The sequence below is a fragment of the Callionymus lyra genome, chromosome 15 (genome assembly GCF_982586985.1).
Source record: "Callionymus lyra chromosome 15, fCalLyr1.hap1.1, whole genome shotgun sequence".
NCBI classification, from domain to species: Eukaryota; Metazoa; Chordata; class Actinopteri; order Syngnathiformes; family Callionymidae; genus Callionymus; species Callionymus lyra.
Genome location: NC_141832.1, coordinates 11,262,259 through 11,406,060, shown reverse-complemented (window position 1 = coordinate 11,406,060; position 143,802 = coordinate 11,262,259). Strand labels below are relative to the sequence as shown.

Here is a 143,802-nt window from a genome sequence, read left to right as displayed (position 1 = left end):
GTGGCGATAAGTGTTGGTCACTGGAGTCTGGTTGCCTCCGAGGTCAAGAAGGTCAGCGCCGATGCAAAAATGTCACGTAATGCGAACGTGTGTGTGGGAAAAAACTGTAGGAAGGAGAGGGGGAATATTTTCAGGTCTGTTTAGGATAATTGAAGTGCGTCCTTCAGCTGGAGAGCACGCCGGCCCGGGTCTCGGTCATATAGGGAGCAGAAGAGGGACGAGGTAGGAGGGGTTTCTAGTCCCTCCAGTAAGGTCTGGTTCCCATTAGACCAGAGGCCAGGACTGGTTTGTTTGTACGGCAGATGATCCCCAGAGGAGAGCAGTCGCTCCTCCCAAAAAAATGTTTTTAAAAAAAAAAGGAGCTGCCTCGACTTGAATCACTCGTCGTCGACCCCCTATTTTCCTGCGTCCACCTTCCACGCCGGGTCTTTTATAAACTGTTTACGGATGCTCTGTGTTTACGTGCTAAATATAAGAGCGGTGTCAAGTGTTCCTATCCCGGGACAAACCCGGACGCCTCCCCTCAGATGAAGCGCTAACCTTCCGAGGTCTGGCCCGTTTAGCAGCGGGCGTGCGGCGACAGGTCCATTATTCACACACAGGGCTGGGCCGGCGGCAACAGTCACACACTCATTACAGGAATAATCACCAGCCAATCAATAACCTGCTTTCCATCGGTCAACGGCGGTTGTGTAACAGTTTCCATGACAGAGCTTTAGAAAAAAAAGTTCACTTTCCCAGCTGAGTTTTTTTTTTTTGTTTAATTCAAGATGCTGCTTGTTAGAGAATTATAATACTGTAATCCAAGGTACGGAGGACGTAAACAACTTAAAAATATATATATATATATGAATACATGCGTACAAATTTTGAAAATAAATAAAAACTTCTGGGTTTTTTTTGTTTAAGAAACACTGCTATTTCTAAGTCAGTATTGATTTTCAATCATATTTATTTGTCCATTTAATTTACGCATTTCACTATTTCAACAACAGTATTCATGAATTAATGTGTATATAAATTACTCTTTGTATTCACCATTTGTTGTCTCAATTCGCATACTATCAGCGGAATGTCTAAATAAATATGAGCGAAAAAAGTAGAAAAATGGAAATGAGTAAAAAAAAAAATCAATATGTATATAATACATGAACAAATACATTATGAAAATACATGAATGATGAATAATTAAATGTACAAATAAAGAAAATTCTGAATAAATAAGAGCGAGAAAGTGGAAAAACAGAAAAAAGTGAAATACATGAATAAAGAAATGTTGAAATACATAATTTATAAATAACTAAATGTATAAATAAATGTGCATATACCGAGAAAGAGCAGGTTATTCGACAAAAATAGAATCTGAAGTAATTTATTTATACATTATGTATATATATATATATATACATATACACGTTTGTTTATTTATTTATAATTATGTCTTTTTTCGTCCTTCGCAGCCATCAAAGGGATAAATATACAAGTTTTTTCAATTTATTTTGAGGGATAAATAAATGCTCAAATGAAAAGACACAGTTTAGTTTATTTACTAGTAATAAGAAATTCAATCTGTCAGTAATAAGTCATGATCCGTTTTTACATTAGACCCCATGTCGTCCACGTTAATATCACGACAGCGTGACCACATGCGGAAACGCTAACAGGTCAATTCCAAATGAAGTCTCCAGTGGAAGTTCTCATCCGAGAGCCGGCCTGGAGATGCAGTAAAACAGACAGAGGACGGTGTAGGGGGGAGCTCACTGGGGGGGTCACCGAAGGGGAAGGGGATGGAGTTTCTCCCTCGGTGCTCTGCAGGGAGCGGCTGGGGAGCACAAGTGTGATTTATGGACGACAGAACTTGACTGGAACTTTTCCTGGAACTACCCCAGGCTGCTTGAAGGAGAGGCAGGAGTGGTCCAAGATCCAGGAGTGAGGAGCTATATTTCACTCAAATCACATGACGGAGCCAAGAGAGATTTTTGGTCCGTCATGATGAAAGTCTGTCGCAATCCATGAACTGAAAACACACTTCATGCCAATGTTGCCTCAGAGCAAAGGGGCGTCAAACTCACAGCAGTTTCAAACATAAGGCCAAGAGGGAGGTAGATCAAAATTCACATTTTTCAAAGTGATTTTTTTTCTTTCTAGCCAAAGATCTCAACCCAGAAAAGTAACCAAAACCAACATGCTTTTGTTTAATTTTAAGTTAAAAAAAAGATAAATATTTGAACATTTCTCTATGTGATCAGATTATCACCTAAATGAGACAATGAGGAAAATCATCAACCTTTTTTTCAAAAGTGAGTTAATCTATTACTCTAAATAATTTAAAATAATCAATTACACATTTATTGTATTTGCTTCCCCGTGTGACAAAAATGATGCAGTCAATATGTAAATGATATTATTGGGTTGAATACATGTTTTTTTTAATGCAAGGATAATGTATTTTCTATTACTTACATAATAAATTGCTATTGATAGCTTCAACTGGCATCTATAAATATCACCATCATTCATTGTTTACTCACATAACTCAAGATAAGTGGGGTTTTTTGACACCAACTATTTAAATTAAAAGCCTTAATATTTGTTTTATTAAAAACAATTTCTTTCACCATTAGATCTACATTATAAACTTGAAATTAACTACATTGCTAAAGATGCTAACTATTAGCTAACAAGCTTTTTGTCCCGCCAAAAACTTCACTGCAGCTAACGTCGTTTAGCGTAACTTTAGCTTAGCAAATTAAATAAGATTTAAAAACAAAGTAGCTTATAGCTAACAGAATATTTCTAAATACTTATAAATACGTAATTCATAATAAAGCAAAGTGAACACACATCCTTTTTTGTAGTTGCACCAAAACTTCACTGCTGCTAACACAGTTTAGCATTGTGGGAATTTACTAAAAGAGTTATCTATGGTTTATCTTAAATAAGTAAAAACTGTTTGAGAATACTATTTCGAAAAAGAACTTTAGCTTAGCTACTTAACCAAATCTTAAAAAACAAAGTAGCTTATAGTTAACTCTTGCATATTTCGATGTTTTGCTTTTTTAAACAAATACTTAACTAAAATGATAATGAAACAAAGTGTTCGGAACACAATTTTCATCTCTTTTTTTTTTGTAGTTCCACAAAAATCTAAAATAGGAAAACATTTTTCGAGAATATTAGCTTTAGCTTAGCTACTTAACCAACAGTTAAAAACAAAGTTGCTTATAGCTAGCTCTTGCATATTTTGGTGTTTTACTTTTTTAAACAAATACTTAACTAAAATGATAATGAAACAAAGTGTTTGGAACACAATTTACATCTTTTTTTGTAGTTTCACCAAAATCTAAAATAGGAAAACATTGTTGGAGAATATTTCCTTTAGCTTAGCTACTTAACCAACACTTAAAAACAAAGTAGGTTATAGCTAGCTCTTGCATATTTTGGTGTTTTACTTTTTTAAACAAATACTTAACTAAAATGATAATGAAACAAAGTGTTCGGAAAGCAATTGACATTTTTTTTTTGTAGTTACACCAAAATCTAAAATAGGAAAACATTGTTGGAGAATATAAGCTTGAGCTTAGCTACTTAACCAACACTTAAAAACCTTATTTGTTTTTGTTTTCAACAAATACTAATGAAAGTAAATGCAATACAAACGCACTTTCTTGGTTATTGCTTCCCACAAGTACTTTTAGAGTTGCTACAATGCTAATAATGTATCGTTTTAGCATGGATGTTTGTTTGGTATCGACTTACTAACCACTCAAACGCCTTCAGAAGTGCAGCGGTGCTGGGCGTTGGTGGGTCGCGCGACCAGAAAATCTCCGAAAAGCCGTGAAGATGGATCATTAGGCGAGACCTTTGAGTGGAGTGGCGTCGTGAGTGGGAGGCATTAGCCGTGTTGTTTTAACTCGGCGCACATCATTAGGTGACGCGGCTAAACTACAAAGTTAAAGATGAAAGTTTTTCATCTCTGAAAAAAGGGGGAGTTCGCGGGAGTTTTTTTTTCTAAACAATTATCAAAGTGAGTCGGAGGGGACCCCACGATTTCTTTTTTTCCACAGGGAGGAGTGTGAATTCCACATGTGGAAAGTGAGCTCACCATTAGAGAGCGACACGTCTTGGATACATTTAGTGACAGCGAATGAAACCATATGGTACAACGGCAGTTTAAATAAGTAACTGGGGAGTCTCTGTTTGGAGCTCGATTAGCATTTGAAAGTGTAGCGTCACAGAAGAATGGCTGCCTTGAATGTGGGGATTTAACATGAGCGGATCTGTTAAAGGTTAGCCAGATTACTGCCAGTCAAGGAGATATTAGCTGGAGCGGTTAATTAAACCCAGATCTGTTCTCGTAACGCAGCCGCCCTTCATCACTTTTATGGAGCCGGTCTCCGCTGCCAAACACAGCTTTTTTTTACTGGCAAAAAGTCACGGATTCGTTCGCATATTTGTCGGATTCTTCTGTTGTCTCTCCCTGTTTGGATATGAGCATTTCAAAACAAATCTATAATAAGAAATCTGGTTCTTTTGATTGATTTCATTCAAGTTTCAACTGGAAATGTTTTTGAAATAACAACCTGAAGACTTGAGTCATTCTTACCGTTTACTTTTCTCACTCTCTCCTATTTATGTGTGCAGACATTTGTCTTAGTTATCTTGGGGCTGCTGTGTTGTATTGGCCTTTTAAAGTTTTAAAATGTATATCTACTTTTAACTGAGTATTGTTTTGTTGTTTAAGTGCCTTGTGGCCCTGGTCACACTGGTAAACGCACTTTACAAATAAAAATGACTTACTTTTTTAACTTCTTTTGCCATCAAACTATACAACTAACTAACAAATATCTCAGTTTCTGTCTTATAAGGAGGTTGTTACTTTAATATTCATTAAAAAACTTTTTTTAAATAAAAAAAAAAGTATTTTTATAGCATGACCAAGATAGCTTAGCCATTAGCTTAGCTTTCCCATAAGAACAATTGGTCCAGACAGCACATGGAACTGAGGGAATGGCATTTGAATTTATAAAAAGCTGATTGGAAAATTTGTTTTTTTTTTCCTTTTCATTTTAAGTTGTAATTTAATTTTATAAGTTTGCAGACACATCAAATCTGTCCAAAAAAAAATGGCGATGATTGTAGTTTAAAATGTGTTTGTACATTGGATTTAAAAGCTTTTTACATCTTTTTCAGTGTTTGTAAAAAGGAATGAAAACAAACCAGTTTGCTAACTTAGTTTAGAGATTTAAAAAAGTGTTAACAAGAGTTTGTAAATTTGTTTAGCACTTCACAGTCATAGCGTGTGCTATAGCTAGCATAGCTATCAAGATTGTTAGCAAACATATACTTTTTTTTGTTGTTGCCATTTTTTGGATTATTTTTAAATTTTAACACTTATTTAATTGAATATATGCTGTTACTTTTATAGAAATCATGTAACACGAGCTCCTTGGCAGAGGTATTTGCCACCTAAGCATTTTCCCAAACTGTTAGCCTAGCACTAGCTCCACAAGCATGAACTTTTGTCTACTTATCGGGACTCGTCTCATGTGTTCTGTGGCGTCAACTTCCTGTTTACACCGACCGAACCGCTCATGTCGTAATGCAATATGTCGCTCCAGATGTGCGTGTTTTTAAAGCGAAAATTTCAAGGATAAACGGCTCATAACAAACAAACAAAAAAAACACGTGACACTTTGTTCCCATAGCGGTGGGTGGTGATGGTTTACACTCGGATCACAGCGGACGGCATCCCCGGCAAACATGTTTCATCCCCGAGATTAGATCATGATTCAGGCTCTTTTGTTGTCACTAAACTCTTAAATAGTGTGAGTCACAGATCCTGCAGCAGAACCAGCCCAGCTGGCAGCAGCACGAGCCAACAGTCATGATCATGTGAAACACAGATGTGTGTGTGAGTGTGTGTGTGACAGGTTGTGACGTGATGGCTCCTCAAATAATATCTGTGGAGAGACGGACTTGTAAAGGGAGGAGCCATGTTGTCAGGGAGGCTTCTTTGTGAACTAAATCAGGCTCTTAATAACGCTCGTGCTGGTATCTGGTAACTACGCTGTCATTACTCAAGACTCTCGCACCATAACTCACTTTGAGTCACTTTTAATATGTTGCGTGATGTCATCGGGCAATTACAGAGCAGCTGTAGCACCAATCTGACTTTTCCACCCTGTTGTTTTTTTTTTTTTTCGTGGACCACCAGTTAAACTATGAGGCCAGTGGGCAGCTACATTAAGTTGGCAGGAAGATACTGCAAAGAAATAGAAGTGATGACACAAGTGACACAATATATGAACTTCCTCTACAAATAATTAACACTATTTGTCGCAAGAAAAAAGTTTAAATAGTTTTTAAATATGTTTTAAAGTTAAATCGGTTATACAGATTTGTCATTTTATTCCAGAGTTAGAATTGTTTGTTTGATTGAAAATGTGTTTCAGTGGTTGTATATGTCAAGATATATGTGAATTTTATTTCACATGTTTTTCAATATTAAAAAAAAACGACTCTAGAGTTTGTAAATGTGTTTCAAGAGTTTTGTAAATTCATTTTGTGTGTATGGGTTTGTACAGTGAGTTTTACTTTTTTTCCTCCCTGAGTTTGTGAATAGTTATAGTGTAAATTTAGTAGTAAAATTTAGAAAAGAGGGTTTTGTAAATATTTTTATGAAGTTTATCAAATTTCTTCACAAAAGTTTGAAAATGTGTATCAGAAGTATATATACTTCACAAAAGTTTGTAAATTTGTATCAGAAGTTTATTTTCTTCACAAAAGTTTGTAAATGTGTATCAGAAGTTTATTTCCTTCACAAAAGTTTGTAAATGTGTATCAGAAGCTTATTTCCTTCACAAAAATTTGTATCAGAAGTTTATTTCCTTCACAAAAGTTTGTAAATTTGTATCAGAAGTTTATTTTCTTTACAAAAGTTTGTAAATGTGTATCAGAAGTTTATATCCTTCAGAAAAGTTTGTAAATTTGTATCAGAAGTTTATTTTCATCACAAACGTTTGTAAATTTATATCAGAAGTTTATATCCTTCACAAAAGTTTGTAAATGTGTATCAGAAGTTTTTTTCCTTCACAAAAGTTTGTAAATTTGTATCAGAAGTTTATTTTCTTTACAAAAGTTTGTAAATGTGTATCAGAAGTTTATTTTCTTCACAAAAGTTTGTAAATTGGTATCAGAAGTTTATTTTCTTCACAAAAGTTTGTAAATGTGTATCAGAAGTTTATATCCTTCACAAAAGTTTGTAAATGTGTATCAGAAGTTTTTTTCCTTCACAAAAGTTTGTAAATTTGTATCAGAAGTTTATTTTCTTTACAAAAGTTTGTAAATGTGTATCAGAAGTTTATTTTCTTCACAAAAGTTTGTAAATTGGTATCAGAAGTTTATTTTCTTCACAAAAGTTTGTAAATGTGTATCAGAAGTTTATATCCTTCACAAAAGTTTGTAAATTTGTATCGGAAGTTTATTTCCTTCACAAAAGTTTGTACATTGGTATCAGAAGTTTTTTTTCTTCACAAAAGTTTGTAAATTTGTATCAGAAGTTTTTTTCCTTCACAAAAGTTTGTAAATTTGTATCAGAAGTTTATTTTCTTCACAAATGTTTGTAAATGTGTATCAGAAGTTTATTTTCTTCACAAAAGTTTGTTAATTTGTATCAGAAGTTTTTTTCCTTCACAAAGGTTTGTAAATTTGTATCAGAAGTTTATTTTCTTTACAGAAGTTTGTAAATTTGTATCAGAAGTTTATTTTCTTTACAAAAGTTTGTAAATGTGTATCAGAAGTTTATTTTCTTCACAAAAGTTTGTAAATTTCTATCAGAAGTTTTTTTCCTTCACAAAAGTTTGTAAATTTGTATCAGAAGTTTATTTCCTTCACAAAAGTTTGTAAATTTGTATCAGAAGTTTATTTTCTTCACAAAAGTTTGTAAATTTTTATCAGAAGTTTATTTTCTTCACAAAAGTTTGTAAATGTGTATCAGAAGTTTATTTCCTTCACAAAAATTTGTATCAGAAGTTTATTTCCTTCACAAACGTTTGTAAATGTGTATCAGAAGCTTATTTCCTTCACAAAAATTTGTATCAGAAGTTTATTTCCTTCACAAAAGTTTGTAAATGTGTATCAGAAGTTTTTTTCCTTCACAAAAGTTTGTAAATGTGTATCAGAAGTTTTTTTCCTTCATAAAAGTTTGTAAATTTGTATCAGAAGTTTATTTTCTTTACAAAAGTTTGTAAATGTGTATCAGAAGTTTATATCCTTCACAAAAGTTTGTAAATTTGTATCAGAAGTTTATTTTCTTCACAAAAGTTTTTAAGAAGTGTGGTGTTAAGAGTTTTGAATTTATATAAAAATGTTGTAAATGTGTTCAAATATTTTGTAAAATTGTATTTATAAAGTTTGTGAGTTTTCAAAGTTTTCAGTATGTGTGTTTGTTTTTACAAAACTCACTTTTCATTGAAATATTTCCATAAAAAATTGCTTAAGCCCACTGAAAACACTTCTTGTTTACCATAACTACATCCACTCTGCAGTGATTGGTTAAGCCTCAAGGTTTGTCACTGTGTGTCATCAATGCCGGAAGTCTCCACCTTCAAAGGACTCGATGTATAAACTAAGGGGGGAGGGGTTTTGGGGGGGGGGGGTGATTACAGCTGGCTAGAGGAGTGAAGCTATTATTACTATCATAATAAACTCTGCTCTCGTAACCTCTCCTTCGCCCAGATTTCCAACGGGGGAGAACTTCATAAAGTGATAAGTTCAAAACGTGGTCATGATGAGGAACTTAGCGAGAAAGACTTCAACATTTGAAACATGAGTCAGGAAAGATTCACATCAGTTGACCTTTAAAAAGTTTTGCGCGGAAAATTGAGCTGATAAAACACCAAGTATGCAACAAAAACAAAAATAAAACAAAAGATTGTGATAGATAAGGAACTCCGAGATGTTCTACTGTCACACACAGAGCGTTGTGTTCGCTGTGAGAAGCTGATAAGAGAAACTGTCTGTACGAGTTCCGAAAAGGAGGCGATAAAAATGTGAGACCTCTCCAGCCATTTAAAGTGGGGCTCAGGTTCAGACCCCTTATCGCCGCAGCCCCTTAACACGCCGGGGGGGGTCAAGGGTCACAGGAAGAAGGAAAAAGAGTCCTGGCCGAAAAAACCACAGGAAGGAAAACAGCGATTTAAAAACACGTCTGATTAGAAGAGAAGGAGGATGGATGCGAGCGAGGGAGGGAAGAAGAAGAAGAAGAAAAGTCAAACAGCGGTGAGGCGTCTCAGCTCAGGGGGCTGGAGGTGATCCAGCTGCATCCAATAATAAACACCGTGCAGGGAATTGAGACGATGATGGGAAGAATGCGAGCTGCTTGATCAAAGCGTCTCCTTTTTAACGGGCGGCGTGTCGAGCCGGACCACAGGGGAGGCCCAGGAGTGTGCGGCCAATAAACCTGCCCGGTTCAAAGGTGACGCTCTCCTTCGCCCCGGCGTCTCTTTATTCAAGCTCGGAATCATTAACCCACAACCGCTACGACTTATTGATCCGGAACCGCAGATCGGGGGTCGATCCCCGTTTCCAACATCGTCCGGAATCAATCAAACGTGTCACGGAGCTGAACTTTTGTTTGACGCCGGGGTGACAAAGTGATTGTTTGGCCGACAACCAGGCCTCGGGGTCGCACTCTTTGTGTGTGTGTGTGTGTGTGTGTGTGTGTGTGTGTGTGTGTGTGTGTGTTTGTGTGCTCCAGGCTTCGTCGGGCCAGTGTGAGTTTTAGCATCTTCTGTCGCTCTTTGTCTGGTTTGTTTTTTATGAGACACCGTTGAGGGGAGCAGCAGCCAGTCTGACGGACGTTTGATGTCATATGACTCACATCAGGAGGTTCAAGGCTAGAGTGGAGCTGCAGGCGAAGTCATGAGGCCTTTTTTTTTTTTTTTTTTTTCCCCTCGGCCTGACAAACGCCAGCCGGGTCAAGATAGACGAGACCATTCAAGCTTTAAAGACGTCATAAAAAAGGGGAAAAAGTAGATGAATGAGATAAATATGTAGGATCTTAAGCTCAATAAGTACGTGGCTTGGTGTTAAAGGTGGCTTTTTCTTCAACAATTCATTAAATAAAGACAATTAAAACTGTCATTTCAATTGTAAAATCATAGATTCCTGATGTAAAGATGAGAATCAGATCAAAAAAAAAAACCCATTTGAAGTCTTTGAAATAAAAACCTTAAGATTCTTGTCACGCAACTCAGCTTTATTTATATAGCACTTTAACTCTTGCGTTATCTCAGGGTCAAGGTGACCCGAAGGCCAGAAAACAAACGTGTTTGAGGTATCCCTTGTGCTCACGACCTCCCTGGCTTCCATGAATACATATGCCGTGGTGGAGGTCATTCACCTTGATCCAGAGACAACACAAGGGATACCACAAACACATTTGTTTTCAGGTCACCTTGACCCAGAGAGAACACAAGGGTTAAAACAAAATTGAGGATTAAAAAAACGGTAAAGTACATGTCACTCTTTTTAAGTCAAGTTAATATGAAAATGAACCTTTAAACTAGTGAAAATGAGTGAAACAAACTCTACTAAAGTCGTATTTACTGTTTTTAATGGAAGGTCGGTCCTTCAATATAATGACTTCTCCATCACAACAAACTTATACGACTGAAAATAACGAAAACAAAAAAAGTTTAAGAAAAAATTGAACAAAAGATCAACCTAAACAACAAAAAAATCCATCATACTTCCAAAATATTTATTGTATATCACTTGATGTTGTGGATGTACTGAAAAAATAAAAATCACAAACAAGTAAATGTGATATAAAAAGTACTTAACATTTTTCTTTTGATTTATTTTAAGTAGGTCTGGTATCGAACTTCGGTTCTTTGGAAGAACCAAAAAATGCGTCGGTAGTATCAAGTATCGAAACACGCTTCGTCGATCGAGTGCCACGTCACGATACTCGGAAGTAAATTGTAAATAAGTAGAGTTTCTTTTTCTCTCTAAGCTTGCTCTCTAAGAATTTATCACAAAAAGTATCGAAAAAAGTACCAGTATCAAAGTGAAGCTATCCATATCAGTATCGAAACTTATTGATCGATACTCAGCCCTCATTACAAGTAATAGAAAAAATCACAAAAAGGAGGAAAAGAAGCAAAAAACTTTAAGAAATACTCACAAAAAGGACAAAAAGATACAAAAAGACTTCAAGAAATACTCACAAAAAGGACAAAAAGAAACTAAACAACTTTGATAAATACTTACAAAAAGGACGAAAAGAAACAAAAAAACTTTAAGAAATACTCACAAAAAGGACAACTTCAAGAACAACTTCAAGAAATACTAACAAAAAGGATGAAAAGAAACCAAACAACTTTAAGAAATACTCACAAAAAGGACAACTTCAAGAACAACTTCAAGAAATACTAACAAAAAGGATGAAAAGAAACCAAACTACTTTAAGAAATACTCACAAAAAGGACGAAAAGAAACAAAAAACATGGAACAGTTACGTATAAAATGGAACTAAAAACATCATAAGAATAGTAAAAGTTAATTTTATAGTTTTAGAATCGATGATATTATCAGTACACAGTCATACGTGTGTTATAATTATTTTAAACTTTAAGTTGAAACTGGATGTTTAATCCTGGCCTCTTTATTAGCATCTCTTAAACACCGACAGACGCTGATAGATCCGACTCGACCCTCTGCATCTGTGAGCGATCACCTATTACCCAGCACTTAACGGAGGAGTCCTGGTCTGGATTTAGAGAAAACGTCCTGACCCTGATGCGCTTTATCTGATGACCCCAACATTGACCCCCGGCAGTCAAGTGCCAGTTTCCCCCCTGGGAAGCTCTGCTCCAGGAGAGAAATCTTGCTGCACAAACAATCTCCAGTAAACACGGCGCAAACAAATCCTCTCCGGCCTCAGGAAACAAACCCACAGAGGTGCAAAAAAAACCTCCAGGTCACGGCGCTCACAGGCAGGATTCCAATGGGCGCACGCTTGACCTGCTCATGACGGATTTGACCGACTTCCCCCCTCCTGGACATCCTTCTTCTTATTTCCTCTCCGCACTCCCTCAACATGGCCGCCTCCTCAAGTGACCGCCGGATGGTTTCTTTCCTCAGCGGAGGAGCGACGGCCGAGGAAAACATCTGCGCACTAATTCCCTCTTACCTCCGCGGGCACGTAGCACTTTTATAGCTGCGTCAAGTCAGCGACGGCGAGGTCAAACAATGAGAGCAGATGTGGAATGGCTTTCACAGATGTGACCCCGAAACGGCAAACAGGTTTTGCGTTTGATGTCATGAAGCCGCGTGTGACGGTAACTCGAGTCATGTGACTCGCCGACGACCCTTAAATCCGCTGTAAAAAGCTAACAGGTGTGCACTTGATGCTGACAAATCTATAGTGACCTTTTCAGAAAATATATATTTTTAAATCGTTTTTTGGGCAATTTAGTAGCTGGAGCTCATCCATGCTACACACTGCAAAAGGTGGGGACACCCTGGAAAGGTCTCCAGTCCATCATAGGTCACTTAGAGATGGACAACCAAACTCTCAATGATTTTATTTCCAATTCAAATTATTTTTGATATTACATCTTTCATTTTTACTTTTCCAATCAACCATTTTTTTTCATTAATTTCAAGCAAAAATAACATGTTTATTGTAGTAGGAGCAAAATATTCCACACTGCAAAAAAAAAAAGGTGAAAATATTCTTAATCTTCATATTTAGTTTGATTTGACAAACAAATTTGTAGATTGGGTAATAATTGTTTGCTTGGCTTCAACTTTTTAAACCTTTTATTTGCTAAAGTTTTCATTAAATGAAGCTCAATGTTGGCCGTCGTTTCTAAAGTGTTTTTTCTTTGCAAAGATTATTTTTTCTTTTTAGGAGAAAAAATAAGAACTATTGATGAATTGAAAGTAAATTAACTTCATAAAAATCAGTGTTATTGCCAACTTTTCTCAATTTTATACACTTTATGAGTGCATTAAAAAGCCCCAAGAGGTTATGTGTGCTTTTTGAGGTTAGCATATTAGCTTAGCAACATGTGGTCAATTAGTGTGTTTTTGATACATCTGGAAATGTAACAACAAAAACTATAAAATATGTTATTTACTAGTTCTCCAGGTGTTTCCTTGTCAACACATGCCAAACTATTATTTTCACGAATACTTTTATGGATAAAGTTAGAAAAAAAATGCCAAGCCAAGTGTTTGATCGACGCCCTCCCCAGTGAACGCAACCAGCGCAACCATATGGTGAACACATCGGACATTACAACACAATGTGGGCAAAGTATCATTACTTTAAATGTGTGTTCCAGACATTCATTCATATTCCCCCTGATAGGTTCTGCTCAGTGTCGAGAGGAGCTGGAACTTATGAGACGCAACCTGGACCAGTTTCTAGTCCACCTCAGGCCATGTAAAGACAGAAAAAAAACACTCAAAATCTCAAGTTGTGTATACTTTTTTAGACAGTCCAACTGGCACTTTTTTAGCAGGAGACAAAAGTCCAAACAGTCTCCATTTTAATTATAGGAGGCTAATGTTAGCATATAGCATTTCTAAATACACCCAATTCGCATACTTCTGCACTTTCATTGAGTATTTTGAGTGCACAAGTGCGTCCCAATGAGCAGTGTGCGTATCTAGTGCGCAATGAGCACTCAAATGGCCAGAAAATTGAGTGTGGATCGATGGACACTTTCCACCATGAACGGCCGCCATCTTAGTGACGTAGATGACGCTAAACTGAAGCTACGTCGCTGACGGCGCGTCTTTGGAAAACACCAATTTTACCCCCACAAAACGACAACAGTAATTACATAATGAAAAACAACTTTTTAGAATTGGTGAAAAGTGTGGTCAATTGTCAACGATAGTGTTTCAACGACCGGTCAGCGTTACAAAGTAGTAGAAGTAGAAGCTATACAGTCATTTCCGGTAAGTGTGTAGCGACAGTGTTTGATTTGAGACAGTACTAACCTGTCGAAATTTGAGCACTGCGCAAGTAAGTGCACTGTCTTATAGTGTACTGTAAAGCAGTGCACTTAGAGAAGTGCACAATTTGAGACACAGCCCGTGTGTTGCTAAAATCCGCGGTCGCGGCCATCTTGGAAATGCAGTATTCCGGTGAAGCCTAACATAGTTGAGGCCACACCCTTTGTAAAAGAAATTCAGGAAAAAAAAGGAAGAATGAGTTAATATTGAAATTGATTTTAACAAGTTTATAAAATTGTCTCCTAATGCCTGAAAAGTCCGGGTTCGTACGTCACTTCCAGTCTTCTGGAGACGGTGGACACTCCAACTTTTTGTACTTCCACATAGCATTAAACCTTTGAGAAAAAAGATTTTGTCCCTTGAGTTTTAGACTTAATATAAAGGTGAAGTGAGAAGGAAAAAATTAATTAAATTAATAAAAAAATATCTTTAACAGTACAATGTATTTTACCATCATCATTATACATTATTAATACATGATGAATTATACAATTCACAAAGTAAACATGATGCAAAGAGTACTAATATTTGTTAATTTTGAGTAAAATAAATAAGCCCTATAATAAAAACCAATTACATATACATTGGGACTTAATAGTTGCTGTGAAACATAATCAGTTTTGTTTATATATATATATATATATATATATATATTTATACTTGATCTCTTTCCTCACGAAGGGCCTCTCGAATGACCACGAGAGATGGAGGGCCAATTGTTGTCGACGGCCTTCATTTGGTCAAACTTTTAGGGATAAAATAACGCCTGAAGCCTAAAACATTCATCTCCAGGAACTCAACCTGAAGCTAAGTTTGTTATCCTAACAAAACTGAAGAATAAGAGTCAAACAAACACAAGTTAAAACGAGTTTCTCTTGGTTAATTTGAACTCGGATTTATTTAATTCAAGACTATGACCGACATTCTGAAGCGACCATAGGTCTGTCTGAAAATGTCTAAAAAAAAAAATTAAAAAAAGATCCAAATAGTACAAGTTCTGCAATCTCTCCGAAGCTTAACCGACAAGTGGTTTGTGTGCTGAAGCAAGCGTGAGCGACTGACCACAGAGCTGTTGCATCACCGCTGGTGCGTCTGCACATACGGTTAAGCACGGTAATGGAAAAGGCTCTCGTAATGGTTGCGGGGATTGAGATGTGTTTTGCTAAGGGGCTCTGTGAATACACGGTAATCTGCAGGAAGCCGCAGAAGTCATGACTCCGGCTCAACTCTGTGTGTGTGGGGGGGCGCCCCCCCGGCCCCCTAGTTCTGAGACGCTGTTGCATCGTTTGTTCTTACTGGACCGAACATCAAACATCCGACGCTAATACTGCAGGTCAATCCACCGGAGGATGCCGTGTACGAGGAGGAAACGCGACACCCCTGTGAAAGAAGAATCAAGCTAATGAAGGCAGAAGTGTGTCGCGGTCGGTTAAGGATGCGAGCGGATGAACAGACGGAGGTTCGGGTCGACCACCGACACCGGCGACTTGTGATTTTCTAACAAGATAAACGAGTGTTTGGTACCAAACGGCGGGGGGGAGCTCAGTCGTTTTTCTGCGAAAACCAGAGACAGCGAGAGAGACATGTGGCACATCAGCACTTAAGCTCGATGTTTGAGGTGCAGACAGAGATAATCCGCGCTGACTCCGACCTCCACTTGTGTCGTGACAGGAAACAAAAAACCTACAAGCCGTGTCTTAAAATTGACGTTGATCGGCTTAGTCGTCAGTCCTGGTTCTCAGCAGGTACTGCGCGTAGAGCGACCTCAGAGAAAAAGCATTGCTACCTTGGTTTGTTTTCCCTTCTCAGTAAAATTAACTTTAGATAAAATGGACATGAAGAAACAAGGGATGAACAGGAAGTTTGATGGAATCTATCTTCAAATTTAAGGTCAGGACAGGTCCATTCGCTTTACTAAAGGGCCACGTTGTACATTGGCGAGGGGCCACTAAGCTGAACAATAATAAAGGTTGAAGAAAAAGTCTCTTAAAAGGAAAAAAACTGCTGTTACTTAAAATATCAACAAGTGTTATAATACCATGGAATTACTTGGTTTAAACATACATTTAAATATTGAAGATTAAAGTAGAAACATTGGATAAAAAAAAGGAAAAGAAGGGAAAAAGATCAATTAAGACATAAATATAAATATATTTAGTTGAAGTAAAGGTAGTAACAAATCAAATAAAACAGTTTGTTAGCTGTAATAACAATAATAATTACCCAATCGGTTTATAGAGAATTAGAATCAATAATGGATCCAGCCCCCTTCAAAAATACCAGTTTGGCACCAATATTGAATAAATCCTGGATGATACCCATTCTTAGAGATGATTTATGAAAGAAACTGGCAAAGTTTGTATGTTTTGCTCAACAGCCAACCTATCAAAATAAGAACTGAGCCAGAAGTTGCTTAGGAATAACGTTGATTACATTAAACTCTTCCAAAAGAAACGTTGTTTACTAGGCAATCCTTTCCGCAAATATTAAAAAAAATGTAGTTGTAAAAATGGTTTCCTTAAATCCATCAAGATCAAGCCACTAGAAATGACCAAAGAAATATCTAGTATTTTGAACGTTTGCTGCTCATTATAATGAGAGAGTAGCTTAAATATATGTGTGGATAGTTCCAGAAATCTTATGATTTACTGGGTAAGAGAAACTTCAATATACAAATAATTGTATTTTTTAAAACATGTGGTTTTGGAGACAGAAAATGAATCTGTGTGGATAAAAAGCTTATCGGATACCAGCGACTTCTTTCCAATGTGGTACGAGCCTTTAGGTCTTGAAACCAGAGCTTCTGTCTTTTGAGTACTTTTGAAGGTATTTGGAAAAGAACGACTTAAAAGTCATATTTTACAAGTTTTTCTTAAAAATGTTTCTAATTTTAATTTGTGTTCTATGGTGGTATATCACTTCAAGATGGTTATGATGCTGTACTTAAGGCTAACAAGTAGAAAACTTTAAATATATTACAATTATAATACATGATTTTCTCATGTAAGGATGGGAGGCCTCAAAGATATGGAGAATTTTATTAAAAAAATATATTTTTGTGACATTAAAAAAACAGAAATCAATTCGTTTTTATGATGAGCGACTAAAATAAAGTACACTCCTGTTGTCAACAACCTCATTTTAGTCTTGGTTGAAGGACAGGAATATTCATCTAACTCAATAAGAGAATCACAAGACAGCGTCAGATCAGGTCCTGGTCATAAAGAGGAAGGAGAAAGAGGGTTAAAAGATCAAAGACAGCAAATTACAAATGTCAACAACTCCTCCACAGGGCTTCCATTTATCAACTCAACACGTGACAGTCCCATGTCTGTCGGATCGTCCTCTTCTTTTCTCACAATAAAAACATTCTTTGCTCTAAATACACTGCAATAAAGAAGAAGGTTCCACGCAGCGATTCTTCGGTTTATAAAAGGAAATAAAGGAAGTCATTTCTCATGACATTTTTTTTGCGATGTCTTTCTCTATATTTGTAAATCACCGCTCTTTAATATGTAAGCGGATGCATCTTTTTTTTTTTACATCAACAACTCGTCTTTTAAACCACTGATGGAAAGTCCCACATCTCAAACAGAACGAAGCCCGAGAGAGACACATCACTAATAGTTTCTGACTCTGACAGAAACCTTCAAGTCTGGTTTTCAGGTCTTGACATCCTGATCAGAAAAAAAAAAAAAAAAACACGCTCATGAAATGAACAAATTGGGTCATGACACGTCTTATTAAAACCTTGCATAGGTTCAACTGTGGGGCAGGAAACCACAGACCGTCAGAACAGGAGAAGAAAAAAAAAGAGGATTCAGTCTGACATTCTGGTGACAACGGTGTGTTCAAAGAACGCTGAGCGTTCACGTTTGCACCCACGCCATTTTCACTTGAACAAGCTTGTCCGTCCCCTCTGAGAGTCGTAATCACACTTGGACGTCATGTAGGAACTTCCAAAACAATTATCCACAAAGCCAGGTATCATTATTACATTTTACACAATAATGTTTAGTTAAATTTAGGGCTTAGGTTAAATGTTGGGGTTGGCATTAGGGTTAGGATAAGAGTTAGGGTTAGCATCAGGGACAGGATTGTGTTTGGCATCACGGCAAGAATTGTGGTTGGCAATAGGGTAAGGTTTGGGGTTGGGATTAGGATTAGGATAAAAGGTAGGGGTAAGGATTGTAGTTGGGATTAGAGTTAGAATTGTGGTTGGTATTATGGTTAGGATTGTGGTTGACATTTGGGTTAGGATTGTGGTTGGCATTAGGATTAGGATTGTGATTGACATTGGGGTTATGATTGTGGTTGGCGCTAGGGTTAATATAAGAGTTAGGGTTAGGACAGTGATAGGCATTATGGTAAGGATTGTGTTTGGCATTAGAGTGAGGATAAAAGTTAGGGTTAGGATTGTAGTTGGCATTATGGTTAGGATTGTGGTTGGCATGACGGTTAGGATAACAGTTGAGTTTGGATTGTGGATGGCACGAGAGTTAGGATAACAGTTAGAGTTGGGATTGTGGGATAAGGGTTAAAATAAATGTTAGGATTAGGATTGTGGTTGGGATTAGGGTTAAAATTGTGGTTGGTATTAGGGTTAGGATTGTGGTTGGCGTTAGGATTAGGATTGCGGTTGACATTGGGGTTATTATTGTGGTTGGCACTAGGTTTAAAATAAGAGTTAGGGTAAAGCTAGTGGTAGGCATTGTCGTTAGGATTGAGGTTGGCATTAGGATTAGGATTGCGGTTGACATTGGGGTTATTATTGTGGTTGGCACTAGGTTTAAAATAAGAGTTAGGGTAAAGCTAGTGGTAGGCATTATCGTTAGGATTGAGGTTGGCATTAGGATTAGGATTGTGGTTGACATTGGGGTTATTATTCTGGTTGGCACTAGGTTTAAAATAAGAGTTAGGGTAAGGCTAGTGGTAGGCATTATCGTTAGGATTGAGGTTGGCATTAGGATTAGGATTGCGGTTGACATTGGGGTTATGATTGTGGTTGGTACTAGGGTTAAGATAAGAGTTAAGGTTATGGTAGTGATGGGCATTATCAGTTGGATGTGGTTGGAATTATGGTTAGGATTGTGGTTGGCATGAGGGTTAGGATAAGAGTTTGGGTTAGAATAAGAGTTAGGGTTAACAGTTAGAGTTAGGATTGTGGTTGGCATTGGGGTTAGGATAAGAGTTTGGATTGTGGTTGGCATTAGAGTTGGGATTGTGGATGGCATTAGTGCAAGAAAAGGGGTTAGGAAATAGTTAAGGTTTAGCTTCAGGGTAAGTATTGTGGTAAGCATTATGGTTAGGATTAGGGGTTAGGATTAGGGTAAAAGTTAGCCCCGAAGTCAGGGGTAAAGGTTTTATCCTCTGCTGCAAAAACTAAATATAAACTTCCTTGCTTCATCGACCTCACACCTAACCATGGTCTTCTTTCAAAGGTGACTCCAAGTGTTCCTGCTTTCTGTCATCAATCATCCAAAACTGCTCAGCTGACTCGCCTCTTTCCTCAAGGTTGACCATATTTAGCCCCCACCAGCCTTTGCTAACCCCTACATCAAAGCAAGTCAATGAAAGGGAAGCACAACATGTACTGTCCAGGAGGCCTGTCAAAATGAACAAGAATGTCTTTAATAAAACATATTTTCACATGGTAGGAAAAAGGTCTAAATGTAGCTCAATTAAGCCTGAAATAAAAGAGGCATAATAAACATAAAAGTTTATAGTTTGGATCCAAAATGTTTTATACACAAAAGCAGTTACTTCAAGTAAACCAATTGAACTTGTGTTCATTATCTAAGTGCTCTCTGGCTCCTGTGGTTCACGCCTCAGGCAAACATCTGAGTGATTCTGAATCTCATGTTTCCAATAAGCTTCAGTAAAAATCGATTAATTGAATCAAATTCACTCACACACTCAGCTCTGCTGCTTTAGTGCCGCACTGCAGTTCTCCGCTCAAATACATATTTCACGTCATGCTACACAGTGTCGCATGATTTGAGGCAATAAGTAAGGACACAGAGTACCATGGAGAAGTTCTTGTTATGTAAGTTGTTAGTTGAAGAGGAATGTGAAGGCCTTCTTTTAGGTACCGTGGGGAGCAATTCAGACACTTGCTTTCCTTATTGTTTTTGAGTGCGAGTTTCACACCGACTGGCTGTCGCCGACCACATTAAAGGACGACCTTGGATGGTCGTTTCTGAAGGACGTAGTGAGATGCTGCCAAGAAAACAACTTTCCCAAGTCTAAGAACCTTCGGATGTACTTAGAAACTCTGGACATTAAGTCACATACAGTTTATATCTGAATTCTAAGATACCGAACAGAAGGATGACACCCTGTGTTCTTATACAAGGACTTTTATATTTTGCCTACTAAGTACCACAACATTTTACCTTTTTTAATTGATGATGTGCCATTTTTCTTACCCTACTGAGGACATTTTAAATAATGGAAAAACTATGTCGACAAAAGACTTCCACAGCAGCAACCAAATGAAAAGCTGAAGCTTTCTTTCTTCATTTTCAATATGAAACCACTATTTATTTCAGAGGAACCAAATAAAAAGTTCATAATCAAAAAACGTATCTCAGATACATTTCAATATCCATCGATATATCGCAAGATAAAGCATTAGATACCAGGATAGATCACAATACGGATAAGATATCGTATTACAAATCGCAAGATTGATCGAAAGGTCGCAAGAGCAGATCAATAGATTGCAAGCTAGAACGATAGATCGCAATACAGATCGCAAGATAGATCAATATATCGTAATACGAATCGCAATATAGATTGATAGATGTTAAGATAGTTCGATAGTTGATAGATCGTGATACAGATCGCAAGATAGATAATGTATCGTAACACAAATCGCAAGATTGATCAAAAGTTCGCAAGATTGTTCAAAAGTTTGCAAGATTGATCAAAAGATCGCAAGATAGATCAATAAATTGATAGATTGATAGATTTCAAGATAGATTGATATATCGTAATACAAATCACAAGATAGTATGATAGTTCATGGATCGTAATCCAGATCGCAAGATGTATCGTAATACAAATCGGAAGATTGATCAATAGATTGATAGATTGCAAGATAAATCGATATATCGTAATAAAAATCGCAAGATAGATTGATAGTTGGCAAGTTAGTTCGATAGTTGATAGATCGTAATACAGATCGCAAAATAGATCAATAGATTGATAGATTTCCAGAAAGATTGATAGTTATACAGATCGCAAGAGATATCGATAGATCGCCATACAGATCCCAAGATGGAACACATATTATAATACAAATAACAAGATTGATCAAAAGATCGCAAGATAGATAAGTAGATTGAAAGATGGATAGCAAGTTAGATCAATAGTTCAATCCATAGATAGATTGATAGAATTTTTGATCGCGAGATAGATAGATCAATCGATATATCGATCAACATCTATCTTCTTTATCATACTAATATCGTCCTTTTAATTCCAGGTCTAAGGCGGGTTGTGGAGCTTTCATTTATTTAACTCTGCGACTTCGGACCCTTGAATTTGGAGCAGATGTTTTTGCCGTCTGTGTGTCCCTGGTGATGTGGGTGACGTCCATCATGACGTGACGCTTCACAGGGTGAGAATCTGGGTGCATTTAGGGGCAAATCATTGACCACGCTAATCTTCATCGTGGGGTGAAGGGGAGGTGGCTAATAACAGCTGCCAGATGTGCCCCGAAGACCCCCACCACCACCACCACCCAAACCCCATCCACATCCTCACAGACAATGGAATGCTTGTGAGGAGCCCCGACAGGAAGTGAGGTCAGGGCTCTTGACCCCTCCCCTAAACTTAGTAAGTGAGCGGGCAGAGCTCTGGAGGAGCCAAGTGTCCCACCGTTAACTGCTGACGGTGAGCAGTCGGTCCATAAACGTCTCTTTAACTGTGACATCATTAACACAGTGTTTATTACACGCCGTCCTCTTCTGGTCTGATAGCGGAGGAAACAAACTGTCTGTGCCGTAAAACCCTCACGCTGTCCGTGGAGACAGAATCTTCTTCTTTCTGTTTCGAGGGAGCAGCTGCAGCGTGGGCGTCCGGGACTAGCTTGGTAAAAGTTGGATTGCACAATCTAGATCCTCCACCGCAAGAGATGAGGCATCAGCGAGCACTCATGAGTCAAACTTGTTGAAACGCCTCACAGACCAGACACTCAAGACTCATTTGAAGACTTTTGTTTATACCGCGGGGTTTCTTGGATGAGCTGTTGAGTGTTTCCCTGAATAATTGTCTCATAGAAATGAGACCAAAACTCTGTGAAGAAACACTTAGACTCATACTTCCATGATACACCTGCAGTTAAAGTACAAAAGAAAAAAAATTAAATATATGTCTAAATATATATGTCTATAACCACAATATATGATTTGAAGATTCTAAATATGTCCATTTTTGTCATACAATGGATTTTTAAGTAAGTAATATTTATTTATATAGCGCTTTTCCAGACCAGGGTCACAAAGCGCTTTAACAATCAAAACAATACTCAAAAAAGTATATACTTTAAAGATCAAGATAAAACTGATAACACAACAGGAGTTCCAGAAAATCAAGGAAAAGCCTGAACAAATAAAAACGTCTTAAGATGTTTCTTAAAGGAGTCAGTAGATCCATCAAGCGCAAAGAGAGAGGAAGATCGTTCCAAAGCTTAAGAGCAACAGCCTGAAAAGATTTCTCTCCTCTGGTCCTGAGCCGTGTTCAGGAACCATCAGTAGATTCTGATCCACAGACCTCAGAGCCCGAGCTGGGGTGTAAGGCTGGATCAGATCAGTGATGTAAGGAGGAGTCTGACCATGAATAGATCTGAAAGTAAGAACCAGAATTTTAAAGTTGATCCTGAAAGAAACTGGAAGCCAGTGAAGAGTTTTAAGGATCGGAGAAATGTGAGTTCTTCTACTAGAGCGGGTCAGAATTCTCGCTGCAGAGTTCTGAATCAACTGCAGGCGAGACAGATCCTTATTGTTAAGACATGAAAACAAACTGTTACAATAGTCCAGACGAGAAGAAACAAACGCATGGATTATAAGCTCCAGATCATGTTCCGAATACATTTTCCTAAGTTTAGAGATTTTTCTCAGTTGAAGGAAACAGTTTCTGGTCAGTTTTCTACAGTGTCGAACAAGAGACATGTCTTTATCAAATACAACACCCAGGTTTCTTAGGCTCAGTTTGACAGACTGACCTAAGTCACCCAAGTACTGACTCAACCCTGGAACCTTATTATCAGGAGCAATCACCAGTGTTTCAGTTTTGTCCACATTTAGCTTAAGAACATTTTATTGGGTGAAAAGGAAAATAACTAACCCCCCATGTGTCATGAAAGTGCTTTCAGGAGATTAAAGTTAAAATATTCCAACAGTAACCCCTCCGTCATCTAGATTTGTATTTTTTATTTTACATTTTTAAGTTAAATCTTGAAAGGGACTCTTCATATTCATAATGTCTGCCTAGTATTTGTGCAAAGCCACACTTTACTATGATGGAGTCAATGAAACAAAGTCCATGATTCAAGAAAAGGGGATTTTTTGGGGTTGGAAAGAAAACAAAACTAAACCCCCATGTGTCATTATGGTGCTTTCAGAAGATGTTTGGGAAATTTGAAGTTAAAACAGCTACATCTACGTAATGTAGCTTTGCAATCTTTTTTGTTTTTATACAATTAAATTAAATCTTGAAAGGGATTTTTTTTTTTTATGTACATTTTTTTTTTTTTTTAAATCTACACTTGCTGATAATGTTAGATATATAATAAAAAAGTCATTGAGTCAGCTTCTACTTCTGTGGAGTAGCTCATATCACTTTATAAAACATGGCATACATTAGAGTCAATGAAACAACGTCCATGACTCAAGAAACGGGGTTCCCGGATTTCAGCTGCATCCAGGTGTTGGCATAGCAACCCAAAAAACAATGTTAAATGAAAGCGTGCGATGGCTTCAGAGTGTAATTATAATCCAGATGGAGCTCCAGAACATCAAAATATTCAATGATTTATACTCTATAAACCTCCTTGAACAACGTAAAGAACATTTTAAAGACATTTTGCTAACGAACGGACTGAGCCTTTTTCTCTATCTTATCGATAACCCCGACTTTAAAGGTAATATTATCCACTCGGGTGTTTTGCTTGACCAGTTATTTGTCTGATTAAACACAGAAGCCGCTTCACAAACTGATCGAAACCCATAGCGACGCAGACACATGACATCATAGTCAGCAGGGATTACTTCGGCTGTCCTCGTAATGACTGTGAAGACGTGACGGTCTCATCCGGGGGGTTTGAACGGAAGCGTCTTCTTGGGGGGGGGGTGCCCGACACCTGCGCCGACGGTGACTCACCACCCTTGACTTACCTTTGCCTCACCTTGTCGTGCCCCAGTCCAGACTTGAGGGATGAACACGCAGCGAAAACGACTGGCATGACTCACGGGAGACGTCAGAAGACGAACGTGGGACGAGCTCGCCCGTCGCTCCCTGGCATTAGTCTGAAAGAAAAAAGGAGAAAGGAAGTGATAGTTAGACCCACAAAGGAGTGAAAGTGGAAAAAGGACTTCCACACGAGATGCAAAGTACTTTTAAGATCAACGTGCAGTTGATCGGAAACTCTTGCATGCATCGCCTCCTACACACTTTAGTTTAGAACCAAGAACGTTTCAAGAAACATCTTAAAACATTTTTATTTGTGCAGGTTTTTCCTTGATTTTTCTGGAACTCCTGTGTTTTTCTCAGTATTATCTTGACCTTTAAAGTATATACTGTACTTTATTGAATATTGTTTTGATTGTTTAAGCGCTTTGTGACCCTGGTCTGGAAAAGCGCGATACAAATAGAAATTACTTACTTACTTACAATCCAACTGAATTATCTTCTTCACATAAAGGACGCAACTTTCTTTATTTTGTTAAATAATGTAACATCAATAATACATTTGAAATGTTATTCAATTTTTATCATGAAAGACTATCACCATGTTTTTGAATTAATAAAGTTTTAGCTTTATTCTTCTCATACTTTACAACAGTAGAAAGATATCAAAATGCTTTTGATTCTTCAAAAAAGAATAGTCATAACATCTTTATCATTTTTTTAGAGAGAAAAGATTTAAACACCACATGTTAAAGCTCAATAACCAAAATAATCAGTTGTACTAAAAGCACGACACATTTTATACTATTTTCTAGTCATGGTTTAATTTGTAGGAAAAATTCAACTCCAACCAATCAACTTTTGTTTTACAGATTTATTTTAAAAAGTATTTTAAACAAGTGAAAAAAAGATTTTCTCTGTTTAACACAGCGTGAGAACAGGGGCTTTCCACTGATAATGTCGTTTTTTTTCTCATTTCATCTTCATATATTTCGCGTCTACAGGAAAGCACACCTTATGACTTCACAACAGATGTACTTCAGTGATTGTGGTTTATACCTCACTGACAAACTTTCATCGTGACACGTGTCAGGCGTGACGACCAGACCAAGTTTCCTTCCATCCATCCATTTTTTTTTTTTTTTTTTTTAATGACAACACCGGTGACAGACGCGTCTAAACAGGCATAACAATAATGACGTAACCCTCATAAGATCTTGAGCTCCCTGATCTGGAACGCCTAGAACATCCGTTTTGTAACGACCCGCAGGATTGGTCGCAAATGTTTGCTTCATAATAATTCTGTTATTCTTTCGCCATCGTCTGCCGCTCGACCGAGCGAGTCCTCTATTGTGCACTTGAACGGCTGCGATAGTTCTCACTTCCTTTCTGTTGACTTCCTCGTGGTTACATTAGACGCACACTCAGATGATTGTTTTCATGCACAATGAGTGTGAAGTGAAACATGACAAGATGACTGACCAATATTGTCATCATGCACAGATGCTTTTACTAAAATACAAAAAAAAACAGTAATTTATCTTTTCTCCAATGCATTTAAGTGCTTAAGTTAGTAAGAAATATTGATTAAAAGTGGCTTATTGCAGGCAAAAGCGGCTTTTTTAATCCTTTGAAAGATGCTCAAGAGGATTAAGATGGGTCCAGAGTACTTTTCTTAAAATCCTAATATATTTTGTAATATTTGTTTGTCTACAAGTATGTAACTAGCTTCTCTTCTGACATGTTTATATATAATATAAGATAAACATTCATTAAACAGTACGAGCAGCGTAGATTCGATAATTATTTTATCTTGTTTATAATTATCATGCCAAAAAAAGGCACTTATTGCATAAAAAATAGCTAAAGGTGTCTCACAACCAGACAAGTTAAATCAAAACCAGATTACAATCTATCGAAATTTTAATGCTCAGCGTCAAAAGTTAATCTGGTTTTTATTTCCTCTCTTACCACTTGTCTCATCTATGGGTCAAGGTGACCCGGTGACCAGAAAACAAATGTGTTTGAGGCATTTAGATAATACAAGTGTAAATAGTGATGTTGTAATGTGTATAGTATCACCTCTTTTATACCTACTTACAACAAATCACTTAGACAGGACATACCTCTGCCAAGGAGCTCACGTCACATGATTAAAAACACACCATAACATAAAGTATGTTACAACAACTGTCAATGAAATATGATAACATATATTATGGGGTGTTGAATCCCACCCCAGAAGACTGCAGTTAACGGCTGGCTTCGCTAGCAAGTTTACCATTTGGTTTCAAATGTCACTTTCTCTGTCTATTTAAAACTTGTTCTATTCAATACATGTTACGGGGTGGTATGCTTAAGTTTTAATGAAGCATATGTAACTATGAAAAAGAGAATTAATCACATAAAATTGTCGTGGAACCTGCTTGAGACCTTGGTTGCCGTTATGACGGACGTCAAAGGAGACCTCCTGAGGGATCAATAAAGTTCTATCTATCTATCTATCTATCTATCTATCTATCTATCTATCTATCTATCTATCTATCTATCTATCTCCTTTCTGTTTCACTTAAAGAATCAGTGTCTTTGTAATAGCCAGTGTTGCGGGTGTTACACTGAGCATAAATCATGATTTTGTATGAGAAGTTGTACTTTTATTAAAATGAAATTCAAGAAATTTCAGTTTTAAAATTATTATTTTGAGGGTTTTTAATTACATAATTGCATGTATTATTTTAATGTTTTGATGCCTTCAGCGATAGTTTACAATCTAATGAAATAAAGAAAACACATTGAATGAAAGAGTGTGTCTAAAACTTTGTTCTTTTTGTCTATTGTCTCTTTTTAATTCTGATTCCATCTCATGTGTGCACAAAAAAAGGGAATTCCTTAAGAAGACCGAAAACAACAGGAGAAAAAATAATCTATTAATGTGTTTTTTTGATTAATATTTATATTTACGTACTGTATATATATACTGTATAATATTCACAATATTACCTAAAGATATCCGCAATATCCTTCTTGACAATTAGAAAAAGTGGGGGATTTAGACCAAAGAAGAGTTTGAAACATTCATTCATTCATTGTCTACCGCTTTATCCTGGGGTCGCGATCCCAGTTTCATTGGGCGAGAGGCAGGGGACACCCTGGGCAGGACGCCACACAAAGACAGACAACCATTCGCACACACACCTTCATACCTATGGACTATTTCCTCAAGTTTTCAATGAACTTCTGTATGTTTTTAGACTGTGGGAGGAAACCGGAGTAAACCCACGCGACACTGGGAGAACATACAAACTCCACAAAGTTTAAAAGAATGTTTAATGTAATTCAAAACATTTTTGCTAACAGTTTGAATCATTTTTAAATCACTTTTAACACGGTTTTTGAGAGCAGATGAGAGGTGGAAGTTCTGCAGGACTAGATAAGTAAGTAAGTAAGTAAGTAATATTTATTTATATAGCGCTTTTCTAGACCAGGGTTACAAAGCGCTTTAACAATCAAAACAATACTCAAAAAAGTATATACTTTTAAGATCAAGATAATACTGAGAACAACACAGGAGTTCCAGAAAAATCAAGGAAAAGCCTGAACAAATAAAAACGTCTTAAGATGTTTCTTAAAGGAGTCAGTAGATCCATCAAGCGCAAAGAGAGAGGAAGATTGTTCCAAAGCTTAGGAGCAACAGTCTGGAAGGATTTCTCTCCTCTGGTCCTGAACCAGAGCCCGAGCTGGGGTGTAAGGCTGGATCAGATCAGTGATGTAAGGAGGAGCCTGACCATGAATAGATCTGAAAGTAAGAACCAGAATTTTAAAGTTGATCCTGAAAGAAACTGGAAGCCAGTGAAGAGTTTTAAGGATCGGAGAAATGTGAGTTCTTCTACGAGAGCAGGTCAGAATTCTCTCTGCAGAGTTTTGTATCAACTGCAGGCGATACAGATCCTTCTTGTTAAGACATGAAAACAAACTGTTACAATAGTCCAGACGAGAAGAAACAAACGCATGGATTACAAGCAAAACCAAAAGTAGATTCCAAAATAAAAGTCTATAAGTATTCAAGTCCTGTCTAGAGATCATGCTGCCCCTTCTTTATTGTATTTCTTGCTTTCTATTTGCAGCTCGAGCCGAGGAAACCGAGGCCGTGGGGAGGAAGTGAGGAGGAGGCGAACATCTGGACTTCATTTGTCACAAAAGAACCAGTCCAGAAATAAAACCCCTGTAAAAAAAAAACCGTTTTGTTCCGCAATAATCGTGCACAAAAGACAGTGATATTTCCACGCTGTAGTTTTTATGGACGCGTGACGTGAGAGAGAGAGAGAGAGAGAGAGAGAGAGTGAGATAGTGTGTGTGTGTGTGTAAGTGTGTGTGTGTGCACGCCTCCCTGACGCTCCTCTGTTGTTCACACAGACGCGGCAGGACGATCAGATGGATCGTGGGCTTCACTGAACGAGAAGATCATCCCCACTTTTCCCCCACAGAAAAGAGAGGTTTTTTTTTTTACACTTTCCACCGTCTTCCCCCCTCACACGCACGCGTCTCTGTAACCGGTATGGATTTACGCGCGAGCGCGCAGACTTTCTAAAGAAAAGACAGAACAAGTCCAAGTGGATCCGAGGACGCAGACTTGTTTCTTTCTTTTTTCTTTCTTTTTGTTTGGGTTCCGTGGACACACTCGCGTGGAGACACTCGGAACATGTTGGTCTATCTCATGGGGTGAGTAACAAAATCCGCTTCTTTTTTTTTTTGGATCGGTGTTTAGAGATTGAATAAAAGTAAAAGTGTTCCAGTGGAACATGACAGTGATATTTTACATCCACCTCCAGCTTCTGCAGAGTATTTTCTTTTAAAAAACATTTTAAACCACTTTTTGATCATTTATAAAAACGCATGTCAATCGGGCTCCTCCAAGCCGTTGCACAGCCTGCTGTGGCCCCCCACCTCCTCCTGCGTGACCCCTCGTCGTTGTCGAGGCTTGTTCATCCGTCACTCTAAAGTGGGCATTGTTTTGAAACCATATATTAATAAGACAAAAGCCCCCCATTATCCCCTCCTCTTGTGTCGGGACTTAATATGTGAAAAGCAAGACTTAACACACTTTCTTGTCGTTTTCATTGTCCACATGTTGGGGGGCTTTAAAAGTGAACACACACACACACACAAAAAATGGGGTTGTAACACACTTTAAAGATGAACTCCCCGATTCAAGAGCCTGCAGTTCAAACCTGTTCAGTCGAAAATCCTCAACCACACAATGACTCACAAACCCAACAGTCACTCGTTTGGATGTCAAATAGAAACAGCCGAGCAAACATGGAAACACATTTTCTTAATTAAACTCCAGGATTAAACGCTCTCCATGTTCGAAATCAAATTCCTCTCGTCTTGCATCACCGCTTGTTTGTTTTTTTTCCTCAACACAAAGACCAGATGATGTAGTTATTGTTCAAGTACTTAATGCAGAGAAGGTAAACATCCTGACATTGATGTTGGTTTGCATGCGGATCTATAGCTGTCGCAACTGGAATGAGAAACTGTACGAACAGTATAATCTGGCGTTCATCCCCCCCAAAAAAATAAGGTCATTCTTTGTCGTGGGGTAACCGGAGTAGAACGCTGGGCATTATTCCGAAACCGCTGTTGTGCTATTCAGAGTTCTGACGACGTTCATTTAATGTTCAATGACAGACAAAAATATTAACAGATAACTTTACCAACATGGGCAGGAATATGAGGGTAAACTATTACCGTATTTTTCGGACTATAAGGCGCACCTCGCTGAGTAATACCAACACGCTTCTGCTTGATATCTTACCATGATTTTGACTGATCTTAAAGCAATGTGTACCTCAAGTCATAACTTCATAGATGGAAATGCTGACGTATTTTGCTTAAAGTGAAAAAAAACAACAAGATAAAACTATGGCCCCGGGGGGCCAAATTTGCCCCCTGCAAGGTCAATTTATGTGGCTATACTTACTAGCATAGGTTGATATCCTGAGTCATCCGTCAAACTGCTTTTCAGACAGTGAGTGAGATTACAAATGTTAAGAATTCATCTGGGAAATGCAGATTTATGCTAAAACTTGCCATTTTTGCCAACAATTTAGGCCCATTTTGTTTGAAACTTTCAGTCACGAATGCATGTACATTTTTGGCCCCCAAAACTGGACTCAGTTTATACTTTGATGCCCTTGCATGATTGGGTTTGACACCCATGTGTTCAGAGACACACAAGGAATGTATGAATGTAAGGATAGTATGCTAAGCTAAGCTTAGCATAATTCTGGTAACATTTAGTTAAGACTGTTTTTTTGTTTGTTTGTTTTTTAACCAATTTGGCCCCTTGTCTGATGGAGTTTGACACCCCTGTAGCAGAGGATACGCAGGTGTGAGAAGTCCTACTACTGAGGCATCCTGGAATCATAGATAAGATGATAAGAAGGAGGGACTGGTGTTTATTGCCCAGATAAAAGCCTCCATCCATCACGCTCTCTCTCCTCCTGTGGTTGGTTGGTCCTCTCTTTCCTTCTTGAGCTCATTATCCGGGGGGAAGGAAGTCATCTAAAGTCCAGGGTACGCGGGCGAGAAAACCTAAACCCTCTAATGCTGGTTGGAGGGCAAACAACACACCGTGATAGCATCATGAATGTAGAGGAAAACTCGCTCTGTGGCTTTTAGCAGAAGGTACTTAGATGGTGTCGAAAACCCTGTCAACGGAGTCACCCTCGACGCCGTTGCACAAGAACAGGTCGGTTTGTTTGTCCACGGCAACCAAAGGGCCCAGGTGTTCCCTCCATCATGCACACACACACACACACACACACACACACACATGCAAGCTGACCAGCAGGCATTAACCGCAGGCTGTCAGTGTCGCCACGGATCATTGCACGGGGACAACAGCGCCACCCGACCACGGCCCGGACAAGCTCGCCAAGATCCCGCAAACACGGGTTTTCCAGAGGCACCCCCTGGAGTGCAGAGAGTCAAGGGCCACACGCAGCCTGTCATTCATCTGCCGAGTCATAACTCTGGTTGTAAGAACTTTTCTACTACTGTTCGGTTTCACCGCAAGGGCAGAAAGAAATAGAGAGTTTGATCATCTGGTTCTTTGCCGATGACAGGATTTGACGACTCATTAAGCAAAAACCTCAGGTGATGACGCGTGTCATCGACGCCTTTTTAAAAGTGTTGTTTCTTGTCGTGGGGAGGGGGGTGGGGGGGTGATTGTGGTCGAAAGATGTGAGCCTTGACCAGATTAGTTGTGTTTTCACTGACAGGAAAAACCTGATTTTTTTTCTTCTTTTCAAGACTCCGAGAAGATGACCTGGTTTGGGATTAGTCACTGTTTAGTTTCAGAATTAGTCAAACTATCGATGACTTTTTTTTTGAAAAGGCATGTTTGGATGAAGAACGTTCTTGAAGGAACATGTCAGTTGACATTTACATGTTAATGAACAGGATTGCGACAGCATTCAATCCAGTAGTAGCGTGCGCATATTTTGATATTCATCCGATACCAAGTAAATACAGGGACATTATCAGTGATACCTTAATATGTATTTTTGTATTTTATTTCTAAATAAAGTGCAAACAAATACTTGTATAATACATAATACAAATAAATAACTGTACAATAGAAAAAAGGTAGGTTGGCCCTGCTTAGTCCAATGACGATGCATGCATCAATGCACGCCGAAGAAGTACAGCCAAGTATTACCTATAGTATTAATTATAGTATTAATTATATATATATATATGTATCGATTGGTTGCTGAATTAAAAATCAGGGAAAGTTGCAACCAATACCTTCAACTGATTTAGGAATTAATGCCAATAAAGTCCATTTCTTTGTTTCTTAATATGAACGTTGGTCTGGTTCACAAGTGATGGGTGGCCTTTCCGATTGACAATCATGGTTTTTAATGAAGTTGCTAAGCCCGCCCCCTTTTTGTCCTTCTCGGACCGTGGAAAGTAGATTCTCCGGGGTATAGCGTGCGGCGGAGACAAATAGATCAGTTGTATAAACAACTTGTTGCGCCTCGGACGCATAAATAAATTAATAGCAATAAAAGCTGTGGGAACTGGGATTTTTTTTTTCTTCTTCCTTGGGATGGGTCACTAGGGGGTTGCTGGCTTGGGACGGGGTGGAAAAGGGAGGGTGGTGTGGATCCCCAGAAGGATGCTCGGGTTTCAGCCGAGGCCTGGGAGCGGTCCAGAAACAAGAAGCTGTAAGACAACTTTTCCTTTGGGAGGATGACATCTCTATTGTCGTCTACACAAACCACTTTATTCAGATAGATTGGAGGGCTAACAACACGGGGAGATCAGAGAAGGGTGTGGGGTTGGGGGGGTCCGCCAGAGGCACCTGGGCTGGAGCCTGGTTAAACGAAACTGGAGGTCAATTCACTTGAGCGAGGAATCGAACCCGGAGACAGACAATAGCGGCGCTGTAGACTTCTTCCTCGTCGGGGATATTAATAGCGTCCAGCAGACAGCAGCGCGACGTTGGGGTTTATTTCTTGCTGGGTCTCGCTTTTACAGTGAAAAACACTTTCTCAGGGTGTGGCGACCGGAGAGGAGGAAAAAAAAATAAACGCCTTCTGTTCGCGAGCTGCAGGAGCACAAGTCACAACAGAAAAGCTGACAGCATGTTAGTTTCTGATTCACAGCCAGGAGCTGGGAGTGTCTCACATCTGAGGAAGAAATATGGCTCCTTCTGTTTTTTAACTGTTTTCCGACCGACTCCACCTGCCGCCGTCACCGCTGGTCGCCTGATAACGTAAACATTTACGCAAGCGTCTTTCGCAGGCCGTGTTGTTGTTCACAACGAAAGGATCCATTAGCTTAAAAGTCTCCCGTTACATTCCTTTTTCCACTTGAGGGACTTGAACAAACTATGAGGACCCACCTCCCCGCACATACGCCCCCCCACCCACCCCAACCACCACCACCGCCGCCTTCCCAGGACCAGGTCGTGATGCTTGTAGCAGCATGCCAGGGTTTCCCTGATGCTCCTCTGGAGCGGTTCCTCTTCTTCTATCCGACAAAAAGCAGCCAGTTTGGAAGCGGAGCAGAAAATGTGTTTTTGAGCTCGGCCCTGGCATCTGCGAAACCTGCAGGTCCAGGTCCAATCTGGTTTTACAATTTGGAGGCACTTTGCAGTTCCACTTGAGGTCATTCGGTGTGATTTATGAACCCGGGTCGGGAAAAGGTGATCAGGGCAAGTCATTAACTGTTAATTGAGAGTGGCTCCTCAGAAGCTGAAGATGCTCCTCTTCTGGTTTTGCTCCTTCCCCTCTCCTGGAGGTCTTTTGTTATCCCGTCAGCTTTGTTTGTGCAGCTGGACCACTCAGCAGGAACCGCTTCAATGCATCACCCTCACCCAAATCCAGAAGTTAGCTGGAGACCTTTTTCTTGGATTTAGAAATTGTCCGCCGCAGCCAGTGAAAAAAGCCCCGGAGCTCCGGGGAGTCTGGCTCAAAGGTTCTTCTTGTGTGGAAAGTCAAAAAAGGCCTTTTGTAACAGTTCATTCTGAGGACCTGGTGGAAGATTTTCCCGTGATTTACCGTCTCCTAATCTCTTTTCTATGAGTTTTCAGCCTTTTCTTCGACTCAAATCCTGGCAGCGACAATTAAAAGTGGGAAGGTTTATCCTAAGTGTACCTTTTATGAGGAACAAAAGCCAATTTATAAACCATTTATTAGGATAAATATAACAAATAAATTATAATAAGATTGAAACTCATGGTCCGGGGGTACAAATCCGACCCACTAAATATCCACATGGGGCCCACAAAAGTAAATAAGTATTGTTGGCTCAAAAATGTTACTTTAAATGTTGATCCCACTTCGTAAATATCGACAATTCATCTTGACATCTTGAAATATTGGTCAAAATGGAAGGGATTTAGATTTTAAAGTGGGAAAGCGTTTAAAGAAGTGGCAGATATAGATATTATTAAATGCAAATTTCAGTCCTCAACTAGGAAATACAGTATATCTGAGAAAAATCTTATCTGACAAAATAATCAGATAAGATTTTGGAGTATTTAAAAAAAAAAACACAAAACACAGAATAAAGTACAATAGCAATACAAAAGGAAAACAATAAAAGACACAAAATATAAATGATATTGGATGATTATCATCAAGCTAACTTAACCCCAAATACAATTTCCAACTAAAAAAAGACAGCTCAAGTAATCCAATGTAATACAACGATGTCTTTCTCAAACATACCGACAACAACTGTTGCGTTAGCTAACGTTTATTGCTAACTGTAGAGTGGTTGCCCTTAAGGTAGCATTTTACTAAACAAGCTGTCACACTCATAAAAAGATCTACGAGGTCAACAGTGGACTCTTAACGCAAAAAAAAAAAACAACTTCATTTGATGGCCTCAGAATATTATCGAGGAATTAGCTTTTAGCTTAGCTTGTTAAAAAGTAGAAATAAAGCAAGAAATTAAAGGTAGCAAAGGTTACTAGTTTCAAATGTCATCTTGCATCAAAAACACTGCCTCTTTTCAGCATGTTTTTTTTCTTCTAAAGCTCCGTGTGAGGCAAAACTGTTTGGCCTCTTTTCGCTAAATGCTACTTTTTTTTGCGGTTGTCTGAATGGCTCAACGTGAGTCTTCCTATGACGGCGTTGACCCCGGGGTCGCGGCGGAGGCCAGACTTCTCCGCTCAGACGGACGGACAGAGTGGAAGTGGCGGCTGTTGACTTTAAAAACTAATACGACAACCACTCAAAACACCAGCGAGCTCCGGGTTTCTGGCGGAGGTTCGCAGTCCAAGTTGCTGCTCATGGAAAAAAAAAAAAAAGCTTTCGCCGGAGCCAAAAAGTGACGTGAAAAATAAATCTCCTTGATTTTTCTGCCACGACGTGCTTTGGTGAGGTTGCCAGGGAATCAAACAAACATCATAGTTTTGTCACTGCGGTGCAAATTATTGCAGATAAAAAAAATGAAATAGTAGAAGGAGTAGAAACGTTTGAGGCTAAAAGAAGAAGTGTGTGGACACAACAGTTTGTTCTCCCCGGCAACGCTAGGATTTGTTTTTTAAAGTCGGTTTGTTTTTCCCCTGGACGCCGATTTCACCATCTTATCGGCCCTCGTGGCAATCAAGACCCGTTTGTGTCACGATGTGTGAACTCGAGCACGTTTTTTTACATCCCTGCGCGAGCATATATGTCGTCACGTCTCACCTTTCTTGTCATAACACGCCGCACATAATCAACGACCCTCTCTCACGGCAGCAGAACCCGAGAAGGGGGCGGAGTTCCAGGTAGAATAGAAGCGGCGAGAAGGTTCAAAGCCGTTCATTAGCAGATACCTCTTGGTGACGTCGATGGCGAGGGAAGGACGGGCGTGAAACCTGAATCGATCGCACAACACAACACAACACAACACAACACATACGGACTTAAGTCGTAACCGCAGACACGATTGTAATCACCTGGTAATTACTCCTCAAACACATGCAAAAAACTCACAAGCATCACATGTGTGGTTAACCGCTGATCCAGGGTCTGGACTTTTTTTTTTTTATATAGTTTTAACCATCAGAGGAACAACCTGGATTTAAACAAATTCATCTGCATTATCGCGGTAACAGAAGACAAGCAGGAATGTTGTAGAGGAAGGAAATCCCCCTCAATTATTATGGCAAGGTGTGAATTATCCACTTAAATATAAGTTATACAGGAGAAATATAATAAGCAGTTAATTTCATTTTATTTAATGAGCTGTTATTATGTTGTTTTAATCACTTACATACCAGGTGACATATAAATATAATCACTGTAAAAATTGAAAATACCCCCAAACTAATTTTTTATAACAATAGGATAAAAATAAATAATGCTTTCTTTTTTTGTGAGGAAATATATATATTAAAAAAATGCAATAAAATATAAAAAATGTTAAAATAAATATAATTCATAAACGATGATGATCTAATTATTATACAAATAAAATATAATTAAAAAAAATAGTTTTATAGGAAATGTAAAGGGAAAACTGACCTTAAAACTGCACCTTTTTTATATTAAAACATATGAAAAAAACGTATCATACCCAGAGGTTCAAAACATAAATTGCACATACACATTTAAAGAAAAAAATAATATTTAATATTTGTTTATATACATATTTTATTTGTATTGTATATATTGTATTTGCGATCTCAGGGTCATTAACTGTAAAATAAATTGACATTTGGGGAAACAGACAAAAAAATGGTGTCCTAAAGAAATACAAAATATATATATATTACAAAAGGTAGGATATTTGTATGCAATTAAAGCTATAAAATATATAAACATCTTACAAACATCAGTACCGTTTACCAATTAACTGTTCTATCCTTAAAGTTTCCGTATGTTGATCAGTGTTGGTGGTGTTCAGCAGATGTGAGATTCTGTGTTTGCTATAAAAACAACACAACTGGTCTCATCTTCAACGGTGTGTGTTTGCAGTCCAATCATCTTGTAACCGAAGCCGGCTGGCACCGCGATGTGTTGCCGTGTAAATATAAAGTACCTTATAAAAAAAAGAAAAAAAGAAGAAGTGCTGTAATGACATCTTTAATAGTCGACGGTAACAACATGTCTGGCCCAGATGTGTAACCCGTTCTTGATGTTCATTTAATCGCCTTTCTGCGGCCGTCGTGTTTGATGTGTGGTGGTTTGAGTTGAAAATATACCGTGGCGTGGGGTTGCAGGGTTGTGGGGTTGGGGGGGGGGGGGGGGGGTGTAGAGGAGGAAGATGATTCCAGGGAAGAAGCTTTAAATGTGAATCGTAGAATCACCGTGTAGGACTTTAAGTTGACAGAGACGGTCATGAGGTGAAGATATTACAGTAATTGCCTCTGAGGCGCCACGTTTATTTCCTCCCCCTTCACCCCCCGTCTCCCCCCCCAACCTCATCCCTCGACAGTGGAGCAGACATGGGGGTGGGGGGTGGGGGGGGTCTGTGCGGGATCCTGGGGCTCTACGATGCCCTTCTTTTTTTTTGCACCTCTTTGTCTGCTTTAAAAAAAAAATACAACCCTTTCGTCTGCCAAAAATAAACCAAAGTTACAACCGACCTACAGACAAACCACGAAAATTCTTACTAAAATGCACAATGAAGCGCTTTTTATTTTTGGGGTTTTTTTCGAGACAGAAGGACGGCCTCAAGAAAAAAAAGGAGGCCAACCTGTCAAAGCGAAAGGGTAATCCCTAATTAAAAGCCCCGTATTAAGGCCACGCGCCCCCCAATGTGTCGCGACCTCACATCCTCCGAAGCGAAGCGGGCGAAAGTCACGACTCGTGAACATGCACTTCCTCTTTAATGGAAGTTTTGCGATGACTTCATGCGTTTTGAAATCGTGTCCCTTCTCCCTTCCAAAATAACCGCCTGTTGCGACGGATTCCTTTTCGCCTTCAGCGATGGTTTCCCATAAGCGCGCGGGAAATAAAGCCGTAAATCAGACGTAAGAGTTGGACGGTAAACAGAGTTGATCTGGTGTGTGTCGCTTGATGGTGTGTTTAGAAGATCTGAGCCAAGATCCTCCTCTGAAGTGAAGGGGAACAGCTTTAAAAACAAGCGGAATGCGACATTAAGACCCGACCTTAACCGAGAAGCTACAAATAAACTCTTAAAGCAGTTAAACGTTAGATGGCGCTGTGATTAAAAAAGACACTAGAGCGACATCTGTGGACACTTTTTTTTGTAATTACTCGCAACTACCAAGGTGTTTGTTGTCGTTTATCTGCGAATCTGTCTCTTTAATGACTGAAACATGCTGTTAGGAAAATGATCAAATGAAATAACCATCTGGCTCCGCGAGTCATTTGAAGATACGTCCATCTCACTGGTATAAAACAAGCTTTTCTTGCAGTCTATTGTGCAAGTATAAACGCCACTGGCACCTTCTGTACCACTGATTTCATGGCGATCAACAATATTTCAAATGCTAAAAAAGGTATTTCATTTAATAAAGCCAAAAATATGGGAAAAACAAGTGAAAAAGTTCCATTTTAATTAGGAGATGACTTTAAACTAAACAATGTTTACTGAAAACTGCACATAAACCCCATGATTGAGTCAACAAATTATTACCGTCCTCAAGAACACGTTAAAATAAACAAATGAATCCATGATCAAAAGTGGCGAGACACAAATTTGGAAATACCAAAATCTTGAGTGCAAGAAGCAATTCTCAGTTCTGGTTTTGTTTTATCTGTGAAGGTGTTGAGGAAAGAAACCCACTTTTCACTTCCCTAACATTGTAATAAAAGCATAACGTCTCTTTAGTGAAGCCAGAAGTTGTTTTTCTGTCTCCTCGGTATAAAACCTGGACTCACAAACTCAAGGCTCAGGGGCCAAATCTGGCCCATCAAGTCATTCTAAGTGGTCCGCAATAGATTTAAATACATGTAGTTGGATTAAAAAGAGAATCAGAAAGCAGACCAGTACATACTGTGTAATGAAACAGTCCAGATGTTTTCTTTTAAACTGAAAAATCTTTTAAATTTGTAAAAATTCAGAAATAAATCGCGTACATTGAAGAAGTTGAGTGAAATTTTTTCTGGGTTTCTTTGGTCAAGTTACATAAAACCGCAGAAATGTTTTAAATAGATTTTAAAATTCAAACCGATTTCACTTCCTGTTGAAGAATGACCACATATAAACCAACTCAACAGTTACAATAACAAGTTGTTTTCAACGGTTTCCAGTTTAACTGCATCAAAATAAAAAAAAACTCTAAACGTCTCTGAATTAAAAGGACTTAAGAAGTACTTTTTTGCTCAGTTCCAAATAATCGACGCTGGAATGCAGGATAATGTTTTATCTCGGTCCGCCACAAGGATGACAAATCCTTTATTTATGGAATCAAACGTACCCTCCTGCTCCGCTGGTACAAAACTGTTTGTTTTTATTTAGTTGTTGTTTAGACATCAGCAGAGTTTTAATCTGGTTATCGGCGAGTCGCTCAGCAGTGAGGCATGTTCCCCAGATAAGAGCGGCAGCTCCAGATAAGAGCAGTTTTGACGAAGAGAACCGAGGATTATTTGGACCTTCATGCGTCCACCGGCCTGGATTCCTCTCGGGGATGGAAACATTAACGGCGCTTCCTGGAAATGGACCGCGGCGGATCAATAATGTAGTTAATGTGAAAAAGATTCCACGCCGCCCCCGAGGCTTCGTAATGGACTGTGAAGAGAGTGCACTGGATTGATATACAGACCATAATAAAATAAGGCTTGTCTGGACGAGTCAGGCTGTGCAGCGGCGTATGACTATCATCAGAGTTGCAGAAGTTAAGCAACCCTTTTTTTTTTTTTAAAGTATCTTTTCCCATCGTTTCTCAAGAAAGGTTGCGGTTTCTAACCCGGCGACGTGTCGACACTCGACCAAATCTTTTTGGATTTGGACATTTTTTTCCCCCTCAAAAAAACCACAACTATACCTTTAACACCGTTTCAAAAAAAAAAAAATGACGGCTCATAAATCCTCTCCCGTTGCAGCGTGAAACCACAATACTTCCCTCTCAGCACCGACAAAAGATCGACGTATCGCAACACGTTTAATAGACACGACTCAATACACACTCTTTTCTGTCTTGTGTTTTGACTGTTTTTCTAATGCAACTCACCTGATTGACGAGGTTGAAGCTCTGACTTATAATAACCTTAACCAATGACCCACATATCTGGATTTTTATCTACAATTACACGAAGCAAATATTCAGTGCATGTGTTCATTTTGGTGTTGCAATTAATCCTCCAGTCACTAGATGGCAGCGGTCATTACTTCCAACGGAGCTGAAGGAACAATTAAATTCTACGAGATTCCCGGTGATTAACTGAGAATGAGAGGATGCAGTCGACTCCAGCAGCTGATGTTTGGACATATTATATTTCAAAACAAATGAAAGCAGTTACGACTTTGTAGTATTGTCGAGTACTTGACTCGTTGCAGAATTCAAAGACTACGTGACTCTGAGCTATAGAAACAATGAAATTCAGTAAGATCCAGGCGATGACTGAGGACGAGAGGATACAACCGAGGGGGCCATATTTTGTCTTTCAGTTCCAGAGCATGGAAGAATCACAGGATGCATCATGAGAGTCGTATTCACAGTTGACGCTCAAATAATAACTAGTATCCATTGACTTTACTAAACTCAAGAAGGTGTAACTGTCGTTCATCCTATTTAAAATCCGACAAACGAAATAAATTACGTTTTTCTTTATCTTCAATATGTGCAGCAGGTTTTTAGGAAACCAAACAATAGGCTTTTTCCGTTAAAATACAGCCATAAAGTTGGTACTTTGTGTTGTTTTTCTACGTGCTACCAAATCTATATAAACCTGAACAATTAGGTACCGAAGACGTTCTGAAATAGAGTGTCAGGGGAATTGCGCAAAATTCATTGTTTACGGTAACGAAAAAAAAAAAAAGAATCACACGCATGCGGCCACTCTAGCCGCACGTCCGCCGACTGAGGAACCGCAGAGTCACGGACCAAACATTGAAAAGTCATTATCGAAGAGGAAGTGATGGACCACAAACGGTCGCACCCGGAGCGACAAATAAAGAGTGGAGTGTGTCGAGAGTTTAAGTCTAAAGTTTGTGTTGGTTGCCGACAGGAGGAGGAGGGGGGAGCAGTGAAGTTGACGCCGGTTTAGCTCTGCACGCCGGGACTAATTGGGGCTTATCAGGTGTATCGGGGGGGAAAACACCTGCGGCCTTTTGTGCCGGCGGTGATGAAACGACAAGAATCAGCTTTCAGCAGCTTCCTCTGTCCGAGATCTTTTGATCAGGAGTCCGATTGTGTGGCTGTGCGAGCGGCACAACATTCTTTCGACAAACAAAGCGCGTCTGACAACGACACCTTGGCGTGTTTGTCGTTAAAAATGCCAACATCGTTGTCGGGGGAAACGTTGGAATTAAAGCTAGGATCACCTGCGCATATTAGCATTCCACTCCTGACACCATTTGTTGCAAAGTTTTAAACCAGTTTTGTTATAGTCAACACGTTAATTTCTATGTTTTAATCTCTAACTTAACTGTTTCTGGTTGTAGGCTTTTTGCAAAATGATCTTGTGTGTGTCGGTCTTCTCGCACTTCATGTGGACCTAATGTTTTATTTCTATTTTTTAATGAGATATTCACCCCTGCTGGTGGAAACTAAAGGTTGCAGGCAATGACTAGAAAAGCAAGTTTTCAAGTCTGTTGAAAACAATAAATTAACCTTTTAAAAGATTCCTTTTTTCTTATATAATCAATTATTTCAAACAAAATTATGATTTTAAATGATAAAATAAGAGCTTTTCTCATTCATTTGTAGGTGACATTAATCAAATAAATTAATAACAGACCATCAGTAATTCATTGTATATTATTTAAGAAAGCAAAGCAATTGTTATGTAACGATACACAACGAAAGTCAGTTGGCGTGATGACTTTGCTTCCGTGGTGAGACGAGTGAGTTCTGAAAGTACCAAGTTTCCACCTCGTGTCAAAAGAATAATGCGAGAAAAAAAAAGCTAATACTGAGAAGCTCTGGTAGGACATCCTGAAGAGGGGACAAGTCATGTTTGCGACGTCTCGTCGTGTCTGGTTTTTTTCTTTCTCTTTTCACACCTGTTTGACATTCTGTCAACACAGGATGTGTAACTTTTGCAAAGACCTGTTTGAGTAAAAACTACACAAGTTCCCTCATTTTCATGAACACAATATAAATCTACACTCATTTTCTTTGTATTTCTGGACATAATAACATTGTCCTGCCTCGAGTAATCATTAAATAAGTTTCAAGGTAGCTCATAAAAGGGAGGGCAGATCATTTTTGTTGCGTAAAATCCACTTTATTTGTATTTTTTTTCTATTTGTGTTGTGAACTAAAGCCGTTTATCTTTAAAGGGAATCAGCCGACTGTTTATTATGACGTCAAAGTTCATATTTTCTTTCTATTATTTGTATTTTTTGTCCTTTACATACATAAATATATCTGAAAACATGTACTACATTTATAATAGTTGCAGCCAAGGTCATAATACAACCCCAACACTTGGGTCCTCCATAACTGTGTATTTATTTATTTATATATAGATAAAGATATAGATATCATTACTCAACACATGGATCATAAAACCCGCATCCATAAATGGGTCAGGATTGGCGTCACAAACACAAAGCTCTGTATAAATGGGTCACCATATGTACCTCCAAACATGTTTGGTAAACACAAAAGTCACACCTAGAAACATGGGTCGACAAATGTGCGTCATTGTTGAAGATATCTTGATTTGGGTCAGGTTTTTAAACCCCTCAAACCACCATAGAGATTGAAAAAAAAAATTGGATCTAGATGCGAGTTGTGATATGTAACTCAATAGTTCACGATACGTACTACCGCACATTATTTATACCTTTATATATCCTCTCTCTTTGCGCTTGATGGATCTACTGACTCCTTTAAGAAACATCTTAAGACGTTTCTATTTGTTCAGGCTTTTCCTTGATTTTCTGGAACTCCTGTTTTGTTATCAGTTTTATCTTGACCTTTAAAATATATACTTTATTGAGTATTGTTTTGATTGTTTAAGCGCTTTGTGACCCTGGTCTAGAAAAGCGCTATATAAATAAATATTACTTACTTACTTACTTACTCACCTTTACGTACTTTTGTAGGAAGATCTTGATATGTTCCTTTATTATTTTGTGTACTTCCGTCTCTTATTAATAAATAACCAAATTCCCATTTGCTTTGGATTTCCGTGCTATCAAAACACTGTAATACAGACTGTAATACCTGGACGTTTAACAGATTTTTAAAATATTACGAAATAGAACGTGGAAAATAAATGCCAAGATTTGATTAGTGTCATACTTGAGAAAATTGCTGCCATAGTAGACATTTAAGGGTTTGAAAAAAATCAATTTACTGTGGTCCAGCGTCACAAATTTTACGTGGGTTACAAGGTTACCGTCTTAAACAACACGTTCAAAGTAACATTATCTCATTTCCCAAAGGAATTTTCTCAAGGGATCAATAAAGTTTCATCAATTTCGGATCAAGTTCCACTTTTACCGTCGGTTTCTTCTAATGTAATCAGATCATGGATCCCTTTAAAAAAAAAAAAAATGGAGAAAGTTATTTTTTGTGGATGAAAAGTGAAACTGGACGGGAAAAAAAGCAAGTCTAAAAGATTGTGTACGCCTGTAAATACTGCTTACGCACTTAACAAAGACCAGAAACAAGATCCAGTTATATCTAACTAGGTTATAGAAATGTAATTTAATAATCCGGGACAGAATGAAACTCCGCGTGGCGTGATGTTTTCTGTCAAGAGTTGAACTAGAAAACAAGACATTGTCTATTGTCAAAAAAAAACAGCGACTACCGGGTCAAACGTGGGACTCGTAGACAGATGGTGAAAAAAAAAAAAAAAACCCCAAAAGAACGCCTCCGCTTACTGTCGAACCAATCGCCGCGGCAACGCATGCTAGTAGCAGGTAGAGCGAAGGGGTGTGGGGCTGCGACGGGGAAAAGTTGCTGAAGTCAAACCAGCCCGTCTGGTTTTCAACACACGCTACCAAATCCGGTGATGACAGACGCGTCAGTCGGGATCCGACGCTCCACCGGGACGCTTTATGAGCCTCGTCGGATGAGCGTCCAAGTCGCCCGCAAATGGATCTTTTCAAAAATGTGTGGGGGGGGGGAGCGGGGGTCGAGGGAGACACTGATGCTCTGTCGCGTCTGACACAGTCGGCTCAGTGACGGATTCTGATGAGATTAGAAAAAAAGTGTCCTGGAGGATGGTGATAAGTCGTAAATACATCTCTCTATGATACAGATGAGTGAAGGAGGCTATTGTTCTACAGTGTCGCCTGGGGGGGCGGGGTGGTGGGGGGGGGGCACACAGAGCTGATTATAAGCGGCAACCAATCGCATTTGCGTGTTGGCGTGAGGTCTCAGGCGTCACATGGATGGAGCTTGCGTCAAAGTCATGTTTCAGATTCCAGCCCTTTGTGTCCAGATGCCGTTCCACATGCATGCTCTCTCTCTTCGCCCCTTCTTTGTCCGGGCCCTTCGGGGGGGGGGGGGGGGCTCCAGGTCCTCTCGGGATTTAAGTGCTCCTGCTGTTCGGAAGGTGGAGGTGAAGACAGCGGAGGTTAGGGTTACCTCAGCGCCGGGGCGTCCTGTTACATTCGACAGCTCCGAGACAGACGCCTTTTAATTAGATTTCCAGATCTTTTTTCCTTTTGTCGTCAGCTTTAGGGAAGCTACACAAAAAGTGCTGACATCAGCGTGTCATTCGTTCGACACCATGGACAAAAAATTTAGTGATGTGAGGAGGGAATATATATATATATATATATATAGCTCAAGAAATTCAGCTTTGAGGAACTACCTCTGTCATGGTCAAGTACTGACCTAGCGTTTTCAAAAATGACCTCATGTGTCACCGACACGTGAAAACATTCAATATCATGGTATTTAAAAGCATGACGTGGAGTCTTTAGTTTTTTGGCCTAGGATAGCATTGACTATATATGTTTGGACACAAGTTCACGTCAATACTTTTGAATTGTTTGCTCAGAGGCGGACTCTGTAGATATATACATATACATGCATATGGATTTTTTGGTATTCTGAACTGAATTGTCATTCTAAATATCAGATTTAACACAATAATGGCAAGGATAGAAGAAGAATAAATCTAAGTAGATCTCCCTGCCAAAGATGCTTTTAGTTAAACTGCAAGAAAAAGAACACAAAAAAAACAACGAATATTAATAAAACTTCCTTGCCGTATGCGGTTGTATAGTGAAAGACTACATTGCAAAGATGCAACTTACATCACGGCAAGCGTGAAGAAAAAAACCTTGTGTTTTTCTACGTTGAAATAATGGATGAAAATGTTTGTGTTATGAACAAAATAACTCTGAATGATGTATATACAGATATATCAGAGTAATCTAACAAGCTGTGAAAGTAAAATGACATTTTTTTAACGACTATGTTGTGCTTAAAACTTAAAATAAAACGTATTACTTCCCCATCTTATGCTTACAAACAAAAAGATTAAGTAAAGTAAATTCACTACTATCACTCATAGTCCCAATGAAGTGTTTGAATACAACAAAAAGACAAAACAACTCGATTCTATCACAGTTTCTTCTAATTTAGTTTAAACATAATCTTAATAATAAAGACTTAAGGAGCAATTTCATGTTTACATCCATGAAAAAAAGCACATAAAACATAAATGTTATGTAAGAATCTGTGGTTTTGAAAGTTGTCGTTTTTTTTTTTCAAAGATTATAGTGGAATATTCCACTTTCGGCGGCGGCTTTTCTAAACTTCAAGCTGATAATTCTGGCGGAGGTTCTGCTGAGATAGACCAGTGGAGTGGAATGATTTACTCACCGCAGCAAAGCCTTGTGTTGACAGGCGAGTGCTCGGACGGGGTCACTGGAATGTCCCCTTTAGAGTCCGAGTGGAGTCGTTCGTCTGAGTGCTTGTCCTCGTTTATTCTCGCACCTGAAGGTCATCACCGGAGGATTTGAGGTTAATGCTCGCTCGGAAGAATCCAAACTTCATTGTACTATAAGAATTTGTGTTTTATTGACACACAACCTTGAGCTAGTACTTGTGTAAATGTCACAGCAGTCATGTAAAGAATTCAATACAATCTAAAAAAAAAAAGGAAAAATGTAAGTTTAAAAACATATTCCCACACTCAAAAGACACATAAATATATGTGGAGGGAGGGGGGCCCTTGTTAACCATGGCTGTCATGAGGGGCCAGTAAAAAAAAAAGAAAAAGCCAGGGTTTAATTTGAAAGAAACCTTGCAAACTGTACTTTTATTACTATTTTTATTCCATTTTGAATGTATTTTATTTAGAAAATCCTCAACATAGAACTCTGTTTTTATATTAACGATTTACTGGACAAAGAATTTGTACGAATATAATGAAGAAAAGAAAAGACAAACTAACAGAAATGGCTGAAAGATCAAGTGTAAAAGAGGAAGAAAAAACTACTATAATAAAAACAAAGAAACAATGAAACACAGCTGCACTTTAAAACTTTAACATTATGATCAACTTCAATAAAGTTTTGCGAATTTTCTTTCATAAAGTAAATATTAATATAAGTTAAAGACTTTTGGGGGAAAAAAACAGTTGTGATCAAACGTGTTATTGTAATGATTCGTCACTTGCATGATCGATGTTCAACAATAAGACACTTGTTTGTCTTTAAATATATTTACTTAAAAAAAAATAACTGACCCTATTTCTCCACCTCCAGACAAGGGAGCGAAGTCAAACATTGATCTTGTGCAGTTTTGAACTTCACGCGATCACAAATCCATTTTAAACGCTTTTGCACAACAACAAATGTCATAGAAATGAATCACTAGTTCAGCTGTTACTGTTTCTTTAGTCTGAGAAACATCGCAGGGTGCAATACTGCCACCACCTGGCCGGAGTGTACATACACGGGATTTAACAAAAAACATTTTTTCATATACTGTTTAAATAACTTTAGCGTCATTCTACGTGTAACTGAAGTCACCAATTAATTTAATTTATCTAAAATCTTAAATTTGTCTACCAATGTAATAGTAAAGGCTTATAGAGAAGAAAAAGTTGGTTATAAATGTGGAATCGATCGGTCTCAGTGAGTTAAATTCTCCAGATGGTCTTTTTATTTGGCAGAACTCATCGAGCGAATAAACAGACGGGAACAGGTTGTTGCCCGGAAAAAATTCCACTGGAAATCTTCAACAAGTTGTGTTTCTTAACTACAAACAGATGCTTCATCGATCTTCATCTCTGCCAGAACCTGGGCCGGGGGCCACGAGCGGCCCTTTGAGAGTTAGTACGTGGCCCTCGTGAAGACGTAGATGACGTTGAGACACATTTTTATTTCGTATTTAATTTTCATTATTTATTAGTAGTCTCTTTATAAGTCCATAGGGTTTTTGCTTTAGGAATTTGGAATTATTGTTATTTATCGCAACTCGAAAATCTTGAGCTTTCTTGTAAATATCCCAGGTGACCTAACATTGTTTACTTCATGTATTAGTTTTAGTGCAGCAATATTCCCACAAAAAAATGTTCTCTTTAAATTTGAAGTTAGCTGCATTAGCTAAACCTGGCATTGTCTACTTATACTTTATACCAACATAGCTTAAGCTGTAGCCATTTTAGCAACATATTTTATATTTTATATTCACAACTTCCATTTGTTTAACTATCAATAGTTGCAATTCTATAATATACATATTTAAGTGAATATAAAAAGAACATTTTTATATCAGATTCAAGAAAAAATAATAGTTAAAATAGTTAAATCAGACAGTGGGAGCATTGAGTAAATGTAGCATAGCTACATCGGTCATTAGCAGTGTTGTAGCTACTATGAAGTTAGCTTTACTGTTTGGTACAAGACACAATATTCCAGGGTTTTGTTGTGTGTTAGTTTTGTTGTTTCGTACGCAAAAATCTCTAAAATGGAAAATATCCAAAATAGTAGTGCCTACAAAACCGAGTTAGCGTCATTAGCTACATCTGGCATTGACTGCTTTATACAAGCTACCAAGTTAGCTTATTCTGTAACCAAGTAGAATTAGCATCATACCATGAAACTGCTAGATTTAGCCGATATGAATTTCACCAAGACGTGTGTTTTCTTTCTTTTCTTTTTTTAACAAAAGTTATTTTAAATACAATAAAATCATAATTTTATCATATTAACTGGATTTTATTGCTTTATTTTATACTTTCCCCCCCTTTATTTTTGTTTGATGGCCCCTCACAACATCCAATGTATAAAATGTTGCTAAAGTAGCTGCCATAACCACTGTTCTATGCTTTGATTTGTTGTCGCTAACCGAGGTCCTCTATCTTTCTGTGCAGGTGATCCGCTTGGAGCTGCTGAGACGTGACTGGAGGACGAGCAGTCCTGGTCCTGGTCCTGGTCCTGCTCCTGGTCCTGACCCAGTGCAGAGGCAGTGCCTACTGGCTTCGCCTTGCGCCGCATCTCCACAGTGTGAATGAATCTTTGCCGAATCGCCGCTGTGCTCTTCCGGCCCGTCACCATGAGGAGCAAGTATTCCCAGTACTACAACAAAAGCCTCATCCCGTCCTACTATGCGTTTGCGAAGAACGAGAACCTTCAGGAGCTGGAGAAGCGTGTGCAGGAGAAGGACGTGCTCAACAAGCTCAACATCATCATCGTGGTCCTCTGCACCATCATCATCCTGGAGAACCTGCTGGTGCTCATCGCCGTCTGCCGCAACAAGAAGTTCCACTCCGCCATGTTCTTCTTCATCGGGAACCTGGCGTTCTCCGACCTGCTGGCCGGGTCCGCCTACATCGCCAACATTTTCCTGTCGGGCCCCAAGACATTCCAGTTGGTGCCGGTGCAGTGGTTTATCCGGGAGGGGACGGCATTCATCGCCCTGTCCGCGTCGGTCTTTAGCCTGCTGGCTATCGCCATCGAACGCTACATCGCCATCACCAAGGTGAAGGTGTATGGGTCCACCAAGACGTGCCGCATGTTCCTGCTGATCGGAGCCTGCTGGGTCACCTCCATCCTGCTGGGGGGACTTCCTATCATCGGCTGGAACTGCATCAACAACCAGCCGGAGTGCTCGGCGGTGCTGCCTCTCTACTCCAAGTACTACATCCTGTTCGTGGTCACCATCTTCAGCCTGATCCTGCTCTCCATCGTCATCCTCTACGTGAGGATCTACTTGATCGTGCGCCACAGCCACCACGAGGCCACCAACTCTCACGCCTACTCGCTCCTCAAGACGGTCACGATAGTCCTGGGGGTGTTCATCATGTGCTGGCTGCCGGCGTTCACCATCCTGCTGCTGGACGCTTTCTGCACGATACGGTCCTGCACCATCCTCTCCAAGGCGGACATCTTCTTCAGCTTCGCCACGCTGAACTCGGCACTTAACCCCGTCATCTACATGCTGCGCAGCAAGGACATGAGGAAGGAGTTCATGCGGGTGCTGTGCTGCTGGGGGGTTCTGCAGAGCGGGCGACCCTCCGACCGCTGCCTGGTGCCGCTCAAGAGCTCCAGCTCGCTGGAACACTGCACCAACAAACACGAAAACCAGACCACACCGATCATGCAGGACATTACCACCGGTGTCTAATGACGCACATTGTTATTGTGTGTGTGTGTGTGCGTGATAATGTGTGTGTGTGTGTGCAATACAGAACAAAAGACTGTGAGGAGACAAAGAGCAGAAATGTGAGACATTTGTTACAGATTTGTGAAACCACAATCAGTTTTTAATCCGCTGAGCCACAAGAAATGTTCTGCAGTAAACAAACCACAACAAAAAAAAACACAACACAAGCTAAACACTCCCCACAAACACAATCCGATGCATTCGACAATGTTCTTTTTTTGAATTACAGTGAATTATTTATAACGACTGAATGTTAATGAGAAAAAAATATATGAATTAAAAAAGAACCTCAATATCACAACAGGAAGCAGATTTATGAAAGTATATGATTTCCATCAGAATATTGAATGATTGACTTTAACGTTTCAAATGTTGAAACTTTGAATTTACTTTGATTGAAGTTCAACAGTTTGTATATTGAAAGGTTGAATCTTTTTTTTTTTAATGATTTTATTTGACAATTCAAATATTTTCTAAATTGAGTGATATATATTAATAGAGTATTCTGTGAAAACTACATTTTCTAAATTCAATATTTTTCATTTGTAGCCTTTTTTTAATTAAAAACTAAAATGTGAGGTTGGTAGTAAAAACATTTTTCTATAGAATCTAAAAGGCTATGAAACATGTTTTACACATAGAGTTTGATATTCTATTTCCAGTTACTAAAAAATAAATGTTCTAAATTCAATATTTTTCCAATTTTAGGCTTTTAAATTCAACATAAAAAGGTGACATATATTCTTATGTATTAAATATATTTTTCCTTTCAAATAATTATTAAAATATCAAACTTTAAGTGTAAAAAAACTCATTCATTTTCGAAAATATCGAATATTGAATCAAACTATTCCAAAAAGAAAATATTCAACCTTTCATTATAGAAAGAACTCAATTTAATTATCAAAAGAAATAATGAAATGGATAAAAAACAACATTTCCTTTTAAAAAAAAAATCAAAGTTTCTACATTTAAAATTTTTAATTCCACTGTTGAACATTCTGGCCTTGATATACTTTCATACACAAATGCTAATGTTAGCATCACTCCTAGTTAGCAAGCACAAACAACCACTATGACGACAAATCACAATATAAACACATCCGTTAGCGTCACAATAACTATTAGCAAAAACCCCAACGGTGACTAAAGCTACTTGTGTTTTTCTTCACCATCATTCCAACTGTGTATTAGCGCGCTACGTCCTGATGCTAACGTGTCGTGTTTTTGACGAGAAAGTCGTGGCTGAAAACTAAAAGAAAAAGAATGTGAACGAGATTCGCTTAAGGGTACATTTTTTCCAGCTTCTTTTTTCCTCCTGAACGTCGTATGAAAGACAAACATCCAACATCCAGGGCTATATATATAAATATATATATACATATATTACGTATATAACCTTGACTTCCATGTACTGCATGAATTCTTGCTCATTTTTTTTTTAGCGCTAACATATTATCGCTAACGCTAACCTGTCCCTCCTGCTTTCACTGTTGTATCTTTAGTTTCCTTTCGAGGAAGAGCGAGCGATTTGTGTTTGTAGCAACAAAAAAAACAACTTCCTTTGGCGAGGAAACCAGGCTGAATGTATGTATGAAGTGTTTTTTTTCGTTTTTGACAGTATTATCGACCCCGATATTCTTGACCGCGGCGTCGCCACGAACAAGTTGTGTTTGTTAGCCATACGCCTACAGCCATAACGTTTTTTTGTCGTTTTTTTTTTCTTGTGTATTCCAGACAAAAACAACCAGAATCTTTATTTAATGTCATCAGTCGTTTGGTGAAGAAAACACCTTTTTTTTTTTTCTTCTCATAAACCAAAGACGTCTTAACTTCCACGCCCCGAAATGAGGCGCAACATTCAGGAACACTTGGACGTTTTCTTTTTTTTTTTTTTCTTTTTTTAAAAAAAAAGCACTTTGGCAGCTTCCGTGATGTTTGCTTATCCTCTTTTTTTTGTCATTTTTTCTAATGTAAAAATGTATCACTTGGATGTGTGTGTGTTTTTTTTTATAAATATATGAATACATGTATGTACAATTGTTGTGTCGTATGAAATGTGTCGTGTGCAATAGCCTTGTGTGTCCAGTAGCACGCTGCCTGTGTTTCTATGGTACAATCCAAACACTAATGTAGGTACATAAACTTGTTTGTTAATACATTTCCATTTTTATAAAATAAAAGACTAAAACAAAAAAAAAAAAGGTGTGTTGTGGTTGATTTCCGCCTCCAGGTTCCAGACGTGCTGAGACACAAGGAAACACGAAGGCCTGGACTTGAACTATTAATCTCATGATGAAACTGCTGCGTTGCTCAAAGGCACTGGCGATGGTGGGAAGCAAGGGATGAGGAATTTTCTATTTGCAAGATGTCTGAGAGCAGAAAGAAGGGAAAAAAAAAAAAAAAAGCCCCAGGAGATGTTTTAAGGGGTAAGAGGGAGACATGGGTGAGGCGGGGGAGAGCTTGACTTATAGTGGCCTTGGGATAGTTGTTGGCCTGTTTCCTGTCAGACGTCCAGGATTCCTGGGTGGGAACTTGCAGGGCTGGATCAGCCCCCAGGAGGCTTCTTCGCCGCCCGGGCGCGGGGCCAAGTCCTCTTTCTCGGGGTCTATCAGGATGTGACATCAGAGCCAGACAGCTGCGAGTGTTTACCCGACGGGGCGAGCCGAGCCATCCGTCACAGGCTTTTTCAATCAACAAGAGATGGAAGCGTCTGATGGAGAAGGTGTTTAGATGACTCCAGGTGCAGGAGGAAGGGTTGTTCATCGGATTAGCGCTCTCTAGTGGCGATACAAGGAAATTTAAAAAATTTTTTATTAATAATACATACATGATAATGTACTTCAAACATCACGAGAAAACAAATTTCAATTCATTCCCTTGAGTTGTGATCGTCTTCTGCTTATCCGGGTTCAGGTCGCGGGGGCAGCAACAAGGTCCAGACTTTCCTCGCCCCGCTTACATCATTTGGTTCTTCCTAGACCCGCTCAGACAGTTTTAAAGCATGTCCCGGGTCTATCCTGTGTCTTTTTTAAATGTGGGTTTGTATAACGTGGCCCTCGTGAAGTCAAAGATCATGTAGAAACTAACAGTTTCATTTAAAATGCATTTCTATTATTAATTTTTAGTAAATAAGGATGAGTTTTTGCTTTAGGCCCTTTTTCTCCACTTTTATGTTCATTGTCCATTAAAAAGATTTAAATGAAAATGTTAAGTATTACACATCAAGGTAAAAGCAGCGATATAATACAACATATCTTTGTCATACAACGCTTTAATACTTTTTCCTCCTTTATGTCTCCTCAAAGCCACTTGTATAGAATGTGGCCCCTTCTTTTTGGGGAGGGGGGGGTATAGGGGGTTGAGACTTAGACTAGTGTCAGCTTAAATTGGCATTGGAAGAAAAACAAAAAAAGGCAAGTTAATGCTGGTTTTATAAATTTTGGGTCCCCTTTTCTGTGGCAAAACATTCTATTACAAGCTTTTTTTAGCCAATAAACAAATAAGCAAATGTTTTCGATTTCAATAATCCTTTTTAAATGACAATTTAAGGTGGCACCAATACATGGGCAGAAGTTTGACATTTCTGCATTATAAAAACTAATAGTGCATTTAGAAACGTTACAAAGTGCATTGAAACATGGATTTTTAAAATAGTTTTAATGGAAAAGATTTACAGTATACAAATCGTACACTAGATGGCGCCATACGGGGACATACCCACCGTCCAGGTAGTGGCAATAGTCAAGTTAGTCATCATTAAACACGAGTCATGTCTTTATTTGAAATATTACATATAAAACTACGTACAAAGTTCATCAAGTGAAAGTTAAAAATCATATTAAAACGTATGGAATGGCAGTCAAAGTCAACACAGATGTTGAAAACAAGATTTAAGGAGTTTCAATCCGAGAGTTCCATCTTCTCCTGTTTGATGTTCTCTGTGAAGACAGGAGTTCGTCAGAAACTTCCACCGGAGAGAGAAAGACCAGACGCTCACCTGACGCTTGTTCTTCTTTGATACGATGTGCGACGCACCTCTTGATCTCCAGGCCGATGGCTCTGGACAGAGGAGGAGGAACCGCGTTGCCGACCTGCGAACGAAGACGACGAGAAGTTTAAACGTTTGACTCGTGAAGGAAGAGCCGGACCGTCATGCGAGCGAACCTGTCTGTGTTTGTCCAGGACGTTCCCGAAAAAGCGGTAGGTGTCGGGGAACCCCTGCGAGCGGGCGCACTCCCTCACGCTGACCACTCGGTGCTGCTCGGGATGCAGGACGCGACCCTGGGAGTCAAAACGTGTCATTATTAACGGTTTAAATAAAGTTAAATTGAGAGTTGAGGTCAGTCCCGTACCTGCTTGCCCATGGGCTCCGGGTTGGTGACGGTGGTGCTGAAGAATCCGTCCCACTCCAGGCGACCGTACAGGCCGGCCCAGTGGTTGTGGCGGTTCCCGGTGTGGGGGAGGCACCAGGGGATGAGGGTGTTGAACTGCCGGTCGGCGGCGTCGCACGGCTTGCCCCCCGAACACGTGCACACGCCCCTGAGCGCGCCCGTGCCGCTGCGCCCGTTCTTCTTGTCCGGGTGAGCGTAGCGCAGCTTCTTGGTCATGGTGCCGTCCTTCAGGCGCACCTCCAGGTTGGGGAGGTCCCTCCAGTCGGAGCCGGGGGCCAGAGGGATGTGACGCATGCGACCCTCCACCAGCGCCGACATGTCCTTGCAGATGTGATCCCGGAGGATGGGCTGGTACTGGGTGCCTCGGATCTGCCTCTGGAACCAGGACTGGGGTTCTCCGTTGTAGGAGATCTCCAGGGCGCAGGCGCCGTTCCGGATCTCCGGCAGGTCCGACATGGTGTCCCGGACGGTGATGGTTCTGTAGATCCCGCCGTTGCCGCTGCGAGAGAAACGAGACCAGTTGAAACCGGATCGCGACGGAGATGGAAGCCGACGGGACTTTTTACCGGGTCACGTTGCTGACGTATTTCCTCTCGTCCACCACCACGTTCAGGGAACAGGCCCGGGGAGCGAAGACGTGCAGCGGCTCCGGATAACGGGGCAGTTTCTCGCCGGGAGCGGCAGCCAGGACGATGGCCCTGCGCCGGGTCTGAGCCACGCCGTACTGACCCGCCTGAGGAACAGACGTTAAAACTTTTTATTTTCCTAACCACAAAGTAGTGCCTCATTTTTTTTTCCCTTCGTTGGTTGAAATTGTAATGTTTTTTAAGCATCGATTTCTTTTGTGAATCTTCTGGCACCATCCCTCAGTAACGGTGACCTGTAAAGTTCCCATAATGCTTTGCGGGCGAGCCAACCTACCGCAGCTTTTGATCACTTTTGACTTAACTGTATTTAAATACAGTTTTAAGTCAACCAATCATCCATCACTGAACCAAAAAAAACTATTTTTTTCTAAAAAGTCAAGTAGACCACAACCCACCTGCAGGACCCCAAACGTGCACTGGTAGCCCATCCTGACCAGACAGCGCAGGGTCAGCTTCAGGACCATCGAGCTTTTGAAGGAAACGAAATTCCTCACGTTCTCCAGCAGGAAGAACTTGGGTCTGTAGTAGTCGCAGTAACTGCAACGAAGAGAAGGTTTCAGTTTCTCACAGACTCGCTCGTTCGAAACTGCTCCGCCGGACACCCACCTGAGGTAGGAGACCACCAGGGAGTTCTTGAACTTGGAGTAGGTGCGGGAGTTGAAGCGGTTCATGCCGCTGAAGCCTTGGCACGGAGGTCCGCCGCAGAGCATCTCCACGTCTCCCTTCTGAGGCAGCTTCTGGCCCAGGGAGTTGGTCTTCTCTCCGGACATGACCAGCTTCAGGAGGACGTTGCAGTCCTCAGTGAACACGGTGGTCCCGGGGTTGTTGAGCCGGAAGGCCTGAGCTGCTGGTTCCCACATCTCAATGGCCCAGTTGGTCTCGGAGACGCCTTGAGGAGACATTCAAGTTGAGATTACGGCTACAAAAGGTCAGGGTTTAAGAAGTAACGGTACTTTAATAGTGTAACAGTATTGTGAAGAAAAACGTTGACATATTTAACAATACTGTATTGATTTTTTTATTTACAATAAACATGCAAATATTCATGGACCTCGTTGGTTTTTCTGTGTCAAATAAACTTCTGGCCACTAGATGGCAGCAGTCATTACGTTCTCCGCAGGACGGAGCGTTATAGAAGGTACTTCATCCCAACTGGTGTCAGGATATTTAACTCTCTACTTTAAATATCCTGATGCTAATCCGTAGTGTGTTTTTCTTCTCGTACTTTTCATTTTATTTTTTATTTTTATTTTATTTTATTCTATTGTATTTTGTTAAATTTCTAATTTTGTAAATAATTTGTATATTTTTAAGATCGTTTTTATTTTATATCATCTTTTATTATTTCTTTTTTTCCTTGCACTTTATTTTTTTCAACTGTGCTTTTGTAAAAGTGTGTTTCCCCTCTGGGGATGAATAAAGATTTTCTATTCTATAGGAACAATGATATCCTGCGATGACTGAGGACGAGAGGATACAGTGACTCCAGCAGCTTTTAAAGCTGATGTTTGGAAATATTTTAGTTTAAAAACGAATGACAACAGTAACGACTTCGTCAAGAGTCATGTGGTCTTTAAACTCTGCAACACCAGAGTCAAGTACTCGACAATACTACAAATATATCCTTGTTCCTACAGCATCACAATATATCGTACCACTGCCCTTGTATCGTGAATCTAGTCCACACACACAAACTAAAAAGCCATGAAGTGATATTTACCAGCCTGATGAAAACCTTCAGAAAGTCCTCCACAGCCTGAGAACACGTCCAGGGTTCGATACTTTGGCACCGCAGTCGTCTGTGATTCGCTCGAAGCTTCTGATGTTTCTTGTGTTGCCGACACCTTCCCTTTACCCTTTCCTTTAAGATGGAAAAAAACACAAGTCAACATTTCTACATTCATCCCAAATAAATCATCTCACCTTTGCCTTTGCCCTTTCCTTTGCCCTTCTGCACTGCAGAGCGAGCGTGATTCGGAGGATCTTCAAAGCTTTTCGTCTTTGCATTGTAGGCCTAATTCACAAAGTTAAAACAAATATAATAAATCAGAAGCGATGATACAACTCCACTTATAATATATTTCACCTCCAGGAAGTAGAACCTGTCGGGACCGGCGCTGGAATACTCCTGAACCGTCATGTTCAGGTCTTCGCCGTACTCCAGTTTGCAGAGGCCGAGGACCTGAGCCAGGCCGACGGTCACCTCCTCGTCACTCCAGTACAGCTGGTTGATGTCGGTGTGGTAGCTCGCCTTCACGCCCTTGTGCGTGTTCTCCGGCCTGCACAACAGGAGACGACCATTACTTTCTACACTCTTACAAAATACACTTTAGAAGAATAAGACCATAGACCCTGAAAGAAACCTTAGAAAACTAAAATACAATTTTAAGTCAGTTTCCCCTCTCTGACCATTATGTAAGTAAGTAAGTCATTTTTATTTGTAGAGCGCTTTTCCAGACCAGGGTCACAAAGCGCTTAAACAATCAAAACAATATTCAATAAAGTATATACTTTAAAGATCAAGATAATACTGAGAACACAACAGGAGTTCCAGAAAAAAAAAAATCAAGGAAAAACCTCTGTATATTCCAAAGATTCTAAAATTCCTCCTCAACCTTATAATATCCAAACCATGTCAATGATTCCATCTTCAACATGTCCATGGATGGAGGACAACAGTTGAGACATCAAAGTCTACAAAAGAACCAACTCGTACCTGTACAGTTTGTAGAGCCTCAGTTTGACGTCGGACAAGTCGGACTTGCCGTTGCTGCGCCTGTGACAGAAGATCTCCTTGATGCGTCCGATGCGGAACGGCTGCGGGGCGTCCTGGTTGGACCCCTTGATGTAGTCCGAGGACTTCCTGTAATATTCCGGGTACAGGTCTTCGTCCACGTCTTCCTTCCTGTGCGAGCGCTTGACGGGACTGGCCGGTTTCACGCCGAGACTGAAGGCGTCGGGCGGCAGATAGACTCCGTCTCCCACCCTGAAGCTGTCGCCTTTGAACATGCCGAGAGCGTAGAGGATTTTGGAATCACTTTCTTCATCCAGTGGCTCCAGCACTCGAGGCACGTTCTGCTCCTCTCGCTCTTTGAGGCGAACACAACTGCAGCAGAACCTGGAGCACAAAGATGTTCAATGTTATTAAACTGCTGTAGGTGGAGAGTACTTTAGCGTTAAACGATTATTCTAATAAATATTGCGATTATTTTTTTTAACATCAACTTTGAATTTTCTCTGATACAATAAATGACTTGACAGGAAAATGCATTTGTTGTGATCGTTAAGAAGCACACATTGAAATAAAATGGTTCATTTATTCGCTTTAATTACAGTTGTAAACAGACATCGTACAGTATATTCACTGAAAAAAAGTGGCGTAAACATTTATAATTATTAGTCTCTGGACGTCAGTGATCAACTGGTTAAAGCGAGTGTTTGCAATATGAAAAAATAGTTGATTACCCAATTTTAAAGCAATATTTTTACCATAATTGATTTCAATCACTTGTTGAAATGTTGAATTTAGACAATTTATTTTTTGAATATCAAATTCTGGGTCAAAAAACAAACAGCACATTCATTTTTAAAATTATTAAATGTTTTCTTATTGGACATATAAAAATAAATAACAGTTTTATATCATATAACAAGCGAAAAATGAATATTCAAGTCATTATTTATATATACATATAGTTTTCTTTCATCAGTAGCTTTTTAAACTTAATATAAATATTGTTCCATGATTGGCTGAAGGGCAAATAAGTAGCTCAGTACAGTTTTAAATCATCGTTCCACCAGACAATACCATTCGTTTCTAAAAGCAAGAATTTCAAAACATTTATAATACGCATTTTTTAATTAGAATAAAATATGGACGTTTTTTTTTTAATTTAATCTCATTTTTTGTAGTCGAAAAAAGGAATAATTCAACTAATGAATAAGAGTAAACTTTTTGCCACAGAAGGAGTAATTCAATGCTTTAAAAACATCCATATGACAGACTTACTTGCAGTCCTCTGTGGGAACGGTCTGCTGGGGCGTCTCAAAGCGAGCGTAGTCCGTGTCGTACCAAAACTGATAAAAGTAACTTTTGCCGTCGTCGTCAATGACCTTGATGTCGTCGTCCATACCGCCCTGAGAACGCAGCAGATCCATGAAGAAGCTGCTGATTTACTAAAAGGAACACAATGAGGGACTCACCTCCATGAACCAGTTGTCCGACGGCGCCTTGTACGAGACGTTGACTTTTCCCTGAACATAATTGAGCTGCATGTCCTCGCACTCGTCCACGATCACCAGCTCCAGAGGGTCAGAAGATTCTCCCAGAACCGTCTGGCATCCACGGAGGAACCAGTGGGCGTGAAACATCTTGTCTTTGCTGTCCTCCCACAGTGATGTGATCCTGACGGACAAGGAAAGACTTGATCTCAGACGCCATCGGAACGTAAACGACTTAAAGTAACAATGACGTCTATGAAACTTCTTTACAGCGAGTCTCGGAATTTGTAAATAATTATTGAAATATATCAGCGCCATCTTTTTTTATTGAAATGGTCAAGCATTAAAAAAAAGGGAATAATTGAAATAATACATTTTTATATTGAAAGGTCTTAATACATTTTATTAAAGTCAATAATTTGTTTATTAAAATTACAAAAAATGCTTCCTTTATGATTGCATTAAAAGAATCAAAATTAAATAAGTTTTTATTTTAGTTAAATATTCCAATTAGTGTGAACACAAAATATTAAATGTAAAATGGTTTACATTTACAGAAATAATTCTAATTATTGGAATTGGAAAATTACTTTCTATGTGTAAAAGAAAGTCCATTGGAAAATGTTTTTTATCAAATTATCCATTTGACAAAAATGCAACCTATATATAGAACATAAAATGATAGAATTCAATTATTAAAATTAAATGTTTGAAAAGTAATTCAATTAAAAAATACAAAACAATAATGTTATGGCACTGACGTCTTTACATAAAACATATAAACAGAAAACAGTAAAACTATGACACTGTGGTTACACAACGCCGACACAAGGGGGCGGTGTTTTACATATATATATTTTAAAGTCATACTTTGCCAAGTAAAGAGGCGTGGATGGATCCTCTGATGACACCGAGACAAAGTCTCCCACCTCCAGCTCTTCATCATTGACGCGAACCTTCTTGTAGAACTGCTTCTTGCCCTGAGACTGTCAGGAGAAAAGTGTAAGATCGACGTGATCGTTGGATTGAAGCGGTTAGAAAACGAAATACCTTGATGGGATCTCCGATCCACGCCAGTTTACATTGAGTCTGCTTCTTCCTCTTCACCTGAGAAACCTTCTTGGGTTTCTCCACGCGGACGTCTTCCTCCACGATCTCGTCGTCTTCGGCCTCCTTCACGGCCAGGTTGGGGCATCTGTGGACAAAGGAACCAAAGCGTTAATAGAAGCTCGAACGTAATGTCGGACGAGAGCCTCACCTTCGCTGCTTACACGCCTGCTTGCTTTTGCCACCTCCTCCGAACTTGATCATGTCTTTGCAGGCCGTACACTTGCCGCAGTCGGGCGACTGACACACCTGCGGGCGGCAGCAACACGGTGACCACGGTCCACCAGATAAAAAAAAAAGGTCGAAGCAACGCTCCACGTACCTCACAGACGCCGCAGCGCTGCCGCTTCAAGCCGGCCTCTTTATCTTCCTGCTCCAGTTGATCGGAGAAGAAGGCGTCGAAGATCTGGTACACGAGCTTGGTGGTCGTCGCTTTCGTTGGGCCCTTGTCGTCCTTCTCGATTTTGGTCGGGTGACGGATGGCCTGTCTGCGGGCCGCACGCCTGCGGGGGGTGAGAGGTCGGCTCAGCAACAGGTTCTTTGACTCGCGCTGCGATATTGGATGACGGCGCTGAAGTTCTGATGCCTTAAACACGCCACCGCATCACGTCATGCACACAAAGCTGGTAGAATATTGAGCAATGAGGTACAAATATTCTACGTCAAGCATGAGCGACCATATCCTCAGAGGAATGTACAGCTTTTCATTTTCAACCTCAATTTTATGATCCTAAAGAAAATATAAATGCATATTTCACACATGTTTGAATTGAAAATACATCAAATGCAAAAGATTAATGCTGTAAAACAAGTTCTGTAATATTTAATGTAATATAAATTCCATTTTAAAATGTGAAACAAAAGCCCTTTCATTTCAAAAGAAGGTCAAATCATTAACCATAGCAAAGACAACAGAAAAAGTTCAAAGATTTAACAAATTAAATTTAGAGTTGATGTTAGAAAGAAAAAAATCTTAGAGCAGAAATAGTTTTATAGTATTATTTTTCACCTGGTGTGAGCTGCATAGATGAAGGGAGATCAAGGGTAAACACTTGGCCCAGGTCGGTTCTAGACTAGCAGAGAAGACCCCTTACTGTCCATTTTTTTAAACTAGTCTTAAAAACCTTTTATTCCCTGGCTTTTAACTCAGCATGAGACTATATCCATTTTTATTGCATCACCTTAGTGTTTTAACCGTTTTATTTTCTTCTACAGCATTTTGTGTCGACTGCTGTTGTTTTAAAGTGTTGTATAAATAAAGTTTAGATGAAAAAATGATTAAAGAAAATATTTAAATGAAACATTAGTCGTCAACTCTATGAATGATTATCTTGCATCTCAAGAAGTAAAATTTGAATTAATATTTTTAGATTTCTTTGCAATATAATCTTATAAATCCTCGAGCAGGTGAGAACGAACAAGTTGTTTTTAGCATCAGCTGTGATTTCATCTTCATAGCCATAAAAACGGTCCATTCTGTAAATGGTGTAGAGAAAACATTCATAATATTTAAACCCATCATTTGTTTTTTCACCTAACGAAGCATGATCTTCTCTATAGACAATATGCATTGAAATCGAGATTCTTTTACCCAATACATTGACAAACATGTGCATTCCCAACCTACCAGTACAGCAGCGTGCTGCATTAGGAGACGTGGAAAAAAGTGTTAGAGTTAACAATTAAAACCTGCTCAAATACATTTAACGAAGCAGGACCAGATCAGACCAGACACCGTCTTGAGTCAACACTAGACTGTACCTCTTCCCCAGAGTGACTCCGGCCAGTTTGATCAGGTCCCTCATGCAGGAAGTGACGATGATCGGCTGCTCGTCTCGGTCGCCGGCCTCGTCGTAACTTTCCACCTGCTCCACCACGAACTGAGCGTGGCGCAGCAGCGTGTCCTCGGTGAAGCAGTTGAAGTTGAGGCCAGCAGGAGGCACTGTTGTCTAAAAATGAAAAAAACAAAAGTTAATATCACAAGGTTTTGTCATATTTTTTTAAAAAACAAAACGGGCAGAAGTTCACCTCAATCTTGTTGAGAAGGTCTTCATAGGTCGCCTCTTTATTCTTCTGAAGGAACTCCACCACAATCTTACTCATGTAAATCTTCTCCTGCATGACCGCAAAGATGGACGAGTACTCCTCGCTGGACTGCATCAGGATGTAGTCGGCAAATGCTGAATTTGAGGACGCAGCGTTAGAACGAGCCATAGGATGAGGATGACGATAGAAAAATAACCTGTTGTGAAGCCGATCAGAGCCTTCTCGCCTCCATCAAACCCTGTGATCCACCAGGCGTTGATGGGACCGAGCTTCTTCGAAGGAACACCACCTATGAAAGAAACACAAGTTCAACCTTAAATTCTGATAAAGAAATTTAAAAATAATGTCTTTACCATCCATGCAAGGGTTGTCGTCATAAATAGGTTTGACCACACAACTGAAGTACAGCTCCACATTCTTCTCAATCAGTCCAGAGTCAAACGGACAGAGGTGACCACGCTTGTCGTAAACACTGGAAGGAAAAAACAAACATTATAAATTAAGTTTTCTTCTTAAAATGTAACATTCTGACCAATTATTTTACCTGAAATTTGTGATCTTGTGCTGAGGAAGGTCTTCGTAGCTCTCGAAACCATCCTCGTTGGCGTCGAAGAGCGAGAGGCGCTCGTCCGTCAACATCTCTGGTTCGTCCAACTGCCCGAGAACACGCCATTAAAACTCCGACGTTACACTCAAACGTTTTCCTTGAAAAGGTTTTTTTTTTTTTTTAAACTCACCGCATTGTCGGGATCACCTTGAAAGAACTTCAGGTCAGAGTCGTCCAAGAACTGCCTGCAGTCTGGACATTTGGGAGGCGGCGCCTGCAGACAAAAGTCACGTCACAAATACGCCTTCAAACAAGGGTTTGACAATCGAGCTACCTTTGCAGTGGCAACAGTTTTGTTCGCCTCAGTTTTGGGCTCTTCTGTCGCGGGTCTGAGGAAAAACAAAGTTATGTTAGGACACGTCAGTAGAACTGCATCCTCAGAATTATACGACGCCACAAGACTCACTTGTCGTCAGCTTCCACTTTGAGACGTTTTTCTTCACGGACCTACGACGCATTTCAACAGAGTTAAACAAAGAAATGTTGACAGAAAAATAAAAAAGTTACAATTATTTACCTCTTCAACATCATCAACCTCTTGTTTTGATGGTTCCTCTTTTCCATTTGTCGTTTCTCCATTCAAGTCTTCAGACTTGCGCTTAGGACTGGGGTAAAAATAAAATAAAAAATAGAACCACCATCAGTAACACTTCCTTGCAATCTGGAGAAATGTTTTAATTTTTTTTGTCAATTTCCGAATCATTTATTGATGCTTTTGTATGTTTTGAAGTTATATATTTGATCGTTTTAACATGCATTTATAGACGTTTGTATGGATGATTGACAAAATAATTTCATATCCATACATCTACACCATCCAACATCCTCAAGGCAAGCATTGGATCCATGCATTGAGTGTTCGGCTCAGTGACCTCTGAACTTAAGTTTCAGTTAAGTTTAAGTTTCAACTTAAGACACTCACACTTTGGAAAACATTGAAGAGATGGTTTGCTGTTTGCCGCTGTTTCTTGTAGTTCTCGCCGGGGATTCTAAATGGCAGAAATGCATCATTAATTTAAAAAAAAGCCGATACAAAAATAAAACACAACTGCTGGACATACTTTTAGTGTCAGAGTTGGCTTTGCTCTTGCGTCCGCCCTTCCCTTTAGCGGTCGGTGATTTAAAAGTCTCGTCCTCCTGCGTCTCCATGTCGTCTTCTTCGTGAGATCCGTTTTTAAAACCATTCTTTCCGTTCTGCTCGGCGGCAGAGCCGTTTTCTAGATGAAGCTCCTTCTTCAGCAGAGATTTGACTTTTGTGATATAGTCATCCTTGAGAAGACAAACATAAAAAAAAAAATGTTAAAATGTACTTAAAACTAAACTCTGTAATTATAATAACTCTTTTAATGCAATAGTGTTCACTGGACAATGAGTTGTTATGTTCATCACTTGCATTTTATATATATATATATATATATATATATATCTCTCTCTCAATTTCCCAAAAGAAGACCTCCAGAGAGATCAATAAAGTTCTATCCATCCATCTTATGGATTTATTAGAACATTTGTAATTCTATTTCAATGAGCCATTTATAGTTTTCAAACCAAATAAAATGTTTTTTTTTCGTCAATAGTTTTATTTAAATCTGCAGCTTAGAGAGCTTGTCGTTTTTTTTTAGTTTTTTTATTTAAATGGCACTTCCTCATTTCAGCATTAGTGTTTACATTTCATCGTTTAATCCATTTTTTCTAGGTGAGGGAACTTGTTTTTCATTCATTTAACTTTTCTTCTGCCCTTGATATGAAACCGTTCAATAAAACATGACAATGTTTCTATTTATTAATCAATTCAGGACATTGTAATGCCAATTAAAGACTGATTTTGATTTTATTTTATATGATCGTATAGTTTACAAGTATTTTCAAAGATCTTTGAAAACACTCAAATAAATCAGACTATAACTTTCGGTCTATAGTTCGCCAAGCCCTACGTTTTAAGCTCTGAAAAAAAAAAGAAAAAAAAAGGGGGTTTACAGCATTTTCACATGTTTAAAAATCACCTTTGATATCTCTGCGCTTTTGAGCTGCTTCTCCAGGTCTGTCAGAACATCCTTGGTGTCCACATGCAAGAAGTCCTGCACCAGCTCCAGCTTCTCCTTTACGTTATCCTGCAAGAAAGATGTCATTTAAAAACAACCTTGTTTTTTTTTTTCAAGTTGTCTTTCAAATGACAATAATACGAGTAAGTCACCTCGCCTGAAGATCCGTCCTCCTCCAGCACCTGCAACCTGTTAGCAAGAGAAACCAAAAAAAAAAAAAAAAAAATCCATTAGCTTGTTGTGCTCAAGTTCACCAGTGAATGTTTTTAATCACGTGACAGTCCAGAGGAAGAACCGAACTTGGCGCGAAACGTGTTTGGCGGTTCCAGCCAATGACAGCGTGATGAACGCAGCTAACAGCAGGAGGTGCAATTGTCAACAAGCTAAAGCTAGCCGCAGCTGGCTAGCAAAAAGTAAGAAAGGTAGCGGACACTTCCACGGAATTAAAAAAAAAACAAAAACACCAGCAGTAGCTTCAGAGTCGTGACTGCAATATTTTTTAAGGCACAAAATGGCGACAACACACTGGTGACATCATTGGTAAAAACCTGGTTATGGTTAGTAAAAACGCACCTTTTCTTGACATCTTCGGGCAACGACAGTGAGGTTCTGGTGGGCATTGTGAACGGTGGGGTTTAAAAGTGTCCAAAGCGGCGGGTAAAAGCTGTTTAAAAAGGCGTTAAAACGAGACTCGGGACCAGCGTTGACAGTGTCGTCTGCACACTGACTCCCAGGATGGACGCTATATGGAGTTTGGCGCGCGGGCCGTCTTTTCGCGCGGAAACGCGAGCGTTATGGACCGTACCATTTGGAGGAGTAATGGGGGAGCGCGGCTTTATACTTTATGATACTATAGCTATTAAACTGATATGAGCCTTTTTTTTTGGAATACAATTCGCCTTCTCTAATCTTAATATTACATATTTTGAATTAGAACTGTTTTTATCCGAAACACTAATGCTACAGGAATAACGAAACGTGAGTCCCCCCCCTATTTTATTTGATAGATGACCAAGCGGAAGTAGATCTTGAACTTCCTCTGTCAGTTCCTCCATTTTCCAGAAGAACTTAATTGTAAATATTATTCTGATGCGTTCATGACAACACAAATAACATTCGCCTCCACTAAATATACATCGGAATTTGGTATTGGCCAGTGAAATACTTGGATGGTGCGAGTAAAGTCTTTTGTTTTCTACACGTAACAATAAATGATCTCCAGTCATAACAGTCGCATCAAGTTAGTGATCGATATGTGGGAACATTTTTATTTTTAAACTACAAAATCTACCGACTAAGATGTGTTCATTCATATCAGTTTGTTTGGTGACACATCCTATCGTTTTTCTTTCACAGTGATTAATACAACGAATATTAATTGTTTATCAAATAGTTTTAACACTATAACTCAACCTTAAAATCTCACGTGAACAAACATATTAAACAGGTGCATTTTGTTGTACAAATCGTGTCAGTTGTTCATTGTGATCACATTATAAAAGCCACATTTGACCTCATCATTTATTTGAACTAAACTGATGTTTATAAATTCTTCAGTGCAAGTCATAAAACAAACATTTTTTGGTCTAGAACGACGCTTTACAAATAATTGTTACGCAGCACTTGGAAAGCTAAAGTTGTGTTGTATATTAGTTAGAAGCACAGTGCATACTACTTATTTAATTGTGTTTATAGATCAGCAATGGATAACGTACCCGAAGATTATGATTAAATACATTGTTGTAACTGCATGAATGTCTCCCAAGTCCGTTTCTCATCCAGTGAACCCACCATAGATTGGGTCAAATTGTCAAATAATTATATACATAGTTTTGTTAAAATAAAGTCACTACATTCAATGTTGCATCATAAATGTATTAAATTCTAAAATAAACATTTACATAACATTACATTGTGCACAGCGATATGTTCAGGCTTTTCCTTGATTTTCTGGAACTCCTGTTGTGTTATCTTGACCCTAAAAGTATATACTTTATTGAATATTGTTTTCATTGTTTAAGCGCTTTGTGACCCTGGTCTGGAAAAGCGCTATACAAATAAAAATTACTTACTAAGGTATGGTAAGGTAAAACTTTATTGCTTACATTCAAGAAAGATGCTTAACAAACAACCTTTACTTACATTCTATGAATTTCTGCATGTACACATGGAAATAAAACAAGTCTACTTTTTCTTTGATGACATCTAACATTTTAGCATCCCAAATTCATTCCTAAATATGGACAGTCAAGGTAGCTTTCAACATTCAGACACTTCATTTCGAGCAATCCGAAATTCCCCTTTTCAGAAGGATCAAAAATTAACCCATCAGGAGTTGCCCCCAACCAAGGGGCGTCAGGGTGGATTACAAATCCACAACAGTAATGATGGACCCTCTTCCTCTGGCAGTACTCCCATATGGCATTTGCCTCCATTTCAAGCCCCCTCTTCATAGCTGCAGTCTGAGGAGTCCCCTGCAGCATCCGCTGAGCCAGACTGTCTTCAGTACGCGGACTTACCCGACAGATCTCCCTGAACCGTGAGGCAGTCAGTCTCGGCCTCCTTAACTGATGCCATTCACTGCATGCACTTTGTTCTCTAGTAGCCGATCGAATGCATGTGCCTCGTCCCAGGTGACCTCGAGACCTTTAAGGTGAAGCTGCTGCACTTCACTACAGACAAAAACGCAAGCGGGCGGCTGCAGGCGGTCACTCCGGAGAGGCGGAGACGGAGGTGGTGGTGGTGCAGCATGGAAGGACGGGTCCGTCTCGCCAGTCGCTGGTTGCTGCCGGTATGACGACGGACTTCCGGCTTGAACTGGGCGGAGTCAACCAGAGGAACTTCACCGCCGATGCCCATGCTGCAGATCATTGGCGCCTTCGCTGCGGAGAAGTTCTTATAGACGTCTGTAACCTAGGCATTAAAACAAAAACAAAAAAAATGATCACAATTATCATACCGTCAACATTACCCATTAACTTTTAATGTAAGTGAGTAAGTAATTTTTATTTGTATAGCGCTTTTCCAGACCAGGGTCACAAAGCACTTAAACAATGAAAACAATATTCAATAAAGTATATACTTTAAAGGTCAAGATAAAACTAATAACACAACAGGAGTTCCAGAAAATCAAGGAAAAGCTTGAATAAATAAAAACGACAAAAGATGTTTCTTAAAGGAGTCAGTAGATCCATCAAGCACAAAGAGAGAGGAAGATGTTTCCAAAGCTTAGGATCAACAGCCTGGAAGGATTTCTCTCCTCTGGTCCTGAACCGTGTTCAGGAACCATCAGTAGATTCTGATCCACAGACCTCAGAGCCCGAGCTGGGGTGTAAGGCTGGATCAGATCGTGTCCTTGTCCTCACACCACGACAAATATATTTGTAATGGAGAACTGTGAACAGCTCTTCATAAAATTGTCAAATACTAGTTTATGTATATCAATGTATGGTTGAGATCACACTATACTTTTGAATTTGATCCTGTCACTCCTACCTGAAGAACCGAGAGATCACTCAGGCCTTTGTAAAGTGTGCTCCTGTGTGAAGAATAAAATGTTACATATATGCCACATTTTCATTCAAACATTCATGCAAAAGTACAGTAATAAAACCACAGTATTTAGCTTTACAGCACACCTTGTTTCGCCGATAGCACAACCATTTAATCCACAGCTCCTGGTTTTACAGCCTATCGAACAACACAGGATATAGTTTAGAAAAGATCACATGTGTAATAAGTGTGTAACAGGTACATGTCACTTACCAAAGTCCTGGGCTTGCGCCACTGTTGTTGTTCTCCTTCAGGACAGCTTAGCAAAGGGGGGACCACAGGCAACAGGAAGTGCAAAGTACTTCGCCTGAAGATCCATCCTTCCAAAGCGGAGGGTACAAGCTGTTTAAAAAGCGAGAAAACAAGATTCGGGAACAGAGTTGACCATGTTGTCATTCTCGAGTCTGGCGCATTGAAACGTGAGCGTTATGGACCGTACCATTTGGAGGAGTAATAATGGGTGAGTACGGCTTTATACTTTATGATACAATTGGTATTCAAATGAGATTAGCCTTTGTAATAACTCATTTTGGTGTTACTGATTTTAAATTGGAACGTTTTTTTTATCGGAAACACGAAGGCTACAGGAATAACGAAACTAGAGTCCCCCCCCCTACATTTTGTGATAAATGACCAAGCGGAAGTAGATCTGGAGCTTCCTGTCAGTGTTTGTCTTCGTTGTGATTAATACAACGAATATTAATAGTTTTTGAAATAGTTCACAAACTATAACGAAACCCTTAAATGTCACGTAAACAAACACATTAAACAGGTGTCTTTTGTTGTACAAGTCGTTTCAGTTATTGTTCATTGCGATCACATTATAAAGGCCACATTTGAACTCTGATCAAAAACCGATCACACTACATTTGCCTAATCATTTATTTGAACTAAAGTGATGTTTATAAATTCATCTAACTGGTGCAAGTCATAAAACAGACGTTTTTTTGTTAAACCACTTTTCTTTATTCAGGCAACAGCCAAAATTCACTCCAGGAATAAAATCTGGCATCTCAACGGTGATGGTTCGTAGACTCCTCAATTGTTTGATGGCCTGCGAAAATAAGAAGACGGTTAGTTTTATAGTGAGAAATGACAAGAGATACTGAGTCTAATACTAATTTACTTACTTGGCCCATTCAACGTTGAGAATAAGATGATCATATCCGAAACCTGACACTCCTGCGATGGCTCTGGCTGCATCCTCGCGCCGATGGAAACTGATGAAAGCAAAGCCCTGCAGGACAACAGATCACATACGACGTTAGAGCCATAAGATCGCCCAAACAATAGCTCTTACATCAACATCTAAAGCGCCCAGTTACAAGTTCCATGTATTCTTAAAAGTAAAAAACCATGCACTGACCTTTGACTGTCCAGTATTCTTGTCTTTGGCCAGGTAGATTCTGGAGATGGATCCAAAAGGCCTGAAGAGCTCCTGCAAGTCCGTCTCACGGGTGTCCTCAGAAAGATTGGTCACACGGATGGTTGCGTTGTCGTCAGCTGTCGGATTAAACATTTGCATTTTTAGGTCATAAAGCTCGACTAAATGCTTTTACAATACGAGTGTGAATTAGTTTATTGTTGTGTATATAAAGCGTAGCTAAGGAAGGTATATAAGTTAACATATTTTTTTACATACCTCAAAAATAAAATGCACAATAAAAATGACAATGTTTTAAGTAGGAATGACTGTTTTTTACCAAACAAATTTGACGTGGGGTTCTGTTCATTGTAATATGTTGTAACAGTTGCTTGCTTTTCTTTGTTAAATTTGGAGTCTTCTCTTTATCCTTGCGTTATCGAAAATATTCCAGTATTGATTTTTTAGTTTCCTACAATATACAGCAGAAATTGATTGGCATGATGATAATTATGATGTTCAATAAAGGTTTTAAAAAAATTAAAAAAAAGGGCCAGTCCACCCAACAAACTGTGATACAGTAGTGCAAAAATATCAATCCATCCATCAATTGACCAACTCATTGTATTGGTAAGGATAGATGCTTCCAATTCAGATGTAAAGTTAATGATTTAGTTTCCATTAAAGTGACTGAACGTCTCTCACCTCTTCGGTTTGGCTGCATGGACTCTCCTCTGCGGGTTCCTCCTCCATCCCTCAGGCTGGGTGGCACATACTTGCCCGTCTTGCTCTGAGCAGGCTGCGCTGGTTCTGGCTCAGCTTTTGAATAAAAAATACACATCGTCAACAAACAATAAACAAGCCCACCGACTACAAATGACGTGGATTTTAGAGATGCTCACCAGAACCAGCAGGCTTATCCTTGTCTCCAGTAGAGAGACCCAGCTGTTCGGCCAACTCCTTCTGCATGGGTCCAAGAGTGTCCTTGTAAGGACAGCGGGTGGTCCAATGGTCTCCCTTGCAAATACGACAGGCGACAATCTTCTGTCCTTTCAGTTTGTTCATTGGATCTTCATCCTGGTCTGGGGCGTTCAAGTCCTGGAAGAAGATTAAGAAGACAGATCAACTACAAGTCTCATAAGCTGGAGGGGGAAAAAAAGAACGAGTGACGGTACTTACATCTTTGCTAGAAATATAAGTCATGTACACATCGTCGCTGACGGTTGTAGTGGCGACATTAGGTCCTGGAGCATCGAACTCAGAGTTTCCGAATTTCTTCCAATTCTAAGAAAAATAAGAATTAGTCATCGGGTTTGAAACAACATAATGGATATTAAATCTGTAAGATAACAAAGAAAAAAAAAAACCTTCACAAAAGCCAGATTAAGTTATTGAAGTGAACACCTACCTTTCTCCTTGCAACAGCTTTAGAGGCTTTTCGGGTTTCAATCTTGAACGTTCGCACAATCTAGAATAAGAAAGAAAATCTTTATTTTCAAAGTAAAACAATGTTGGTTAATAAATAATATAATTAAAATAAGTAAATAAGTCATTAAAATTCTATATAAATAAATTGTTTATATACAATTCATCTAGAGATTAAGAAGACATTCAAAAGAATCAAGATATACTTTTTCTTTTTTAAATATACATGTAGGAAAACATCAACAAACCTTTGACTTTTTTCCATCGTCATCTATTTTGTACTCTGTGATAGTTTTAATATTTCCTTTGACTGTTTCCTTAGAGGCTGGCAGCGTTCCTTCAAGGAAAAAAAGGTTAAAAATTAGATTTCATTTCAACAATTTAGGAGCCACGTGTAAGTATTTATTCAATCTCTTTAGATAGATATATTATTGATCCCCCCTTAGGATTGTACAGTAGCTAGAGGGGATTATTAATGGAATATATATTACTCCCCACTACAGCTACGTAACCTTTCTGATCAAATTTTACCAAATGTCTAAGACACAATGTTTATGATGTCATGTCAAAAGAACAGTCAATGGATTCGCATCCACTGATGTTATCGCATTCACTCAACTAGACAAGTGTTCACTTAAATAAATAAAGTTTTGAATTTAAATAAAACCCACAAATGTAGATAGTAGTTGATAATACGTTGCCATCATTTATTGTATTCATTTTGATGTTAAATGAACACAAGTAGCACAGATTAGCATTAGCTAAGCGCCGTGCGTTTACAGACAAACCATATGTTGGTTTGCTGCCTTCCAGCGGCGTAAATAAACATCCATAGACAATCCGATAAAGACTCAAATCTTTATATTCATAAAATTTACATTGTTTGTTGTTTATTTTCACCAAGTATGAAAACGTATGAGAACCACGTGCAAGAACAAGTCGCTTGTTCGGCCCATTTCCATCAATGCTAACGACAGCTAACATTGCTAACTAGCCTTTACCTTCATCTCCTTCCTCCTCGACCTGGTCCGCCCAGCTGGGCTTGGAGCTGAAACAGACAATACAAACGTCGATTCAAACATCACCAGAGAATTCATTATTTCCGCTTCTTTTTGAGAAGAAACACTCACTCATCGTAGTCCATCGACGGCATCTTTTCGGTGAGAATCACCGCCACCGGAGCACAGTAGGAAAGGGCAACACAACCACTTCCGGGGTGTGACCTTCACAGTAAAGGCACACGTCGATTTCATAATAAAATCCGACGTTTAGTAAGTAAGTAAGTAAGTAATTTTTATTTGTATAGCGCTTTTCCAGACCAGGGTCACAACGTGCTTAAACAATCAAAACAATATTCAATAAAGTATATACTTTAAAGGGCAAGATAAAACTGATAATACAACAGGAGTTCCAGAAATTCAAGGATAGCCTGAAAAAAAACAAACGTCTTAAGATGTTTCTTAAAGGAGTCAGTAGATCATCAAACACAAAGAGAGAGGAAGATCGTTCCAAAGCTTAGGAGCAACAGTCTGGAAGGATTTCTCTCCTCTGGTCCTGAACCGTGTCCAGGAACCATCAGTAGATTCTGATCCACAGACCTCAGAGCCCGAGCTGGGGTGTAAGGCTGGATCAGATCACTGATGTAAGTCTGACCATGAATAGATCTGAAAGTAAGAACCAGAATTTTAAAGTTGATCCTGAAAGAAACTGGCAGCCAGTGAAGAGCTTTAAGGATCGGAAAAATGTGAGTTCTTCTACTAGAGCAGGTCAGAATTCTCGCTGCAGAGTTCTGAATCAACTGCAGGCGAGACAGATCCTTCTTGTTAAGACATGAAAATAAACTGTTACAATATCCTTATTGAAATATTGAGTGAATTCAATCATTTGTAAATTGATCGTCGTTGAACAATTTAATTTATTAAAACAAGTATTTTCTAAATTCTTTTTATTCACACAGAGTTGTATATTCTTTTTGCTTTTATTTTAAAGACATGACACAACTTTATATGTATTATATTTATTTATTATTTCTCTTTGTTTTTGTTCTTATTTTATTTTGATTTATTTTTTTATGAAAAATTGCTGTATTTTCTGTGGCTATTGGAAAAAAAAAACAATTTCCCGAAGGAGACCTCCTGAGCGATCAATAAAGTTTTACCTTACCTTACCTTATCTTAATTTTGAGGCGATAGAAAGTCAACGTTCAAGTACAGATGTCAAATATATAATCTTGTATAAAAATTAAATAAATAAAAACACCCGTTTACGTGATCAATAGATTTAATAAATAGATTTATAAGAAACATGTGATCCAGCTCTTCAAACATTTTTGATAATAAAAACGCTCGAGCAGAAGTGAACGTTAGATTCAAACGGTTGAAGGTTCAGTTGCTGCTGAAGTTCTCACGAGCAGGACCTGAGCTGCTTCAGTCTCCTCCTCAGCTGGAGTCTCCGGACCCTCAGCCTGGCACCTTTGCTGGCCAGATGTTCGGAGTGGGCCCCCAGCTGGTGAAGGTACGCCGCGCCCTGGTCCAGGATGGACACCCTGGAGGGTTTGCGGAGGTCCGCCAGACCCGGGATCTGGTCTCGCAGCAGCAGGAACCTGGAGCCGAGGTCGTGCCGCCTCTCGCGCTCCCCCAGGTTGTGGGTCCGACGCTTCTGGTCACTGTCGCAGCTGGAGGTGGTGGTGGTGGAGGGTGAAGAAGAGCTGGTGGTGGAAGAGGAGAGGTCCGGGGACGTGGACCTCCTGGGCGGCTGGTTCTCCTGGTTCTGGGGGTCGGGAGCAGAAGATCTCCTCCGCAGGACCATTGGGGTGATGATCCTGGAGTTTGGAGACAAGGTGAAGTTGTGGTGCTGCTGGTGGACGGGCGTGTGGAGACAACCCCGGTCTGCTCTGAAAGTCTTTGCGTTGCCTTTCTTCTGCCTCAGTATCGAACCATCAACCACCGGATCATCTGAAAGAAAGTTCCCGCAGGGCCTCAGAGGAGAGGTCAGGACGGACCCAGCATCTTCAAATCCCAGATCTCTGAGTGAAGGAACCCTCCATGGAGACATGATGTTGCCCAGACTTGTAGGACTTCGACAATCTTCTCGAAGGTCCTTCACGAACATCTCCAGCGCGGCCGAGAAGCTCCACATGCAGCCCTGGAGCAAGAGAGATGGCAGGCTGCCATCTTGACCCAGGTCTTGACCCAGGAACTCAGACACGCTCTCCAGAGTGTCCCCGGAGGAGGGACGCAGCAGACCCGGGGGGGACTCCATGGCTGGACGCGCCTGGGCGGACTCCAACCTCGTCCACAAGTCCTCGCAGGAAGCACCAGGGAGCTCCTGGTGCGACTGGTCCATGATGTCTCAGCGAGAGAAGATGGAGATCAAAGCCACGAAGACTCACCTTTCAAGAGGAGAGTTGCCGAGTGACGTCACACGACAAAGACACATCAAAGGAAGATTCTCAGGTGAGTCACCAACGCAGCAGGTATGATGTTGTGACTGAAATCATTGAAAACGCAAGTTGCATACTTGGCTGATTATAGTACACAATAAATACTAATATTTGTATATGGAGTTTAAAGGCTATAATTAAAATATATATATACAGTAAATATTTAGAATTTTTTTTATTTTTATTATTGGAACAATAATATGTGTAAATGTGTGTGTGGGTGTGTATATATATATATATATATATATATATATATATATATATATATATATATATATATATACGTATATATATATATATATATATATATATATATATTCAAAAAAATTAAATATTTTTATGGCAGTTATATACTTCCATAAATTAAAGCCCATAGTTATATTCTTTGTATAAATATTTATATTTTAAAAACTAACCCTACATTTTCAGGTGTATATTATTAATTAGAAATGTGAATAATGGACAAATGGGTTCCATTCGTTTTATATATATATATATATATATATTTGTATATGGAATTTCAAAGGCTATAATACAAAATTAAATTATTGGAGCAAGAATATGTGTAAATGTGTGTGTGTATATATATATATATATTGAATGACGCACCATTTAAAATACTCGAAAATTAAATATTTTAAATGACAGTGATATAAGTCCATACATTAAAGCAAATGGTTATATTCTTTGTATAAATATGTTAAAAACTAACCCTTTATTTTCAGCTATATATTATTAATTATAAATGTGAATAATGGATAAATTAATATTTGGTTTCCATTATTTTTAGAGAGTTAAAATTCTACTTGTTTGATTTAGAAAAAAAGATTGAAAATAATGTTTGGAAAAAATACAAAACAATTCTTTATTCTAATTCAGTTTCTTCTAGAATACATGTCATATAATAATACACATCTTATACAAACAATTAAAAAAAACAAAACAAGAAATGTGCCAAAACAACAATAGAAACAGTAACAGGTGAGTCTTGTTCAAAATTAAAGTGGTGAACTATGACCCTTTACAGAAGAATTGATCGATCAACAGTATATTTTCAATGGGAAAATAAAAACAATTGTACTTCACCTACAAACTGATACATTTAATAATATATATGGAGGAAAATGACAAATTTAATGAGTAAAAAAAAATCCATTAGAAATGTATTAATTTAATTAATTAAGTATTTTCTAAATTATTTTTATTCGCACAGAGATTGATATTCTTTTTTCTATTTTTATTTTATTTTTAAGACATAAAAACAACTTTCTATGTCTTATATTTTTGAGGCGATAGAAAGTCAACGTTCAAGTACTAATGTAAAATATATATTTTGTATAAAAAATAAATAAAAAAACACCCGTAACGCAAAAAAAATCTACTTCACCCACAAACTGATCAGTTAATAATATATATATATGGAGGAAAACGACAAATTTAATAAGTAAAAAAAAAATCATTAGAAATCCCTGTTTATTATCATTAATAATGATTTATTGACTAAACTACTAAAGTATTCAGTTTATCTATAGTTTCATGCTTTAGAGTTTTTAACGTGTATTCACACTTACTCTCTTATCATTTGAATGAATCATTTTCCGTTTTGGCAGACTAAAGCACACGCTGAACTAAATGAAAAAGCGACTGGGTTTCACTTCCTGTATTCTACTCTCTGATCTTCTTTGCGATTCCTTCCGCAGCATAAAACCCTGATGCTGTCGAACACGGCCATGTAGAGCAGAGGATGGATGCACATGTTCAGGGTCGCCAGCCCTTTGGAGACCTGGTACATGTAATAAACCCCGCAGTTGAAGGACCCGGGCTTCAGCTTCAGGTGCAGGTTGTACGTCTTGAAGACGTGGAAGGGGAGGAAGGACACGGCGTAGAGCAGGAGCACGGACGCCACCAGCAACGCCACTTTCCTCTTCTCCAGCCGCGTGATGTTGGCGTTCCTCCACACCACCCAGACGACCACCACGTAGGACGCCAGCGTCACCAGGAAGGGGACGAGGCAGCCGAAGATGGCCAGGAACACCACGTAGGCGTAGTGCGGGCCCTCGTCCTCGGCCGGGCCGCAAAAAGACACGCACAGCGTGTTGTTGCTGCGACTGTCGGGGCAGACGGACGCGAACGTCCACGCCGGCAAGGAGATGGCGGCCACGACCAGCCAGACGAGCACGCCGACGGCCTTGGCGTGGGCGGGCCTCACGTGCGAGTGCGTGAAGAAGGGCCACGCCAGGGCCACGCAGCGGTTGACGCTGATGGCCATGATGAAGAAGATGCTGGCGTACAGGTTGCAGTTGAAGAGGAAGCGCTCGATCTTGCACGCCGCCTGGCCGAACACCCAGTGCTTGTCCAGGGCGTAGTAGGCGATGAGGAGCGGCAGCGTCAGCACGTAGAGGAGGTCGCTGACGGCCAGGTTGCAGGACAGGACCACGCCCGTGTGCCAGTTCTTCCTCTCGCGGACCACCAGCAGCCAGAGGGCCAACAGGTTCCCCGCCAGGGCCACCACGAACTCCACGCCGTAGACGGCCGGCAGCAGCTCGATTTGAAACCTCACGCACTCGCTGAAGCTGTCGTTGGACTTCCCCATTGTTGCCATGACACCTCAGATAACATCTGTGGAAAAATATGAAGTGATACCATTTTTAAATAATTCATTGTAATAATGGCTGTATTGAAAAATTTGTTTTTCCATTGAATAATAAAAAAAAAGGTTCAATTTATGTTTTGTTTTTTTTTAAATAACTTGAAAATGAGTTCCATTAATTCAAAAATAAAACGTTCTGAGTTCATTATGTTTGTATTCATAGCGTTTTAAATTAAATATTAAAACATTGGTATAATATTGTTTTGTTGTTGAATATTAAACTCAAAAACAAATTAAATATATTTGTGTTTTATTGGAGTTAGAATAGAAAACTCAGTAATAATATATATATTTATTTATATATATAGCGCTTTTCCAGACCAGGGTCACAAAGCGCTTAAACAATCAAAACAATATTCAATAAAGTATATACTTTAAAGGTCAAGATAATACTGATAAGACAACAGGAGTTCCAGAAAATCAAGGAAAAGCCTGAACAAATAGAAACGAAAGGTGTGAAAAGAATAAATAGTATATCTACTGTATATATATATATATATATATATATAAATGCATTCAATTCAATTATTTATAAAAGCAAACCCAGCCTTTCAAGATAGACATTTTCTGAATTCCAAAAATCAAATCAAATTCAGCCTTTGAAGAAAGAATATATTTTATTCAATAAAGATCAAATTGAACCTTTAAATATACAAATTGTTGAATTAAATTATTCAATACATATAAATAAATAAATAAATAAATAAAAATGAATAAATTAAGATAGTTTTTAAAATACTTTTTTTTTAGTTTTTAAACTAAACGATTCAATAAAAACAACAAGTTTGATTATTTGAAACTCGACCGTCCAACATTCTGATGGCAAAGGTTGTAAAAATCATGATTTCAAGGACATTTCAACTCACCGAAATCTCCTGTCGTCCTGTGAGGCAGAAAGAAAAGCGTCATTAGTCGAGTGCGTCTGAAAAAAAGCTCTGCATGTTTGCAACAGATGAGTGTCACTTCCTTGAGTGTTGTAACTTTGAGAAGTGACGGTTACATCAGTCACCATCTGTGATCTGCTTATCTTGACGTGCATCAAATTGTTCCATTGGTCAAAGAAAAACATTACATTTGATCCAAATCAGTAAGAATAAAAAAATAAAAGAAGTTGTTGCAACAAATGCATTCATGCATTAAATATTGAAATGTCAAGACAGGAATTTAAAAAGAGCAAAATGTAAGAAAGTAAGTAAGTCATTTTTATTTGTATAGCGCTTTTCCAGACCAGGGTCACAAGGTGCTTAAACAATCAGAACAATATTCAATAAAGTATATACTTTAAAGGTCAGGATAAAACTGATAACACAACAGCACATGTTTTTTTATTTTCCAAAGTCTAAGGTCAACTTTGGTCGTGTAAGTTAACATCAGTGAAGAAAGTATGAAAGTACCAGTCAGTAGTATTTGAATATTTTCTTTTTATTAGATTGAGTCTAAAAAAAATAACTTTAATCCCTTTTCTTGCAGGATTTCTTGCTGCTAAAAACAATTTAAGGGAATTTTATTGAGTTCTTTTATATCCATTTTATTTGACGTTTTTTAATGAAGTTTTTTTTAGAGGGAACATGGCTGGGTAAAAAAAATATATGTATTAAAAAATACGTTAAGCCAGATTCATCCACCAACACTTCGAACTAACATAACAAGTATTTGAATTAATATGTTTTTTTTCCTTATGAAGTTAGTTTCGTTTCCTTCTGTCGCGCAGTTCAGTGACGAAAATACGAAATAAAAGACATTGTGTCTCTACAACAAAACACTAGATGGAAGTGTTGAGACCATGTGTCGGTTTTATATCGTTTATTCAACTTTAACTTAAGAAAATACAACTTTTTTTCTGGCATTTTACTTGTTGCAGGTTTTTAAAAAACGCGTTAGCAACATTAGCAACTGAGGCGTTTTTGTTTTAAACGGACGATGTTCTTATAGATGAATAAATATGTCTGTTAGTTTCATGCGAAAAACTGAACGAGCGATATTTAATACATTTATTTATAAGAAGCGAGAACCAGTGAAATAAACGAACTTACTTTTCAAGCAACGTGATTTAAACAGAGAGAGACGTCAAAATGTCATCCTTACCTTCCTTGGCTTCCTGTCTTCTGCAGCCGCAGATGAAAGTAACGATTGAACAGTTGAGTTTACATTCCATCGACGTGTTTCCATTGAAGAAGCTGGTTCTCAAAGACAAGTCCTCACTGGACTGGAGGGGCCACACCTGGCTTTATGCCCCGGGGATTAGTTTGATATTAAATGTCACAACCTTTGTAACTCATTTTAACATTTTATTCCACGCTTTCCATTCATAATCAGATAAAAAGTACCTTTAATTGTGTCATACATACAAGTATTTGTATCAGGGATGATCGCTAGTTGAACCCAAAATCAAATACATTCAAACATCTCAACCAGTTTTATCTTAATACTAAATAAAGTTATTTATCTTCGCTAAATGTCCAGAATAGACAAGGCGTCGACAAAGGAATTTCCTAAAGATCCACATTTGATAATTTGTTGTAAATAGCAATCAAACTAAATTACAAAGAGTATAATATATAAAAAAAGATGAAATCTTATTCTATATATCTCATTTAAATATCAATTAGGCCCCACAAAATGGCTGCCTTGGTGCCCCGTTCTGTTTCTATTGTTTATTTTGTGTCATTTTAATCTGTGATGAAGCCACAAAAAGTCCTAGGTCAAGCAAAACATTTAGATCATTTGTGTCTATGCCAATTAAAAAGGTAAAAGGCTGTTAACATTAACGTGGATCCTAAATTATCTGGATCAGGCGCACAAAACTGAATTTCCAAGTTATAGTCATAAGATATAGTCAGATATAAGGTACCTTTAATTGTGTCATACATACAAGTATTTGTATCAGGGGACGATCACTAGTTGAACCCAAAAATCAAATAAATTCAAACATCATCACGCAACCATTTTTTATCTTAATAAAGTGATTTATCCTCACTAAATAAAATGGCTAAAATGTCCAGAATAGACCAGGCGTGGACAAGTTAATTTCCCAAGGGGCCACATTTGATAATTTGTTGTAAATAGCCGTCAATACAACCCGACAAAATTACAGTTTATTTTTTTTTTAAAAATGAAGGAAAGTTTGCCTTTATTTAAATACAGCTGTATTTTATTAGAAATGTGAATAATGGACAAATTAATATTTCATTATTTTTAGCGAGTTAAAATTCTACTTGTTTGATTTAGAAAAAAGATTGAAACTAAAGTTTTGAAAAAAAATACAAAACAATTCTATATTCAGTTTTCTCTAGAATAAATCCACAAAATGGCTGCTTGATCCCCGATTCTGTTTTTCTATTTCTTACGGCGTCAGTTTATTCTGTGATGAAGCCACAAAAAGTCCGAGGTTGCATCAAGCAAAACATTTAGATCATTTGTGTCTCTGCCAATTGAAAAGTAAAATGCTATCAACATTAACCTGGATCTCAAATCATCTGGATCAGGCGCACGAAACTGAATTTCTAAGTTATAGTCGTGAGCTTTTAGACCAAACTAACAATGAAAAAAAACTTAGAAATAAAAAGGTATACAAAATATTAGAAACTAAAATGCATAAATAAACTCGAGTAGGTGCCACAGAATAGTTATTTTTAGCTTATTCAAGTTAAACCGAAATCAGTTTGGTAGTTGAACTCATGCCATAAACACAGTAGACGGGTCTTGTCGGTCTGAAGTGGACCCACCAGGGTCGTCGACACTTAAAATAGAAAATTCACACAGAATTGAAAAGATTAATATTTATGTAGCAAACATAAAAAATATACATTCTCTCTCAGTCCTGTCGATCAGTCACTCAAATGTCCAGCGTTCATGTCCACAGGTCTCTTCAACTTCTCCCCTTTTTGGATTTGAAACCCTTTCCTCCCGAACCGGTCTTCTTAAAACCTCCCTTCGGGCTTTTAGATTTGAACGACTTGTCTTTGTTCCCGAAACTCTTGCCTTCAAACTTCTTCTTGCCAAACTTCTTTTCTCCGTCGCCGTAGTTTGTCCGAAAAGCTTTTCCTTTGGGAGACGCCGTCGTCGTCTTCCCGAAAGATTTCCCGCCGTCCCTCGGTTTCTTCCACCCTTGTCCCCGTTTGTCGTGTCCCGGTCCGTCGTTGTAGCGCCCCGGACCGCTTCCCTTCGCCCCTCGATCCGTCCGTGGTTTGCCGTCGAACGACTTCCTCTTCTTAAAAGGCATGCTTGACCTTTCTGAAACCACCCTCCTCTTCTTATTGGCAGGGAACATATCTGCACACAAATGGATTTCATGTTCAGTTTGAACTTCTTCCTGCAGCAGTAATATCCATCGTACCTTCATCTGGCTCCTCCCCGACCGCCTGTCTGTAATAGTCAGCCTCGTCGTCCGATTCAACTACAGCTGGACGACCATCCTGCGCCCCAGGATCCTCCACTTCAGGGTCATCCTCTTCTTTCTTTTCATCGACATGTTTCCTCTTGATTCCCTCGAGACTCTTTTTCCTGTTGGAACATCAGGGTCATTTACACGTGTGAACAGGAATAAATCAGCTCAAGCTCTAGACATGGTGTTGCAACTTTACTTGTTCTCCTCTCGTTTCTGGATCTTCTCAGCCACGTCCTGCTCCTGCTTTTTCTTGCGCTCCTGCTTCTCCTTCAGTTGAGTCGCCTTCCTTTCCAGGATCTCCTGGATTTCCTCCTCAGTTTTGGAAACTGCAAAAGTAGTAAACTATCAGAAAAGTGATTCTCCCCCCCCCCCCCCCAATTGTCATATTTAACAGTAACTAAGATGCATCAGTAAGCGTTTACTTTTAAGAGTGAAATCATGGAGTTCATATCTTTCCTGTCATCACGCGCATCTGAACAAAGATTCAGGAGAAGGTTCTTCTCAGGAGGAACTTACTGACTGCGTGGAAGAGCACGTCCCCGTCGCCCATCCCATCCTGGATCTTCACCAGCTTCATGGTGAGACGAGGACCAATCTGAGAAAGAAAAGCAATTGGAATCATGTGCGCTCCTCTCAGCTTGTCGGCAAATAAAGTGTAAATAGATGGAACTTTATTGATCCCTCTGTAGGTTCTTTGTTTTTCCAATTAGCACACAGACAATAGATTCATAAAAACACCTATAAAAAGTACAAGATGACAAAATCCAAGTGTAAAGATAAAGAACATAGGCCAACATTATCCAAATTAAAAAGAACTCAAGTTTAAAACCAATACTTTTTTGTACTTACTTATACGACTAATATTGTTAGAAACGTACATGTGAAAGAAAGCTTTGACATGTTAATGATCAGTTTTGACTTAAAAATAAAAGCTCAGAGATTTGTACGTACAAGTCGCATCTGATTTTTAGACCTCCATGTCCATCGGTTTGACAAATTCAAATGTGATTCCAAACTCACCTCAGTCAGACGGACTGCGCTCTGCTCGGCCGCCATGTTCCCTCTGCCGGCGTACACCTGAGGCAGCTCCGTGATGTTGTGGTCTCCGTCCTGTTCCGCTTCACTTTCGGATAAATTTGCCCCCCTGAGAGCGAAATGATACAACTGCAATTAAAAATGTATACCTCCAGTCCATGCGGATACACTCAAGAGAGATAACTCACTTTATCAGCAGCTCGCTGATGTCGTCGAACTTGCTCATGTTGGGGAATCGCTCCTGCATCAGCTTCTTGACGCCGCGGCTCATTCCCACAGGGACGACCTTCAAGCTGCTGCAGGACGACAACAATTCAAACATTTAACACAAGATAAAACATTTATAAGGGATCAAATATATTCTCGATCGGAGGCTCATCAGTGCGTTTACTTTGAATATACATCACTGAACAGTCAATTCAAAAGTCGTCATCATCAGAGCCATATAGTCTCACAATTACTTTAAAAAGATAAAACACTTACTAATGCCGGAGTTCAATTTCCTCCGTTGCCGGGTCGTAGTTGAGCATCACGCATCTCTTGATGGTGTTGAGACTCACCTAGAACAGAAGCACTCTTAGCGAAGGCCACTTTGGTTTCAGCCGAACGAGTCAAGACGCCGACCGGCATCAGAAAGCGTTTACTTCTTTCGTCACAGATGAACTCGGAAGCTAATACAGTCATCATTTGAATTTTTAATAACGACCACAGATGAGGACCGGACATACCCTGTGCACGTTTATGGAGGGGAACATGTTCTGGAACATGGTGGCCATCAGTTTGACCTGCATGCCGTCCACGCCAAAGTTGTTGAGGATGAGAAGTGGGTGGTGAGTGAACTGCTGGTCATGCATCCGGTGCTTCTTCAGCGAGGTGACCACGTCTTTCACCAGCGTGTACTGGAGGAAAAAAAAATAGACCATTTAAAAAAGTAGAAAACCTAAATGGCTCTAAAAATATGTCATCTGAAGTACATCAGAACGTTTACTTTGAAAAACATCACTGGACAATCAAGGTGTTAAAATAGCATCACTTGTACTATCTGCTGCACTTTTTGTCAGTAGAAGCTTCTATGTTTACCTTGAGGATTCTGAAGTGAAGTGTGGGTCCTTTAGGGAGACGAGCCATTCTCTGGAATATAAAAACATTCATTAGATAATGATAACAATTAAAACAGTAATTGACTGGTCCACTCTGAGCCTTTAACATTTTTACACGTGTAAACGCATTTAAAGTTACTGTTAGTTCAATTTTTTAAACATATCTACGACATTGTGATGTACTGAACGTGACAAATAGAACAGGGCCCAAAATATTCTTTTGTAATCCTAAAGTTTACAATGTACATTTGTATAATAAAAAATGTGACCATTTTTTAATATTTCAAATTAAGGGTTATAGGTTCTTTTGACACAACATCACAGACCGTAGACAACTTCCCTTAAACTTTACATCCGAAGGCGTTATGCAGGAAAATTCCACAACTTGATTCTGAGACTCCTGTGTTTGTCTCTGATGTTTGACCTTTTAAGCATACATTTTATTGAGTATTGTTTAACCACTTTGTTACTCTGGTCTATAAAAGTGCACCACTAATATCACTTACAATTTTATATAATTAATTTCCCCTTTCCCTACTTATGGTTCCACACACACGGCTCAGGACCAGAGGAGAGAAATCCTTCCAGACTGTTGCTCCTAAGCTTTGGAACGATCTTACTCTCCCTTTGCGCTTGATGGATCTACTGACTCCTTTAAGAAACATCTTAAGACGTTTCTATTTGTTCAGGCTTCTCCTTGATTTTCTGGAACTCCTGTTGTGTTATCAGTTTTATCTTGACCTTTAAAGTATATACTTTATTGAATATTGTTTTGATTGTTTAAGCGCTTTGTGACCCTGGTCTGGAAAAGCGCTGTACAAATAAAAATGTACTTACTATATAGTGTTATTCTGTATTTAATTATCTTCTCTGTAAAATACTGCTGGTATACAAATACTCATCTAAATTCACTACCTTAGGTTTGAATCTGTTGAATGCTAGAATGAAAATCTTCAGTTAAACAAACTTGTTATTTCTCATATCTGATAAACTCAAAATTTGTCATTTTTAAATGAGTATCAAATGTTTCCATTTGTTCAGGCTTTCCTTGATTTTCTGGAACTCCTGTTGTGTTCTCAGTTTTATCTTGACCTTTAAAGTATATACTTGATTGAATATTATTTTGATTGTTTAAGCGCTTTGTGACCATGGTCTGGAAAAGCGCTATACAAATAAAAATGACTTACCAGGTTGTCAAAAAGACTGAATTAAAAAAATTAAAAAGGAAAACTTTGAAGTTCCTAAAAATGACATTTTCAAATACAGCATTTATAAGCAACAAAGGTGTTGGTTCCTGCTGGTTATTCACATCTTTAAGTTCTCACCATATTTATGGTTGTTGGTGTTTTACTGAAGATCATGAAGTGAGTGACACCCAGAGGTCCTGCGATTGAAACGAAGTCCTTCATCGTGTTCTTCCTCCGGGCCTGGTCCAGAGGAAAAAAAAAAAAATGAAGTCAGCACAAATGTATTCACACATGAACAAGAGTTAGGATCAACCACTCGGGGTCCGGACCTTGAGACTCTCTGCGGTGTAGGGCTGCATGAGTCTGCGGAAGTCCAGGATCAACTGAGCCACGTTTTTCCCGACGACTCCACGATGGAACACGAAGGAGTGAGGGACAGTTCCGTACGTCTCCTCGGCCGCATGGTTGGCATCTACACGTGCCTTCTTCTGGTTCTTAGTCTTGGAAAGAAAAAACACACCATATTAATATTAACGGAATTTAAACTCAAAATTACAACAAGTGCATACGCACTTAAATGAAAGCCTCTTTTTTTTTTTAACAAATTTGCGAAAGACATCTGAAATAAAACTAGCTTAAACATGTATCACAATAGCAATTTTACGAAAATACAAAAATAAACCTGGAATAAAATAAAGGTTGAACATACATAACATTTTAAACAAAATGGAAGCTAACAAGCTAACACATCATGGTCTTGCTTACCTTCGATTTCCCCATGTTTCAAGGGATTATTTAACTATTGCAGACGTGTGACAAAACTCAGTACCGTTATACGATATAAAGTCACAAATATTAGAATAAATAATGAGAATATTTTTAAGCAAAAATATTCTGTTCAGCTACTCCGCCTGAGGAACATGGACTTCCACATGGTGTCAGCTCCCTGTGTCACACGCTAAAGGGCTCGGGTTTATACAAGCCGGACATGACGACAACATTCCGGATAAAGCGTGATGCTCGTATGTTTAACTAAAATGAAAAAAGAAAAAAAGGATTTGGCACATACTTTATAAACAGATTATGAAAAATATTCTTTCAAAAATATTTTACTTTACACTCACACACTTATAACTTTTGTTTATTTTGTTTACATTTCGATAAAAATCCGTGGATTTATCAAGTTTCACACCGTAAATATTTTAAAATAATATACAATATATACATGTTTTATAAATAATCTATCTTTAAAAATATTGTTTATGGACTCTTTCTGTTTTAAAAAAGGTATGTATTATTAAAACCAAGGCTGATTAATTGTCGTAATTAATTACGTTAATTTTGATTTTATTAATTTTAGATCTTATTTTATTTTGGTATGTTTTTTATGAAAAATTGCTGAATTTGCTGTGGCTATTGGAAAAAAACAATTTAGTAAATAGATCAGTAAAGTCTACCTTACCTTATCTTAATAATAAGCCTTTATTTATTTTACTTTTTTTGTTTAAACAATATTTGACAGATTAATTAGAACTAAATGTTGAATTGATTTCTTTTGTTTTCCCATTTTTAAAAATATAACTTAATCAATGTATTCTTTATCCTGGACACACCTTTTCATTTTTAGCAACGTTTTATTTTATACATAAAGCCACCACAACCATCAATAACTATACTTCAATGGGGAACTTTTCAGTTTTCTTCAGGTACTCCAGTCTGGAAACAGCGAACACAAAGAAACGCTTTTGATGGCAAAATACTGACCCACAAATTCCTCAAACCACTTGATGTATATTCGCAGAAAGACCATAATTAAACATGAACTAAGACATACATTTACAAGTATATCTTCATCTGTTTAACGGTTCTGTCGCCGTGTTTAGATCTTTGTGGAGTGGAGGTTGTGGAAGGTTAATGGCAGAGGGAGGAGACATCCCAGGATTCCTCCACTCGGGCCAAACAGGCACTTGGAGGAGGTGGTGTCATTTGGATGGTTTGTAATTAGGACTCTTTTCTTCCGAAGATCCTTGAAGACGGGATCAACCTCTGCAAATATCTTTTGTTTCTTGGTTCATCCACACCTAGTTTCATTCTAAGTCTCTTCTATTCTTGTGAAAAACTTTTTTTTAACCAGGAAAGAAAACGGATCGATCGCTGGATGAAGACAAAAACTCAGCCGTTGACACAGTAAGTTGTTTAATGTTCTAATTCTCGTTGAATTGCATTTCTTCAAATATAAATCTTTTAGTTTTTTAGTAGCCAATCCTTAAAGTTTTTTCACCTTGATCTCTGGAAACATGTTTGCAGTGTCAATATTAAGAGTTTATGGTATTGACCCTGCTTGTGGTTCTGGGTGCAGGAGACCCCTCGCCATGGATTCAGTTGACTGTGAGTTGTGAGTTGTGTTGATTCTGGCTGCTTTGTGTTGACTGTTGTGTCTTCGGTATTGACCTGTTAGTAAATTTAAGCCATGGGAAAAAATGCTCCTATTTACCCTCTGCAATAAAACATGTGGTCGATGACTCCTAGACAGTCTTTTTAATGATTAAATGACATTTTTACTAGTTTTAGTCCCTTAGGCAGTAGGGGTTTAAGAAAACATCGCAATTTTTTGTCTTCACCATAATGTATCGATATTCAACAGCACTGTATCGATCATTTTTAAGGTAATTAAAATCATATATGGTTTAATCATAACTCTTTTTAAGGTATAGTTTCTAATCAAGTGTGTGTAAAATAAAAAAAAAACATAATACATTTTTTTAATGTACTATTAACATGCAAATATTCACAGCGTTATACATTTTTGTGTTGCAATTAAAATTCCGGCCACTACATGGCAGCAGTCATTACGTCCTTGGCAGCTAAAGGAACAATGGAATCCCAGGAGGTGGTGACTGAGGACGAGAGGATACAGTCGACTCCAACAGCTTTTAAAAGTTGTTGTTTAAACACATTTTGGTTTCAAAACGAATGAAATCAGTTACGACTTCGTCAAGAGTCATGTGGTCTGTAAATTCTGCGAGACCACTCTACTACAAATACTATACAATACTACAAATACATACTCGTTACCACAGTATCAAAATAAAGCGTATTGTTGCCCCTGTATCGTGATACTTATCAACTAGCAGTATTCTTGCCAATACACACCGCTATTTGACAGATGTGTCCAAACTATGAAATTAAAATTGTATTTATTAGTATCTGAAGGTCACAAAGATTCTTCTTTTCTCGATATTCATTGAAAATTAGTATCAGTACTAATTAACTAAACTCATGGATGGTCTTGGCTAAAGCTAAAGTGATAAAAGCTTTATTTCATTCACACAATTTCACGTAACCTTATCTTCTGGATTTTCATTTTTAACAGTTATAAAGTCAAATAAAAATATTTTATTCAAATCAATGTATGTAATAATCAATATCTATATAATTTAACGACAATATGCAGGAGTGTTCTCTTGTGTAGTGTGTTGGTCAGACTATACAACAACTCTTATAGTGTTACAAAAGTGTTAAAATCCCAAATAAATCCTCCCCAAATTGTTAAACCCTATTAAACATACAAAAAAAATGGTTCAATTAACTATACGTTTTCTTTTTTCTTTAGCTAGGGATATGCTTAGAGTAACATCAGCGTGGAGTCCCTCAAGGTTATGTTTTTGGTCCTTTAATTTGTATTTGTTTTGAATCCTATTATTTTTGCTGTACTTGTCATTGTGTTGTCTTGACCTTTTAAAGTTTTCAAATTTGTATGTATTTTTAACCGTGACTTGTTCTGTTCTGCACTTTGTCCCCATATGGTCTGCTAAAGGCACTTTACAAATATAAATGACTTACTTATATACGTAAAACAGCCAAAAAATATAGTTGTTTTTTCAAAATAAAACAACTTTCGGACTGATTAAGAGAATATAATCTTTTTTTTATATATGTTTTTTCTGTGTTTTAGAAAAAGAATCCTGTTGTTAAACTTTCCTGCAGGACTTCAGGACCCTCACAAAGATGTGGCCTCTGAACTTGGTCCTTCTCCTCACCCTGGGCCTGGACGTCCTGGCACTGAAGGAACAGACTATCAAAGACACGCAAAAACGCCCTTCGCGTTCTCCGGACTCCAAAGGGGGCCAGTGCTCGTACACCTTCGTCGTCCCGCAGCAGAAACTGACCGGGGCGCTCTGCCTGAACACCCAGTCCTCGTCCGCCAACCAGTCGGAGGTGGCTTCCCTCCGGGCCGAGCTCAGACGCCAGCAGGAGCAGATGGAGAATCTTCAGGTCCGACTGGAGCAGGAAGGAGCCCTCGCCATGGAGGTGAGGGCGCTGCGTAAAGAGAGCAACGGCGTCAACGCCCGGATCGCTCAGCTGTACGCCCAGCTGCTGCACGAGGTCATCCACAAGAAGGACCAGGTCTTGGAGCAGCGGAGGGTGGAGAACCTTCTGCTGAACGCAACAACACAGGTGAGACGTCCTGCTCCTCTTGATTCAAAAGACGTCTTAAAATGTGCTTTTTTTTTCTTCTGGTGGGACGTGTCAGGTCCTGCAGGTGTCCAGTAACTACAGGGAGCTGGAGAAGAAATATGGAGTCCTCACGTCCACGCTCAGCTCCCAGAGCCAGATCATCGCTCGTCTGGAGAAGCAGTGTCAGTGTCGAGAAACCACAGAACCACCTCTGGTGAGGAGCGTCTACAGAACCGGCGTCTTTTATAGGAATTATTCTTTACCACCTTGTAAAGATAGAGTCCATTTGAGAAATATATGGCATGAATTTATTCATTATTTCATGTCATAAAAACTAAGTTGATACAAGAACTTCAAGATTTGTTAATAAATTAAAGATTAACAAAATTAAGAATCTAAAAATATATATAAAAAGATCAGCAAAAGATAGCATGTAACAAAATCCGAAACTTTTGACAGTTCTGTAAACACAACAGATTATTTTTTTGGGTGGTGACATTACATAATAAAAATAATGAAATAATATAATTAAAATAAAATTAGATTAATAAAATAAAACAAGAGACAGTACCATAAAATGGCATATAAATAATTAATAATTACTCAAATAAGATATATTAAAAATCAGTTTAAAGTTTCAAGATTATGTTGGATTTTGATTCATTTTTACTCTTTTGATTAATATACGTTTAAGATGATATTTTGAAGGACTGTCAAAGAAACAGTGTCTTTGTTAAAGCCAGTGGCATGTTAAAAATGCAGGATGGGCATAAATAAGGTTTTTTTTTAATATATAAGAATTTATACGATAATGATAAAAACATAAAATTAAATATCATTTTCTGGTTAAAAGTTGCATTTTTATTTGTTTTAAATTAATTATAAATTACATTAAAACATGCATTGTGTCATTCAAACACTTTAATTTGAGCAAATTTGCATAAAAAGCCACATGTCGCATTTGGCAAAAAAAAGAAAAAGGTATTGACTTAATTTGATGTGTAGAATACTGAGAGAGATTTACTTCCAGGTATCAAGTGAACCCACAAAAAGCCAGTCGAACGTTCATCCAAACTACAGCTCGGAAATGACCAACGACGTCCAACGAGACCAGAGTGTTCCGCCTCAGCAGGAGCGTACCCCGGGTCAGGTCGCGACCACGACGGCCGGCATGCCTACCGACCACCCTTTTGTCAGCTTCCCTGTCACAACAACTCCAGGTAAATCTGAGACAAAACTCTTGCCTTTCCAACTGATTTTCTTGTGGAGTCACTGACCTGGTGGTGGGAGCCTTATCTTCTTTTTTTTGGGGAATGCTTTTGGAATGTGGAGCGTTTTATCAAAGTGACATGAAGATGTAAACAAACATTTCAATTTCTTCTTTTCTTTCTCAGTATCTAAGCGAGTGTCACTACACAAAATTATATACTATTTTATTCTAAAAGGTAGACCTCATTGAAGTGTCTTGGAGCTCTTTTGGTTTTATAGACGGATTGAAAATGGTTAATGAAAACTGAGGGAGTGTTTACATTTGCTCTCTGCGACACCCACTCCTTATCTGTTTGACACTAAACATGCGTTAACAGAGAAACTAACCCTTTGCCCTTGATAGCTGGGATAGGTCACTGCCCAAGGAATAGGCCAGAAAAGAGGAGTGAATAAGAAGTGAAAAAAAAAGTTTCCCACAATGGAATATCAGTCTCCCACCACTAGATGGCAGTGTTTCCATTCAGCTCTTCACAAGCTGTTTTTATGTTAAACAACTGACAGAAGAAATAAGTACATATTTTAATGATGATAACGCAAATACAAGTTTAAATACAAGTACATATTTTCAGATTATAAAGAAATGTATCAAAAGAATTCACTCACAAAGTATAACTAAAATAAAATTTAATAAAGCTAGATTAATATTAAGAGTAAACACGTTAATAATAGAGAAACAAATAAAAGAAAAATAATACGACATAAATTGCAATAATTCATTTGAAAAGTGTTACTATGTTAATAATGTTGTTTCTGGCAATACTCTGTCATATGGGGAATAAGTAGATATTTTGGAAGATGATAACATAAATACAAGTTTGAATACTAATGAGAGAACAGTAAATATAAAATATAACTAAAATATAAAATATAGCTTTATATAACTATAAAATAGTGGAGAAAGGGGATGGATCTTACATTAACAAAAATACATAAACGTTATTAATATTACATGTGACTTAATATTACATTTAAAAAGTGTTACAATAGAGACATAAAATGTTGTTTCAGGCCAGGCACCGCCATATATATTTATAAGGAAATAAGTAAATATTTTGAAAGATAAAACGGGTGTCACTTGTGGTATGAGGAAGCTATAGTAGTGTTTTTAAACTTTTAAATATTTAGCCAATTAAAAACAAAAACAAACTTAAGTTATTAATGATTAATATTAAGAGTGAGCTCATGAATAATACAAACAATCATTAGAAAATAAATTAAATTGTAATAATTCATTTCAAAAGTGTTACAAAAACGTATAAAATATTGTTTCAGGTCAATGAAATACCAGTTTTCCGCCACTAGAGGACTTTATAAGTTCGGTGTCTCTTTATCTTAATTTTAGGATAGTAACCAATGCTGTGTCTCAAATCGCATACTACTCTTAGTACACTAGAAGTTAGTATGCATCAGGATAGTGTACATACTAACTAGTATGCAAATTCTCCACAGATAGTACGTCTCAAATCAAACTCTGCTGCTACACACTAACAGGAAATGACGCAACAGCTTCTTCTTCTACTTCTATTTAACGATGGTTGCAACCAGCTATTTGAACGTTATCGGCGACACCTGCTGGCAGCACGTTTTGCAAGTTTGGAAAAAGAAATAAAGAAAAAATATGAGAATCGAAATATTCGCGAGATATTTAAGCTGGTATCAGCACCGAAGACATGTCATCCTCCTACTGCTGCTGAAAATGCACCTGTAAGTATATGAATATATATATATATATGACGTAACTTCCGTTTAAAACGTCATTAAGATGGCGGCTGTTTAGGGTGGTTAGTGTCCATCGAAACATTGCGCCATGCGCACTAAATTGGCGTACTAAGAATTGAGACGCACTTACGCACTAAAAATACTAACTTTGAGTACGCTAGTATGCGATTTGAGACACAGCACAAGCGTTACTCTATACAATGATCAATTATTAAATAATAAAATATTTACTTCACTCATAATGAATCTGTGTATATAGTCGAAACTGAGAAAAGTCTCAATAGGGACCAAAATAGAAATTAATAAATATCAGTTATGATAAAGTGAAAATACACTATAATATCAATATATTTTAATTAAACTTTAAGGATTTATAGACGCTAAATTAATATTCATTTTAAAGCATTATATAAAAACAAATGACTTACTTACTTACTTACATTAAAACAACACAATGTCAAATTGTCCCTGTTGGATGTCGTTGATAAATATCGTAAACTTCTTTGGCTGCACAGTTTGTTCCATTTTGAATGGCATCTTCCAGGACCGTGGCGCGACTGCCAGCACGTGCTGGACTCCGGAGAGACGGCCAGCGGGATCTATCTGCTGAGGCCTCAGAGCGCCAACAGGCTTCTGCAGGCCTGGTGCGAGCAGAGCCACAGTCAGGGAGGATGGACCGTCATCCAGAGGAGGCAGGACGGATCCGTCAACTTCTTCAGGAACTGGGAGCAGTACAAGGTGAACCGACACAACGAGGTCGTCGTCACTTCGGGAAAAAATAAAAGCTGCAGATACTCAAATTCGAAACACATGTGAGAGTCTACTGCATTTGCCAGCAGTGCATTTTTCTCAACTCCCCTGAACTCAGTGTGTCAAGTTGTCAGAATACACTTTAGTGTTGGTCCCACTTGGGAGATGTGCAGCTGTTGCTTTTAGGAACTTGTGATACACAGAGATTGAAAATTGACTCTGTTGGAGCTAAAAACAAAACCCCAAAGTTACAATGTACAAGAATGAATGTGTGTATCATTCGATAGTCTGGGATTTTTTCGGGGCCACATGAGTTTTGATGGAAGTGAAGGACATTGCAGTTGCGCTGTTCCGACACTGGGGGGAGCCAGAAACAACGTTTTCAATCTTGCTGCTTTAAGACAAATCAGATTTCGGAGTATCTAGGCTTGAGGTATTCAGGGGTGCTTCTAAACTGTGAGCGTCCTGGTATTCCCCATGAGTACGTTTTTCGATACAATAAGACATCGCAATATTTAGTATCGATATTTAACAGAACTGTATCAATTTATTTTTAAAATATTCTTTATTAATTCTTTATTATTTTATTTATGGCTTTCAAATCACATTTAATTATTTTAAAATCGTTCTGTCATGGTTTCTATTTCATTAAGCGTGTTAAAAATAAAACAACTCGATTTTTAAATTTTAAATTAACCTGCAAATAGGTAGGTTGGTAGTTAGGAAGAACTTTATTTATTTATTTAAATATTCACAGCATTTGTTAATTTTTTGCGTGGTTCGCGATTAAAACTCCGGCCGATAAACTCCAGCAGTCATTAAAACCTCCCATTTAAAGGAACATTGAAATCCAGCAAGATCCCGGTGACGACTGAGGACGAGAGGATACAGTCGACTCCAGCAGCTTTTAAAGCTGATGTTTGGACATATTTTGGTTTCAAAACAAACAAAAGCAGTTACGACTTCGTCAAGAGTCATGTGGTCTGTAAATACTACAACACCAGAGTCAAGTACTTGAAAATACTACAAATATATAATTGTTCCTACAGTGTAACAATATATCGTATCGTTGACCCTGTAGTGTGATACGTATGGCCAGATTCTTTATTCTTATTATTTTAGAGTTGCAATCTAACTTTCCTCCACTAGATGGCAGCAGTCATTATGTCATTCTCAGTTAAAGGATCAATGAAATCGAGCAAGATCCTGCTGACGACTGAGGACGAGAGGATACAGTCGACTCCGGCAGCTTTTTAAAGCTGACGTTTGGACATATTTTGGTTTCAAAACCAACGAAAGCAGTTACGACTTCGTCAAGAGTCATGTGGTTTGTAAATTCTGCAACACCAGAGTCAAGTACTTGACGATACTACAAATATATCCTTGTTCCTACAGTATCGCAATATATCGTATCGTTGACCCTGTAGTGTGATACGTATGGCCAGATTCTTTATTTTTATTATTTTTGTGTTGCAATCTAACTTTCCTCCACTAGATGGCAGCAGTCATTATGTCCTTCTCAGTTAAAGGATCAATGAAATCGTGCGATGACTGAGGACGAGAGGATACAGTCGACTCCGGCAGCTTTTTAAAAGATGATGTTTGGACATATTTTGGTTTCAAAACCAACGAATGCAGTTACGACTTAGTCCAGAGTCATGTGGTCTGTAAATTCTGCAACACCAGAGTCAAGTACTCGACAATACTACAAATATATCCTTGTTACTACAGTATCGCAATATAACCTATATGATTTATATGGTATCCGCAGAGACAATTGCAAGATAATTGCAGGAAATAAACTTGACGTTCAAGACGAGTGATCAACTCACGTGTCGAAACATCTCCACCAGCAAGGTTTCGGGAACCTGGACGGCGAGTACTGGCTGGGCCTGGAGCACCTCTACTGGCTCACCAAACAAGCCCAGTACAAGCTGCGGGTGGCGCTGGAGGACTGGCAGGGTCGACAGGTGTACGCCGAGTACGACAGCTTCCGCCTGGAGCCTGAGAGCGACTGGTACCGCCTGCGGCTAGGGCAGTACCACGGCAACGCCGGGGACTCCCTCTCGTGGCACAACAACAAGGCCTTCACCACCCTGGACCGGGACAAGGACAGCTACACAGGTGAGCTCAGGGTTTCAACTCTTTTTTTTTTTTTGTTCAACTTCCTGACGTCCGTCTCGTGATCAGGGAACTGCGCCCACTACCAGAAGGGCGGCTGGTGGTACCACATGTGCGCCCACTCCAACCTCAACGGCGTCTGGTACCGAGGGGGTCACTATCGCAGCCGCTACCAGGACGGGGTCTACTGGGCCGAGTTCCACGGAGGGTCTTACTCCCTCAAGCGGGTGTCCATGATGATCAAACCGACATAGTTTGATGTTTTTTGTGTGGATATGTTGTTGTTGTAGATAAATGTTAACACATCATAGTCAGTGGTAACCTGTACAGTCTTTTGTGTACTACATTTTAATAACTTTATTAGTACTTTTCATCATCTATTAAAGATGCAAGTGTCTAACACCAGATAAGAAGAATTTATTATTATATTATGTCAATAATTACGCATAGACTGTCAAAAAGAGCATCTTCATGAGGCATCGACCTTTTTATAGGAGTCCACTAGATGTCACTGTCTGCTCTTTTATCAATTTCTTTGAAAAAATAAAAGATAAAAAAAAAAGACTTTAAACCTTTTTTTTTTTAATAAGGGCGCCCCCTACTGAGCTATTCATGAAGCTTCATCAGCGTTTCATTACAGATTAAAAGATAAAGTTCAAATAAGTAAAAACGTGAATTATCTAAATACTTATTTCTGCAGGAGGTGAAGGGTTTGTTGACGTAAATGAGATAAGAAAGTATGTCTTACTTTGAGGCAGTAACGGAATTTAACCCACAACTTTATAGCACCCCTCTGGCTAACAGGGTCTTTCACTCGATGGACATTTGCTGTATATACAATAATTTATTTAGGAAAACCAAGAACAAGTTGTCGGATTCAAATACCTTTTTCTTTTAATCTTTAATAAAATGCAAAATATTCACTCTGTTTAAAAAAAAATGTTTTTATATAGTATACGGTTTACTGGATACTTGAATACAGTTTAATGAGTTTTCACATTAAATTGAGTTTTACTTTATTTTATATATTTAAATGTTGGACAAATTCCTTTTTGCCTGTAATTTATTTATTATTTTTGCGCAATATTTTAAATTTAAAAAATATCATACATTGCAAATACCTTAATCATTTTTAGAAAAAATACATTTGTGACAGATGTGACTATTTAAAAAAAAGAAGTTAAACCAAAAAAACACCCTAAATATAAAAAGGAAAATAATAAAAAAAACTACGTATTTTCCCTTCCGACTCTTTTAAACCCGACAAACAAACAACTACAAGAGTTCGTTGTTGAAAAAAAAGCTGGATCTTAAGCGTTATTGGACTCAAACAGATACAAACAAAAATGTTATTTCTTCTTATATTGAACTTAAAAAAAAAGATAAATTTGCTTTATTGATCCCAAATACATTTATACTACATACAAGTCTAGACTTTAAACCTTTTTTTTTTTAATAAGGGCGCCCCCTACTGAGCTATTCATGAAGCTTCATCAGCGTTTCATTACAGATTAAAAGATAAAGTTCAAATAAGTAAAAACGTGAATTATCTAAATACTTATTTCTGCAGGAGGTGAAGGGTTTGTTGACGTAAATGAGATAAGAAAGTATGTCTTACTTTGAGGCAGTAACGGAATTTAACCCACAACTTTATAGCACCCCTCTGGCTAACAGGGTCTTTCACTCGATGGACATTTGCTGTATATACAATAATTTATTTAGGAAAACCAAGAACAAGTTGTCGGATTCAAATACCTTTTTCTTTTAATCTTTAATAAAATGCAAAATATTCACTCTGTTTAAAAAAAAATGTTTTTATATAGTATACGGTTTACTGGATACTTGAATACAGTTTAATGAGTTTTCACATTAAATTGAGTTTTACTTTATTTTATATATTTAAATGTTGGACAAATTCCTTTTTGCCTGTAATTTATTTATTATTTTTGCGCAATATTTTAAATTTAAAAAATATCATACATTGCAAATACCTTAATCATTTTTAGAAAAAATACATTTGTGACAGATGTGACTATTTAAAAAAAAGAAGTTAAACCAAAAAAACACCCTAAATATAAAAAGGAAAATAATAAAAAAAACTACGTATTTTCCCTTCCGACTCTTTTAAACCCGACAAACAAACAACTACAAGAGTTCGTTGTTGAAAAAAAAGCTGGATCTTAAGCGTTATTGGACTCAAACAGATACAAACAAAAATGTTATTTCTTCTTATATTGAACTTAAAAAAAAAGATAAATTTGCTTTATTGATCCCAAATACATTTATACTACATACAAGTCTAGACTTTAAACCTTTTTTTTTTTAATAAGGGCGCCCCCTACTGAGCTATTCATGAAGCTTCATCAGCGTTTCATTACAGATTAAAAGATAAAGTTCAAATAAGTAAAAACGTGAATTATCTAAATACTTATTTCTGCAGGAGGTGAAGGGTTTGTTGACGTAAATGAGATAAGAAAGTATGTCTTACTTTGAGGCAGTAACGGAATTTAACCCACAACTTTATAGCACCCCTCTGGCTAACAGGGTCTTTCACTCGATGGACATTTGCTGTATATACAATAATTTATTTAGGAAAACCAAGAACAAGTTGTCGGATTCAAATACCTTTTTCTTTTAATCTTTAATAAAATGCAAAATATTCACTCTGTTTAAAAAAAAATGTTTTTATATAGTATACGGTTTACTGGATACTTGAATACAGTTTAATGAGTTTTCACATTAAATTGAGTTTTACTTTATTTTATATATTTAAATGTTGGACAAATTCCTTTTTGCCTGTAATTTATTTATTATTTTTGCGCAATATTTTAAATTTAAAAAATATCATACATTGCAAATACCTTAATCATTTTTAGAAAAAATACATTTGTGACAGATGTGACTATTTAAAAAAAAGAAGTTAAACCAAAAAAACACCCTAAATATAAAAAGGAAAATAATAAAAAAAACTACGTATTTTCCCTTCCGACTCTTTTAAACCCGACAAACAAACAACTACAAGAGTTCGTTGTTGAAAAAAAAGCTGGATCTTAAGCGTTATTGGACTCAAACAGATACAAACAAAAATGTTATTTCTTCTTATATTGAACTTAAAAAAAAAGATAAATTTGCTTTATTGATCCCAAATACATTTATACTACATACAAGTCTAAACTACACTTTTTTTTTATATATATAGTTTTTCAAATTAGTTTTATCTTTGACGCAAAAAATACCGCAATACAAATGTTGACGTATTTATTTTACATTATAACACGATTCATTCGCTTGAAGTTGCAGCTGCGATGTGAGCGAGCCAACGCTGGAGGGCGCCAGAGAAAAGCCAGAGTCGCAGTAGCCACGTCTACCGTTTATCCCGCGATGATGCCACGAATAAAGTTGGTACCGCGACAAAAATACTTGTTGATGGTTGTATGTCTGCTGCAGTTTGAAACACACAACAATAGAATCTTCAATGATCTTTTTTTTTTTTTACAATTATAAAACATTGACTTCCCAGAATGCTCTAAAACAGCTTCCTTGATTTTCTGGAACTCCTGTTGTGTTATCAGTTTTATCTCGATCTTTAAAATATATACTTTATTGAATATTATTTTGATTGTTTAAGCGCTTTGTGACCCTGGTCTGGAAAAGCGCTATACAAATACAAATCACTTACTTACTTACTTACTCTATTTAAAAAACAACAACTAGAATATAAATAAAAGTTGCTTTTATATAACAGTAGTTTATTTATTTAAAAAAACATTAAATAAGTACATAATAAATCATGATTTGGACATGACAAGTGAAACATGATCTTCTCGAGGACCAGCAGAATTAATAATAGTTTCTGGTCCTGGACCCGCATGTTGCGGTGGGTCCAGGACTCAAAGAGGACACTGGCCCTTTAAGATTTAGGATTTGGGAGTGACGCGGCCATGGGAGCGAGTTTATCCTTCTTTACTTCGCTATGAAAAATATTTGGAGGAACTAGACCCGCACAGACCCGCGTCCACAGAAGCGTGTCCGACGATGCTGCCGCTTCGTGTCGCTTGTTGAGCGACGTCTGGGCCTCGTGCAGACTCGGGACTACTCGGGTTTAAAGTCGCTACGAGCTGCTGGATAACTTTGGACAAGTTCTTTTGTGGCCAAGAAAAAGAAAGCTAGAGGGGGAACGCTTTTGGCCGACAGGCTGAACATGGACTGGGGCACGGAGCTTTGGGTGAGCGAGCCGCAAACTTTTACAACTCTAGAGTCATATCGCGATATATTTTTTAATTTTTAATCGCGGTCTGATGCTAATGTGCAGCGGTTTGCTAAAGTGGTGCGTTCAAGAACACATTCTTTCGCCGTCAAAACATGTCACGCCGCGCGCGACCACCCCTTCAACTTGAATCGATGTCTGTCGATACAGTTTTAAAGGTTAACATTGAACCACAATCGATATCAACATCACTTTAAAAAACATGTTTATAGACTGTTTTTTTTAATCTAATGTCGACTTTAAAATCTTACTGGATTCGTCAATGTTTTTTTCTTTTAAATATTCTATTGAGTTTTCACCAACATGCCCTTTAAAAAATCATATTGTGTTAACTATTATCCTTTTTTAAAATTTAAATTAACCTCGCTTTAAATGTAAAGCACCTTGTGAGACTAAATGTCTAAAATATATAAATTAACTTATTATTCTCGTTGGACGCAAACGCAACACCATTTTTTTTTTACATAGACTAACTACAAATACAAACTTTAAAAATAAGATATATTTAATTCTAGTTTCAATGTACATTTAAAATGTTTTTTTTTAGTCAATAGTTGTCGTCATGCTCCACCTGGCTGCCATGGTGATGGCGTCAGGTTGTTGTTATTGTCAGGGAGGCAGTGAGTTGAGCAAGTATTCTGTGAAGGCGATGTCTTTAAGATAAGAAAAAACCCAGAGATTCAAATCTTTTTCTTTTTTTTTATCAGTTAAGACCCTTGGACTCAAAGATATGAAGTGTTTAGAGATGTTGGGAGGATTCCACCCACCACCACCAGGAACAATTCTTACTGAACCAACACTAAAATATATCACCTTGCATGCAAATAGAAAGTGAAATGTGTGAAGTGGACAAGTATCAGGTTTTTTCGGATCCTCGTGACCTCATTCCCGAGTGTCCCCGTGGGCCTCGTACCCTGTCGCTCTTCTATTCTTACCGACCAATTAGTTTTGCCCTACTTTGATTGAGTCAGAAACTCCCTTTTTATTTCTAACGCTACATGTGACTATCATCGATTATATTCCGTATACTTGAGTTACTTCTAGGGATGGTTAATGGCAAGAATCCGGCGATGGTAAGAAATATCGCAATACTGCAGAAACAAGGCAGTATTGTCCGAGTACTTGACTCTAGATTTATAGACCGACTGACTCTTGACCAAGTCGTAACTGCTTTCATTTCTTCGTGAATTTCTTCATTCATTTTCTGTGCCGTGTAAACCCTAAACATCGCCAGTTTCATCGGGCGAGAGGCGGGGGGACACCCTGGACAGGACGCCAGTCGGTTACAGGTCACACAAAGACGCACAACCATTCACACACACCCTCATACCGACGAACAATTTAACCAAGTTCGTAATCGACCTCTGTATGTCTTTTGGACTGTGGGAGGAAACCAGAGTTCCCGGAGTAAACCCACGTGGAGAACCTACAAGCGCCACACAGAAAGGTCACAAGTTTGCTTCCCCAACCCGACTCGGAAGCGAACTGACAACCTTCTTTCTGTAAGCGATCTAAAAATATGTCCAAACATCAGCTTTAAAGGTTGCCGGAATTGACTGTATCCCCTTGTCCCCAGCCATCACTGGGATCTATTTGTTCCTTTAAGCTACGGTACGACCGTCTAGTTTAATTAAAACACCAAAATGAACAAAAAAAATGAGCAAAAAACTATTTTATTATACGCAACATGTATTGAAATATAATCAATAAAATACCTGTTTTTAAATTACAATATGATTTGACAGACGGATCGATACAGTGCTGTTAAACATCGACAAACTTTAAGAAACATCTTAAGACGACAGGCTTTTCCTTGATTTTTCTGGAACTCCTGTTGTGTTATCAGTTTTATCTTGATCTTTAAAGTATATACTTTATTGAATATTGTTTTGATTGTTTAAGCGCTTTGTGACCCTGGTCTGGAAAAGCGCTATACAAATAAAAATGACTTGCTTACTATCGTAAAAAAAAAGACGCGATATATCGCTGTATCTATTTCTTCTCGCCCCCCCCGTAGTCACTTCTGTTTCCATCGATTCTATTGGCGGTTTCTTATTCTCTCTCTCTGGCTTCACCCTGCAAAAAAACCCTGCAGGCGTAATTGCTTCTGTTAATGTTTGGCAGGAAAGTCGTCCCTCGGGCCCCGTCAGCTCTGTGGCATCTATCCCCTGATTGTTGCTAATCCTCCGGCTATTTAAAGACGCATGTTTGCACTGCGCACGATCTGGTCCAGGCGTTAGCTATGCTACCTAAGAGCGACCCCTGGGTTTTTCAAGTACCTCGTGGCGGGCCGGGCACGCCACCGCGAAGAGGGAGCCCGGGTGACTCAAGGTTGAAATATCCTCCCCAGCCTTGTAGGTCTGTGACTCTCTGGCTGACTCTTGAGGCAGTTATGTGTGTGTTTACTGCCTGGTGTTACTGGAATATTCTCTCGAGCTTCCAGGTCGTCCCTGCCATGAAAAATATAGATTTTTTTGTTTTTTTTTGGCATTTTATAAGTTCCCTTCCATGTACCAAAAATGACTTGGAAGTACCAATTAAATACGGTGATGTAAGTGGATAAAAAAAGGACGATGCCCACGAAAGAAGGTGACTCAGACTGACTAAATAAATGCCAACCAGATACTTACCAGAACTGTTTGTTTTTTTATATTTAAAGAAGGAGAACCATTTCGATTTAAAAACCTTCTTCAAGCATTTTTAGCAAATGTTCTTGCAGGATTCTCAGATCAAAGCCGGGCTTAAAGTGAATCTGTTGAATCCGTGCTGTTGTTTTATTTATAATGGTTTCTTTGAGGTTTTTTTTTTTAGATGTGATTTATTTGGCGATTCACGCATCACAACCTTGATTCAAACCATATCCTGGACTGGTCATGGATGCGTCAAATATGGAGCAAAATGAACATCCGGTAGTTACCGAGTGAAAGTGCTTCATCATTTATTATAACAATTTTTTTTGGAAGATTATTATTGATTTCTTAGCAAATAATAGAAAATACGGAGATGCCGTATGATGTATATTCATCGATGTCACATTCCAGATTTGTTTGATAAACCTGTACCTTATTGTGACTACACTATTGGACATGTCTGTTGCTTTTAATATGATTTTTCTTATTTCAAAAACCTTCTTTAAGTGACAAACCTTTTCAGGTGTCAGACAGGAACATTTCTCACAAGATATATTTGCTCTTTTTGGTTGTAAGTCGCTAAACTTACTGTGTCGAAATGTAAAAGTGACCAATTTTGAATCATGATTTTACTGAATAGCATGCTTGCTAGGTTAGCTAGTCAATAACTGTTATCGCTACATATTAAGGCATATTATCACATCTTAACCTCCACCGCTGCATATATATTCTCTGAAGCCAGGGAGGTCGTTCACCTTGACCCTAAGACAACACAAGGGATACCACAAACGCATTGGTTTTCGGGGCCTATGGGTCACCTTGACCCTGAGATAAAGCAAGGTTTGAATAAATGTTGGTGCATATTCTTACATCTCTATTAATGAAGAACTTGCTTACATTCGTAGCTCGGCTTTTTTCCTGGTTTCGGATTTGATGCGCAAGGCATTCTGGGATACCACTTGCTACCAAGGGGTGTCCCGTTCCTCAACTTTTGAGTATCGGGACAACACTCGCTCGTAGTGGGAGGTCGGATTTTTATCTTGATAAACTAGTTTAAGGAATAAAAAAAACTTAAATTTGTGGTAAAATGTAAAGGTTGTTCAAAAATGACACCTGTGTCACTATAAAGAGCTGTTAAATGTGTTTAAACTTTTCTTTTTAAAACTGAACCAGATGCTTTCTGTACTTCTCTCCTATAAACACTTGAACCTGTTCTAGACGCCGAGTCTTCTCTGCATCCGGAACAATTTGTCTTCCTTTTTTTTCTTAGTCAAGTTCTCTTGGTGACTCGGTGAATGATGTGTAGGACAAAGAAGATACATTTAAGCTCTCAGAAAAAAAAGGACTTAACTGACATAACATCCTGACTCTGAACCAAAAGAACACGTCAAAGCAATGTTCAAATATTTCAAATGTACATTCTTGAGTCAACAAGGGAAGTTGGTCCGTGGTAACAAAAGCTATGTACGTAAGAAAAAAACCCAAAGAAGTCTTTGTTTTGGACAAACAAGGGAGCGGTTCATTGTGACCCACAACTATTTAAAAGATACTGAAAACTGTTTTTCGCCAGCAGATCGTTGGTAAAACAGATCTTCTAGATGAAGCTTTTCTATCCTAATAATTAGGAAAACTAGACTTAGTTTTTTAGAGCTTTGTTGTTATATTTACTAGCATAAATTCTTGGGGGAACACATAAAAAGGCAAAAGAACAAATCAAATGCGTAACAAGGATTTTAAAATCTAACGGCTTCGAAGGGTGACTCGGTCAAAAATTTGGAAAGACCAATAAAAAGGAAAATTCTTTTCTTGACTCCAGACATAAACAGTCGATGACGTGCATTGTTTGTTCACAATTTTTTCCCACCCTGAGATCCTAGCATAAACACAGGATAGTGGAGTCGCTCCAGGATCCAGAAGGGCACTCCTCAAAAGTTGTATTTGTTCTGACAAAGTGTTATTACATCAGGTATGTTAGCTTATCCAGACGGCCGGTAATGACATGACTTTCATCATCAAACATGTAACTTGATCAAGAACAGGTTTGTTTTTGTTGGATAGATAAAAAAACAGACTTTAAAGCGATAGATAAGATTATTTTCTATTTAATCTGTTCCTTTTTAGAGTTAAAAACACAAATGTTCATTTTAATGTAGCGACTGGAGCTCAGTTGTCTTTGTCCAGAAAGACCAATTTAAAAACAACCAAATGCCTCCATGCTGCTCGTCTGTAATGTTAATATTTTACGGTTAATATCGCGAGTGCTTCCAATAGACAGCGTTGTAGGCGGTTGACTGGAAAGTGCTTGCGATATTCGCTCAGTACTCGGATTACTTTTGGTTAGTGTAGCATGTTGGCCTTTAATCTTCTGCTACCAAAAAGCTTGAAAATGTTTATATTTGGTTAAGTTTAAGACTTTACAGACGAGACCACAGAGTTATTCAGATTTTTTTTAAGTGGGTCTTTTTGGCCGAAGATCAACCTGAGCTCAAGTCGCTACGTTAATATGGACATTCCTGTTTTTGCCTATAACTCTAAAAAAGAACGGTTTACTCTGAAAATAATCCCAAACCTTAGGGTGAGTAGAAAATAAGTGAATTTGGGGTGAACTAACTCTTTAACTAAAGTGTAGTGTCTTACTGTATACTGCAGTTTTAGCTCATACCTTTATCTAAAACGAATGGCATTACATGTCCTACAATAAAAAAGAAAAGAAAATAATTGGTTGCTTGGTCAGTAGCTAAATAAATATGAATGTTAACTAAACTAAAAGAAGTCACAGTCATAGCAACAACAGCCGGGGGTCCTACATGCTGTGACTATATGGGCTATTACAATTACTGACCCCTGTAACCTGCCAGAGTTTATGGGTTTTAGGACTTACCCACATGTTTGTCAACCATCGCACACCATCTACTGCGCCTTTTTACTTTAGCTTCCATTAAGTTGTGAAGCAACTTTCATTATTCCAATCGTGGTAGTAAAGTTTAAATCCAAACCACATTGACTTAATTATATGTACAATCATTTACACGGTTAATAGTTGGGATTTAAGGCAGTTAAGTTTTCCCTGAACTTTGGATAGTTCACACAGAAGTATCCGGGAAGGATCAGGTACGATCCCAACAAGAACATACTTGCCGAATCTATCGGAGACTATTCCCAGAGAACAATGTATTATAAGGCTTTCTTTTTTCTTTTTAACCCCGTCCTTGAGTTCATCTCTGAAAAAAAAATCGGTTCCTGATGTCGATTAAAGAAGCATTAAATCTACAACAATCAATAATAAAAATCATCATAGCAGTTCCCCAAAGTCTTCTTAAACTTCTAGACCTCAGGTGCACCAGGACAGAACACCAACCAAAAAAAAAAAAAAGCCTATAAACTTAAACAACCATCATGTAAAAAAAGCCTCGCATGGTTTTGCGATCCCTCGCTTATTATGTAACTCCCCATTCTCCCATTAAGTCCAACCACCCCTGGGAGAAAACCTAGTTCCGTGACCTCTGTTGTCATGGTGATGGATGGTCGCGCTCTGTCTTTAACCTTTTCTTACTGTGTTCTGTAATTAGGCTAAACGTTATGTCATTCATTTGGGTTTGGTCCCTCTTAGTTTTTTCCCCCGGATGGCAGGAAGGACGCAGGAAAAGACTTGGCCCCGACTTGTCGGGAATTGACCCCCGCTGAACTGTGACGGTCAGAAAACGACCGGGAGGAGAAGAGAAGTGAGGATAGAGATCGTTTCTCTCTTTTTTTAAAAAAAAAAAGGCATGTTTGGGCTTGAAGTGTGAGGGGGAAAAAATCTCATTTTTTTTCAACATTTGTTGGAAAATATAACCTTCGGTAAAACCCAGAGTTGAGGCAGATCTTAGATGCAGTTTATTTCTAGACGGATAGAAATAGAATACACCTGGAGTGGAACAAAATATCACTGGATAAAATCTCAATCCGCTTATCAATATTTAATCTCTTCAGGCTCCCAAAGTATTTGTATCAATACTGAATGAGTCCTCATAGTGGCTCTTAGGGAAGAAGTGACTGTTACCAGCCAAAAACAGGAAGTAAATAGAAGTTTGTTTTGACAAGCATTTTTCTTTACATCAATGTTTTTTTTTTAAATTTATGGTTAATATTTTACTTGGCAAGCAGCCCATGTTCTGTGTTTACATCAACATTTTTTCGCAAAAGTCCCTTTAGCTATTCCGGCCCCGCTCTGACGTATGGAAAATGATATAATTCTCTTGATTTGTTCATTGTTTTCGCTTTAAAACCTTAAAAAAAGAAACACAATTGACTATGACTAGGTATTTTTTTTACCGGGAGGGTCTAGTTTACAAACATGAGGAGACAATAAATCATTTACTTTTGAAATTTGTGATTATTTTGTAGGAGGGAAAGACAAACAAAAGGATGAAACGCACAAAAAATGGTTTAACCCTTGTGTTATCTCAGGGTCAAGGTGACCCGATGGCCTGACATTTTTTTTTTATCGTAGTTGTTTTATGGTTAATGAAAAAAAATGTACAAAAACCTTTATTTAAATATTAACTAACATGAAAATATTCATGGCGTTTGTTCATTTTTGTGTTGCAATTAAACTCGCCAGGTTCCTTCAATACAAAGTAAACGGTTCAGATTGGAAAAGAAAATGGGTAAACAAAAGAAAATCCTTAGAATGTTATTAGACTCAAGGACTCATTCATCCCTCGGGCTATTAAATTGTACAATTCTGAGTTTGGGGGCAGGAGTGGAGTAAAAGTATCTGGATGTTCTGTTCTACAGTATGTTAGTCTTTGTATCTTTTGTCCTTGTTATTTTTCTTTGATCTATGTTCTTTAACTTTAGTATTGTATCTAGTATGATTGTATCTTCTCTTTATTTCTCTTTGTTCTTATTCTTATTTTATTTTGATTTATTTTTTATGAAAAATTGCTGTATTTTCTGTGGCTATTGGAAAAAAAACAAACAATTTCCCCAAGGAGACCTCCTGAGGGATCAATAAAGTTTTATCTTACCTTAAAATACAAATATTATTGCTTAACTATTGCAACGGTGACTTTATGTTTTCAAACTAAGTTAGAGTAGTTTATTACGCAAATTGGTTGAATCATTTTTGTCGCATGTATTTAATCTCATTTATTTCACTTCTGTTCCTCCATCCGTCTCGGGGCCATCAAGGCCAAACTATGAGGAGAATTCTGAGAATTCCAAACCACAAGTCTATTCATTTATCATGTCGCTGTTGAACATCCCAGCTCCGTCTAAGCACATGATCCCCCGAGCTTCATCCGTCCTTATTCGTCTTGTTTGTTTTTTTTCCCCCTCGTTCCCTCAGGACCAGTATGACATCATCGAGAAGCACACTCAGTCTGGTCTGGAGCTGGTGGAGAAGTATGTGAAGTTCGTGAAGGAGAGGACGGAGATCGAGCAGAACTACGCCAAACAACTGAGGTAGGATTGAGATGTTTGCGGCGTCGACTGCAGCTGCGACTTGCGCATGTTTATGAATCTCGCTCGCCACTGGAGTCTTATGACTATGACAGAATCTGTCCGAGAGACACTGGCCTCATTCTCCAGCTGCTCCCTCTCCACGGAGCTCCTCGGCTCCCCCCCCCACCAGGGGTGGCGTCCCGGGCCCGCCGGGGCCCACAGCTGTGGAAGTGCTGAGCGGTGCTGGTGTGGAGAAGGAAGTGGGAGCAGACATGGCACATGACAGACAGGATGTGGTCAGAGGGAGAGTGAAAGCAAGAGAGAAAGAACAGGAAGAAAATGCAGCTATTTTTAAAGACGCGTTTACGTCGTACGCTAAACTTATTTTCCCCCGCCTGCAGGAACCTGTCGAAGAAGTACAATTCAAAACGGAGCAGCAAAGATGAACCGGAGTGCAGGTGAGAGAGTCACAAACATTTAGACTCTTTATTTGTCACTTGTGAGTAAACAAGAGGTGGAACCAGTGTTTCCCACTGAAATATTTGACACAATCAATGTTTTTTTTAGAAGTTTTTACAGAACAAAACATGTGTAACCACCACAGAAGAGTTAGAAAGGCGCTATATAAATAGACATTATTATAATTATTATTATATACTGATAGTATTATAGTATATATATACATATGTATGTATGTATTTATGTATGTATTTATGTATATATGTATGTATGTATATATATGTATGTATGTATATGTATGTATGTATATGTATGTATGTATATATATGTGTATGTATATATATATGTGTATGTATATATATATATATGTGTATATATATGTGTATGTATATATATATGTGTATGTATATATATATATATATATATATATATGTGTATATATATGTGTATATATATGTATATGTGTATATATGTGTATATATATGTGTATGTATGTATATATATATATGTATATATATGTATATGTGTATGTATATATATATATATGTGTATATATATGTGTATGTATGTGTGTATATATATGTATGTGTATGTGTATATATATATGTATGTGTATGTGTATATATATATATGTATGTGTATGTGTATATATATATATATATATATATATATATATATATATATATTGGGGTGGGCTTAAAATGAGAACAACCTAAAATAAACCATGTTTAAACACCACAAATGTTTTCCAATTATTCTATTACTGTTACTTTAAGTTCTTAATAAAATTGCATTTCTATCCCAGCTTTTTAAAGCTTTTTTTTCCTGTTATTAATGAATTTGTTTTATTTTAACCAACCCCAATATTTTTATCTGATAAAAACATGTTCAAACACCACAAAAAATAATATCGAATTCTTCTGTTATTGTTACCTTTATAAACTTAAGAAAACCTTTTTTCTGTTGTTGACTTGTTTATTTGATTTAATTTTAACCAACCCGTATAACTTTCTAACAGATTAAAACATGTTCAAATACCACAAAAAAGAAAATCCAGTTATTCTATTATTTTCCCCTTATAAACGTATTAATATTGTATATTTATTACTTACTAAAACACCACATGTTATCTAATAATTCTAATATTGTAACCTTAGATCTGTTGTTAACTTGTTTTTTTAATTGTTTTTTATTTATTTTAACCCCTCATTATTATTATTATTGTTACCTTGTTTTTTTTTTCTTTCTGTTGATTTCTTTAGTTAAATTGTTTTTAAAACCCACCCCGATAACTTTTTAACAGAAGACCAGTGGTGGGCAATTACATTTTTGTCAGGGGCCACATTGTTATACAATGAGTTGTGAGGAGGAGCCTTCATGCAAAATGTTTTTGTCCTACAAAAAATTGAAAAACAAAAATGTAAAAAAACCTCCACAAACATCCCGGTAAAATCAAGTTAAATGGATTTCTAATTAAGTATAACTTCTTTTAAATATTTTTTGTATCTGATGAAAAGGTAAAATATTAACTCAAGTCTATTTGAGGGGCAATAAGTACTCACAAAAACGTCAAAATCTTGAGTACAGAAGTCCTAAAACAATTGCCCTATACTCATATTTTAGAGTAGAACTAGTGATGAATAAAAAATAATCAAATTAATTTATACAAGTTAAAGTAAACAGTTGTCATTACATTTATTCGTAATGTCAAATCCAGGGCCTCATGTAGGAAGAATTTCGTGGATTATCTACCAGAAACAGTTGTTCACTCAAATCCAAAAAATGGTGTATTCAGATGTTTTCCTTTGTATATCCCAATCAACATGGAATTTATCATAGACTTGTTCGTCCCTTTTCACGCCGTAATTGACGTATTTAAATCATATTTATGTGAAATCATGTGAACGTCTCAACATGACTAGTGAGGACGATAAGAATCTGAGCAGTAAATAAAGACGTACGCCACCGACAAATGTGTCGGGAAGTCCGACATTTTTAATGCTCTTTTTATTATGGATACATATGAACTTTGACCTGGAAAAGAATGTCCATGTGGTTTTTTTTGGAGCCATTAGTACATGAGGCTCCAGATTAATAACAAGTTTTCCAAAAAAAAACAATCAAATTATTTTAACCTTTATAGACTATATTGTATTTCTATTCATCCTAAGGAACTGTTATTTGTTGTTTTTAATTTCTTAAGTTGATTTTCTATTTGTCCTACGCTATTGAATGCATCATATGGACTCAATCTGATGCAGATAAAGTGTATCCCTGAAGTTTTTAAATAATATAAGTAACAATAAATAGTTTAAAAAAAACTAGGAAGTTTAATAAAAAATTAAATTAATTCAATTTATTCATATGAATGATTTGTTTGTTGCTTTTGCGACTCGTTAGAGCATCCGATCTAATTTAGAAGAATGTTGGATAAATTCTTTTTCTGTATGGTATGTTCTTCAGCCTGCTAGAGAAGACAATCTGGCTTTTGTCTGCGGCGCATATTAACGCTCAGCTGATTTATTTGCGGTGGCAACTGATTATGCTCGAGCAAAGTTGCTGCTGCATCAGTAAACTAAAGATTTTGACTCTTGCAAAAATAGTGGGCGACCCCCCAAAAAAAGGGCCTAAATGCGGTGTGTCCTTTTGAAGAGCAGCAGCCATTATTTAAGTGCCTCTAAAAAGGAAGCGGCGCTCGTCTTATCAGGGACCTGGTCGTTGACGGTTTTATCAGCCTCTCCATCGGCGTGTGACTCTCCACCCTTTTCCCCTTCTTCGCTCCTCTGTTTGGTCCCAGGCTCTCCAGCTACCAGTCCTTCCTGGACGTCCTGAACGAGATGAACGACTTTGCCGGCCAGAGGGAGCTGATCGCCGAGAACATGATGATGAACATTTGCATCGATCTCACCAAGTACCTGCAGGAGCTCAAGCAGGAGCGCAAGATGGTGAGAGTGGAGATGTTCGTGGTACATCAGTAGTAGAAGTAGTGGTAGAAGCCAAATTTTACAGGAATGTTAGCGCAAGCTAGTACGGCTAACTAGCCAAGTAGGTAGATACTAGGTGTGTGTATTGGAATGAATGGTGACATGATGGTGGACCCATACGATATATTGTGGTATATTGCAATACTGTAGGATCAAGGATATATTTGTAGTATTGTCGGAGTACTTGACTCTGGTGTTGCAGAATTTACAGACCACATGACTCTTGATGAAGTCGTAACTGCTTTCATTTGTCTGAAACCAAAATATGTCCAAACATCAGCTTTACAAACGGCTGGAGTGGACTGTATCCTCTCGTCCTCAGTCATCGCACGATTTCATTGTTCCTTTCGCAGCAAAGCACATAATGACTGCTGCCATCTAGTGGCCGGAAGTTTGATTTCGACACAAAATTTATCAAACACAATAGAACATTGAATATTAGTGAATATATATATTTTCCTATTAGGATTATTTATATTTATTTTAAATACACGTTATTGTAAAAAAACTACCATAAAAGTAATATGATAAAAATTAAAATAAGATTTGAAAGTAAAAAAAATATATATGAAATTCGACAACAAATCCCTCGGACTTGATCATTTCTGTGGCCTGCAGGATTTCCTTAAAATGAATGACTAATTTCAAGGACACACAATTCCAGTTCATTGTAAAAAGATTGTCCATCTATCTTTTTTCCAAAGCGGAGACTATAAATGACAAAGTTTAATTTGGAATTTACGATTAAATTGGAGGAAAGAGGATTTTCAAGTAGCAACAGAGCTGGTATTTGCTATAATAATAATAATTATAACTATAAGTCTGTGACTCGAATGGTGTTTACATTTATGGCCTTTAAACAGTTTTCCGCGTCTTGCTAGATAAACAACCTCACTTCATAAAGCCTGGAGTGGCTGGAAATAAAACTTTAAACTACACTAAAGCTTGTATTAACCAACAGCAGGATATAGTACAAAGATTCAAGTCGCTCTCTTACAGTTTTTAGGAGATTTTAACTTCATTTAGAGTCAATAAAGACATAGAAAGAAGGCACTTTTAGTGAACGTGTGGAAGGTATTTGAGCAAGTCTGGGCCTGATAAGCTGTTTTTGTGTTTGAATACAGAAAATTATTTTGTCAAATGTGATGTCAGAGCTGATGGACGACCCCTCGAGTATATCTCTACTCGCCTCAAATACTGAATTTATATTTGAGGATTTGGTCGAAGTAACCGATGAAGAATATCTCACAGTGACTGACGTTTAGATTAAATGCCTCGACAGCTTTCACAGAAAACACTTGACATTTGATGTCGTGCGACGCAGACCTCGCTGACTCTGTCAGGCAGTCAATAAACTTCCAACTTCTCATCATCCTGACGTATCAAATTTAACTTGATGGGCTGCAGGAGATAAAATCCAGGGGGAAACTGTCAGAAAAAAAGTCTTGTCCGCAAGCTAAAGTACATGATTATATTTGTTTTATTCATATTATTTAGCATTATCATTAAACTCATTAAACTAAATTAAACCCGATCCATAATAATTATAATAATAATAATAATTGTATTTATATAGCACTTTTTTAGCTTGATGGATCTACTGACTCCTTTAAGAAACATCTTAAGACGTTTCTATTTGTTCAGGCTTTTCCTTGATTTTCTGGAACTGCTGTGTTGTTCGCAGTATTATCTTGATCTTTAAAGTATATACTTTTTTGAGTATTGTTTTGATTGTTTAAGCGCTTTGTGACCCTGGTCTGGAAAAGCGCTATATAAATAAATATTACTTACTTACTTACTTACTTTTTTGACAGTGGTTACAAAGTGCTTTACATAAAAGCAAACAACTTCAGTTAAAATGACACAAGACATTAAAAGTAATAAAACAAGATAAAACTTCACCCATTCCATTCAAGGAAAAATGTTATTGAATAAAATGATAAAACACTGTAAATGGAAGTGAGTAAAAGCCCATCGATGAATCCAGTTAAGGGTTAAAAGGTGACATCACATAAAAACTGTGTGTTTTTAAAAAAATATATATTTTGTTGTGTACACTAAAAACTCAATTTTCTTTTTAGTTACAGTTAATTTCTTTTTTTCAATAATTTAAAATTAGGCTGTCAAAAATATTTGCTATTATTTATTATTAATTGATAAAAATGTCAACACAATTAACCCGTCATCTACAGCACACAACACTGACTCACTAAAGGCACCACCAAAGGTATTAAGTTACAAAGCGGAACAGCAAGTAGAGCACAGACCTCCTGGCAAATACTTTCTCACATGGACTCTTCCATTCCAAATCCAGTTACCAGACACTTTTTATTTCCAGTGACAAGACCCCCAAAAATAACAATGTTCAATCCTTCTACGTCACCATGAATACGCCCTGTGGTGCGTTCAAGTGTTTTGTAATTCCTTGTGTTAAGTCCAAATAAAGAAATCGGTTTGAGTTCCGGTGGCAAGTTTTCCCAAATCCACCATTTGTACAATAAGACTTTTTGGAGTTAAACTAGATTAAAATACAGTCATAATAAAGTGTGATTAATTGAAGTAAACCAACTATAACTAATGATTAAGTGGATTCAAAATGTTCGATCGTCCTTAAAATACTATCAAATATTTTGTCAAGTCAAAATGTAGTATTAGTATAGATGTATATTGATAATATTTATCTGTGATTAATCGAAATGAATCCACAGTAATTCTCTGGTTGATCTGATTGACAGTTGTAGTTTTCACAAATTTTGGTCATTATAGTACTGATGGCTACGTTATTTAAAAGAGTATTTGCAAGATCCTCTCACCACATTACTTCAAGATACGATGGAATCACGATATATTGCCGAGTCAAATTGTACAGGTTTTACTCCATGTTAAATATTGGATCAATAAATTATATAAAGAGATGAAAAATGTGAAATATTGGAGGTCAAAGTATCGTTGTGTATTGTTGTCCGGTGGTCCCTCGTTTATTCATGGTGCTTTGCCGCCCAGTCAATCACAGCTGCCGATCACGATTGACTTGGAATTTTAAATACAGTATTGTAAGTAAGTAAGTAAGTAATATTTATTTATATAGCGCTTTTCCAGACCAGGGTCACAAAGCGCTTAAACAAACAAAGCAGTACTCAAAAAAGTATATACTTTAAAGAACAAGATAATACTGAGAACAACACAGGAGTTCCAGAAAATCAAGGAAAAGCCTGAACAAATAGAAACGTCTTAAGATTGTAGCGATCATTCAACCGTCACTAATTTGATAGAGAAAGGCATCATGGGAATTCACTGTTTTATCGGCACCATAAGTAAGGCGGGTGCGGTGACAAGTGCCTCCCACTATAATGTGTTATTGTAATGAGTGGAGCCGTTGCCTACAGTTATTAAAAAATAACTCCCGGTGATTTAATGCATGTTTGTGGATTAGCTTTATTAAAATAAAGGAGGGATGAAATCTCTAATCTGCTATCAGAGGGAGATAAAGGCGTTAACACGTCTCAGATTAAGGTCCTCAGTCTGTCGACAATAATTGATTATTCCGACTCAAGCTTTAATCTTTAAGGAGCTGTTTACTCGTCGGGCTGTTCAGCTGGTTCTAGATCAGATTCTAGAGTTTTTTTTCCAAACGTGTTGGCATCCAGCGTGACATGTAACCTCCGCATGTTCCGACACGCCGACCCCTCTCATCTCCGCCGATATCAATTTCACCACGTGACTCCTTTTCCACGTCTATATGAGCAGCGGAAACATTCCCGGCGCCGTCACCGCTAATCTATCTTTGCGGCGTTTTTTTTTTATCCAGGAACGTTTGTCAAAGAGTCGTCTGTTTACGCCTCACTTTGAGTCATACGTGAAACGCCCCCACCCCCCCCACCACCCCCGACCCTTCTTCATCTAAACAGAAAACACCAAGAGTCGTGTAAACACGAGCGATACGAGGAGTAAATCTGCAGTTGTGGCAGGAAGGAACGCTCGATGGCGTCTCCTCGGGGGAGTCGGGAGCAGCTCTTTCCCTTGAGGAATTCTTAGGCCACGTTCCACTTTGTTTTCTTGTCTGCTGGGTTATGTGGCGTCTCAAGGCAACCCCCCCCCTCCAGCACCACCACCACCAACACTCACATAAACGGCGTCCTCGCTCTGGTGCAGGATTCAAGCCTCCTCCCCTCACGCTTGTCTTTTTTTTTCCCGACAGTATTTGATGGAAGCCAAGAAGTCCCAGCAGAGTTTGGAGACCACCTACAAGCAGCTCGACAGTGTAAGTCCTGCGTCATCCCTTTAAAACCCCATCCATTTCAAATTTGTATTTGAGTAAAACATCTTTTTGACCATTTTAAATCTTATTTTCACTCCCTCTTTTCGTATTGCACCTGGTCGAAGTGCGGCTCGGGGGCCAAATGCGGCCCCTTCACTATACTTGTATGGTCTTGTGAAGTTGGAGAATAAAAACTGAACTTGTAGACATGTTTCTGATAAGATGTGTTTTTTGGCAAGAATCTGGCGATACGTATGAAGATACTGCAGAAAAGATGCGGATATACATTGTGATATTGTAGTAACAAGGGTATATTTGTAGTGTTGTCCGAGTACTTGACTCTGGTGTTGCAGAATTTACAGACCACATGACTCTTGATGAATTCGTAACTGCTTTCATTTGTTTTGAAACCAAACTATGGCCAAACATCATGTTTTAAAGCTGATGTATCCTCTCGTCCTCAGTCTTCGACAGGATCTCGCGGGATTTCATTGTTACTCGAGCTGTCGAGGGCATAAAGATTACTGCCATCTCGCGGAGTAAATGGTATTGTCGAAGTGAATGTTTGAGTATTATAAATATTTAATTAAACGGAATTTGAAAGTAAAATAAAAACTAGATATATAATATTTTTAAACATTAATTGTCAAGGAAAAAAGATTGCGACGTTTAAGCGTATTCATATTTTCTTAAACCTCTCGCTCTGACGGCTTTATTTTGTACCTATTATCTTTTATTATTAATCACTAGTTCAGTTATTTATTTAACTTTTTAAAGATCTTTTTTGAATACACCACTTTGGGGTTATCCCTCAAACTATTTTGCAACAAATTGTATATATAATCAATATATATTTAAATATTCTTAGGTCATACTTACATGTTTTACGTTCTACTTTATTTAATTAAAATGCACGTTTTTCACTTTTTTTTTTTTACATCATGGCATAGTTAAACCTTTTTTTATCCAATTTTTTTTTTTTTTTTTTTTTCATGTTAATGATTTTTGACGCTCCCTTACACAGGTTTAAATACCTACGTGACTGCTGTAAAAAAAAACGTTGATTAAAACTTTTAAATGACTTTTGTCGAACCAATAAATGGCATAAATTAATTTAACTAGGATGAGATTTATAGAGTAGAGCATGTGTTAATAGGGTTTTGGGGTCTGACTAGTCAGCAACTATCACAAGTGGAATGCAGCCTCACTGAGCTCTTAAGGTTTTTACAAGCACCCAGTGCTGACTCTCAATACCAATGGAACGTGGTATAAAAGTACCTCCACTGAGTAAACCATCAGAACATGCTTTGATTGATGGAATGTCGAACGATCTCATTTAAAAGTCTTTTGTATTTATATAAATAGGTCTTTAATTCCCAGCAAACATCTGGTCCTGCTGGAAAGAATGTTCTTCTGTCAATGGTCCAGGAGGCATTAAGCGATTACTGCGAATGTTACTTTCCCTTTATCTATGATCTTTTTAAAAAGATTTATAGAGAGTGATTGTTCTTTTTATTCTGCTCCCCTGCAGAGTAAAAAGCGCTTCGAGAGAGAATGGCGAGAAGCCGAGCGAGCGGCTCAGTACGCCGACAAGACGGACCAAGACATCAACGCGACGAAGGCGGACGTAGAAAAAGTAACGACTCGATTATTTATCTCAAACGATAATTATTAATTGAATGAGCGATTTTATTTGATTCTTCCAGGCGAAGCAACAGTCGCACATGAGGACGCACATAGCCGAGGAGTGTAAAAACGACTACGCCGCCCAGCTTCAGAAGTTCAACAAGGAACAGAACCAGTTTTATTTTACCGACATGCCACTGATTTTTAACGTGAGTCAATCAATCGCTATAAATGGTAGTTTTGAATATTTAAAGGTCAAACGATGTACCTTTTATCGTGAATCTACATTTTCTTTGTAGTGAACTTTTGATTTTTTGGAACACTCCACATCCAAGTTAATTAAGATGTATTTGAAATAAAACTTAAATAAACTTTTAATTATAAATGAAGGCGTAATAAAATAAATATAATATTGTGTTGAAAATGAATAAAACGATTTAATTAAATGGAATAAATGATGATATATTGATGCTTTTTATTCTATATTTGAACATTGATGAGATCACGGTTATTGATCATTCCTTGACTGACAGCGGTTTAATAAAATGAAATATTAATTCAATTTTTATTTATTTTACAAGCATATTCCCTTCTTTTTTCACTCTTAAGTTTATCTTTTTGTTTTTCCAGGTTTCTTTATGTGTAAATGGATGATATTTACTAAACCAGGGATGTGAAACTTAATCAGACTGAATTAATTTTAATTGAATAATTAAAAACAAAAGTTAAAATATATTCAAGTATCAGTTTACTATTTAATTATTTAAGGCTGTTTTTTTTAGCCTCAATAATAATTAATCTTGACCTGAGCTATTTTTTTTATATAAACCGAAATCTTTGTTTTATGATGACTAAATAAAAAAGTCCAAAAACCTCTAATACATAGATTCTATTAATGTAGTAAAATAAATATTTTCAATGAACAAAATGTACAACTAAACACAAACTCAAGTCCGTGTGTGTGTTTTCGACAGAAAGTGCAGGATCTGGACGAGAAGCGAGTGCGGAAGTTGGCTCAGGGCTACATCTTGTTCTCGGACACGGAGAAACATGTGATGCCCATCATCGGCAAGTGCCTGGAGGGCATCACGAAAGCCGGCACCAACGTCAACGAGAAAAACGTGAGCGGGTTCAACCATGTCTCGACCTTCTCTCTCTCTTTTTGCGCCTCAGATTATTTCTAATCTCTGGGTTGCAGGACTCGTTGGTTCTGATCGAGCAGAACAAGTCGGGCTTCGAGCGTCCCGGAGATCTGGAGTTCGAGGACTACAGTCGGGGCATCAACAGGACTTCGTCGGACAGCAGTCTCGGGACGCCCAAGGGTCCCATGGACCTCTTGGGAAAGAACAGAAGCAAAAACTTTTGGCTGTTCAGCAAAAAGAGCAAGGTAAGAATCGCCCGAGTGTTATTGTTGTGTTGTGACAGCAGCTCCCGAACTTGTGTTGACGCTAGTCAAAGCTTCTTTTCCGATCCCTGTGTTAACTGGAAATATACGGACTATTATATTTCTACATTTGGAAAGATTTCTGAGCATTGTGTACAATCAGAATTAATTTATAAGGGAAATTAAAAGGATTTTAAGTGCGCCTTATAGTCCGAAAAATACGGTAAAATAAATTGTTATTTATCAAGTATGTTGGCTGTAATTAAGTACCTATTTAAAGTAGGTCTACAAGAGTAATTTGTATATATAAACTTTTCAACTGCTAAGGTCGTTGGTGTTTGAGTTTATGCAGAGCCCTCTAGAGGTTAAATAGCGCTACTGCGATAGAAAGATGTGCATATCGGACATCATAAATCTTCCGAGTGTAACTGGTTATGATGTTAGAAACTTTTCAAACACCATAGTCCAATTATCAGCTTTAAAAGCTGCTGTAGTCGACTGTATCCTCTAGTCCTCAGTCATGGCCGGGGTTTCATTGACCCTGTTGGCTGCGAAGTACGTAATAACTGGCGGCCGGAAATGTAATTATCGCAGTGAATATTTGCATTTTAATTGTAAATAAATATATAATTAAACGTAATTTGAAGACCAGAAAAAAAAAAAATGATATAGTCTTGTTTAATATATATATGGTATTGTAAGGCAAATGTAATGTTTAAGTGTATCAACATTTTCTTGCAAAAAAAAAGCTGTCAGATAGAGGGTTGTATTTTTTTTTTTCAATTATTAATCACTAGTTTACAGTTTACAACTATATAAAGCTGCTGGAGTCGACTGTGTCCTCTCATCCTCAGTCATGGCCGGGATTTCATTGATCCTGTAACTGCGAATGACTTAATATCTTGCGGCCGTTAATATAATTATCGCAGTGAATATTTGCATGTTAAAAGTCAATGAATATTAAATTAAACGTAATTTAAAGATAAAAAACAAAACAAAAAATGAAATGGTGCTGTTTAATGTCAATATGGTATCGTAAAAAAAACTTTGCAATGTTTAAGTTAATCGACATTTTCTTACACGCTCTATCTGACAGCTTAATTTTGTATTTATTATCTTCAATTATTAAACACTAGTTTACAGTATATAACTATAAAGCTGCTGGAGTCGACCGTATCCTCTCGTCCTCAGTCATCGCCGGGATCTTAGCAGGATTTTATTGTTCTTCTAGCTGCGGAATCATTGCTGCCATCTAGCAACACAAAAATGAAAACAACCTTGTAAATAGTTGCATGGTAATTGCAAATTAAAAAAATAGAATAATTAGAAAATTTTATATACATTTTAACCGTCAAATATGCTAAAAAATAAAAGGTGAAATTTTGAAAGCGAGAACAAATTGATACAATGCAGTTGAACATTGATACAGTATCGTAAAAAAAAGAAAAAAGTACTGTTGTTTTAAAGTGCTTTATAAATAAAGTTGGAGTTGAGTATCAAGATTTTCTCTCAGTTAGCATTAGCTAGTTAGCAACATTAGCAAGTTACACTCCATCGTTTTCTTCTTCTTAAAACTCTATAAATGTCAACTCTGAAACGACAAAAGCCATCAGGAAACTCAGATCATCACCTAACATAGCAAAAATAAACATTAATTCCACTGATCATGCAGATAAATGATACATTATTGGACTGAAAAGAAGGAAAATTGCTAAGTCGGCGCATGTTTGATGCATCGTGATGGACGTGTAGAGCTACTGTGGAGAGCAGTCGTGATGTTACTTGTGGCTTCACACACATCCAGAACTCTTTTTACTGGACCTCCAGAAGCATGTCCCTCTATCACACACACACACACACACTCACACACACCTCTAGAACTGCCCCCTCCTTTTGCATGAATCCCGGCCCCCCGGAGTGAATCAGCCGCTCACCCTCTCTTTCTCCACCTGGGTACCGATAGTTCGCCGGGCATCAACAATCTGCTGCGCTCGTGCTTTCTAAACAAGCCCCGAAACAACCCCCCGAAAAAAAACAAAAACCCCATCCACACAAACACACACTGCCTCCATTCTTCGGCGCAGAATGTGGCATCAGCGCCACAATGAATTCTCTGTGATTCCCCCCAAAACGACACCAGGTTTACCGGGGGTCGGGTCACGGAGATTCGGGGGTTTATTTTGAAGAACGTTGGTGCTCAAAGGAGATCTCTATCTGTGGCGTCTAAACTGGTGAAATGAGCGGCTGACCACTAACTATCCAGACCCCCACCACCACCACCCCCCCCCTCCAGTCTCTCCATCGCACTGAAACCTCCTTCATTCTTCCCTGCAGTGTTTGCTTGTGCAACTCTCTCTGCATGCCCGACTTGCTTAGACTCCGACTGTGCACTGCTCTGTGTGTTTATATGTGTGTGTGTGTGTGTGTGTTAAATGTGTGTGTAGCTCACTACCCTGTGTCATCAGTCATGCTCTCCCAATCAAGCCTCTAGTCGTATGAATAGTCGGACTAATGGCCGGAGCCGGTTTTTTTTTTCTTTTTTTTTTAAGGTCGTTTCGACCGCTCTCCTGTACTTAGTCGTCAATAACTCTCTGGTAAAGTAGCACCTTCCCCGTAATGATAGTGTCGTAGCAACTCCTCTCCGTTTACACTAAGAACCTCCTTCACACCGGCTCACCGGTAACTCCTCATTATTCTTGATCATGAAGGTTCCATGCGTGTCCTAAACGGCCGAAAGTGAGTCGATGGATTATTTTCTAAACACATGGTTGCTGTGAGGTTTCACCTAAAGTGGAGAATTTTTTTTAAAAATTTAAAACATATATACATATATTTTAGCACCTAGAGGTGGAAAGAATATTCTCAAACATATTCTTTTTTACTATATTGCTTGATCCGCTCCAGTAGAAGAACTCGCATGGTCTAGAAAAGCGCTCTACAAATATTACTTACTTAAAACTTTGATTAAATCCAATTAATTAAAATGCTCTTCAACAAAATAAAAACGATTTTAGTTCCATTTGAAAAACATTGTCCAATATTTATTTTCTGTCGTAACGTTTTGAACGTCATCTACCCCACCTTTAAGTACTCAAAGTAAATTGACCAGTCCAAAATAGGAGAAATTTAGGGGTCACGTTAACACTGTTGTGAGGGATTGTCAAGCTAAGGGATCGTCGAACCAAAAAAAAAAAGTAAAAAAGAAGGACGGCCTCTTTATGATTTAAACTAGTTTTCTTAAAAAAAAGCTAAATAAGGTTCATCATTTTACATGTAAATATTATATAAAACACTCTTTTTTTTAGATCCTTTAAAATTAGTCTGAGAGGAAAATGTTCACACAGACAAAAAAACTAAAGAGATCTTAAAACAAATGAACACAAATATGTATGTTTAACTAGTAATGAGTGAAAGTACAAAATACAATTTTGTTGAATACATTTTCTAACTGATCAGTCTTACAGTTTTACCTCCTTAGGGCCGCAGGCATGCAGTGAAAAGAGCCGCATGTGGCCCCCGGGCCGCCCTTTCTTTTATCTTAGCTCAAGATGTTTAATCATAAATGTTTTTTATTTAAACATAACAAAAACAGATACTAAAGTTTGTTTGCGTTACTTTAGGAGACTATTGTTCATTGGATAATACTTTTGGCATCGGTTTTAAATAAAAGTTTTAAATTAAAAAAGTATGTACTCTATATGGGATTTAAAATATAAACGATAATGAACTGTATATTAAATCAATATTTGAGGAGAGTGTTAAGTAACTAAGTACATCTAAAACTACTCATTTAGAGGAACAAGAGTACATTAAATGTGTTATTGTTGTTATTGTTTAGATGAGTGACGACACAGGAAGTGCGTCTGCTTGTTGTGTTCTTTTCTCTGCTGTGTTTTGTGTTTCTTATCAACGAGATAAAAGTGTGTTTTTTTTGGTACGCGGGGGCTTTATGGTCATCTTCTTGTCTTCTTGGTGTGCTTCATGGTGTTGACAGTGTCTTCTTCTTTCCCTTGTCACCATGTTTGTTCGTCCTCCCTCCCTCTCTTCCTCCCACCTTACTTTTAATCCCCCCCCCCCACCCTCCACTGCACCACCTGCCTGGACACCTCATGCTGGGATACTTTGGGGTTGTGGTCCCTCTCCCCACCTCCCCAGCTCTCCCCCTCCACGCTCCCACCTTTCTCGACCCCTCCCGCCCCGTCGCCCGCTAACGGACCCCCGTCCCCCAAGTTTGCCCGGGACCCTCTGTCGTACTGTTTGAAGGAGATCAATAAGACTGTCAAACCCAGAATCTCGTCCTTCCGGACTCTCAGGAGATCGGTGAGTCAGCAGCAGCAGAAGAAGGATTGAGATGAAAAAAAACAACAACAAAAAACACGAGAACGTGTTTCGTTGTCGGCTTCTTTTTTAAAATGTGTAGAAATATTATTTAAAAAATGAACTGTTTGTACATAAAGTGTTTTTCTCTCCTTCAGAAATTTACTCCAGAGAGAATCACGGTAATATGGTTGAAACTGGTGCACAGGGTTTGGGTTGGTGATGCTAACATGGCCGCCTTTTCGATCAAATGTATATAAAAAAAACTAGTAAAACTCACTTTAAGAACTGAATCGCTTATTCGTTATATTTGTATTGAAGAGGTGGCCATCTGGTGGTGGAGGACGGAACTACACGAAAAGACAGAAGCAGCTAATTTCTGATTCTTTTGAGCGACAGTTGAGGCTTTTATGATTTTTTTTTAAATTAATTATTTGATGGTATTTTACTACATACAGCAGCTATTTAAATAAGGGATGAGTAAATAGTTAAATCCGATGGGAAAGCTTTAAAAAAAATAAAAATAATAATACTTGAAAAAACTTTGATTTCAAATAATTTAATTTAAATATTGTCAAATATGGTCAAGAAATAAAAACACATGTCCATATATTATATATATTTTATAATAAAAAAAAGAGAAGAAAACTGGGGTTGGTTATTCAATTTCCTATTAAATTGTTTTAATTTAAAGATTATAAAGAAAAGAAACATTGCATATTTCATATATTTTACAATTAAAAAAAAAAAAAAAAGAAGAAAAATGGGGTTTGATATTAAATTTCCTCGGGGGCCACTTTTATACTGTGACCTTTATATAAGGCCGTCAAGCCAAAAGGAGAAAGGGGCTAATAAATAATTTAAAATGATGGGAAAACTTTAAAAAATAATAATAACAGAAATAAAATGACAGTCCAAAATAAGCTTTAAACTTAATTGAATTTTATATAATTTCATTTTAAATTGTTTTAATTTAAAGATTATGAAATTGTTTTACATATTTCATGCACTTTATTTTACAATGAAAATAAAATAAAAAGGTTATAATAAGTAATAAAATAATAGTTTAATATTAATAACAATAATATTATTAATTAATATTATAACATTTCATTTAAAATATTTGAATATAAAATCACTATGAAAAATATGAAACCAATGCCCATAAAAAAAGGATAAATAAATGGTAGAAAAAAGGAATTAAACAAATATATTTAAGTAATAAATGAAAGTGCAAGTTAAACATTGGAAACATTTCTTTATCACATGAACCTAATAATACATGAGCACTAATGGTCCATAACATTATGACCACCTACCTTTGCACCAAGAACTACATTTTATTTATTTAAATTCATAATGTTGCGGTTAATTAAGGGTTCTGTTGGGTTTAATAAATGAAATGCTTTGTTGGATTCTCATTAAGTTCGGACTCTTGAATTGCAGCCCATGGTGACGGAGGACTTCGGCCATCTTCCTCCAGAGCAGCGTCGGAAGAGGCTCCAGCAGAAGCTGGAGGAAATCTGCAAAGAGCTGCAGAAAGAGGTGGATCAGAGGTGCGTCGACTTCTCATGAATCTCAAGTCCTCGTCTCTGTCACAAACGCGAGACGCCACAAGTCATGGAGTCGCTCTGGCGCCCGCCTTGTTTATTCCCCTCTGCAGCGAGGCCTTGGGGAAGATGAAGGATGTTTACGAGAAGAATCCTCAAATGGGGGATCCTGCCAGTCTGGCATCCCAAATCAGCCAGACGTCCCAGAATATCGAGCGCCTCCGGGGAGAACTCAGCAAGTATGAGGTAAAAAAAGATTGGAGTCTCTTTTCCCCCAACATCGTGGTCTGCGAGAGTTTGAAGTGATCTTAAGTCGTTTAAAACGTTAATTTTGAGTCTTAGGAACCGTCATTTCTGCCGAGTCATGGGTTTATCGTGGCGGGATGTTTAAGACATGTGACCCATTTAGAACATTCCGATGAAACCAATTTGGGATTAGCGATCATGATCCGTCATGGCGGTTCTAAAGTGATATTACTAGAGAGACGACTTTGAAAAGTTCAATTTAAAAAAATTACTTCAAACACAATTATAAAGATACATTTTCCACCATGTTTTAAAACCTTCCATACTTTTCTTATGAATATATTTTAAATGTTTATTATTATTATTATTAAAATAAGCATTTTATTAAAATACAAAATCTAAAAAAAGATTTAGAATTATAAACTATTTTCTATGCCTTTTAGATTATGTTCATCGAATATATGATTATTTTGTATTTTTAAGGCTTTTCTGTTTCTTTTCCTAACACGTTTAATGTTTTATATTAAATAAATGCACATTTCCCGCCAGAAATCTTTTATATTTTCAATCTACAATTTGAATGATTCTAATTCTAAACTATCTTATTGGCACATTTATTTGGTATTTTTTACACTGTATTTATATTTTGCTGTCTTTATTTGTTTTCCTTTCTATAATTAAAGACATCAAATTGATAGTTCTTTATTATTTTGTCTTTTTGTACATTCTATGATAATGTAGTTGAAAAAAAACAACATTGCAAATGAATTAAAACTTATTTATTCTTAAAAAATCCTTATAAACAAAACGCACTATTCTTATAGAATTGGATACAACTGTGCATCCCATGTGTCAGATCATGATAGAAAGTCAAGGAAACTCTTCTTCAGATCTTAAATTTAACCAAATATTTGCCAATTGTCGTTAATATAGTTTAACTATGTAACAAATGTTTCTGTTAAAACTTGTTCTTAGGTTTGATCTTTTTCCTTTTTCCTACCCTTTCTCGCATCACTGTTTACCGTTTTATTGACTTAATTCTACAGTCTTAGCTTGATTTGTTTGAAGTAAATGTTTGCCATCAGACTTTGAATATTTATTTCTAACACTGAATTTTGAATTTGAATTTGAAAATCAAATTGATTTCCTGTGCATTTATTATTAAATGCATGAATACATTTGAGACCCTGGTCTGGAAAAGCTCTCTAAGATATAAATTACTTTCCTACTTAAAATTAAAAAAAATATTGTGTGTAAATAATTCAGTGTAAAGTTATAATGTAAATAAATACTGTGTGCAAAATTCGTTCTCAACAAAATTCAGTTTCAACACATTTAGGAAACCGAGTAGAAACAAATGATATTTGACGTCACTCTGTGAAATCACGCAGAGGTCACAGGAAGGTCACGGGAAGAAGGATTGAGCTAGGATTACTATTAACACGTTTACTTTATTTACGTTCATTACATTGAATATTATTAGTCGTCACATTGCACGTCGAATTGCTCACACTGAATTTTTTTAACATTGAATTTTTACGTAATTTTTTTCAACATTTAATTTGTTTAGACTGAATTTTTACGTTTATATTTTTTAACATTTAATTTGCTTAGAATGACGTTTTTAACATTACATTTTTTATGTTTATTTTTTCAACAGTTAATTAGTTTGGACTGAATTTTGACGTTTATTTTTTTCAACATTTAATTTGTTTAGACTGAATTTTTTAACATTTAATTTTTTATGTATTTTTTTTAACATTGAATTAGTTTAGACTGAATTTTTACGTTGATTTTTTTTTTCAACATTTAATTTGTTTGGACTGACGTTTTTAACATTTAATATTTTACGTAATTTTTTTTAAACATTTAATTTGTTTAGACTGAATTTTTAAGTTAAGATTGAATTTGTTTAGACTGAATTATTACGTTTATTTTTTTTCGACATTTAATTTGTTTAGACTGAAGTTTTTTACACACATTTTTTCTTACTTATTTCACCCGTTGAATTTTACACTGATTTCTTTATACATTGAAAAAAAAATAGGGCACTTTTTCAAATACATAGTAAGTCTCAAATTAATCAGTTTTTACAGAGTTTTTGCTGCAGTAGAAACTGTGTTTGAAAAAGACCCTCAAACTCTGCCGTCACACGTTCACTTCCATAGTTTTCACACAAGTTTTGTCGTTAAAAAAAAAAACACGATTAAACTCTGAATCTATACTTCACCGCGAATGAAAGCGTGTCGCGACTTTTCGTTGACATTTCTCTGTTCGAAGCTCAGCGAGTTTCATTTTGACGAAAGAAATCTTACATCCTCGAAAAAAAAAACACCGAAGCGTCTCCTGGTTTAAGTCGTCGACGAACTCTTGTTTGTCGCCGCAGACGTGGCTCGCCGAGGCCGGAGGTCGAGGAGAATCGTTGCGCTACAAAACCCAATCCTTCAACAACAACGGAGCGCACGACGTTCACAGGTGAGGAGGACGAGGAAGCGCTTCGATCACCTGTCAATCATCTGATGGGTGTGGTTCCTCTCCAGCCCTGACGGGGCTCACTCGGACGAGAGCACCCCCGACGCCTCGCAGGCCATCTACGCCGAGTTCGACGACGACTTCGAGGACGAGGAGCTGACGCTGCCCATCGGCAACTGCACGGCCATGTACAACTTCCCAGGTGTGTGTGACGTCGCCGTCGGGTCAGGAGATGGTGAAGGGAGGAGATTAAAGAGTAAAAATGGAAGGTTGGTTGTTGTTGGATAGAGCAGCCATTGGTTATAATAAGGTAAGGTAAGGTAAAAGTTTATTGATCTAAAAATAAAAAGGAAATTTTTCCAATAGCCACAGAAAATACAGCAATTTTCATTAAAAAATAAATCAAAATAAAATAAGAACAAGAACATAAAGAGAAAGAACAAGATGATACAATCTAAGTCTAAAGATAAAGACAAAGAAAAACAACAAAGACAAAGGATACAAAGACTAACATAGAACAGAACATCCAGATACTTTCACTCCACTCCTGCCGAGGAATGGAAGTTGTTGAAGTTAAGGGGAGGTTTGTGAATCCAATTAAAGTAAAATTGGATTTTAAAACGATAAAACTAGCATCAGAGCGGTCTGTAGACTACTGAGGGGGAAAAAAAAATTGAATTTTAAAGTTTTAAAGATACTTTTTAAGTATAAAAAGTATAAAAAACTTGTGTCATGTGATGTGTTTTTATACTTTGGGAATTAAACTTCCTGGGAGTTGATACATTTTTTCAGCTTTCATGGCATTTTTTTTAAGTTTAAAATGAGTTAAATCAAATCAAACAATGGCTGAGTGATCCAGCCTTACACCCCAGCTCGGGCTCTGAGGTCTTTGGATCAGAATCTACTGATGGTTCCTGAACACGCTTCAGGACCAGAGGAGAGAAATCTTTTCAGGCTGTTGCTCCTAAGCTTTGGAACGATCTTCTTCTCTCTTTGTGTTTGATGGAGTCTACTGACTCCTTTAAGAAACATCTTAAGACGTTTTTATTTGTTCAGGCTTTTCCTTGATTTTCTGGAACTCCTGTGTTGTTCTCAGTATTATCTTGATCTTTAAAGTACTTTTTTTGAGTATTGCTTTGATTGTTTAAGTGCTTTGTGACCCTGGTCTGGAAAAGCGCTATATAAATAAATATTACTTACTTACTTACTTAAAATGGAACAAAAATATTTGTTTTTTTGCAGAGGTCACAGGAAGGTCACGGGAAGAAGGATTGAGCTAGGATTACTATTAACACGTTTACTTTGTTTTCGTTCATTATATTGAATATTATTAGTCGTCACATTTCTCACACTGAATTTTTTAACATTGAATTTTTACGTTTATTTTATCAACATTTAATTAGTTTAGACTGAATTTTTACATTGATTTTTTTTTTAATATAGAATTAGATTAGACTGAATTCCCAACTGTTTTAAATTTAAAATGAGTTAAAATGGAACAAAATATATATATTTTTTTTGTGTAAACAGGTGATTGCGAATGAATTCTAGCGTGAAAAAAAATGTCGACCTTTAAAAATATTTTCATAGTCGACTAATAATATTGTTTCTAAAATTCATAGAATGTATAAATGTCCATAATAATACATCAGCAAAAAGTTGTACAATTTTGATTATTTCTATATTATTTCTGTTGATAATTAAGTAAATAAATATGGCGCCTCCTTCAGGATCATTCTGTAATCGTACCACAATATAAATTGCTCTTTTTAAAAATAAAAATAGGCTTAAAAAAATACCATGAAGACTAAGTTTTGCAAATGTTGGTTTCGGAGCGATTATGTTCCGACGAGTCTTGAGAAGTTAATTTTTCTATTATAAATTCTGTCGTAGTTTTATTTTTACCCAAATTTAATCGATACTGCAAGTGAGTAGGGGTTTAAAAATATTGATACACTTAATATTGTTATTAAATAATAGAAAATTCCCCACACTACTGTGTTGTTAATCATTACCACTGTATTGATATTTTAAAATGGTTACATTTTTTGGCTTTTAAAATCATATTTGATTTGCATTATAGCTCCTTTATGTTTTATATTGTAATAAAATATACGTATACAAAATAATAAAAAATAATATTTAAAATTAACATGCAAATATCCAGAGTATTTGTTTGTTTTTTCCATGCAATTAAATTTAAGTCATTACGTCCAACGCAGCTAAAGGAACAAATACAATCCCACGAGGTCCAAAGGATGACTGAGGACGAGAGGATACAGTCGACTCCAGCAGCTTTTATAGCTGATGTTTGGACATATTTCGGTTTCAAATCAAAGTCAAGAGTCATGTGGTCTATAAATTCTGCGACACCAGAGTCAAGTACTCGACAATACTACAAATATATACTCGTTACTACAGTATCGCACTGTATTGTTGCTACTGTATCGCGATACGTATTGTATCATCAAGCCCTAGTTGTGAGACACAAAAACGGAGAAAAATGGCCCCCAATCCTGACTTTTGGATTTGCCTAAACTCTTTTGTTCTAGAAGAAGTTTGAAACATACTCGTGCAAGTATGTGTACAAGTATATGTCCAAGTACGTGTCACTCGCTCCACGGATGGCAGAGAAAGACGACGAAAACCTGCCACAAAGTCCAAAAAACTTTTTTCCAAATCTCTCTTCTCTCAGCTTGTCTGTAAATGAAGTCTGCGCCTCGGGGGTTTCATCCATCACACTTCCTCCGGTCCTCGTTGATATTCATCCTCTTTTTTTTCTTTTTTTTTTTCCCAGGTGCCAGTGAAGGCACCATCTCCATGCAGGAGGGAGAAGTTCTGGCGGTGGTGGAGGAAGATAAAGGCGACGGCTGGACTCGGGTGCGGAGGAGCAACGGAGACGAAGGCTACATACCCACCTCCTACGTCAGCATCTCGCTCGGCAAGTGAGGCATCCATGACATGTCGGGGGGGCGGGGGGGAGTGGGTTGGGGACCAATCACACGAGAGCACTGTTGGCGGGACCACTGGTGTGTCCAGAGGAAGGTCCAAACATTGGTGCTGAACGTCGGCGAAAAGGACGTTTCAAGAATTTCCGTTTCTGTCAGAGTTTATTTTTTGAATCCGTGGTGGGGGGGGGGGGGGGGGGGTTACGACCTGGACTGGCGGCGTTTTGGACTTCCTCTCCTTAAAACGACTCACTTTTCGTAAAAGTTCCTGCACTTCGTGGTGGATTCAGGGAAGAGTTTTGCAATCATGAACACGAGACAATCAACGCCATATCGTTCTCACCCGCAGTAAACCGTCGTCTGTTTCCAAGTAACTTATTTTCTCAAAAGTTGAACTTTTGTTAGCGTCGTGTTGTTTCCCCCTCGCACACTTAGTGTCGCCTCAAAGGGAGTTAAACCCAGGAAGTGTTTTAGCGATAACAACACCACTGTTGTCTTATTAGCGTCTCTTTTTTTTTTAACCTTTAAAATAAAAACGTTTCACAATAGAAAGTTATCTCACAAGTAATATTTTTGTTTAAGTTTTTTTTTTTTGTTTGTTTTAATCCACAAATAGTCACGCGTCTCAGTGCCTTTCTGGTTTCAAACTGTGTGTGTGTTTGTGTATATACCATTTTTACATACCAGATGTTTTGTTTTTCAAAAGTTAATAAACCTGGAGCACATTTCAAAAAGTATGTTTGTTGTCGTATCATTTTTTTATGGTTTAAAACGAGGATCGGAGATGAACAAGATCGTCTGTCCTGCCACGAGTGTTCACTTTATTCTGAAATATATTGTTGTGTGGCTACTTACAAGTGTGTATCTATGTATGTGCAAAGAGAGACACAACTTTATTGTAACCCCGAGATTTTTCCCCTTTGGGTTGCACTTTCTCGCTCAACTTCAGCTAAACTTCATATTTGTGGTTTTCGGCTGACATTCGATATCTTTATAAAATATTTTATTTTGAATTAATGGCAAGGCATCTAAAACATTAACACTTGCATATCTGCCTAATGTTGTCATCTGCAAAAAAAGGATTGAATTGTTCTGAATTGAAAAAGTCGAATTGGTCAATAAAAGTGAAAAATAAAGTCAGCATTTGACTCTTTTAAGGGTTTAAGACGCAAAACACATGTTGTTTTCATAAATAAAATGCTGATATCTGGGTTTCAAGCAAATAAAATGGTAGGATCAGGAATTTCAAGATCTTTCAAAAATGTTAAAATGAATTGATGAAAAACTTTTTCTTTTCTTTTTTACTCGTATCCTGAAACGTATAATTAAAACCAATTGTAGTCATTATAAATTCTATATATACTTCTTTAAAAAAAAAAAAGAAGATTTTATTCATTTGATTATAAAACTTTTTTTTAATTAAATCATAATTTACTTTCTAAAAAAACTGTATTATTAGCAATTTTGAGATCAACCCGTCAACAGAAGCCAAGCACCGAGGCAGGTAAGTTCCCACATTACATATTTCTTTTTATTAATTTACTGCAATGTGAAGTAAAGAACATTTGTAACTGAATGGAAGTGTTGCTATTTAAGAAAGTTGGAATAGTTGCTGCTACGCTACCTCGTCTAGCTAGCTAAGCTAGCGTTCAATAATTGCTAAAGTAGCTTAGCTTTTTTTTTTAACCAGCTGCTAACTAGTTTGCTATGTTAGCTAGCTGGAATACTTGCTAAAGTAGCTTAGCAAGTTGTTTTAAGTAGCTGCTAACTAGTTTGCTATGTCAGCTAGCTGGAATACTTGCTAAAGTAGCTTAGCACTTTGTTTTTAACAAGCTGCTAACAAGTTTGCTATGTAAGCTTGCTGGAATACTTTCTAAAGTAGCTTAGCACGTTGTTTTTAACTAGCTGCTAACTAGTTTGCATTGTTAGCTAGCTGGAATACTTGCTAAAGTAGCTTAGCAAGTTGTTTTAAGTAGCTGCTAACTAGTCAGCTTGCTGGAATACTTGCTAAAGTAGCTTAGCACTTTGTTTTTAACAAGCTGCTAACTCATTTGCTATGTAAGCTGGCTGGAATACTTGCTAAAGTAGCTTAGCACATTGTTTTTAACTAGCTGCTAACTAGTTTGCTATGTTAGCTAGCTGGAATACTTGCTAAAGTAGCTTAGCAAGTTGTTTTAAGTAGCCGCTAACTAGTTTGCTATGTCAGATAACTGGAATACTTGCTAAAGTAGCTTAGCACTTTGTTTTTAACTATCTGCTAACTAGTTTGCTATGCTTGCTGGAATACTTTCTAAAGTAGCTTAGCAAGTTGTTTTAAGTAGCTGCTAACTAGTTTGCTATGTTAGCTAGCTGGAATACTTGCTTGTTTAGCGAGATTATTTAAAAAAATTAAATTTAAAGGGAAAGCAGTTGTAAACAGAGAGGTATGCCTGCTAGCTTAGCTTGTTCAAAACAGCCATTTTGAAGTCTAATAAAAACGCAATAAAATATATATATTAATAATAAGGATTTGTAACAGTTTAAAGTAAAGTATATTTTACTGGTAATACTTTTTTTAATTTTTTTTTAAATTTTATTATTTTAAATCTCTATTCATAGTATTCAGTGCTGAAACGACACTTCTTTGGTTTGACCTTTATATATATATATTTATTCTCTTATTGTTCCCAGCTCTCAAGGGTTGCGGGGGGGGGGACACTAAATCCAGCTAAAGGAGGAAAAAAAAAAGCAACAGCTTGACGGTAAAAAAAAAACTTCCAAACGTGAGCTCGCGACTGTGATTTTCTGGTGGATGACTCAAGACAACCTAGTGCCCACATCAACAATCCTAATAATATCCCAGCACTGCTGTTTAAAGCCGACACGTGGCTCACTCTTTTAGAGATCTTGTGATTCGATGCATTATTTTCGGTCGTGCAGCTTTTCTTTCCTCTGAACGCTCTTGGCCCACGAGTCGTTCTCCACTGAAGCTCCGGCGCGTCGGTTCCGTTCGGATGGAAATAGTTGCTGCGTGTGGTTTGGTGATGGAAGGATTGGAGGTTTCATGGCTCAGGCGAGCGTAACTCGGGAATCCTGCCCCGTCAATAAGCTATTATTTTGTTTACCCGGAGAGGCGTCTGCCCTCCTTCTCCTCCTCCTCTTCCTCATCCTTCACTTCTTCACATCATCGCTTGCATGTCTTCTATCATTTTCCTTTTCTCTAAACATTCACCCTTAAAAAAACAACACTTGTATTCCACCCACACTCCAAAAACAAATGTTTAGTAATTAACTCACAATTGTTCTTAAGTGTGGGTTTGAATAAAAACAATAAAATGAACAAATCTTTTAATTTAAAGTTAGAATTGAGGTTAAGCAGAGAGGCCCGGGGGCCAAAAAATGGCCATTTGACCGTATTTATGTTCTAGTTCTTTCGTTTTCTTTGGCTTGCTTTGACAAATTTGATCCATATTTCGTTGTTTTATGTTCAATAGATTCTTGTGTTGGTTGACAGTGAATTTTCGCCGATCATAACACATTTAGTTTGTTATTTTATTTATTTTATTTTAACGTTTGATGTGATGATCTTCGACCGTCTGACGTTGAACAAAAAAAATGGAGTCTCTTGCTTGTACTCTTTGCTTTTTGCTTGTACTTTACCAATTTTTATTCATGTTTTTGATCTAAATTAAACAAGGATCCCCCTTTATCTTTGCATTTATCAGTTCGTGTTGCTCAAAAATAAAAAAATAAATATACATTTACATTTTTACACATATTTTCCAGTTATTTTTTACGTTTTACAATCAATCGATTCTTTAAATGACAACAACAATAAAGTGATAGTTTGCCCAGAATTCAGATTTTAGAGTAAATCTGTTTTAAGAGTTATAGGAAAAAAATGCTAATGTAGCGACTGGCGCTAACTTGTCCTCTACATCCTCCAAAAAGACACTTGAAATCATCCAAATACCTCCATATTTGCTCGTCTGTAACGTCTCTTTAGTATTGAAGTTTTGACAAGAAAAATTGTTTAAAAAAAAAAAATGCAGGTTTATATTTTAAGCTTGTTTGTAGCAGACGCTAAAATGCTAACATGCTACACAGACAGGAAACACTTTCCATCTTTCAGTGTCTAATGTCCACACATTCTAGACTAGTCTCACTAATTTAAAAATAAATTAAAAATAGATTAATAATAATAATACAAATAATACAGTAGAAAATGATTAAACCTTTTATTTTGGGTCAGTTTATATGAAAAAAACCAAACTATTTAAACAAATATCTATTTTAGTTTAGACAGGAAACACTTTCCATCTTTCAGTGTCTAATGTCCACACATTCTAGACTAGTCTCACTAATTTAAAAATAAATTAAAAATAGATTAATAATAATAATAAAAATAATACAGTAGAAAATGATTAAACCTTTTATTTTGGGTCAGTTTATATGAAAAAAACCAAACTATTTAAAGAAATATCTATTTTAGTTTAGACAGGAAACACTTTCCATCTTTCAGTGTCTAATGTCCACACATTCTAGACTAGTCTCACTAAATTAAAAATAAATTAAAAATAGATGAATAATAATAATAAAAATAATACGGTAGAAAATGATTAAACCTTTTATTTTGGGTCTGTTTATATGAAAAAAAAAACAACCAACTATTTAAACAAATATCTGTTTTAGTTTATTTCAATAATAACAAGAGATCATACGAAATATCTTACAACATTTCATTTTTATTATATTTTTAAACTGTTAAACCATTTTTTCTTTGTTGAAAGAAAGAAGTGTTTATTTGGCTCAACTTCTCGCTCACTGAACATATACCAACGTCTGTCTGCAGATGGCAGTATCGCACCAACTCGTTGAGTAGCTTTTACCCTGCTGTCTGTATAATGGAATTTTTTGATATAAGACAAGCATTTGCATAACTGATCAAATTCCATCCAGACTGCACATGATGACTAATTAAATGAGCTCACGTCCGCATCCATCTTGCTCAGCGTAGGGACAGGTTGGTTCTGGATGTACGTCTGATTAAAAGAAGAAGAAGAAGAAGAAGAAGAAGAAGCAGGAGGATGTGTCCTTGCTGAGGGATCATCTGCTGTGACATTGAGCGACTGGGACCAGGACTGGGATGGTTATTAGCATGCAGGGCCACCAGTCCCCGGATGCATTAAAAGGTCAGCGTCTCCAATGAGACAGCTGTTGGACAACATCTGCTCTCTGTCTCTGCAAGAAGGTCCACACACACCTGCAGACGCCCCGGGGTGCTGACCCGGGTGGTTTAAATAAAAACAAGTCCCACTCCTCGGGTGCAAAAGGGGGGGGCGCCGCATGACACCCCTGCTAACAGGGTCGGTCGGAGAGGCTTCAAGACTTTGGGAGAGAATATATACAGCAGCAGGAGCAGAAGCTGGATGTCCTTTGAGAGTCATTAAACATTTATTAGAGCCGACAACAGAGACGGATAATCTCTCCAGGGTTGTCACAGAGCACAGCTCCTGTCTTCGCCCGCGGTTATCTCTTGCTTATGATGGACCGGTTCCGAGCGGGACCACTGGCCCGGAAACAAGAAGATGTCATGGTAAGATGTGGAGGTCAAGGTTTTTTTTTTATGCTACACATTTAAAGATGGGCAGGAAACACTCTATTAAGAAGCTTGTGTGGGAAACTAATGGTGGGGAACTGGACGAGCCAGCTGTAACCACTAAGAGTTGATTCAACAGTATGTCTTTTTTTTTCTTCTTTTTTTTGAATCAAATGGAATCGATTAAATTGATCATTAAAATACATTTAACTTTTTTTGTTTCATATATTTATATGAATATATAAATTAACATTTTCTCTATTTCTTTTATAGTAAAAAATAAACAACAAATAAATATAAGTACATGATGGGGGTAAGACAGTGACTCAAGTTACTCAAAGTATAATAAATACATTCAATGTTTGTTAGTAGTTAGTAATTAGTGGTGTGAGAAAATAATAATACACCGATATTTCATTATATTTTTTTCAAGATACTGTAATGAAAATCAACATTGCTTTATTATTTATGTTGCATTTTTTTGGCTTTCAAATCACATTAAATGTTTTATCAAAGTTGTTGTATGGTTTATATTTCAATTGTGTGTAATACAAAACAATTGGATTTTATATTTAAAGTTAACATGCAAAGGTTCACGCCATTTGTTACTTTTTAAAAAAAAATTGCAATTAACCTTACAGCGAGAAGTCATCAAGGACTGAGGACAAGAGGATACAGTGCACTTCAGCATTTTTAAAATTGATGTTATTTTGGTTTCAAAACAAATGAAAACATACAACTTTGCGAGAGTCATGTGGTCTGTAAATTCTGCAACACCAGACTCAAGTACTCGACAGTACTAGAAATATATTATTTTTTATGCAGTATCACAATATATGGTATGATACGTATAATATTGCCAGAGAATTTGCAAATACACCCCCCCCTATTAATTATAACGATAGATAAAAAATACCGGGTAGATTAATTATTTTAAAAAGTAAATAGTCTACAATAACAAAAAGTTATGTGATTTATTAGACAATTAAAAAAACATAAATAAATACAAATGTGAAAAATAAAATGAAAACGAGAAAATTGATTATCTCTCTTAGGATGACGATACATCACGGTCCAAGAAAAGGTACTTTTTCATTAAAGAATACATCATGTATAACATCCTGATACCAATACAACCATCTGTTACCGGAGTGTAAATAATACTTCTATGATTTATCTTTACGATAAAGATCCGTTCTTTGATCTCCGAAGTGAAACGAAGCTCAAAATGTAGCACAGGATACAATTAAATTCATCGTAAGATGAATCGTGAAGAAGTGGTTCAAACATAAAAGGTCCAAAGTGAGACGTTCAAAGACGGCTGCTAATGATGCTAATGAAGTAACAACAGCTGTTAAATCAAACAAAGGTCAAGAACCGCCATCATTAATTCAGTGCTTTTGTTTTTGCCATTTTTTAACACACAAGAAGCAAAAGCAATCTCTCGTAATCATTCATTTATTACATTTTTAACTAGCGCTTATTTCCTTAATAGAATAGCAGGGGATGGTGCCTATGCTAGCTGCTTAGCTTCTGGTCGCCAACATGTACACAATTAAAATACAAATAAATAGGGCGTAAAAACTAAAAAATAGCCCTTAAAAAAGATATAAAATAACTTAAAGACAATCTAAAACTATGTTATTTATAGTTATATTCATGTCACAGAGACTGCTGTTTATTAGCAATGTAAGCTAGCTAAGCTAATCGCTATCCACAAGATTCAAAACAAAAATAATGTTAATAATAATAATGTGTAATGAATGTAGGAAAATAATCGCGCTTTTCTTTTAATAAATAGGGAAACAATTTCATAATACAAATGTAGAAAACAATAAGAATAAAGGTCTTAATTGTATTTGTTTGTAAATATACAGATTGTTTTAAAATATGTTATTTTTTAAATAATGCAAACATCAGTAGACGGTAGTATCAAATACCAATAATTAAAATAATTCATTTATTCATTTAAATATATTAAGTTTAATCGTAAAATTATTCGATTTTTTATTTTCAATTATAAAACGAATTTATCAGTAATAAATAAAACCAATGCCAAATACTGCGTTTAATTTCGAATACAGGCAACTTCAAACATTCATTCAAGGAGTTTAACCTTAAACAAACCCTCTATATCTCAAACTCCCACTTTCTAATTCTTCCCTGACCCACATAGTTCATCTCATTAACTGGAAATGTTTGATTTGCTGCAGATTGTCAGGGATACGGGCCGAGTCTTAAAAAAAAAAAAATCCAAGTGGAGTTTGGATCTGGCGGGAGAAGCCGAGTCGAGGGCGAGAGGAGTTAATGAGCTCCTGGTGATTCAAACTTCACTTCGTCTCCGCTAAGACGATTAAAACGGCGAGGAAAAAAGATTTGACTAAAATGCCGAGCTTGCCTTTTTTTTTTTCCGAAAGAAAAAAAGGACAGGAAACAAAGCCTCCCTTTTTTCAGTGAACGATTGAAGGTAGAAACTCTTATCGTGGAGGTGATGAATCTCCGACTCAAAAGCTCATCATAGAGATTGAAAGGGGTTCAATTTGGTCCCGGTCCATCACCTCCTCCGTACAGCCCTGGTTCTTCCAATACTGCGGCTGTAGAAAAAGGAAAAAAAAGAAAAAAAGAAGGGAGTTTGCTGCTCGAAGTGTGTAGATAGCGGGGTCTCCGGAGAAGAAGCTGACCTTCGTCACACCAGATGGTGAATCTCTGCACCACCAACCGAATATTCAGCCCTCAATCTTGTTTTTTGAACTGTGATGTGACCCCTATGTGACCCAACTCATGTGAGATTTGGGATTCATTTTTAAGTTATGGTTTATTTTCTGAAGGATAGTCAGGCACAACCCTAGCTTTAAAAAAAACAAACATGGGAGAGTTTTAAAGTTGAAATAGACAGTTCAAAAAGTACTAGGAGGAAAAGTTGGAAACGATCGTTTTTCATTCTTGAAAGGCAGTAACGGTCGTGGAGGCGATACGTTCCGGCGACTGTCGGTCCATTTCATTTCAATATTACTCATGCGTTGTCAGTACCGAATCAATTCTAGACGGTCAATGTTTTTTGTTCTGGTCTTTGGTTGTCACGTGGCTTAAGAATGTTGTCAAAATCAACTCAAATACTTACTCGAGCAAGTAATCGTGTGTATTATGTGAGTACTATTTTTTATTTCTTGGCCTTTTTTTGGGTTCTCTTTACGTTTTTGATTCCGAGCCTAGAAGTCTAAAAATTGCTAAAAAAAAAAGCTTTTTCTAATCATTAATACAATTAAACAACAGGATTTAAGAAGTCATTTAATTTAGAATTGAACTGTACTCATGACTGAAATAATTCTGTATGTTGATAATTCTCTAGTTTACTTTAAAATGTGCTTTAAGTTACTTTTTGTCACGTAAGCCTTAATTGAATTCTCTTTAAAATATACACATTTTTTTAAATAAGTCTTTTTTTAAATAATGCAACACATCAGTAGATAGTAGGAAGCTTTTTCCTGTTATAAGTCCAATTAAACAATGTGTTTTAAGAAGTACTTTAATTGACAATTGAATTGTAATTCAATTAAAAACAATCTGTATGTCGATGATCCACTAGTTTACGTATAACTGTGCTTTAAGTTACTTTTTGTCACGTAAGCCTTAATTAGATTTTCTTTAAAATATACGCATATATGTTTTTTAAATAAGTGGTTGTTTAAAAAATGCAACACATCAGTAGATAGTAGGAAGCTTTTCCCTGTTATAAGTCCAAATTAAACAATGTGTTTTAATAAGTACTTTAAGAATTGGATTGTAATTAAATTAAAAACAATCTGTATGTTGATGATCCACTAGTTTACTTATAAATGTGCTTTAAGTAACTTTTTTTCACTTAAGCCTTAATTGGATTTTCTTTAAAATATACACATATTTTTTGAAATAAGTCGCTTTTTAAATATTGCAACACATCAGATAGAAAGTAGGAAGCTTTTCCCTTTTATAAGTACAATCAAATGATGTGTTTTAAGAAGTACTTTAATTAAGAATTGGATTGTAATTCAATTAAAAACAATCTGTATGTCGATGATCCACTAGTTTACTTATAAATGTGCTTTAAGTAACTTTTTTTTCACTTAAGCCTTAATTAGATTTTCTCTTAAAATATACGCATATATGTTTTTTAAATAAGCGGTTGTTTAAAAAATGCAACACATCAGTAGATAGTAGGAAGCTTTTCCCTGTTATAAGTCCAAATTAAACAATGTGTTTTAATAAGTACTTTAAGAATTGGATTGTAATTAAATTAAAAACAATCTATATGTCGACGATCCACCAGTTTACTTATAAATGTGCTTTAAGTAACTTTTTTTCACATAAGCCTTAATTGGATTTTCTTTAAAATATACACATATTTTTTGAAATAAGTCGCTTTTTAAATATTGCAACACATCAGATAGAAAGTAGGAAGCTTTTCCCTTTTATAAGTACAATCAAATGATGTGTTTTAAGAAGTACTTTAATTAAGAATTGAATTGTAATTCAATTAAAAACAATCTGTATGTTGATGATCCACCAGTTTACTTATAAATGTGCTTTTTAGTAACTTTCTTCCTGTATCAAGTTGCGAAAAGTGACATTTATTTGATTTAAAAATAAATCCGCGGTACACGCAGGGAAGGATTGAATTCATACATATATTTCCATAAACAGTGCAGAGTACTTTGTTGGTGAACTTTAACAGAACACTCCGTCAATACATTTGCATCGACGCCATGAATTGTCTCCTTTTTCTTCATTTTCCTGGTGTGAGCAGCTGCGTCGATAAGGCAGCGTTGCCAAAGGGCAGCTCCAAGGAAACGCACATCCAAGCAAGGAGGCGCAGTTTATCTTCCATCTAGTCGGGGCGGGATTCGTGCCGTTTGCCTTTTCTATTAATAGCCCCGATTAATTAGCGGATATCATTAGCCGGCTGCTGAAGGTGGCAGATCTTCTGTCTTATCCTGGAAGAGTGCCGTCGCTGTCGAAGGGTCACCTGGTCCTTTATCTCGGCCCGATAATCAACTCTAATTATGACCCGGTCCTCTTCATTAGCTGGCGCCGCTCGGTCCGTGGGTCCTTTTTCTGCTCCTACTACAGACTCACATACAATAATACACCATTGACGAACTGTACTTTGTATTTTAATGTAAAGAAAAACAACCCATAGTTGATGCTTATCTTAAGCCCCGCCCACTAAAAAAACGCATTGTCTGGAGATGAAATCTTGTTTGCCGTAACCACACCCACTCTGCTGTGATTGGTCGAGCGTTGAGGTTTGTCATAGGCGTCGCATCAATCCCATAAGTGTTCACCTCTAGGGACTTGTTGTGTAAACAAAGTGGGCGTGATTAGCGAAGTCAGAAGAATACAAAAAAAATACTCTGCTGTGATTGGTCGAGCGTTGAGGTTTGTCATAGGCGTCGCATCAATCCCATAAGTGTTCACCTCTAGGGACTTGTTGTGTAAACAAAGCGGGCGTGATTAGCGAAGTCAGAAGAATACAAAAAAAATACATCTCATCGATTCAGCAGCTTAGGCTTGTTATTCAACTTTCAGTCTCTTGTTTTTCCAATATAGATTTGAGTTTGACTCATTTTGGCTACTTTAGAGGTTTATTTTTGGAGTAAATCTGATCAAAAAAAGCATCTTAATGAGTCAAGAGTCACATCGTATCTTCCTATATAGAAAAATAGGAGCTTAAAAAAGTATTAAAACCGCTCTCGGACACTAAAAATCCATAAAACAGAAATTATATTAATATTTTTTCTTAATGTGATGCCTGGTAGGAAATACTTCATGGAACTCTGATTTAAACTGACTAAAATATTTAACTAAAATATGTAGCTCTCGGGTTAGTAAAGAAATAGTAACTGGGTTTTGAGATACTTTAATAAGAAAAACATAAATAGAAAAAAATAAATTCTAAATTCAGTGTCATTTTCAAAATACACAAAAAGTATAAAAATAGTGGCATTTATCAGCAAACGGTTTTTTCGATTAAATATAAAATTTATAAAATAATAATAATTTATATTGTGTTTTTTTTCAGGGTTTTTACAATATTTAAAGCATACGACCCCTGACTCCACCCATACCATACCTGAATCTATTCTGAATCTGTTTTCGTGTTTTTTCTTTTCTTTTATGTATATTCTATCCAATGTGAAGCGTCTTTGAGTGACCTCCAAAAAAGCGCTATACAAAACCTATCAATTATTATTATTATTATTATTTGTTTGTAAGTAAAATACCGCCTGGTTATTGAGCTTCTTTAACTTCATTTAGTGTTTTTGTTTCTAAGAAAGAATGACAGATATTTTCACATAAACAAGGGGTAAAGTTGTGAATCGTTGAGTGATGTTTTTGCTGCAGAAGAACAGCTGCTGGTCCATATGTTCTCGTCCACACGTCAGTCGATCCACAGCCGTGCTCTCCGATGAAGCTCCAAACTAATAAGGAAATTACATGAAGTGTTCATTTTTTAAAAAGGAAATTAAAGTGATCCAGCGTTTCCCTGCAGTTGTTATAAACGACTCACTTAGACGCTCACGTGATTTATTTAGCCGCCGCATTAACTTGTGTAAGTGCACCTCGATATGAAGTATTATAAGAGCTTTTCTCATCTCCTAATGATTTCAATTAAAAAAACCCCAATTGAAGACGTGATTCATTCCGTGTAAGTGATGCTGACTCGGCCTGTTTCTCAGCTCAGGCTGATGTTGTTTGTCAGAGCAGGTTTTCCCTTCATCCGTTCTCGCAGCCGATCCCCGGCCCCGACTCGGTGACATTGTCTAGCCTCACGAAAAAAACCGTCCGGGGGCTGCTCGGGTATGCACCGGGGCTTCCGGAGATTGATGAGTGGCGAGAGGGAGGGGGTGAATCCATCCCCGGGTTACGAGAGCAGCCATGTTGATGGATGACCCCTCAGAGGTCTTAGCAGAACTGATGGGTCATGAGCCTGAGAGACCTCCGAGCCGGGAGCGGGAGGAAGACGGATTAGGAGAGGAATGATAGAGATGCCAGTGGAGAAGATGGCGAAATACAAAGTGAATTATTTTCGGGGTAGATCTGCCTCTTTTTCACACTCTTGACTGCAGTTTGTTTAACCCCGTGTTCATCAGTAATCCTGATCAATGGCAGAGCTTGTTTTGGATGGATGGATGGATGGATGGATGAATGGATGGATGGATGGATGGATGGATGGATAGTCGGACCGACTGACCGCTCAATGGCTATGTCCTGCTCTGATCAGCTCAACAGCCGCCAGAACGTCTAATTTCCATGCTCGGTACTGGCCTTCTGCGTGCTCTTAGAAATGTTTAGTTTCACCTGTTTCTGTGAGCTTTTCAAATCCCAATCTCCTCCACAGATATTAACTCTTGTGTTATCCCAGGGTCAAGGCGGAGTGACACAAGGGATACCTCAAACCTCATTTGTTCACAGGCCTTCAGTTCATCTTGACCCAAAGACAACCAAAGGGATACCACAAACACATTTGTTTTCGGGGCCTTCAGGTCATCTTGACCCAAAGACAACCCAAGGGATACCACAAACACATTTGTTTTCGGGGCCTTCAGGTCATCTTGACCCAAAGACAACCCAAGGGATACCACAAACACATTTGTTTCCGGGCCTTCGGGTCACCTTGATCCAGTGACAACCCAAGGGATACCGCAAACACATTTGTTTCCGGGCCTTCGGGTCACCTTGACCCAGTGACAACCCAAGGGATACCACAAACACATTTGTTTACGGGCCTTCTGGTCACCTTGACCCAGAGACAAGCCAAGGGATACCACAAACACATTTGTTTTTGGGCCTTCGGCTCACCTTGATCTAGAAACAACGCAAGGGATACCGCAAACACATTTGTTTTCCGGCCTTCGGGTCACCTTGACCCTCAGATAACACAAGGGTTGAAGTAGTAGTTTGAGGCGCCACTAGCGGTACAAAAATATCTTGAATTTAAAATTGTAAAGTTTGATTTCGGAGAGTATGAGTGTCAAGATCCTGATGTATTTAATTGTTTTATAGAATATAAATGAATTATTAAATACTGTATATATATATAAAAAATACTTATGAAGAGTGATTTAGATTAATGTCCTTTGTGAGTCAAAATGCAACACAAAAGGTGATTAAAATATGTATTAAAATATATAAATTTATATTTAAACTCATCTCGAAACTCTATTTTCTGACTTTTAAGATGAGAATCTGTAACCTTTTACTTGTTTTATTAGCTTTTATTCTATTATGGTATTTTTTGAACTCTTTCTATTTTTGTGCGATATTTTATGTTCTTGTACATCGTGCCGACTGCTGATATATAAATAAAGTTACTAATTAAATTAAATGTATCCACAAAAAACCCTGTGATTATTCTGATTTTAACATCTAATTTGTTAACAGCAATAATATTTTCAAGATAAAAATCTTCATTTCTA

At 37.6% G+C, this 143,802-nt stretch overlaps 8 protein-coding genes and 1 long non-coding RNA gene across 15 annotated transcripts; 3 read left to right on the top strand and 6 right to left on the bottom strand.

The window, feature by feature from the left end:
- The first annotated feature begins 28,854 nt into the window (after positions 1-28,854).
- On the top strand, positions 28,855-51,882 carry s1pr2 (sphingosine-1-phosphate receptor 2). Its single transcript, XM_087809797.1, has 2 exons — positions 28,855-29,169; positions 48,387-51,882. The coding sequence occupies exon 2, from the start codon at positions 48,524-48,526 to the stop codon at positions 49,637-49,639; it is 1,116 nt and encodes a 371-aa protein (XP_087665923.1). The 5' UTR covers positions 28,855-29,169; positions 48,387-48,523; the 3' UTR covers positions 49,640-51,882.
- Positions 51,883-53,329: 1,447 nt separating this feature from the next.
- dnmt1 (DNA (cytosine-5-)-methyltransferase 1) lies at positions 53,330-65,522 on the bottom strand. 2 transcript variants are annotated; one of them, XM_087809751.1, is made up of 32 exons: positions 65,316-65,522; positions 64,895-64,931; positions 64,704-64,811; positions 63,762-63,969; positions 63,623-63,689; positions 63,218-63,305; positions 63,107-63,147; positions 62,975-63,029; positions 62,831-62,914; positions 62,638-62,747; positions 62,447-62,565; positions 62,290-62,382; positions 62,076-62,227; positions 61,809-61,996; positions 61,675-61,689; positions 60,370-60,550; positions 60,199-60,296; positions 59,991-60,135; positions 59,811-59,926; positions 58,923-59,124; positions 58,729-58,856; positions 57,436-57,837; positions 56,806-56,998; positions 56,643-56,733; positions 56,440-56,580; positions 55,326-55,608; positions 55,115-55,256; positions 54,639-54,805; positions 54,034-54,571; positions 53,846-53,962; positions 53,679-53,772; positions 53,330-53,619 (listed from the first exon to the last, which is right to left on the bottom strand). In XM_087809751.1, the coding sequence occupies exons 1-32, from the start codon at positions 65,360-65,362 to the stop codon at positions 53,582-53,584; spliced, it is 4,488 nt and encodes a 1,495-aa protein (XP_087665877.1). In that variant the 5' UTR covers positions 65,363-65,522; the 3' UTR covers positions 53,330-53,581. The 2 variants fall into 2 exon arrangements, with proteins under 2 accessions (XP_087665877.1, XP_087665878.1); XM_087809752.1 differs by lacking the exon at positions 61,675-61,689 and having other exon boundaries at positions 65,316-65,521.
- A 1,297-nt stretch (positions 65,523-66,819) lies between these two features.
- LOC148064928 (uncharacterized) lies at positions 66,820-68,282 on the bottom strand. The gene is made up of 2 exons (XR_015713437.1): positions 68,238-68,282; positions 66,820-67,655 (listed from the first exon to the last, which is right to left on the bottom strand). It is a non-coding gene; the product is annotated as an uncharacterized LOC148064928 (long non-coding RNA).
- A 954-nt stretch (positions 68,283-69,236) lies between these two features.
- Positions 69,237-72,283, bottom strand: eif3g (eukaryotic translation initiation factor 3, subunit G). The gene is made up of 10 exons (XM_087809802.1): positions 72,213-72,283; positions 72,084-72,130; positions 71,331-71,419; positions 71,066-71,125; positions 70,837-70,941; positions 70,560-70,755; positions 70,363-70,476; positions 69,661-69,797; positions 69,425-69,531; positions 69,237-69,348 (listed from the first exon to the last, which is right to left on the bottom strand). The coding sequence occupies exons 1-10, from the start codon at positions 72,233-72,235 to the stop codon at positions 69,333-69,335; spliced, it is 894 nt and encodes a 297-aa protein (XP_087665928.1). The 5' UTR covers positions 72,236-72,283; the 3' UTR covers positions 69,237-69,332.
- Positions 72,284-73,485: 1,202 nt separating this feature from the next.
- Positions 73,486-74,427, bottom strand: LOC148064926 (protein L-Myc-1b-like). Its single transcript, XM_087808361.1, has one exon. It carries the CDS (start codon positions 74,425-74,427, stop codon positions 73,486-73,488), a length of 942 nt encoding a protein of 313 aa, XP_087664487.1.
- A 943-nt stretch (positions 74,428-75,370) lies between these two features.
- p2ry11 (purinergic receptor P2Y11) lies at positions 75,371-79,320 on the bottom strand. Of its 2 annotated transcripts, none has more exons than XM_087809800.1 (3): positions 79,260-79,320; positions 78,041-78,057; positions 75,371-77,143 (listed from the first exon to the last, which is right to left on the bottom strand). In XM_087809800.1, the coding sequence occupies exon 3, from the start codon at positions 77,124-77,126 to the stop codon at positions 76,176-76,178; it is 951 nt and encodes a 316-aa protein (XP_087665926.1). In that variant the 5' UTR covers positions 77,127-77,143; positions 78,041-78,057; positions 79,260-79,320; the 3' UTR covers positions 75,371-76,175. The 2 variants fall into 2 exon arrangements, with proteins under 2 accessions (XP_087665926.1, XP_087665927.1); XM_087809801.1 differs by lacking the exon at positions 79,260-79,320 and adding an exon at positions 79,208-79,246.
- Positions 79,321-80,938: 1,618 nt separating this feature from the next.
- On the bottom strand, positions 80,939-85,828 carry ppan (peter pan homolog). Its single transcript, XM_087809776.1, has 12 exons — positions 85,649-85,828; positions 85,213-85,383; positions 85,022-85,123; positions 83,677-83,727; positions 83,325-83,495; positions 83,080-83,156; positions 82,785-82,892; positions 82,582-82,705; positions 82,078-82,156; positions 81,758-81,887; positions 81,511-81,677; positions 80,939-81,446 (listed from the first exon to the last, which is right to left on the bottom strand). Exons 1-12 carry the CDS (start codon positions 85,661-85,663, stop codon positions 81,043-81,045), a joined length of 1,599 nt encoding a protein of 532 aa, XP_087665902.1. The 5' UTR covers positions 85,664-85,828; the 3' UTR covers positions 80,939-81,042.
- A 1,084-nt stretch (positions 85,829-86,912) lies between these two features.
- Positions 86,913-95,621, top strand: angptl6 (angiopoietin like 6). Of its 2 annotated transcripts, none has more exons than XM_087809779.1 (7): positions 86,913-87,070; positions 88,839-89,341; positions 89,418-89,555; positions 90,372-90,561; positions 92,874-93,067; positions 94,933-95,203; positions 95,270-95,621. In XM_087809779.1, the coding sequence occupies exons 2-7, from the start codon at positions 88,892-88,894 to the stop codon at positions 95,452-95,454; spliced, it is 1,428 nt and encodes a 475-aa protein (XP_087665905.1). In that variant the 5' UTR covers positions 86,913-87,070; positions 88,839-88,891; the 3' UTR covers positions 95,455-95,621. The 2 variants fall into 2 exon arrangements, with proteins under 2 accessions (XP_087665905.1, XP_087665906.1); XM_087809780.1 differs by having other exon boundaries at positions 87,055-87,070; positions 88,871-89,341.
- A 3,527-nt stretch (positions 95,622-99,148) lies between these two features.
- On the top strand, positions 99,149-130,505 carry trip10a (thyroid hormone receptor interactor 10a). Of its 4 annotated transcripts, XM_087809770.1 has the most exons (16): positions 99,150-99,425; positions 107,430-107,545; positions 107,926-107,982; positions 110,781-110,928; positions 115,166-115,228; positions 116,757-116,861; positions 116,932-117,060; positions 117,826-117,972; positions 118,050-118,238; positions 122,391-122,555; positions 122,711-122,734; positions 123,999-124,108; positions 124,216-124,348; positions 126,735-126,823; positions 126,889-127,022; positions 129,618-130,505. In XM_087809770.1, the coding sequence occupies exons 1-16, from the start codon at positions 99,402-99,404 to the stop codon at positions 129,767-129,769; spliced, it is 1,785 nt and encodes a 594-aa protein (XP_087665896.1). In that variant the 5' UTR covers positions 99,150-99,401; the 3' UTR covers positions 129,770-130,505. The 4 variants fall into 4 exon arrangements, with proteins under 4 accessions (XP_087665898.1, XP_087665896.1, XP_087665899.1 ...); XM_087809772.1 differs by lacking the exon at positions 122,391-122,555 and having other exon boundaries at positions 99,149-99,425; XM_087809771.1 differs by lacking the exon at positions 122,711-122,734 and having other exon boundaries at positions 99,151-99,425.
- The last annotated feature ends 13,297 nt before the right edge of the window (positions 130,506-143,802 follow it).

Coding starts and splice junctions, on each gene's coding strand:
- trip10a (XM_087809770.1), top strand. CDS start 99,402: ATGGACTGGGGCACGGAGCTTTGG. Junction 115,229..116,756: donor CCTACAAGCAGCTCGACAGT/GTAAGTCCTGCG, acceptor GCTCCCCTGCAG/AGTAAAAAGCGCTTCGAGAG. Junction 122,735..123,998: donor TTACTCCAGAGAGAATCACG/GTAATATGGTTG, acceptor CTTGAATTGCAG/CCCATGGTGACGGAGGACTT.
- LOC148064926 (XM_087808361.1), bottom strand. CDS start 74,427: ATGGACCAGTCGCACCAGGAGCTCCCTGGTGCTTCCTGCGAGGACTTG.
- s1pr2 (XM_087809797.1), top strand. CDS start 48,524: ATGAATCTTTGCCGAATCGCCGCTGTGCTCTTCCGGCCCGTCACCATG.
- dnmt1 (XM_087809751.1), bottom strand. CDS start 65,362: ATGCCCACCAGAACCTCACTGTCGTTGCCCGAAGATGTCAAGAAAAG. Junction 62,748..62,830: donor AAGGTGATCCCGACAATGCG/GTGAGTTTAAAA, acceptor GTTCTCGGGCAG/TTGGACGAACCAGAGATGTT. Junction 58,857..58,922: donor CGGACAACTGGTTCATGGAG/GTGAGTCCCTCA, acceptor CTGCGTTCTCAG/GGCGGTATGGACGACGACAT.
- p2ry11 (XM_087809800.1), bottom strand. CDS start 77,126: ATGGCAACAATGGGGAAGTCCAACGACAGCTTCAGCGAGTGCGTGAGG.
- ppan (XM_087809776.1), bottom strand. Junction 82,893..83,079: donor GAAATTGAACTCCGGCATTA/GTAAGTGTTTTA, acceptor GTCGTCCTGCAG/CAGCTTGAAGGTCGTCCCTG. Junction 81,447..81,510: donor CGGGGAGGAGCCAGATGAAG/GTACGATGGATA, acceptor ATTTGTGTGCAG/ATATGTTCCCTGCCAATAAG.
- angptl6 (XM_087809779.1), top strand. CDS start 88,892: ATGTGGCCTCTGAACTTGGTCCTTCTCCTCACCCTGGGCCTGGACGTC. Junction 89,342..89,417: donor TGCTGAACGCAACAACACAG/GTGAGACGTCCT, acceptor GGGACGTGTCAG/GTCCTGCAGGTGTCCAGTAA. Junction 89,556..90,371: donor AAACCACAGAACCACCTCTG/GTGAGGAGCGTC, acceptor ATTTACTTCCAG/GTATCAAGTGAACCCACAAA.
- eif3g (XM_087809802.1), bottom strand. CDS start 72,235: ATGCCGTCGATGGACTACGATGA. Junction 70,756..70,836: donor CTTATATTTCTAGCAAAGAT/GTAAGTACCGTC, acceptor ATCTTCTTCCAG/GACTTGAACGCCCCAGACCA. Junction 69,798..70,362: donor CATGCAGCCAAACCGAAGAG/GTGAGAGACGTT, acceptor TTAATCCGACAG/CTGACGACAACGCAACCATC.